General features: G+C 43.6%; 2 protein-coding genes and 1 pseudogene across 3 annotated transcripts in view; 1 reads left to right on the forward strand and 2 right to left on the reverse strand.

Moving 5' to 3' along the window:
- The first annotated feature begins 18,420 nt into the window (after window positions 1–18,420).
- On the forward strand, window positions 18,421–18,538 carry LOC128325510 (uncharacterized; annotated as a pseudogene).
- A 20,699-nt stretch (window positions 18,539–39,237) lies between these two features.
- Window positions 39,238–88,975, reverse strand: LOC128323732 (desmocollin-2-like). The gene is made up of 16 exons (XM_053247391.1): window positions 88,881–88,975; window positions 80,345–80,420; window positions 78,315–78,517; window positions 76,029–76,139; window positions 71,038–71,193; window positions 68,445–68,589; window positions 64,875–65,047; window positions 61,333–61,467; window positions 59,949–60,134; window positions 55,673–55,932; window positions 53,422–53,561; window positions 50,314–50,526; window positions 49,960–50,214; window positions 45,882–46,006; window positions 43,383–43,676; window positions 39,238–40,760 (listed from the first exon to the last, which is right to left on the reverse strand). Exons 1-16 carry the CDS (start codon window positions 88,956–88,958, stop codon window positions 40,506–40,508), a joined length of 2,805 nt encoding a protein of 934 aa, XP_053103366.1. The 5' UTR covers window positions 88,959–88,975; the 3' UTR covers window positions 39,238–40,505.
- Window positions 88,976–102,959: 13,984 nt separating this feature from the next.
- Window positions 102,960–144,179, reverse strand: part of LOC128324813 (desmocollin-1-like) — a 49,712-nt gene continuing 8,492 nt past the window's right edge. The window contains exons 2-17 of one of the 2 annotated variants that reach the window (XM_053249857.1): window positions 140,815–140,890; window positions 139,092–139,294; window positions 138,306–138,416; window positions 135,394–135,549; window positions 133,562–133,706; window positions 128,844–129,016; window positions 125,562–125,696; window positions 124,444–124,629; window positions 122,081–122,340; window positions 119,260–119,399; window positions 111,544–111,756; window positions 111,214–111,450; window positions 108,705–108,829; window positions 107,914–108,189; window positions 107,292–107,337; window positions 107,071–107,206 (exon numbers count right to left, since the gene is read on the reverse strand). In XM_053249857.1, the coding sequence (XP_053105832.1) occupies window positions 107,302–107,337; window positions 107,914–108,189; window positions 108,705–108,829; window positions 111,214–111,450; window positions 111,544–111,756; window positions 119,260–119,399; window positions 122,081–122,340; window positions 124,444–124,629; window positions 125,562–125,696; window positions 128,844–129,016; window positions 133,562–133,706; window positions 135,394–135,549; window positions 138,306–138,416; window positions 139,092–139,294; window positions 140,815–140,890 (2,472 nt within the window). In that variant the 3' untranslated portion in view covers window positions 107,071–107,206; window positions 107,292–107,301. Of the gene's footprint in view, window positions 107,207–107,291; window positions 107,338–107,913; window positions 108,190–108,704; window positions 108,830–111,213; window positions 111,451–111,543; window positions 111,757–119,259; window positions 119,400–122,080; window positions 122,341–124,443; window positions 124,630–125,561; window positions 125,697–128,843; window positions 129,017–133,561; window positions 133,707–135,393; window positions 135,550–138,305; window positions 138,417–139,091; window positions 139,295–140,814; window positions 140,891–144,179 lie in introns of both variants that reach the window. The other variant, XM_053249856.1, reaches the window with a different exon arrangement.

The following is a 144,179-nucleotide window of genomic DNA, read 5'->3' on the forward strand; positions in this document are numbered from 1 at the left end:
TGGCAGAGAGGGCTTCCTGGGAAAGAGGAGGGTGTCAAGAATGGCCTCTTCCCCTCTGCACTGCTGCAATTAGTTGGGAAATTCTGTTAGGCTGCTCTCTTGTTGCACTGGTGCATCCTTGCTCTGTATAGCAACCACTAATCCACACATCTCCTTCCCCTCTTTTTGTTCAAAGAAACAATCAATAAAGCAGCACTGTTGAATATTGGGCAGTTCGGTGCATCCATTACTCATCTTGAGGGCTTCTAGATAACTCAACCAGTGTGAATGACAATGGTCTACATTGTAACATTGCTGTGAATCTTGCAAAAATGAGAGGTAGGTAGGTAGGTAGGTAGGTAGGTAGGTAGGTAGGTAGGTAGAGCACCACCCATGTACATGTAAATCCCTGCCCTGAGGGATTTACAATACAGATATTGACCCAAGAGAAACAGCAAAGGAAAAAGTGGGAAATGGAGGCAGGGGTAAAATATACATTGTTTTTCAATTACAACTTACAGGTGGCCCTCATCTGCAGTTTTGCATATCTACAATTAGGTCTTAGAGACCCAGCTTCATTGTCCGTGGGTAGAAAAATAAGCGGAATTTGCCTATCTGCAGTTTTGAGTGGCCAGAAAAGATGCGGCAATTTATTTATTGTTAAATTTATTTATTGTTAAATTTGTATACTGCCTTTCATTAAAACAATCCCAAGGTGGTTCACACAAACATTAAAAACAAGACTATGAAAATGACACAATTAAAATATTAAGCTAAAATATAAAACAAATCTGACTAAAAAGATTTAAAATACAACCATTAGAACTGTACAAAATACAAAGAAGCAGCAGTAGAGACAATCATATAAAAGCCTGGGTAAAAAGCCAAGATTTAACACACTTCCTAAAAACTGTCATGGAAACCAAGGAGTGAATAGCCACTGGGAAAGCATTCCAGAGTAAAATTGATTGATTGATTGATTGAAAGATTTAATATACCGCCCAATCCACAGACTCAGGGCAGTGAACAAAACAAGAACAGCACCCAAGATTTTAAAAAGAAAGAAAAGAAAAGAAAGGAAAAGAAGAGGGAAATGACTTTCACTGTCATTTCTGGCTGCCATTTTCCAGCAGAGAGCCATTTTGTGTCTCTCTTGTTTAAAAAAATATTGGTGAATATTCAACCATGGGGGGTGGGGGTGGGGGGCATTGCTGGAGAGCTGGAGAATAAGGTACTGTCCTTTTCTTCATTTATTTCGGGGGGGGCTTGATTTTTTGGCCCTTTTTTGTTTTGTTTTTTCAGAACCTAACCCCCGAACTCCCACTGACTCAAGGTTTCATTATTCATGGTTTCTGTAGGCGAGAACGGAACCCCCACGAATAACGAGGGCCACCTGTACTTACATTTAATTGACTTTAGTTACATATTTAGTTATGTTAGGGAAAGAAGACTAAGATATTAAGCCAAAGTCTTCACAGAAAAGGTGGGTTTTAAGAAGTAATTAGAAGGAAGGAAGACAGATAGACAAATGTGTGTGTTAATAATTTATAATCACTAGGAAGTGCATTATAGCAGAAGTTTACTTTGGAGCATGTGACTCTGCCTCCACAGTAGTTTTGTGTTGGTACATAGCAAGTCATAGAGTTCTAATATAATTATACTTTTTCTAAATGTGCCATTACACACAAATTAATATTTTATCACAATAACTTCTAGCATTTATAATCAAATTAGTGCCACAGTAAACACAATGGTAACTGCATAATTACTGTGAGTAATGTGAGCTAATTAACTAATGTGCACTATTAGTTAAAGCTAATAGTGTACATCCTCCGTATATTGTACAATTGCAGTTAAGGGAAAACTTAAGGGAGATTTAAGCCCTTTTGGAGACCTTTAAATTAAACAAATGGCTTTCTAGATGACTGAATATTGCTAATATGTAGTGTTATCTGCACATTTGGTGGCTCTGAATACCAACAAAGTCTATTAATGGTTTATAGTATGAAACAATGGCAGCTGCAGCCTAGAAAGAGTGATTAAGAACTTCTCTTTCTACCAGCAACATATAGACCTAACTTTCCCTGAGTCTGCTCTAGTCTCATGCATGATGAGCCAAGGTTCTTGCCTGAACAGCTGGTTTTGCAAAACCAGTAACAACCAGTTTTGCTTTATGTGTAGTTATTTGATCTAGTGTCAGGTTCCACTGATAAGACAGAGGTACTTATTGTGCAAGGTCAGAACCTGGGAGATGATTTTGATCTGTTGGTTCTGTATGGGCTCACACTTCCCCAGAAGGAACAGGTATGCAGTCTGAGGGTGCTGGTGTTGTCTGAGGGTGCTGGTGCTGTCCCAGGTTGAGGCTGTGGTCTACAAATTTGAAAAATGAATGAATGAATGAATGAATCAGCTTGCGTTGAATGTACAGAAAAGCTACATTTTCCAAATTAACAGCCTAATCTCTGAGCTGCTGCTGGTGATAGAAAGGATCATCTAGGGCAACCTGGTACAAAAAGATCAGCAGGCCGTCTTTCAATCTTCCTAACGAGCTTTAGAGACCTCAAGCCAGTCCAGAGTGTGACTCCACTGGCAATGACAAAACATGATGGACTTCTTCCATCCTATTTTTGAACTTCTTCATTATGAGCCTTCTCCATTATGAGCCCTGCTGCCTATTTAGATCATCTGGGAAGGTCCATCTGCAGTTATCAGCGACTTGTTTGGTGGCTACTCAGAGACAGGCCTTCTCCATTGCCACCCCAAGGCTTTGGAATGCACTTCCTACTGAATTAAGTGCCCCCACCATCTCTGACAGCTTTTTTAAAGGTCTGTAAAGACACATATTCATTCAGGCTTTTAATTAGACTTACAGAATCCCCCATTGGTTTTTTAAATTGTTTTTATGTTTTAATTTTGTTTTATTTATTTAAATTTATTTATTTATTTGATTTTTATACCGCCTTTCTGAAATGGCTGAGGGCGGTATACAATTAAAACAAAAACCATTAAAACCAATAACAATTAAAACAGAAATATAAATATAAATACCAATTAACAATTAAAACATCTTAAAAAACAATTAAACTATCAGAACAATTAAAACCCTGAAAACCAGGTTAGCATTAAAACAATTAAAACTAATTAAAAACCCTGAAAGGCCAGGCCAAACAGATGGGTTTTACGGGCTCTCTTGAAAGTCAGTAAGGCGTTTTTATTTTATTTTATTTTTATTTTTTAAATTAAGGATTGGATAAAGGAAAGATACAACAAAGTGTTCAAAATACAAAAAAATATCGAACATTACAAATTGTTATCAACATTGGAAAACGGAAAAGAGCAGCAATCTCTTGCCTTACTTATCATCACGTATAATTTTGTAGCTGAATAAAGAAGCAACCTTACATTTCATAAGTACAAATAAAAATGAGAAAGAAGCATTTCTATTAAAAATGGCAAGGAGTTAAGATTGCAAATTTCTGCTGGGAGTGCATTCCACAGCCCAGGAGCAGCTACAGAGAAGGCCCGCCTCTGAGTCTCTGACCAAACGAACCGGTGGCAACTGGAGACGGACCTCCTCAGATGACCTTAAGGTGTGATCAGGATCATGTAGAAGAAGGCGCTCTCTAAGATATCTCGGACCCAAGCCATTCAGGGCTTTAAAGCTAATAACCAGCACTTTGTATTTTGCTCGTACACATATCGGCAGCCAGTGTAACTGTTTCAAAACAGGAAAAATATGGTCTCTCCGGGTTGCCCTAGAGACCAATCTGGCTGCCGCATTCTGAACTTACTGAAGTTTCTGGACTACATACAAAGGCAGCCCCACGTAGAGCGCATTGCAGTAGTCATGCTGGGAGGTTTACCAGCTGATGCACCACTGTTTTGAGGTCATCCTCTCCAAGGAATGGGTGCAGCTGTTGAATCAGCCGAAGCTGATAGAAAGCACTCCTGGCCATGGCCTCCACCTGAGATACCAGGGTGAGGCCTGGGTCCAAGAGTACTCCCAAGCTGTGCACCTGCTCCTTCTGGGGGAATGTAACCCCATCCAGCACAGGAAGATCTAACTCACCCCTCAGATTCTGAGCCCCCACAATGAGCACCTCCATCTTGCTTGGATTCAGCTTCAATTTGTTATCCCTCATCCAGCCTATTACCGCCTGTAGGCAGGCATTTAGAGAAAGAATGCCATTTCCTGAAGAAGAAAAGGAAAAGTAGATTTGGGTGTCATCAGCCTACTGATAACATCCAGCACCAAACCTCCTGATGACCTCACCCAGCAGTTTCATGTAGATGTTAAAAAGCATTGGTGACAGAATGGAGTCCTGAGGGACTCCATATAACAGTTCCTGTTTTGAGGAGCAACTGTCACCAAGCTCCACCATCTGGAATCTACCCAAGAGATAGGAACAGAACTATTGCAAGGCAGTGCCCCCATCCACAATTCCCCCAGGTGATCCAAGGATACCATGGTCGATGGTATCGAATGCCACCGAGAGATCCAGAAGAACCAGCAGAGTCACACTTCCTCTGTCGATTCCCCAGTAAAGGTCATCCATCAGGCCGACCAAGGCTGTCTCAACCCCATAGGAAGCTCTAAAGCCAGTTTGAAATGGGTCTAGATAATCAGTTTCCTCCAAGACTGCCTGGAGCTGGTCAGCCACCACCCTCTCAATCACATTACCCAACCAAGGGAGATTGGAGATTGGCCTGTAACTATCCATCACTAAGGGGTCCAGGGAAGGCTTCTTTAAGAGTGGTCTAACCATTGCCTCCTTCAGATGGGGGGGCACCCTACCCTCCCTCAGCGATGCATTTATGATATTAACTAGGCCACCTCCAACAATCTCCCTGCTAGATAGAAGCAGCCAAGTCAGGCAAGGATCCAGAGAACAGCTGGTAGGCCGCACCGGCCCAAGCAGCTTGTCCACATCCTCAGGAGTCACAGATTGAAACTGATCCAATCTAATACTGCAAGAGGGATTGCTGGACACCTCCTCCATAGATCTTGCAGAAATAGTGAAGTCCAAGTCTGCCCGAATACAGGAGATCTTATTTGCAAAGAACCCATTAAAGGCATCACAGCAGAGCAACTCCAGGGACTGATTGGAAGTAGAAGGAGCAGAAACCAAACTCCTGACAAGCCAGGATAGCTCCGCCGAGAGTGAACCTGCAGCCGCAATGCACTCAGACCAGAATCTCTTTTTCGCTGCACGCACTGCCACCACATAAGTCCTCAAATGGGTCACATACTGAATCCTGTCAGATTCAAACCGGGTCCTCCTCCACTTGCACTCTAGTTGCCTACCCAACCGCTTCAGCCCCCACAGCTCCTCAGTATACCAAGGGGCCATTTTTGCAGCAGATCGGAGGGGACATTTAGGAGCAATCATATCTACTGCCCTGTTGAGTTCCCTATTCCAGGTTCCCACCAGGGCACCAACGGAATCACTGGCCGCACCAACGTCAAAATCCTCCAAGGCCTTTTGAAATCCCACTGGGTCCAGCATCCTTTTTGGACAGACCATCCTAATAGGTCCACCACCCCTGCAGGGGTGGATTGTGGCTGTGAGACCAACCTTAACCAGGTAGTGGTCCGTCCATGACAATGGGGAAACCACTGGATGCCCCACTCATGGAACACCCCCCTGATCTGAACAAAAGACCAAATCGAGTGTGTGGCCGGCAACATGAGTTGGTTCAGAAACTAATTGGGATAGGCCCATAGTTGTCATGGCCGCTATGAACTCCTGAGCCACACCAGACAAGCCAGCCCCAAAGTGGATATTGAAGTCCCCCAGCATCAAAAGTCTAGGAGACTCCAACACCAGCTCTGCAACCAGCTCCGTCAGCTCAGTTAGGGAGTCTGTTGGGCAGAGAGGTGGACGGTACACCAGCAGAATCCCCAATCTATCCCTAGTCCCCAGCCTCAAAAATATGCACTCAATATAAGTCAACTGTCTCACAGGGGCCCTGGTAAGGGAAATAGTATTCTTATGGACCATAGCCACTCCACCCCACCCCGCCGCCCACATCCTCTACCCTGCTCCACGACAGAGTAACCTGGTGGGAGAAGCTGAGCCCACACTGGACCACTTGCCTCCCCCAACCAGGTCTCAGTTATACATGCCAGATCAGCTCCCTCATCCATGATCAAATCGTGGACAATTTCGGTCTTATTCTGAACTGACCTGGCATTGCAGAGGAGCAAGGCCAGACTCTGTGGGTCATTGGAGCTGCTCCCTGAAGCCGAAGAGTTGACAGAACAGTTGGAAGTGGAAACAGTTACGAAATTACTGATTTCCCTTCCCCTGTAATGGCCAGCTGCTCTGCCAGCGCCAGTTCTTCTATTCCCCACCACTACAGTAATAGCTGCCCCCGAACTGCCAGGCACACCCCCAGCACCATCCCATTCAAGAGAGCCCAAACACATATCTGCAAAAGGCCTGGCCCAGCCCAACCCAACCCTCTAGCCCTCAGTCCCACCCCTGAAGGCCCAGCCCCAAAGGCCAGCTCCCTTTGGCAGCTGGCTTTGGCGGGCGCCTACAGGTGACCTGACAGCCATGCCGATGGCTACACCTTTGGCGAGTCTCCTTACTTTTAGCTTGCAAGCCCCAGAAGCCACTCCTCTCATGAGCAGCTCCCAGGACAGGCAGCAGGTAGTAGAACTTCAGCAATCTGGGAGGCTGGCAACCAGCCAGCTGGAACTTGGCAGGCGACAAGCAGGCTGCACTCCATCTGTGCTGGAATGTCCACAGGAGGCAGACGGGCTAGATGGTGAGTCCCAGCAAGGCAGATAGAATGGCCCCATTTTGTTTTAATCTGTGTTGTTTTATTGTAAACCACCCAGAGATGTGAATTATAGGTGGTATGTAAATGTGCTAAATACATAATAAATTGGCTACTTTGGGAAGCTATAGGTAACGCTGCAGAAGATCCAAGGTGCTCCTATCAGAAGCAGCCTTGGCTTCTGGATTCTCAGTCTGCTTGCCTTATCTGCACCCGAAACAATTACTTTGGGAAAGTGGGTACAATAATTTCAAATCCAAAAGCAAATCCCATGGCCTTTAATTAGAAATATAGAAGTGAATGTGATCTTTGGCATAATAAAGGCAACGTACAGAAGAATTCTCTTAGTACTGTTCTGGCTAGTACAATATGCTGATTGGCTAAAAGATGGACATTGCTGAACACGGCTTTGAATGCTTGCAGTTACAAAAGCTCAATCTAGATAGGTCACCTTAGAAGTTTTGAGTCAGCTGAATAGTAAGTTCCTCAGTGGACCAACAGGAAGCACCTGGTCGTCCTAGACCCACCAAACCCAAAACACCTTAAAGATGTCACCTGGCTTTGGGAATGTGGGTGACCTCCCATCTGCTGCAGCAGGGCTGATGGAAACCCTGTGTGTCACAGGGACATCATACTAGGGGGTGAGCTGGCCATACATTGACTAGCTTCATTAGTAGATTCAGGAAATGGTCAGTCAGTAGCTAAACTATAAGGGTTTTCATACATGCAGCCTAACCCAGGCTAGGGCAATCCAGCCTGGGTTAGGCTGCACGTGTAAAGTGCCGGGAGCGAGGTTGCTCCCGGCACTGAACTCCCACCAAACCCCACTTATAAACCCAGCATATGGCTTAACCCCAGCTGGGGTTAAGCGAACCTGTGGTTTAGCTGTGGTTCACTTAACCTCAGCTAGCCATCGTATGGGCAATCGCCGTCAGGTTAAATGGCTTCCCCCCAAGCCTGCCACCATTTTCAGCAGTGAGGCCGGTGGGGACACCAAGTGTAGCAGCTTCCCTAATGAGAGCAACCACCACACTAATGCTCTGGGGCACCCTGGGATGCAGGAGGGAGGGAAGTCCTTACACTCCCAGAGACTCTCCTCACCGGCCCGCCACTCAAGTGGGTGTGCAGTGAGATGGAGGGGAGGACAGTGGCTGCTCACCTGTCACGGAAGGCAGGTAAGCCTCTGCCTTCCCCGCAGCCCACCTGTCCTCCCCATTGAGGTCATATGCATGACCTCTGTGTTTAACTCCTTTCTTGTGGTCTGTTCGGATAGCAACATAAACTATCAGACCAATATAAGCCTTTTTCTGTGGTCAGAAGAAGCAAGAACTTATTTTAGTCTGTAGCAGGACTGATGTTCTGCTGCCCCAGGCACATTACATTTTTGCCCCCTGACTTTTTTGTGTCTTATGATAGGCCAACCAGCAGATAAGACATTAAATGATCATAAATTGATTGGAAACTGTCCCGTTTTAACGGTCATTCTCTAATTATGCTCTGTTCAGTCATTGGTTGTCAGGAGGCTTTCGTCATGTCCCCTGCAGAACAGAGCTCTGTTAAGCTGCTAAGCTTTCTTCGTGAACCTCAGGGGCGTAGCAAGGTTGGAGTGGGCCCAGAGACAAGATTTTAAAATGCTCCTCCCTTTCTGAAGCTCATCTCATGAAGAACTCATTTAATCTTAAATCAGAAATCTTAAATGAGGCTGAATAGTGGTAACAAAAAGCATAATAAAATTTCTTATATCTATATCTATATATCCCATGTGCCGCAATAGAACATCATCCTAAATTATTTTTAAAAAGGTTTTGTAAATTGTGGACGATGCAAGTCATTTAATGGTACTAGAGAAAGACATGCTGTTCTGGCAGCTCCAGGTCTTAACACTCACATCCATTTTGGAGGATGAGTACAACTGAAGGAAGCCCGGGTTGTTGCGCGGCTGGGGGAGTCAGTCATGTGACTTGCCTCTGGGGGGCCCCCTAAGGCAGTGGGCCCCCAGACAACTGTCTCCCCTTGCCCTATTATAGTTACGCCCCTGGTGAACCTCCTTCAAGAATGAAAGCAGTGGGTCTATCTTGTTGGAGGGTGTAATTTATCCATGATGGGTTTTGTGATTAATTAGCAGAGCACTAAAGAAGCTCGCCAGTTACAGAGTAGAAAGCAGAGTTTAGTTGTTGCAGCCATTTAAAGAAGACACATGGAGATTTTTGTAGAATCTAAAGACTAAGTAGATTTATTGGTGAAGTACACTTTGGATAGAAAATACCTAATCCTATCTATAGGCTACATAATGAATAGGTAAGGGGAGAGAGAGATGTTTTCATCTGCTCTCTAAGCGGAAAGGAAGGGATTCTGACTCAGGAAATGAGTCAGGAGGAAATGCCTGAGGAGTCAAGGCAGGGGTCATAGAGTAGAGGCAAAGCAGGGACAGGTAAGGAGACCTTCACTAGCTTCCTCTACTCCCAATGTTCTTAGTGGCCATTAGGAGAGTCAGTGCAAAAGGTCTATTCACTGGAACTCTTATCTCCAACATATCTCTCCAAGACAATAGCTAAGACAGAGTCCCCTGGAAATCTCATACTACAGGAATTGTCCAGTTTGCCAATTCCAGACATAGTTGGCAGGGTCTTGGTTTGCACTGTAACTCCTGTGAACATACATTTATAGAAAACTAAATCAGCACTACCTGTTTCCAAAACTTCATGAATTTTCTGGATTCCAGAAGATGATCAGCCAGCTATAAATATGTGATGTGCCAGAAGTTCAAGATGACAAAGGCTGCACTCTCACAATTACAAGGATCCTGGTTAAAAAATTAATCAGGATCAGTGAGCCCCACAGAGCTGATTGTGAGAATACAGAATTTCAGGGCAATCCTGGTCCAACCGCTCCAGTTACTAGTTCTCTGTCCTGGTTAAATGCTGGATAACAGGAGTGGTTTGACCAGGATTACTGTGAAATTCTTCATTCTCTCAATCAGCTTTGCAGGCTCACTGATCATGTTTAATTTTTTAACCAGGATCTTTGTGACTATGATGGTGCGGCCTAAGTTTGAAAAATGCTGACATCTTTTTTTGTCATGTTGTTTTCTGCATTTTTCAATATACCAATTCAGATAGTATATTCTGCATATTATATATTGCTAGTATTGCTATTAAAATGCACAAGTTCTTGGCTAGCAATAAAAATATTCCGTTTCCTAGACAATTGTATAACATTTAAAGTAGATTTCAAAATGCCACTCACACGCTCTGTATTTCCAAAGACTGCTTATCAAAAATTGCCTAAATAATGCTTGCAAATACATATTTGTCTCCCAAATTGTTACCCGCTTTGTCTTTATGAGAATGGGTCACACATGAATGTTTGTAGAATGGTGACTAATGAAATTCTACGTTCACATGAAACGAAGGGAAACTAATGAGAAAATAAAGTCTCTGTTATTTATTATTCATCTTTTAAAAAATGCTCCAGCTACTCAGTGAGGTAACAGTTCTGCATGACGTACTTAAACAAACAGATTGGGAGTACTAAAGAGGTTTATTCAATAGATCAAAAATAAACAATAGGCTGGGTTAGTTCATGTAATCATAATTTTATGTAGCCAACAACTGAAGGCAATAGGTCACCATTTTCCCCATTGTACAGGTGGGGAAGTGTGGCTAATAGTGATACTCCCTCACCTGTGCAGTGGGGAACAGGGGCGTAGCTACTATTAAGCAAGGGGAGGTGGCTGCCTGGGGGCCCCCACACCTCGAGGGGCCCCCCAGAGGCAAGTCACATGACTATATATTGTGGTGTGTGTGTGTGTGTGTGTGTGTGTGTGTGTGTGTGTGTGTGTGTGTGTGTATCAGCGAGGGGCCCATTTTAAAACTTTGTCGCTGGGCCCACTCCAGCCTTGTTACACCCCTGGTGGGGAAGTGTCACTGATTGATGCTGGAGCCCCAGGCAGTGCCATGGTTGGAAAATATGTGAAGTCCTGAGTCCAAGTGCAGTGGATTCTGTGCTTTGTTTCCTGGGCTATGCTGGCTCTGAACCATTTAGGAGCTCCTCAGAGTACTTATACAACACCAATAGGCACTGGCTGACATCCAGAGCAAGGAACTCCATGTGGAACAAGCACTGTTGTGGAACTAAGAATGGCTGTGGGCCAATTTGCATGAACACAGCCCAAACACATGGAGCGGGAGGGGATGTGCTGAGAGCACCCCTGCTCTGATGTCACTGAAGGACATCCCAATGCACTGTTTAAACAGGGTTTAGGGGCCATATGGATGGACAGCTACCAGACACAATTGAAGGAGGCTCCAATAGGGCATCGGGGCACCCTTCAGTGACATCAGGACAGATGCACTCTCAGCACATTCCCAGGCTTGCAGTTGCACAACACTATTCTGGAACACAAGCTCAATGTACTGCATCCATCCAGCTAGTGCAACAGAATTGTGCTAGAACCTCTCCTGCCTGCAGTTCATTGCTCTTGTTATTGGCCACTGGCTGATACACAGGTCAACAAAAGTACTAGTACATAGGAACATAGGGAGCTGCCATATACTGAGTCAGACAATTGGTCCATCTAGCTCAGTATTGTATTGTCTATGCAGACTGGCAGCGGCTTCTCCAAGGCTGCAGGCAGGAATCTTTCTCAGCCCTATCTTGGAGAAGCCAGGGAGGGAATTTGAAACCTTCTGCTCTTCCCAGAGCGGATCCATCCCCTGAGGGGAATATCTTAAAGTGCTCACACTTCTAGTCTCCCATTCATATGCAGCCAGGGTGGACCCTGCTTAGCTATAAGGGAACAAGTCATGCTTGCTACCACAAGACCAGCTCTCCTCTTGTAGCCCTGCAGCATTGCAAAAGGCTGGAGCCTTATAGTACCCCAGCCCTGTTCTGCATTCCAGCAGCAGCAGAAAGGAGGCAGGGCATGATTTTCAGTTTTCTCTCCTCCCCACAAAAGCCTTTTTTACTGTCAAGGACATGTCTATGAGGGTTGCACAGCCCTCACATGTTTACGAGCTTTCTCAGCGAGTGTTTGGGGAAAGGTCACCTGTTTTTCCAAGAGCTTTTTCTTGGCTCCTAATATTGGCACTTGCATGCTAATGGTACTATGCACATATGCATTATCATTAAGGTAAAGTGTGCTGTCAATTTGATTTTGACTCCTGGTGCCCACAGAGCCCTGTGGTTTTCTTTGGTAGAATACAGGAGGGGTTTACCATTGCCTCCTCCTGCGCAGTATGAGATGATACCTTTCAGCATCTTCCTATATCGCTGCTGCCCAATATAGGTGTTTCCCATAGTCTGGGGAACATTCCAGACTGGGAACATAGTCTGGGAACATTCCCATAGTCTGGGAACATTCCCATAGTCTGGGAAACACACCAGCGGGGATTTGAACTGGCAACCTTCTGCTTGTTAGTCAAGCATCTCCCCACTAAGCCACTTAAGGTGGCTTGCATTATCATATTGCCTGGGAATTGTAATTTAGTCATATCTGCCTTGCACCACGTCCATAGTACCAGCCATAGCAGAGAGCCACCTAGAAATTCAAACTCCACCCCTAAAGAAATAAGATTTTAGATTGGAATGGCGGACTGCCACCACATCAAACGTTTGTAAGAAAGAATCAAGAGATGCCATTGCTTCAACTATACTAATCAAACAAAGGGCTGTTTGATTGTCCAGTCTGCTTATGTAATTCACAGTCATCAAATATAGTTTTATAGAGAGCAAGGATGGACATTAGGGAACTTCTCATGGGCATGTAACAAAGCAGCTGGCTTTGGGCAAGCACTTGACGTCCTCCTGGGGTGCTGTAGCACTGACAGCAATGCAGCAAAACAACCCCATTTCCCTTAGCCAGCCAGGCAATATTGCAGGCAGGTAGGCAGGCAGCATCAGTGCCTGTACTGGGGCATGAGGTGGCACAGTGCCCATATCCACCAAAACGTGATTTATTTCCTAGGGGTGGTGGTGGTACCTCCCCCCACCCCAAAGAACAGATGTCCTAGGAAACTGCATAGGTCTGTCTAGTGGACAGGCCAGCCCTGAGCCCATCAACATTCATCCTGCCTACCCAATATTTCCTGACCCACACTAACCTCTAGGTAACATTCTCCTTACTTAATTCAATTCCTGCCAATAGAGAGCATTAGCTAAATTTGAACAGTTGTGCCCCACCCTTACGCACTGCCCTTTGGCAGAAGTCCTTGCCTGGGGCTTTACTTGCATAACTAATGGAAACTTTCAAAGAAATCAGCTACAGTTTGTATATATTCAATAGAGAAGAAAAAGGTGACATGTTATAGATGTTTTATTCCTGGGCAATCATTTTTATTACACTCTAGTTTAAATAATTGAGACTGTTTCTGGGAGTGGGATGATATTTATGATGTGGTACCTAGGAAAGGCAAGCAGATGTTTTTAAACTACATTTCAGTGTGTTTTATATTGTCATTTTCTGGGTCTTGACTTCTCTTCTTATCAAGCTGCTATATCTCCAAACGGACGTTCAGAAGTAAAATGATTCAACTGATTCAGATGTGATTACCTACTGGAAACACATTTTGTTCAAGCTCAGCACATGAACACCCATGGGCTAGAATCAAATTCCAATGCTTTCTCTTTGGTTCATTAATGAACCTTAATGATTCTGAAAAAAAGATTAACGGAGAGAAAAATTGGCTTGCATAATTCATTTGGAAAAATTAATTAATTGTATTTAGGAAAGCCTGCTCTATATGGAGATAATTGAAACTTGGGTGGGGAATTGTGTTATGATATTTATTTTTTCTGAGCTGCTGTTTAGTGATTTCATTTCACATTGATCTGGCAGTGCATGCTGTAATATTTCTCCTGCAGAAGAAGATTAGCCACAATTGAAAATGATGATTGTCACTAAGTGCCTATAAATGATGAGATGCCTGTGTTTTTGCACACACAAACTGAACCCAATGGGCTACAACCGGGGGTTTACATTGCTGCAATGAAAGCAGCATCTTATACTTGGAAACATCCCAGTAGGTTGGTCCTGCTTGCCACTGCAAATCCCTTAAAGCCCCATTCTTTAAAAAATTCTAGACACAGTGACCGATGTGTGAGCAAAGATGCAGCCATGCCAGGAGAGAGCAGCCTAACATAACTTCTCAACTACTTGCACTAGTGAAGCACGGAAGCCACAATTGTTGATACTCTCCCCTTCCCCAGGAAACCTACTGGGTCACCCAAAAATATGTCCCTGAGAGGTGTGCAGCCCTCCTGGATGTATTTTCAGGTGGCACGGAGGGCTTTCTGGGGAAGGGGAGGCTGTCAACAATTGCTGCTTCCCTGTTGCACCGGTGCAGGTAGTTGGGACGTTAGGAACATAGGAAGCTGCCTTATACTGAGTCAGATCATTGCTCCATCTAGCTCAGTACTGTCTATACAAACTGGCAGCGGCTTCTCCAAGATTGCAGGGAGGAGTCTTTCTCAGCCCTATCTGGAGATGCCAGGGAGGGAACCTTGAACCTTCTGAATGCAAGCCTGCAGATGCTCTTACTAGAGCAACTCCATCCCCTAAGGGGAATATCTTACAGTGCTCACATATGTCTCCCATTCAAATGTAAACCATGGTGGACCCAGCTTAGCAGAGGGGGACAATTTGTGCTTGCTATCACAAGACAATTCTGTTAGGCTGCTCTCTCACTGCACTGCACTGATGTATCCTTTCTCTGGATGTCAGCACCAATGTTGGGACCATCAAGTCCGTTCCAACAACCCTCCAGATGTTGTGTAAGGTGGTACTTGTGACCCATCCTTAGTAAGCACCATTTCATTCAGCTGTGCAGTGGCCATGACATTGCACCAATGTGAGGAGTTGTGTCTTTTCTCCAGCACTAAAATCTTTATGTCTGCAGTTATAATTCTGAGTCACTATACTAGTCTAGAGAATCTGTGGTGTTTCTACATGTGAGGCTTCAATCAATCAATATCAGTCTATCTATTCTTATTCTTATAGTTCTCTTATTTGTTCTTCTTATCAGTCTGGATCTGCACTGGCAACATTTGGCTTAAAAGTGGCTCTCATATGCCTCTCTCAAAGATGAACAGCATGGGACACAACCAGCACATTAAAATCAAAAAGAGAGATAGTCACATCACATTTAACTTATGAATATGTGTTATCCAGAGTCATATTGGTCCATCTAGTGCAGTGCCGTATTCTCTGATTGACGGTGCCTCTCCAAAGTCTCAAGTAGGTGAATGTACTATATGGGGTATGATTATGAACTTGGGCTGGCCAACTCTTTTCTTAGGCATATCATGGTTTAATAATCCAGGAGGCCAGAGGATGTTCCTGGATGTGTGCTAATGGCACTCACACGTCCTGATATGGAAGCCAACAAAGCCTTATAAGATGGCATGTATCCTTCACTTGATGAGAAGGGTTGATGTGGGTGTGTTTTTGGTGACTCACTTGCTCCGCCCCCATCCCCAGGTGTTTATTAAAGAACAAGAAACAACAGGCTGGGAAATAGAGAGGCTGGGTGGGAGACAGACACGCAGGGTTTTGAAGACTGGAAGGAAGAACCAGAGGAGATAGGTACAAGATTTGTGTGGTTGCTGACCATGCAAATGGCCACTGTGCATGCACAGAGGTCATGTGTGTGGTGGCGTCGTGTGGGGGCAGCTGGGGGACAGTGCCGCCAGCGCACAAAGATAGCTGGGAGGAGCACCGCCAATTCAGGGAGTGGCGGCGAGTGGTGCAGGCGTGCACCTCCGTTTTAAAGGGCCAGGGAATGTGTTCCAAATCGCACTTCAAATTGTGATTTGTGCACATACCTACAAATAAACCACATATTACAAAGACACCATCACAACAATAAATATGTACATACTGCTTTTCAACAAAAGGTTCCAAAGCGGTTTACATAGAGAAATAATAAATAAATAAAGATAGATAGATAGTCAGCTAGACAGATAGGAAAGATGGCTTCCTGTCCCCAAAGGGCTCACAATCTAAAAGAAACATAAGATAGACACCAGCAACAGTCACTGGAGGTACTGTGCTGGCGGTGAATAGGGCCAGTTACTCTCCCCCTGCTAAATAAAGAGAATCATCACATTAAAAGGTGCCTCTTTGCCCAGTTAGCAGGGGTTAAGCCTTCAGCGATCTCTCCTCCAGAGGAAGCCAGAATCCGAGAAATGCTGGACCCCTGGGATTCCCCACAGCTTTGGAAAGCGCAGAGCACATATAGCACTTACGGAGCTGCCTTCTATTGAATAGCTCAATTTAGCTCAGTATGGTGTGTATTAACTAGCAGTGGCTCCCCAGGTTTCCAGACAGGGTTATTTTCCAGCCTTAGCTGGAGATGGTAGGTATTAAACCTGAGGCCTTCTGCATGCCAAATATGTGCTCTGCCACGGAGTGAAGGCCCTGTCCTTGCATCCCAGTCCTGGGCGCTGTCCAGATTACCCGCTCAACAGCAGCAAAATGCTTTGGTTCAGGAAAATCGCTTTCAAAATGTAAATAACAAAGCACCCAGCAGGGGGAGCAGTCTCATGAAAACTAACCACTGGAAAATACAGCTACTTTTTTACGCCGGACGTACAACATTATAGCAATAAATTGCAGCAATTAAATCTGAAACAAGGCACCAGGAATGTGAATAGCACCCTGCTGCTGTCAGCACAGGTACTGCGGTGTCACAACACAGGAAGTGTGGAAGCACACTTCAGAAATATGTTGTGACCCCATTGCAGGATATAATCTGGAAAGCTCTCAGGTTAGTTTTTACCAGTCCCACTACCTGAGAGCCTAACTGGAGTCAGCAGGGATTTAAGCTGGTGCCTTGCAGATGAAAAGCACTCACTCTACCACTATTCTCTCTCTCTCTCTCTCTCTCTCTCTCACACACACACACACACACACACACACACATTTTCTACATTCTTCCTCTACAACTGTCCACATTGGATTCTGAGCACATGGGGTGATGAAAATATGAGTCCTTCTAGGACTGGGACAGGGGTTAGGATGGAGCAATGGGGCAGATCTCCAAGGAGGGCCTAGCCAGCATTTAGGGAACAGTCAGGGCCACAAACATTAACAATGAATAGTTAAGTCAGCGGCAGAGTTTATTATAAACCAGGGCCCAAACGAAGGAGGTAAACCAAAGGAAGCCAAACAGAAATGTAAGGGAGTAACAGTAAAACAACAAACAAACAAACAAAAAACAGGTAGGTAGGCAGAGACAGACTAGAAAGCTATAAAACTGGGAGGAAAACACAGACATGCTCTGGGGTGGGGAATCCCAGATGTTGCTGACTACAACTCTCATAATTCCCAGCCAAAGGCCATGACATCTGGGGATGCTGGAAGTTGTAGTCAACAACATCTGGAATTCCCTATTAGAGGGAATGCTGGCTGTAGCTCTATGGCAGGGCACCCCAGGTACAATCACTGGCATCACCAGGTAGGACTGGAGAACACTCCTGCCTGAAAGCTTGAAGAAGCCTCTGCCAGTCAGCATAGACTATACTGAGCTAGATGGACCAATGGTCTCACTCGATATAAGGCAACTACTTGTGTTCCTATGACCGGCTGCAGCACCAGAGAAAAAACTGAGGGGTGGGGGGATACAGAAAGGGCAAAGTGCATTTATGGGTGGGCAGGCTGTGACCGACATATTAGATTTCTGAAACAAAAATGGGGGCAGTGGGGGGGGAAGCCACTTGTTGGGGGGGGGTATGCTTGCCTCCTCTGCTAGAGTGACAACCATGCTAGCCATGCAAATGGCCACTGCACATGCACGGAAGCCATGTCCATGCCACTGCCATGCCAGGGCTGCTGGGAGTGGCACCACTGCTATGCAGCAGGAAGCTGCATGAAGTGGCCTAGGACCAGGTAGAGACTTGCACTTGTCCCTTTTACAGTTACCGAAGCTGTGCTTTGGATCTGTGCACTGATCGAGATTCATGAACATCCCTTACCAAGAGCTGGCCTGGATGCATGTTGAGCCAGTCTAGGTCAGGAAGAACTGATGAAAAAAGAGGAGCAGAGCCATGCTGGGACCTAGAAGGATAAATCCAGCCCATCCTTTCTCGGCAGAGTGGCGTCAGGGTACACAAATTAGGTAGCTCCCGGTCAGTCCTGATAGCTATACAGACGGTATCTCTGCTCTGTGCTCTGCTGTGCAGGTGTCTGTCATCTGAAAACCATGTTTACTGGGGGTATTATTATTTCTCTGAAGAATGAGATCTCTTACAGTTGCTTTGCTTGAGCGTCAGCTTTTCAGGGAAGCGATGCATAAACAACGGAGCCAGGTATCTGCGGTAACTCTGTGCTCCTGTTATATGGAAAGGAACAGCAGGGGGAGAAAATTACAGCTCAGTGGATCAATTTCTATAAAACAACTTGATGCTGGGTTTTTTTAGCTGTGGAAAACAATCTTTATTATACAATCAGACAGACCTGTGTGGCGTATAATGGGAAATGTGCACTTCTACCAAACTGGGATAATTAGTTTAATATCTGGCAGGGATGCATCTCTGGCCTAGCTATAATGAATGGCAATAAGATTCTGTTTACTGTGGATACTGTCTGCATGAATTCCCTGCAACCGGGCAAAGTTCAACAGTATCAGGTGATTAAGTGGCAGTTAATAGTCGCTACCAATCACTTCTCGGCCTTTTGGCTAAGATCAAGTGGAGCATGTGTAGTAGTTACCATTTACTATTAAAGGTACAGCTTTAATGTAGACTTGATATTATTCCTATTTTAGCAATAACTGTTATGGGAAACACCTATATCGGGTAGCAGCGATATAGGAAGATGCTGAAAGCCAAAGGGGAGCAGACACCGACTTGATGGCACATTTTGCCTTTACTAGGGGTGTGCACGGAACCGGCTGGTCCAGTTTGGTTTGAGCTTGAAACAGACCTGAACTGGACCGGGCCAGTTCAGTCCAGCACCCCCTCAGAACCCCACTGGTTAAAACTGGCCTATTTGGCCATTCAGTCCGTTCGGGCCTTTCCCCCCAGCACAACAGCCATTTTTGAGGCCGCCGTGCCTGCGAAATGGGCCTCTGCATTTTCCTCCTTAAAAATTTTTAAAGCAAAAAAACACTCAGAGGGGGTTCAGTCTGGGGTCAGACCAAGCAGGGGGTAGTTCAGTTCAACCCTTAGTTGTCAAACCGAACCAGTTCGGCATCGAACACATCCAGCGTCGGACCTATTTGCACATCCCTAGTAACTACTATTATTTTACCTCATTAGGATGGATGATTAATAGCTTGTCATGCTGTTACAGATGAGATAATTAATCTTCATTTAACATATTGTTCTAATTATATTAAGAAATTATTCATCAAGATAGAAATAAACAGATCTGCAGTTGATTTATAGAGACTAGTATGGGAAAGAGGGGGAAAGTGTCCACATGCAGTACATCCACCATCAAAGCTTTGGTTTCTGGGTAATTTCTTTCATCACAATGGGAACTCCAGTATGTCGAAGAGAAGTAGCAATAATCAGCAAAATCTGTAGAGATTCTACTCCATTTGCCAGTGACAGGATCACGTTTCAGCTACACTCTCTCCAATAACTGTTTCAACAGATACGAACAGCCTGCAGGTTTGGACATCCTAAGCCCGCTAAATTTGATGGGAATCTTTCTGCTATTTTTCGGGAAACAATAGGTGAAATTAAATATAGGTGGAGTGCTGTGGTGAGTCATTTTTGTTCACAAGGAAAGTTGCATTCTGAGAACTGTAATACCTCAATCTGCCTCATGTACAGACTTGTGGAATCTAAATCGATTCCTAATATGTTTATACTGCCAAGGAAGTGACCCCTGAGTCTTCAGAAATGTATCATTCTGGTTGGAACTAAGAATCGCTGTGTGATCACACATCTTTCATTTGAAATGACATATCTGCCTCTACTACATCCAAACTTCCTTATACTATATCAGCAGTAGATTGTCCAGGAAGCCACTGAGCTCTAATGTAGGAAGAACTTTCCAGCAAGTCCTTTTTTGAACCTGCCTCTGCCTAGTGAAAATACCTATTGAGTTTGAATAACAGGACAATTCTGTAACACTAGGTTCATATGGCAGTTTGACTCCACATTTTTCCAACACTGTTTGGCCTCTTTCTCCTCCTCCTCCTCCCCCCGCCCCCACTTCTACCAGTGCCAGATGTAAGTTTGAATGAACACAATGAAATAGTTGTATTTTATTCTGAAGTATTCGTGTACTGTGGGCTTCAGTCAACAGGCTCATCCACAGTCCAAATATGCACTAAGGTCTACTAAGGCATTCACAAGATGGGAAGATATGTCTATGAAAACAATGGCCCTAAGCAGTCATGTGGATGCACGTACACAGTCACCCCATTCACACAATCATATGTACCTGGGTATCACCTCTGACCTGGATATGCATGGTTGTGTGAATGTGTGTGTACACATGCCAGTTCACACAACCATGCATACCCAGGTCAGAGGCTGTACCTACATTGTTGTGTGAATGGGGTGAGTGTATTTTTGCCACTATGGCTTACCAAATTCTATGATTAAAGGGTAGATTTTATAGGACCTGACAGCTGCTTACAAGTATTGTCACTTTTAAAATCATATGGTTTATTATTTAGGCTAAGATGTTCATTTATCCAATATGTTAAATGACCAGAATTTCAAAATTTAGTATATGGCATCAAAGTGTTCAGATTTTTGCAGGTCCTATTTTGCCAATAAAATAAGTAGAGGTGGATAATAAGCTCCACTTTTCCACATTCAGTACACACCAGCAACCTGCATATATACTGGGGAAATAGATAATGCACCTTGTACATGCTCATAGCAACAATAAAATAATATTGAAATGAGCTCTTACTTGCCAATGTTCTGAGAATTCATGAAATGGCCACATGGTGGCAGCAGATCCCATCAATTAGCTTGCTGTTCATGTGAACTCAAGATAACTGGAGAAAGTTTATAATTTCAGTTCTAACAAGTTGATTGGGCTAAATAAAGTTGTATGTTGTGGTTTTTTTTAAGAATGTATATTCTATGTCCTGATGAAATAGCAAGCTATATACAAATGCAGAGAAGCACAGAAAAACTACTGTTTAGTGTGCACATGTGTTGTTCAGCTACTTCACACCTGGAATGGAATGTTTGCTACGATTTTGTGACATCAGAGAATGTGCTGCAAGAGAATGTTTGTAGCCCATCCGCTATGAGGGACTGTTATTATTATAATGCCTTCTGTGTGCCCTAACACATTACAGAGAGTTAGAAGGCAGGTCTTCGGAGAGGGCATGTGAGTTAGAAGAATTCATGGAAGGAAGGGAAGCGAAGGGGCAGAGATGGGGTGTTGAGGCAACAGGGCAATGTAGGAGGAAGGCATAGGAACGGGAGGGAGGACTGGAGGAGGGGAGGCCTGGTGGCTTTGGGGTGCAGCAGTAGGGACAGCAAGTTGAGGGAAAGAGAGGCGAGTTGGAGAGAGCGCCGTGAAAAGAACTGCTGGGACCAAGAGGAAGTGGAGGGAACTGAACTCTTACTGATCATAATTGTTTTAAAGGCCTGCCTGTAAATAATTCAGACTTACAGTTCACAAATCCTTATATGCTTTGATTTCTATCCTTCTCTCCTCTACCACCCCCTCATTTTCATCATCATCATCATTATTTTTCATTCATTGTATACACGATATTATCCTGGATTTCATTGTACTATGTGCAAGGACAAGGAAGCCTTTAACTTTGTATTTTGGAATGACATCTTGTGGCCAATCCTTGCTATTACAATTTGTATAGATGCAACGCAAACTCTTAACATCAAACAAGGCTGGCAGTATCTTCCTTCCTTCCTTCCTTCTTTCTTTCTTTCCAGTTGCATTATATGCATTATTCTATTTTATATTATTCTATTTTATATTAAAAGGAACAATTTTTGACACACAAATGGCGAGGGTGCCATCCAAAATGGCCATTGGAAGAGTGGGGGGAGGCTGGCGGGGGAAGGGAAAATGGTAGAGATTCCCCAGTAGTTGTGGCAGCACCCCTAGAGACCACCAAACCCAAGGATGAATGTTTTTGGGTTTTTTTTACTTTAAAACCCCCAAACCAGCTCGAATTTGAGCTGTGCCAGGGGTCTGTTCAGGGGGAACAAAAACTGAACATGCCCGGTTTGGACTTGCACTGAAATGGACATACCAGTTTTCTTCACACCCATATAAATGCTTTTTTCAGGCTCTATCCCAAAGAGACATAGTTATCTTTGGTCCTTCTTCTGAAATAGGCCTAGGTCCTACTTCTGAAATCCTCCTGGCTCTCCAGCTGCACTTCCTTTGCAAGGGATGAATTATGAAGTTTCTGCTCTGAACTGAGCCAGATAACCTCAGCAGATGATGTTTCTTTTGTAGAAAATGTCTATTATTATAAATGTCTATAAATCTGCAGGAACTCTGTGAACCCAGAATATAGCTGAGCTTTTGTGCTGCAATGCTTACTTGGCAGGAGGCAGAATTCTGCCTGATCTGCTTCACATGAAATAAAGAACTACTGTTGTGATGTCTTGAACCTGTCAGGTGTTTTTAAATAGTCAGATGAACCATACGTTTTATAGATATAGACGTTTTACAGTGAATGTCCAAACTGGTGAATGTCGGCATTCTCATGTGAATAGATAGACTCTTCAGTTTTTAGACATACACCAGTTAATGCTGACACGCACACTGAGAGCCCTTTGACATTCACCACCAAATATCATTTTTAGCCTTCTTTCCAGTAGGCTTATGAGATCACCAAGCATTTTATGTGTCCGTGTGTCTGTGCGTGTGTCCCCACCGATCAACTTCATAATGCCTGAACAACCAAATTGAGTACAGTTGTAGAGATACATAGGGACACCTCAGTGGAATAGTTTGTGATGATGTAATCCACCCCGATTCAAGATGGCGGATGCATAAACTTTTCAGGCACGAGTAGGCTAACTTGTGAACCATCTAACTGATTTGAACCAAATTTGCTACAGCTGTAGGGGCACATGGGGAAACCTCAATGGCATAGTTTATGATGATGTCATCTACCCCATCAAAGATGGAGGACATGTGAATGTTTGAGGCGCAAGTGGGCTAACTTGTGGACTGTTTAACCTATTTGAACCAAATTAGGTACAGTTGTAGCGAGTGGCACACAGGGGCACCTCAGTGATAAAGTTTGTTGTGATATCATCCACCCCAATTCAAGATGGTGGACACGTAAACATTTGAGGCGCAAGTAGGCTAACTTGTGAACCACTTAACCAATTTGAACCAAATTTGCTACAGCTTTAGACACACATAGGGATGCCACAATGGCGTAGTTTGTGATGCTGATATCCAACCTGATTCAAGATGGTGTACGCATGAACATTTGAGATGCAACCTCAATTTGAACCAAATTTAGTCCAGTTGTAGAGATAGTGAAAAGAAAGTAGGCAGATTAGTTCTTACTAGAACGACCTGTTGAACATTTACAAAAGCCCTATTCACATGTTATATTCAGCACTCATACAATCCGTGTGCGGTGTAGACAGGTACAGATCTGTCTGCAGGCATAGTTATTCCCATGTTACACTGAATGCAGGTGCAGCAGTAAACTTATGTATCCTGCATTTTAGAGGTTCTGTATACTTCACTTTTAAAATGAAGGCAGGTACAGCCTTCCACACAAAAACAAATGAGTGTCTACAAATATCCAAATGCAGGTACAACATTAGTTCATCCACACAATCAAAAACTGTGTTCTACCCGGGTTTCGGAGCTGTTTGTGCTCCCAGTTTTTAGTTGTGTAAAAGCAAAGGAGGAGGAAAAACATGGGTAGAAGTGATAGTGTGGAAGCAAGATAGGAGGAAAACCTGGGCAGCTTTTCCTCCTACCTTGCTTCCACACAATCACCTCTACCCAGGTTTTCCTCTTTCCTTGCTTCCACACAACCAAAAACTGGGAGCACACATAGCTCCCAAACCCAGGTAGTTTTTGTTTGTGTGAATTACCTCAATGTCTGAATAGAGCTAAAATGTGTCTGAGATGGTCAACAATCATGTGTTGACATTTACAAAAATACAATAATTCACACACATATACATATATATGCATGCTTTTTTGTTTTAAAAAAACTATTTTGAGCCATTTTCAGTACACATTCACAGTCTCTAGAGGGGAATGCCTTCAACTGATTTTTCTCTTCTTACAAAATCCAAAAGGTCTTATGTATGGTAAATGTTCTTTCTACCTAATCCAGCCCAATCACATTTCATTCAAGGATGCTCTCTAATCCAAATAACACATTTGTCCATAATTGTTGTCAAGCTTTTATATTGAGCTACAGTAAACTGTATCTTATACTGTTGATGGGATTTTAGCAACTAGCCATCAATAGCTTGTACTCGTAGACATCAGTGATTTTACATTTTAATGGCTCAGAAACATTCTGGAAGATATGTTAATGTATGACGATATAGGCAGAAGTAATAAAAGTACAGGAACACACACTTATCTGTTTGCTCTCTGATTTCCATTGGTGCTTTTGGAGATGAGTTCTTTTGAAGATTCACCATTCATGGGAGATACACATATTGTGGAATTCTCACATGTAAGTAATGAAATGGTTGTGGCTCAGGAAATTATGTTTGTGGCTGTAAAAGTAACATGAGAACTAGTACTCACTTCAGAAGATTTCCATTTTCTAGGCTGTCAGTCAACATCTCTTCACAACTATATACAATGAAAACATGTGTGGACAGACCGGAGGTTGCATAATTCTTTTTGAGGGTGTTCCCAATGCTGTGCTTAGAAGTGCTTCATGCTCAAAGAATTTCATGAAGGATTAGTTAGGGTTATTAAGTAAGTTCCATATAGCAAATTTTGCATGAATACAGCATTATGTCATATGCATATTAGGGGTGTGTACCAGTGTTCCCTCTAACAGGAATTCCCAGATGTTGTTGACCACAACTCCCAGAATCCCCAGCTGCAATGGTTTTTGCTTCCAGATTATGGGAGTTGTAGTCAACAACATCTGGGAATCTCTGTTAGAGGGAACACTGGTGTGCACTACTATAAATGTCGGGATTGGGCCCGACCCAATCCAGCCCGATCCTGCAAATATCAGATCAGGGTTCAATGGACCCTTTAAAATGTTGGGATTGGGGTTGGGTATCTTCCTGGCCAGCTTTTATATTAGCTTTTTAAAGTCTCTGGATACTCACTGTTACGGAAGTCAAACCATTTTGATCCGAACCGTGGTTTGAATCTAACCAGACTGGCCCTGCTCTTAAAGAACTGGTCGAACTGGTTCGGGGATATACTTGTAAAGGGGAATCTGGCGAGGATTCCCCTTTACAAGTAAAGGGGCATTCCCTATACCAAGGCGGAGGGCGCAAAAGTAGGGTACTTAGTGTCTTCTCTTTGCAGGTGGCGGGGACGAAGGAGGCAGCAGTGGTAGCGACATCAGTGGCAGGGGCGGTGGCAGGGGCTCCACCAAAACCCCCACCAGCTTCCTGAAGAACAGCCCAGGCCAGCTGCTGACCGGTTCAGTCTTCCACATTGTGATGCAAACTGCGGTGATGTATATGGCCTCCGTGCATGCAACTGGGCCACAGATGGCCTGGGCTGTTCTCCAGTAGGCCAGTGGGGAATTTGGAGGTGCCCCCGCTGCCCCCACCACCTGAAAAGTAAAAGGTATGAAGTACCCTTTCTCCCCCCCACCCTCCAGTATAGGGAATGCCCTTTTACTTGTAAAAGGTAATCCTCAACAGATTCCACTTTACAAGTATATCCCCTACAAGTATATACCTAAGACCAGAGAACCACAGGGAAAGTGACCTAACATCCAAGAATCGCAGGGGAAGTGATGTAACACCAGAGAATCACAGGGGGAACCCAGAAATTGTCTGCTTTTAAACTGTAAGTTTAAAAACATCCTAAGAAAGTTCTTAAAAGAAAAATGTATGGGCAGGCTGGCAGTCAGTCAGATATAGAGGGCAGAAGATGCCCCACACCCACCCAACTGCAATTGCAGGAAAAAGCCTCCTACCACCATTTGGAGCTCTGGAGAGCTCGTATTTTCTCCGAACAGGATCAGAGTTCTGACCCGGACTAGGCATATCCCTAGTTCCCTAGGTTGGAGTATCCCCGACACCCTCTTGCCTGGCCCATGTCGGGCCAAGTCTGAACTCCTCAACCTGACCTTGCACACCTGTAGTACATATTATATACGTTTCATTACATGTTCATGCATTGAAAATCTGTAATAGGAAAAGCATTCCCTCTGTTTATGTTCATCATATGTGAGGGACTAAAAGAAAAGAGTAGACAGTTCCTACATGAAAGTGACGTCCTTGGACAATATTCAGTTTGTACACAGCAGCCTTTCAGGTGCAGGCAGAAGGAAAGCTTGTCAAGGAACTCCTCACTTAAATTTTTTGCAGGGGGAGGAAAGACGCTTGGAGGGAAGATAGCAGGTTTGGCGAGGGGAATTCAGTAAAATGAGGGGGCAACTCCTCAGATGCTTAGGAGGGATCTACAACCCTGCAACCTTTAGAGTAGTATTTGGGATATCCTCAGAGATACTTCTGTAATCATTACTCTGTTCCTGCATGTGTGCAAGTGTGTGTTTTCATTCTACTGAATTTGTGTAAGCCTGGGAAAAAGTATGACTGGCAGTTTGAAACGCAAAATTCATGTTATCAGTTGGGTAGGATGCCACATGCCTCCTCCATAAATCTCCATAGATGCCACCCTGCCCTGAAGGGAATGCTTGCAGGTGTGAGATGCATTTCATCTCCATGTACCTCCCATTGCCATCTGCCTAATGCAGGCTCTCAGACATGAAAAGACATTATAATTGCATATTATTGGCCCACTACTGGTTTGGATACAAGACTACAGTTTCGATTAGTGGGTAAACCCTGACTTTAAGAAGGCAAGCAATATGCCTTAACATTAAAGCGCTGGCCTTATGTTACTTTTTTCAAAGCCTTTTCTCCCTAGCTGCAGGCGATTGTATGTTTATTTGCCATTTTATATTTTAAAGTTCACCCCTAACTGCCTTCCCCATTCTAATCTAGCTTCTCCCTATAATCCCTTTACAATAAATAGAATTTACCTCCCTGCCCCTGCATTCACAGAATATGTGAGGATGAAACAAGAGCTTCTGCTAGCCACACACCCCACGCCACTGTGCCAGCTGATATGCCCCTGGGCCTCTATGTGCTCTGTGCTTGTCTGCCAAAGGAAGCACTGAGTGCCTGAAGCCTCCTTCCTGTGATCTACACCCTGGCCAATAAGTTCACTGCCCTAGGAAGACAAATGCTGAGCCTGCAGAGTCCCGGAGCTGTGACTTGCTGGCATACTGGGGAAGGGATTGTGGCTGGTCGGTGCACTCCCTTTCTATTCTCATAGTAAATACAGGGGGGATAACATCAGCACAGGGGTAGTAATTTCTGTAATTAAACTATGTAGTTGTACGTAGACTGTGATTTGCTTGATGTCTAATGCCATGACACCTGACTTGTACTGTATGCTCCTTGGTTCACACATTGATGAGACATCATCTGAAAAGAAAGTATCCAAAGGCTGTGCTGGCATGCTTTGGAGATCCCCCTCCTAGGTCTCTCCTCTCCCTGCCCTTTAAGCAAGGAGAGACTATTGTTCTGTTCATGCAAAGAGTGCCTCACAGATTTTGCTAGAGAGAACAAGGACGTACCTGTCCCATCTCAATGTCCTTGTTCTGTCTAGAAGAAGACAATCCAGTACGATGCTGCCAGGAGGATGAGTGAGCAGGGGCTGCGGCCCTCTCTTTGCCCGAGAAACAGGCTGAAGGGGTGCTCTGGAGTCACAATGCTTGCAGCTGATTTGGCAACCCAGAGCCCTCACACAGAGGTGTCCCAAAGTATTGTGCTGCCTTGCCCCACAATGCTAGTGGAGGCCAGCACCCTTTCAAAACCTACCCTGGCATGCTTTGAAAGTGATGTGAGGGGGCACGGGGCGGGGAGGCTGCAATAAATGCATACTTCATCCTCAATCATCATCCTCATCCCCTGCCCTCCAGTACACTATTGCTCAAGGTGGCTCACAACATCAACAAAACACATCCAATGTAAAATAAAACACTAATAAAGTGAAACAAGTCTTTTAAAAAACAGATTAAAACCACATTTAAAATTACAAATTCTAACAGTTCCCAATGCAAAGTGATTAATAGAGAGCTAAAAACTGAGAGGTAAAAACTAAGAGGTTGCCAATAGCTTACTCTTCTCTCCGTGTGTTTCTTGCAAGCACTTGCCAAGGCCAGACTGGTCCCAAAGCACTGCTCCAGGGACAGAGTGGAGAGCATCTGGCTGCCCTGCTTGTGCACCAGTCTGCTGCCTGAGACAACCACCTCACCTTGCCCCATAACAGGGCTGCCCCTGCCAGCACAGCTCTTGGGCAGTTTCTTTCCCCGGGATGCCTTATTAAGAGGCATGTGTTTGAACCAGGGCTCTGTTAATAAATATTGAGGCTCTTCTCACAATTGGTGAGAAGAGCCTCTAGGGGTTTGCAAGGAGAGCGGGCTAAGCCTGCTCTCCTCGTAGACAGACAGTCTGCTCTGGGCAGCTGCAGCGGCTGCCCACACGACTGCCGGCTCCATGATGAGCTGGCAGGGGCTGGGAGGTTCGGGGACCACATGGCCCCCGGAAGCTCCAGTATGCCCTGCTCAAGCGCTCAGGGCATACTGGAGAGACCCCCAAGCCGGGAGGCTGCTTTTAAGCCTCCAGGCTGGGGGTCTACTCATGAGCAGCCATGGCAAGGAGCCACACCGTGGCTACTCATGATTTTGAAAACTGGCTTTGCAGAGCGCTTGCTCCGCAAACCCAGTTTAAGGGGAGGGGTAGTTAGGCGGGTTAACCGCCTGGAAGCCACCGGGCACGCCAGCAAGCCCGGTGGCTCACACGGTCAGGCGAAATTGGGCTAGGTTCTCCTCTCCTCTATTGTGCTCTTCATCAGAATAGCCTCAAAGAGTAAGCACCACACCCTGGTTCTGTACTCACAATTGCTAGTGTAGACTTTGCCATTCACCCAAAACTTTGTACCAAAATGGTGGGCAAGTCTTCTGTGCATCCATTTCAATTATAAATAGGGTGTTGTGCTTCAAAGGCATTAAAAAGTAGCTGATTTGTATTTATATTTAATAATTATGAATATGCACCCTACTCTGTAAAACAAAGGATTTATAATTTGCTCTTAAGAAGAGTAGCTATAATTTAGAAAGTCCTGTGCAGAAATCATCCACCCACACACACCATGTTAATTGAGCCCATGAGAGGAAAACCTCTTTGTTCATTTTTACCTCCTATATATGTAGAAGAGGTTTTGTGTGTGTGTACAAAGTGAAACTGTTTATCATTATTCCTGTTCAAGACATAAGTAGGTGCATGTAGATGAGCATCTGAAACCACAAATGGATCCAGCAAAACATTGATATTATAGTAATGGTATGCAAGAGGGGAGAAAGGTTATATTATATACATTTATAGTTAAGCAAACTAAGGCAATGATGTGGATGCTGATTTCAGAAGATAAACTAAGCAGATATCTTAAGCATAAATCCCTTGTATTTCCATGCCGAGTTGGTAAAACTGCATTAATGTGTTTATCTTGCTTTCTGAAACTGGAACAGTTGGTCTTGTATGTTTTGTCCCAATGTTCTGTTCTGAATCTTAGGCTGATGTGAGAATCTTGGAGGATGGCACAGTTTGCCTTTGTTAAATAATTTCTCACGTGGAAATGGTTAGCATTAGTTGCTCAATATTAACACCCTTTGTTTGTCCTGTGTTTTAACTTGTCAGCAAATAAATCGTGTTGAAATGTCTTTTGCAACCCATTTTTCAGAATTGTCATAGCACACTCATTTGGGTTGATAAAACATGTTCAAACAACCCATCTGCCTCTCCTGTCATAATAGGATTGAATCATGTAGCATGAGAAATCATGTACCGAAACCTGTAACTTAAAACATGTTCCAACGGGGATGTCGAGTTCTGGAATAGAGTCAAGTCTCTTATGAATATTTTTTACTTACTCTGCTGCTTTCTGGAATGCCATATTTCCCTGATTTGAGGGTGCCAGCCTTGCTATTGACAGTGGTGCTTGGCACAAAAGAGAGAGTTAAAAAAACAAAAACACCTCCCTTGGTTTCTTAGCCTCTTCTGTCCTGTAACTTCACTTACACTTCTATGCCTATGTAAGCTTTAAGCTGCAGCAGTGAAGTTGATGACATGCCATTGCAACTAAGGCTTCAGGAAACATATACATCCTCCCTTGGCAATCACAGCTTTGTGCCCACATCTGAGGCTCCTATGAGACTAAGGCTCAGAGATGTTGTATACGGAATGGAAGAAGCCCCAGCATTCTCCCCAGCTGTCTAGAATGAGGTGACAACCCTTGGTAACACAGGTGGACCAGGCACCAACTGGGAAGAAGTACTGTAACAAAAGTGTGTGGTACTACTGCACAGCAGCTAATTTAGTCCATGAGCCACACCCACAACTTTTGACCAAGGACACCATCTCAGGGGATGGATGCTTATAGTGAAGTGGTGCAACGGGGAAATGCTTGACTAACAAGAAGAAGGTTGCCAGTTCGAATCCCCACTGCTACTATATCAGGCAGCAGCAATATAGGAAGATGCTGAAAGGCATCATCTCATACTGCACATGCGGCGGCAATGGTAAACCCCTCCTGTATTCTACCAAAGAAAACCACAGGGCTCTGTGGGCGCCAGGAGTCGAAATCGACTTGACGGCACACTCTACTTTACTTGACATTCCTAGAGAGGAAAAATCGGGGTTAGCACTGTGATTAGTAATACCTTCAGATTTCAGGATGTTTTCATGCTTTTATTGTCCTGCCCATTGGGCCTGCAGCGGCCAAATTTGTAATGGTGTTTTAAACATTTTTTAAAACACAAAAACTACTATAATGTTTTTATCGGTGTGGTCAGAGGAATGAAAATGAAAATGGGCAGGAATGTCCTCCCAAAGATCACTCCATGGAGAGAATGCAACCATATGCCATTGTTAACCTTTACCATAACCCTTTCCTATTTGCAAAAATGACTACAATTTTACTCTAATCTTTGTGGTGGGGAGGTATAAAGGAAGGGACGATGACACAGAGAGAGCTGTAGGCACAACACTGCTAACACCTATTTTCCATCTCTAGGAGAGGGTAAAGTTAAAGTGTGCCGTCAAGTCGATTTCGACTCCTGGCGCCCACAGACTCCTGGCACCCACAGAGTCTTTGGTAGAATACAAGAGGGTTTACCATTGCTTCCTCCTGTGCGGTTTGAGATGATGCCTTTCAGCATCTTCCTATATCACTGTTGCTCGATATAGGTGTTTCCTATAGTCCGGGGAACATACCAGCGTGGATTCAACCCGGCAACCTTCTGCTTCTTAGTCAGGCATTTCCCCGCTGTGCCACTTAAAGTGGCCTCTCTAGGAGTGTAGACCTTGTCAAAAGCCACAATGAGCTTCCATCCCCCAGATGGTACCAACAGCCTCAGCTGCCTCGTGTACGAATTCCTAGTGCCTCATCCTCTTGGGCTTGTGCCTGGGCCTTTGCATTCATGGCTAGGAGACGCTGCCCCAGCAGAGCAGCTCAGATCTTGAAACCACAGGGCTGTGGTCTTAAATGGACTTACCTGAAAGTAAAATCCAATAATGATCTCCATGAATATATGTGTTGCAAACTAACACAGTTTTGAACGTGAATTTCTTAAGATGGAAGGCGGGGGAAGAACACCCCAACAACCTAATTTTTTCAACCATGATTAATAGTTTTAATTTCTTATTAAAATGAGACTGTCTTGATGTCTTATTTATAGGGGTCTATACTGTGCCACAGAGAAATAGGCAGCATCACAGGGCTTTTGGCAATACAGATCTCAAAGCTAAATTGTGTGCTAATGTCATTTTAACACAATTATGCATGTGCCCATTTGACTGTTCGGATGGTTGGGAAAGCTCTGACAGTTGGTGGAGGTGCTTTAAAAAACAAAGTTTGCCCAAGGCATCCAAGTGCATTAACCAGAAACTCTTTTACTGTTTAATAAAACTCCTAATAAATTCTCCACATTCACTCTTTCATTCTAGATCTTATTATTAAAGAGGGAGTTGTCAAAATTTATATATAACATTTTTAATAACATCCATCACAGTTGGAACCATAAACCTAGTGATATAATTAACAGGAATTGGCAGAAGAATTACCCACTGGCTCTGAGGACAGTGCAGTATCAACTTTGACTGTAGTCCCATTACTTACTACTATTTATATACAATTTTCAACTAAAAATTGTAGAAATTGCACAGAAAAAGCATAAGAAGATGGTCCCCTATTCCAGGGGCATAGCTAGGGAAGAGTGAGCCCGTGTTTGCCCCTCTCCCTGGCAGCCCCTTGGAGTGAGGGAGACAATGAAGAAAATAGGGAGGGGTGGAGCTGGGGGGCCCAGGTTCTTTGAACACATTCACCCAATTATAGCTACACCCCTGCCCTACTCACAATCTAATGGGCTCACAATCTTTAAAAAGAAAACACACACACACAAGGTAGACACCAGCAACAGCTACTGGAAGAACAGTGTGGTGCCAGCTTGCTAAAAACAGATTATAGCCATTGATATGCAATAACTAGTATTTAATCAAATCCCATTTCGATTTCACTCAGGATGGCTTGCATGTATCATTGCCACATTAAAGGTATGTGGCTTTTGGTATTCATGGTGCTTTCACTCCCCAACCCCATGGATAAAAGTGCCTAAGTGAAGTCTGGTTGGGGGTGATAAGCTTCACGTAACAACACTGAAAAGCAGAGCAAGTACAGGTTTTATTAGCGTAATCTCTGCTATAGTTTATCTAGAAGAGTAGTAGACCAGACAGACATTGTGCTTCCCATCATGCTGTTCCACGGGGCCTTAGAGCCATTTTCCTTTCTGTTCTGGTGTAGCTCTTGAGGCTTAAGTTTTATCCGTACCTGAATGGAAAGCAGAGTATACAATGGGCAGGCTGATCAGTGAGGCAGGAGGTACAGCCCTGGCTCCATTTCTTTCTTTCTTTCTCTTTCTTTCTTTCTTTCTCTCTGTGCTGAAGAGCTTTTAAAAAGATTTGAGGAGAGGGGCTAGAAATACATGACCTGTCAACTCAGAACTTGGCTCAAAAGCTGCAACTAACACCCCACTCCTACAAAAAACTTGGAAAATAACGTTTTAAAAAACCAAAATCTGAACCATTTTCGGACGCTGTCTTCTCTCCCTTCAGTTCCACTGGGAAGGTGACAGGATCTATTCTCTCCTGCAAACCGTTTTGTAAATGCACAACACACTGCCTGCCCAAAGTTCCTTCTGCCCACTTACCTCTTTTATTGCTCCAGCACCAACAGGAGAACCAAAGGATGTTTTTCTCCCCATTCCCAATATCTGACATCAGTCAGTAGTACTGGGAAAACTACAGTTCCCAGCACTCCTTGCATCTGGTGTGCTGCTGTAACTGTATGCCAGACATCAGGGAGGTGAAAGGTAAGGTGTTTGGAGGGGCTTAGAAACAGGGATGGATTAATGGGTGAGAGGTAGGGAGCCAAGACTCAACTTCCTCTACAGCTTGGATTTAAACCTGAGCTGCCAAAGAACTTTTGGATCATGCTAATTTTGCATTTGAAATCAGCACTATTAATCTGCTGCTGGATATACAAACTATGTGTGGCAGCATCACTAGGTTTGTACTCCAGCTGTGAATGGCTGCAAGTCAGGGCATACCTGAATAACAGTAAAATCAGTGAAACTTACTTGCCCCTAGGTAAATGTAAAGTGTGTCGTTGAGTCAGTGTCAACTCCTGGTGGCCACAGAGCCATGTGGTTGTCTTTGGTAGAATACAGGAGGGGTTTACCATTGCCTCCTCTCGCACAGTATGAGATGATGACTTTCAACATCTTCCTATATCGCTGCTGCCCAATGTAGATGTTTCCCATAGTCTGGGAAACATACGAACAGAGATTCGAACCAGCCACCTCTGGCTTGATAATCAAGTCATTTCCCTGCTGCACCGGTTGGTGGTCTAGACCCAGGAATAAAAAGGCAAAATACTTTCACAGGGTAAATAAAGGTTGCAACATAATTATCTATCTACCTAGTTAATACTAACGACTGGATTTGTTTTGTTTTTTTAATGACAAAGCATAGTGTTTAGGAGCCCAATTTCTGGAAGATTATTTGGTCCAAAAGATTAATGACTGAGCTATAATTAGGACAGAAAGTTGAGGTGTTAAAAGGTTTTATGCTAAGAACAGAGGTGTTGGCAAGTTTTAAATCAGCCATAGGCTATGTTAAAAATGTTTAAAATGGCTTGCTTATGTGGTGGTCTGCAAAAGCTGTCGATGATGACATAGTGGTCCACATAAAGGCAAAGTTTGAAAACCACTGCAATACACCAACTTTCACACTAAGAGGACAAATCTAGTCTTATAGGGTGTGTATACAGACATATATGTATACACATGCATATATGCAGTCAATAAACAAAGCAACATATGTGCTTTGTTGTAAAGTGTAGAAAAGGTCCAGGCAAAAGCTCAACAGGTGCAACTTTTGTAATCATTTGCTACATATGTAGCTAGCGAATTTCTGTTTGATGGAGTATTGCTTCAGTGATTCAGTGTACAAAGATTCCTTGAGAAAAGAAGAGGTATGGAATGTAGTAGTAAATCACCAAGGTATAGCTTTTCATATTACTCATTACTCATATTAATATTACATATACACGTTATGATCTGGTCAAGGAGAAAGGAATTATATGAAGGTTGGTACTGCTACAAGAGGTGTGATTCCATGTATTTCCTTTAAAAATCATGGACATTCTAGGATCATAAAGACCACCTAGTTCATACTGTTGTCAGCATTAGTATTTTTCCCATCCTGCAGAAGGATCTGCATCTGTCTTCACAGCAGAGGATACTGAGCATATACCTGAACTGAGCTTCTCAGGAATGGAGGCTGGAGAACTGGGTCAATTTGAAGTAATGAGAGGTGATATTTAAAACTGTCTTTAAAAATTAACAAACAAATAACAAGGGTCAAATGACATCCACCTGAGAATTTTTAAAGAACTCAAATATGAAATTGCTGATCTCCTCACAAAAGGAAGCACTTTTTCACACAGTGCATAATTAATCTATGGAATTCTCTGAGAATGTGGTGATGGCCACCAGTTTGGTGCTGGGATATGGTGATGGCCACCACCTTGGATGGCTTTAAACAAGGCTTAGACAAATTAATGGAGAGCAGAAGCAGGAAAGACAGCATGCCTTCATCTCTTGCCTGTAGGCTTTCCAGAGGCATTTGGTAGGCCACTGAGGGAAACAGGATGCTGGACTAGATAGGCCTTGGGCCTAATCCAGCAGGATTGTTCTTATGTTGAGGCTGAATGACCAAGGGGAAGTTGTAAGTGAGCACAATATGTGGGTCTGTAGAATGCCTTTATTGCTTACATAATATGGAAATTAAAGTGGAAGATTCATTTAATGTGTACACTGCTCCAAATTTCCATCTCTGGGCAGTTTACAGCAACATAAAACAAATTAAAACAGAAATTAAAATGTTAAACAATTTAAAACCACAAGTCAGGTTAAAAAGCTTGGGTGAACAAATGTGTCCTTAAAGACTTTTTAAGTTGTCAGAGATGGGGCAGCTCTTATTTCAACAGGGAGTACATTCTAGAGTCTCAGGGTGGAAACAGAGAAGGCCCGTCCCTGTGTAGCCAGCAGACAAGATGGTGGCAACTGCAGAAGAAACTCTCTGGACGATCTCAATGCGGGATGGTGCTCATAGTGAAGAAGACATTCTCTTAAATACCCAGGGCCTAAGCTGTTTAGGGCTTTATCTGTTATAACCAGCACCCTGTATTTCACCTAGAAACTTACTGGCAGCCAGTGAAGTTCTTTTAATATAGGAATAAAATGGTCTCCGAGATGACTCAGAGACCAACCTGGCTTCTGCATTCTGTACCATCTGCAGTTTCTAGACTATGTACAAAGGCAGCCCCACATAGAGTGCATTGCTGTAGTCAAGTCTGGAGGTTACCAGCATATGTACAACTGTTTTGAGGTTGTTTATCCCAAGAAAAATGCAGCTGGCTTATCAGCTGAAGCTGACAGAAAGCACCTCTGGCCACTGCCTCAACCTGGGTCACCAGGGAGAGGTTTGGATCCAGAAGCACTCCCAGACTGCGTACCTGTTCCTTCTGGGGCAGTGTGACCTCATCCAGAAATGACAGATCAAAATTGTCTCCTGAGTCCCAACCCTGCACAGTAAGTACCTCTGTTGTATTTGGATTCAGTTTTAGTTTGATATCCCTCATCAAGCCCATCACTGTCTCCAGGCAGACATTTAGGGAGGCTATGCATTCTCCTGATGATGCTGACATGGATAAATAGATTTTACTGATAACACTCTGCACCAAATCTCCTCATGATCTCTCTCAGCCGTTTCATGTAGATATTAAAAAGAATTGGAGAGAGTATGGAGCCCTGCGGGATGCCATATAAAAGTGCACGTTTTGAAGAACAACAGTCTCCAAGCAACACCATCTGGAATCTGCCCAAGAGTAAGGAGCAGAACCACTGCAAAGCAGGGCCTACCACTCCCAACCCTCTTAGACAGTCCAGAAGGATACTATGGTCAATAGTATCGAAAGCTGTCGAGAGATTCAAATGGACCAACAGTCACAATCCTTCGCTAATTGGAGATCATCCATCAGGCCAACCAAGGCAATCTCCACCCCACAGCCCGTCCAAAAACCAGTTTGAAAAAGGTCTAGTAATTAGTTTCCTCCAAGACTGCCTGGAGCTGGGAGACCACTACCCTTTCAATTACATTGCCTAGCCACAGAAGAATGGAGACAGGCCTATAGTTGCTTAACTCTGAGGGATCCAGTGCAGTCTTTTTCAATCAGAATAGGTCTAATAATTGCCTCCTTAAGACAAGGAGGCATCCTGCCCTCCCTCAGAGAAGTGTTTATAATATCTACCAGGCCTTCTACAGCAACTACGCCGCCAGACAGTATAATCCATGTCGGACAAGGGTCAAGAGAACAGATAGTAGTCCACACCATTCCAAGCAGCTTCTCCACATCCTCAGGAGTCACAAACTGAAACTTATCCAGCCTAACTACATAAGAGGAGTTACTGGATACCTCCACATTAGACTCTGCAATAACTGTGGGGTCTAAGTCAGCCTGAATACAAGAGATTTTATCCACACAAATACTCATTAAAAATGTCACAATGGGTAATCGATGGTTCCAGATTCTGATTCAAGGGAGGAGGGGCACATACTAGCCCTCTCACAACCCTAAACAATTCCACTGGATATGAGCTTGCAGATGCAATACAGGCAGAGAAGAATAACTTCTTTGCCACACTTATTGCCCAAGCATAGGTCTTCAAATAAGTTCTATGTTATAACCTGTTGGATTCGATTCGAGTTTTTCTCCACTTGCGTTCCAGTCATCTACCTTGCTGCTTCAGCTCCCGTAGTTCTTCCATTTAACCAAGGGGCCAATTTTGAAGTTGGTCAGAGAGGACACTTAGGAGCAATCATGTCTACTGCTCTGGTGAGTTTGCTTAAGATATGGCTTAACGGCGTTCATGCTTTTGGGTGCATGAATGAATTGGTCAAAGGCTTAACTCTTCTCTTATAAATGAAATGTTTTTAATCCTAGAATCATCCTTAGAAGCACTGTGCAAGAACAGCACTAAAGAAGTCCTGCTGTTCTAAAACTGTAATTTTCAGGGAAGAAATATTTTCTTTTTTGATGTAATCATTTGGTGGCCCCTCATATACTTCTCATTGGTGTTATTACTTTTGTGATTGTCAGCTGTTTTCAAGTTGATGAGTATTTGTAGATAACCATTTAATAGCTTTATGTGCTAGAGAATGCTGCAATTAACACCCCCTCCCCCAAGCAATATAAAAAGTTGAGAACTATTCTTCTGAGGCTCTGACTGGTCTCTTTTCATATATTCCTCACATTATGCTGCAGCCACAATCTGTCTCCTTAAGTCAGTCTATCCCTACTCAGACTCATTTATAATGGACATATCTGTGTATACAGAATTCAACCAGTGTGCCTGAGATGTGGTGATGTTGCGCAGTATCCATAACAGTTAGGATCACATAATAATTGCTGCCTCTTTATTTAATATATGTATATCCCATCTTATTATATGTAATTTCAAGGAGACTGATCTCATCTGCCTACTTCTAATAAGCATATCATAGAAGGTCCTTCGTCTGCAAGGCAAGTTTGTCCTCCTAGACTACCCGCCTAGTTGCAATCTTCATATAATAAATAATTAGGTGTTGGGAGGTTTGTGCTAACATAGAAGGTGCCAGTGCTACACAAAATGCTTTGGGAGTGGCATGAAGGCAAGTTGCCTGCACTCCTGTCCCTCATTCCACATTATGCCTGCTTTCTATTTATTTCTGTCTTATATACAGGAAAACCTCATTATCATCACCTGCAGTTTCTCATCATCTGCGGTTTTTCGTATCCACAGTTGGGTAATGGACACCCAGCCAAAGTATACGTGAGAAAAATGGCAACAACAACAACAGGTTAAACTTGCATATCCGTAGGTCGGGGTGGCTGGAAATTACCTCAGAGATAATTTCTGGCCACCATTTTGAGTGCGAGAGTCATTTTATGGCTCTTTTTAAAAAACCAGCAAAACCCCACAATTTTCTGCCCAATTTCAGCAACATTCAACTCTTGTGGGGTATCCTTGGACTCCAGAGGATCAGTGGAGCACAGTAGGGCAATTTATTTGGCCTGTTTTCTCATTTGGGGGGCAATTTTTGGCAATTTTTTCTGAAGTCCAGGAACCTACCCCTCCCCCCACCATTTACATAGACTGTAATGCCTCATTATCTGCCCCCTGCCCCACATGAAACAGAACCCCCATGGATAACGAGGTTCTCCTGTAGATCTCTGTGGTGCTAACAAGCCACAACTGATCACTGCTGCTGCCATCACCATAGCACTAACCCACCCAACTGCAGTGGAGCATATAGGGGAAGAATTCATAGGAAAAATGACCATGGACTGAAGCAGATTTCATTCAGCTGGCTTTGGGAGAATAACTCTGTTTAATGCCAGATATTTTACTCTTAACTAGTCTGAAAGGTTCCTTTCTTCATTTCCCACAAGACCATGAGCTATTTCCCCCTGCTCTGCTCCTCCCTCCCACAGTGTTCAAGACATTTGGCACATGAGAAGTATTCGCAACTCATGACTGCATACCCATTGATTGATTGTATACCCATTGTGCCATTGATCTGAGTGTAAGTTGCTGCCAGGTTCAGATCAATGGCACTTCAATGCAAGCAACTGAACACAAGAGCATAGCCAAAAGGGGCAGATAACTTGGCTATAATAAAATCATATCATAATGACTCAATTTACTTCCACACTACAGAAGTGTATAAGTCATAACACTTCTCTAAAAAGAAAATACATCTTGTTTAGGTCTGTTGAATAGATTCCCTCTTTAAGACCACCTAACCAAAGAGAAGAGTTGGCTGTACAATAAACAATATGCAAAAGGCAGCTCCTGTGTGTCTTTTGCCATTTTTACAATCCCAAATGTTCAGCACCATGCACTTCTCTTATATTTCCTAACAAATTACATGCATGGAGGTATATTATAGCAAAACAGAAGTCAACGTTCATTCCCACAGACCTGTACACATAAGGCAAATTCATGCATGCAAATTACAGAGCATGAGTCACCACATGATAGGGAACGTCTGCAGAGATAATCTCTTCTTATCTCCTAGCTTGGATCCCAGAGATGGGAAAAGGCATACTGTTGCTAGCAATTTTCCCAAAGTCATATCTATAATTATCGAGTCATTAACATAATGTTTTGCCACATTCAGCAGCATTCTTTAGTGTGCCAAATACTCCTGTTATCCTTGCAATTCATTTTAGCTCTTGAAGTCAATTTCTAGCTTTTGCCACTGGAATGTCACATTCATTTCCATGCTTATGTCTTTACATTCATCTCTTATGTTATCTGAGCTGGTGGACAGAAATTCAGTACACGGTAAAACCAATAGTTTAGATAGGCTCTATACAGACATCAACACTTTCCCCACCTTTTCTAAATTTATGAGCCCTAGCCCAGATCAAATTGTCTAGCCTATTTTATGTAAATTACAAAAAAAAATCTTAAAATGTTAATGCCTGGTTTTCATAAGGATGCAAAATAAAAACTATTTAACATACAACAATAGTATTTGTTGGGTGGTTTTTTGTTTTTTTTTAATAAAACTAAAGAAAAGACTCAGGTGAATCAAAGCAAAAGAACTTAACAGCACCCAGGCCCAAATAACCAGTAGCATTTGAAACTGAATTATTAAAATGATAAAGAATACACTTGTCCTTCCGGTAAATGTAGATGCAGTTAAAACAGAAAATCTACTGCTGTTTAGAAAGCTGTTTTACATTTGGTTTCAAATATAGAATCTTCAATGTAAATCTAAGACAGTAGGTGAACTTCTGAAGTTTAGGTATAGAAATTGTGATACAATACCGACATGCCTTATGTTAAAAAATAGCTTGGTTAACCACTCCCACTAGAATGGAAAAACAAAATAGGAAAACCTGCTGTATTAAAGTTTTAAAACAGTGGCCCTGCAGAAGAAGGTAATGGTTTTCCACATGGCCTCAGCACACTTATCTCTTTTGTGCAGATTGTTGCTAATGTCCTAAACTTGGGATCCAGCTGATCTAAGAAGTCAGCCTCCTCGACATCTGCTTGATCAGAGCAGCAGCCTACAGAGCCAGCCAATGATCCTCTTCCTTCATAGTTATATGAAATGACATAGTCTTCGGGATATTTATTCTCTTCATCCAGTCCGCACAGATACACCTTCTGCAATGGAAAAGATTTTTTTTTCATTATTTGGGGGCTGCTTTTCCACCAAAGAGGCCTTCAGTGGCCACAATAAAAACATTGCAATAAAACCTCAATCAACAGGCAAATTTAAACAAATCACAGTCAGCAAAAACAGAAACAAAATGATGGAAGATAGGAAAGATGAGTGTGGGGACTATTCTAAGAGGGAGGGTGCGGAGTTTGTGGGTTTTATTTTGTAAAACGTTATCAGATACATGCTTCTATTATGTATATAACAAGTATGAAAAGATAAATAAAAAGTTTAGCAAAAAAGTGTTTGAGCACCTCAAAGCCTGTAAGGAAGAGGGTCAAACAAGAGTCCCTGGGAAAGAATTTTATGCTAGTGATGTGCACAGACCACGGAGGCATGGTCTGATACCGGGGTGTGTGTGTTGCTTTAAGGGCAGGGGGTTGTATTTACCCCTCCCGCTGCTTTTCCCCCTCCAGCGCTCCGGTTTTCAGCAAAATCTTCAGGACGGCAGCGGTCCTCCCTGCCTCCCCTGCCCCCTTGTTGTTGGCAAAATGTGGAAGTAACATGTGACATGCGTGCGCCATGCACGTCACAGTGCACGCCATGCACGTCACAGAGAGGCGGCAGGCGCATGCGCGCATGTTACTTCCACATTTTGCCAACAACAAAGGGGCAGGGGCGGCAGAGAGGACCACTGCCGCCCTGAAGATTTTGCTGAAAACTTCCATCTTATTTGTTTGTTATTTCTCCGTGTAAACCGTCCTGAGCCATTTCTGGAAGGGCGGTATAGAAATCGAATGAATGAATGAATGAAAACTGGAGCGCCGCAGGGGGGAAAGCGGCGGGAGGGGTAAGTACAACAACCCCCCCCCCGCCCTTAAAGCAACACACATCCCCGGCGATGGTCCGTCAGACCACTGGACCAGCAAACCGGTTCACAGGCCTCCAATATGGGCTGCGAACCGGTTCGTGCACATCCCTATTTTACGCCTGGGTACCAGCATTTAAAAGGCTCTATTCCACATCCCCATCAGCTACACTGCAGACTGTAGTGGGACAATGAGAAAGGCATCTCCCAAAAAACTCAGTGGATGGGCAGACTCATATATGGCAGAAGGCATTGTTTAAATACCAGGGTCCCAAACTGCATAGGACTGTAAAGGTAACAACCTGGACTTTGAACAAGGCTCATAAACAAATCAGGAGTCACTGCAGATGGAATAGAAATGGAGTCATATAGCCCATGCCAGATTATTAATTTTATTGCACTAACCTAAACATGTGGCATAAAAATAATTAATTTTATTTTTAGTTATCTTTTTTGTTAAATCCGTAAAACTACTGTTCACACATGTAACAATCAAATGCAAATATCCTCTGAGTTTTTAAAGATTAATTTATAAAGAAAATGAAAAATATGATTGTGTATCATGAGTTACAGGCAGGTCCAGTTCATGTGGCATACAGTTTACCAGTAGGGATGTGCCTGAAGCATGGTTTGAAGCACGGCTCGAGCACAATTTGCAAGCGGTGCAGGGAAGATTTAGGAAAGCCTGCTCTCTGCTGCCCTATGCAGCTTCTTACTGGGCCAGCGCTTGGCACCGCGTGGGGGGGCGGGGATTTGGGCCCAGCACCAGCCCAGCAGGAAGCTGTATGGGGCAGCGGAGAGCAAGTAAGAACCTGCTCTCCTCTTTCTTGAAGCTCCCCCACTCTGCTTCTGCTTCTGAACTGTGCTCAAACCGGGCTCTGAACCACAGTTTTGGCACATCCCTATTTCTCAGGGTGCCTAAGCTGCCTCCCTTAGCAAAACTGGAAGAATCCTGATTGATTAAATCAAAGAAAGCAAAGTCAAAAACAAAAATATTATAGTCAAAACAAGTCAAAACAAAGCAGACATAACACTACAAAGATCTGATCATATAGAACATTTTCTCTCTTTAAATAAAAAATGTAAGCCATTCTAAATAGAGTAAAATTATTTTCTCTTATTCCAGACATAATAGAGCACCTTTAGGGCAGCTTTTAACAAACAAGAACCACTTAACTACTTTGAATTCAAAACAGAGCCTAAACATTTTCTAAGAATATGATATGGTCATTGACACAACCACTGTGGGAAGGGCTGGGGGAAAGGCAGAATCCTACATGCAAGCATCTTCTGTGCTCTGCTGCTCATGCACCCACATGACCAGTGCTGCAGCAAGCACAGTGACAATTGGGCGGGGGGGGGGAAGGAAGCTGGGCCACCAAGTATCCCATAATGCACTGTGCAAACAGCATAGTGCACTGGGAAATCTCTCTGTAGCCAGTCTGCTCCTCCCTCAAGACTCTATTGCCAAGATGGCTGCTTGCAGCCCAGGTGCAGCTGCCAGCAGAACGAGCACCCAGACGATCAGAGAGTGAGGTAGGAGGCGCATGCTTGTCAGAGCTACTCGGCACTTCTCACAACCAGCCTTACCAGGGCTAGCCCTGTCCTATCCAGGTAGGGCTGGTCTTGAGAACGACTGCATTACCTATAAGTTCTAGATGATTGATATTAAACTTTTTTTTTAAAAAAGTGAGCTCCAACTGTAACAAAACACTAACATACTCTAACAAAGAAAATGAATATGTATCAGCACACTTACCTCAGTTAGGCGAGGGAGCGTGAAATTCTGCCATTCTGAATAGGAACATCTGTATAAATCCATCATGGATTGTCTATATGCCTTTCTAGATCCCAATGTATATTGTCCCACATCTTGGCCAAGTTTTGATACGTAGTGTCCTTCTTGCTGGACTGATTCCATATTCTGCTGTCTATCTCCACTTGTCATTTCAAAGCACTCCTGTCCCCCAGTTTTTATTCCACCGGCATTCATGTCAGCCATTTGATCACAAGTAACCACATTTTGTGTTTTCACAGGAAGTATCATTGTTTCCTAAAAATAGTTACCATGGAAAAAACGTGAAGGTGTTTACAGGGTAGGGCGAAGGAGGCTGGGTGGATCAAGAGCTGGTTTGGACATTTTGAGAATTAGAATACAATTTGTGCTTCCATATCTACTGCTGTATTCCCAGTCTAACAGGAGTCCAGCTTATTCCATACAGACCTAACAGAAGAGACCAATCCAGTCAAACATTACCCCCTCATCAACTCCAATCAATAGTTTTGGTATACCCCCCTGAATTCTGGTCCATTACACCATGCCGACAACTTCTATGGCCTTGGGATAAAGGGAATTAGGAAACTCCCCAGCTTCTATGCTCTCTTCCATTTCTACTGCAGCTATGTGGTCATTCAGGTTTGGGGAACATTATCCCATGTTATCCCACACAAATCACATTTCTCCTTTCGCAACGGGGGCTGGATCTAGAGTTCTAGTTCCACATGCTTTTAGAAAAATTGGTGGCTGGATTCATTCAAAACACAAGAGCAGAAAGTGCAGTCGTTCTGGTGTACACCTGTATACCTTACAATACGTGTACATGCAAAAAGAATAGAAACTAAAAAGTGCCTCCATCTCCTTTTACTGTCCTGGATCCATTTGAGTCCTTTCACTGAATTAAGAAGATGCTACTAATAAACCAAGAGTACTAGTTGATGCTAATATGCTCAAGTGCTCTGTATAATGATAAATATGTTAAGATTTAAGAGTAGTTAAGACTTCGTCGTATTTAATAGTGTTTAAATGTAAATCACTTTTGTTTAAAGGAATTACTTACTATTTCATTTATACACTGCCCATCCAAAAATGGCTCAGAGTAGTTTACCATAAAAAACCCAACTATTTAAAATATTAACATAAAACCCAATAAAAAGCATTAAAACCATTTAAATATTACTAAAAGCCAGTGTTACAGTACACTGTGAAATCCCATAAATGTCTAAATTTAAAACTCTGCTATTCAAATTAACACAGTAATTAGCATTAAAAAAAATCAGGCAATTAACTGGCTCAGGATGCAAGCGTATCATGGGACTTATTACTAGTCCCTGCATTCAAATAAGTACTCTCTTGCCCCCTTAATACAGCTCCTCTCCCATTCACCCTCCTTGCTTCTCATTAAGCCTAAAATTGCTTCTTCCAGTTCCTGACTGTGCCCTTTCTCTTTTGCCCTTCCTTATTATTTGAATTTCTTAGGGCCAAACTACATGCATGACACTAGTCATGTCTTCAGGCCTAGTGTGCTTGCTTTTTCTTGGGTCAGCAGTGTGGATGTGTGATCCAGACTGGGAACATGGCCCTGCTCGGGCCCCAATACAAATAGATCTCCTCGCATGTGCCATTTTACACACACACACACACACACACACACACACACACACAAGCTTTCATTAGAGCCAATGAGAGCTTTTTTGGTGCACAAATAGCATACCATGAATACGACCAATGTTTATATACCGCTTTCAACAAAAGTGTCCAAAGTGGTTGACATAGATATAAACAAATAAATAAAATGGCTCCCTGTCCCCAAAGGGCTCATTGTCTAAAAAAGAAACATAAAATAGACACCAGAAAAGTCACTGGAGGGATGCTATGCTGGGGATGGATAGGGCCAGTTGCTCTCCCCCTGTTAAATAAAGGGAATCACCACTTTAAAAATGCATCTTTTTGCTCAGTTAGCATGTGCAGGGGGCCAGGGCGTCCCCTACTACAGCAGGGCATTGGGGTAGAGCCCCCTATATCCACCCTGGTCCTGATTTGGATAGCGCCAGCACACACTCTATTTAGAGAACCGAACTATAAGTTAGAACGAGCAGGCACGCCAAGGTTACTGTTGTGACTAATGTCACGTGTAGTTTAGCCCTTAACCTATGGCTGTCTCCATCTCTTTCTGTATTTAAACAAATCATTTAAAAAACTGAATCCCTCCTTTACATTTTCTATCCCTCCCTATTAGTTTAGGCCATTAGGCTGCAGGCAGGGCCCCTCTAAAGTTGTTCTTAACCTAAGGACCCAAAGAATGGTCTGGGAACATAGGAGGCTACAGCACTAATGAAGCTAGGAGGTGAGCAGCTCTCCAAATGGGAGACCACTGGGAGCATCAGGCAGGAGCCGGATACAAAATAATACATCAACCTTTTCTTAAACGTTGTGCACAGCACTTTGTATTTGCAGAAATAAGGAATAAGAATCACTTACCATTCCATATGCTCCCGGGCCTTCAGTGTTTGATTTGATTAAGCTCTGATTAGCTAAATCATCACACACTTGTTTACCACTCACAGATCTGGTGCCACAGCAGCCACAAAGTGTTATCAGGATTACTGCAGAAGAAAGAAGACATTAACAAACAAACAAGACCTAATGAGATATCAGTGTGTGTATTAGTGTGCATGGTCAGCACACTAATACATATTTATTTGGAAGTTAGCTCCTGTCACTTCAACGGAACCTGCCTCTAGGCATTGTATATTGCATAGAGATAGAAGTACCACAGAACAAGATAATTTGGTCTCTTACTACAGTCCATGAAATCAAAGTCTGGCATTCAGTACTTGGGATCATTTGTTCCAAGAAACTGCCAGAATGTATTAGGGCACATAAATTATTCTGCTATGCAATCCAGTCTCATACTGCAATGTAATCAACTCTAGGTAGCACCTAGATTAAGAATAACACAAGCAGAATTCTTCTGCTCATGAAAGAGAGGCACAACCCCTCTGTACCTCCCAAAACTAGTTCCCTGTGGGCTGGGAGAAACTTGTGGACATATTTTCAAGAGGTGCGAGGGGCTGCAGAAGAAAAAGGGAGAGTTCAGAATATCACCTCTTCCCTCTTGCATGAAAGGAAGAGTTCTGCCCACATTATTTTTTGGCTGGATGCTACCCTCTCTCTTTTCTGCATAAAGACTCCAAAATTACAAGTTGGAGAATTTACACATCGTATTACATCAAGGAAGGCACTCTTATTCTCAATCACCATCAAGTCAAAGATAGTTTACAGATAGCTGTTCTCCAGATATATATAACAGCATGGCACCTCTGTTGTAAATAGCTGATTAATATTGCATTCTCTGTATCATAGTTCTCATAGACTCTAAATACACATTCCAATTTAGACACAATATTTTATTATGGGGATCAGGATAAACCCGGTCAGGAACATCAGGCTACTAGAAATGTGCACACATCGTATTTTGAAATTCAATTCAAGCTTGAATCAAATAGCAAAATATTCAAATCGATTGGTTGAAACAGCCGGTAATGGCAGTTCCATGTATTCTAAAGAAGAGTGGCAGGGAAGGCCTGGCTCAGTATTGCTGTCTGCTGTCTCAGCACACAAGCTATTTGTGGCAACAAAAAATGGCTCGAGTGCCCAGATGACTTTGGAAAGGAGCACCCAGTCCTGGTTGGATAGGTTACACACTTCCAAACCACACCTCCTTGACAGGGCATGGATGGCTGCCTCTTGCTCCTACAGGTGCCGGAGAGAGAGAAAGGTGGAGTTCCACCAGGCCAGAACATCCTGAGGGATCAGGTGTTCAGGTAGGCAGAGCTCAAGCTGCCTGACCTTGACCATATGCCTACCCTTTTTGTTCCGATGGAAGAAAGCTGCTATCTTGTGGCATCTCTCCACAAGAGCAGCTATGATAGCAGCAGGATGGCACCCAGGCTGCTACCAGCAGTGGGGATGTCTCACCTGGCTGCAGCCCCAGAAGGCCCAAGTGCATCCTGCATGACCAGGTTCAGAGTGTACGCCACACAATAGATGGACACAAACAGACCCTGCTTGGCTGCCTTAGTTATGTTGGCAGCATCGTGGTTGGCAGCATCGTTGTTGACCATGAACCCTCGGTGATGGTTTGGCTTCCTGGACAGCCATCCTCCACCTGGCGATCTATGGCAGCCAACAGCTCATCTGTCATATGGTCAGCAACCTCTACCTGAAGCACAGCCCAGCTGTGTTTTGCAGCATGGGAGGGGCTGGCCCTGGCACAAGCAGCAGACGTCCCCTTGCTCTCTTGCCCCCACCAGTGCACACTGGTGTCAGGTGTTGCTGTGTGCGGCAGCCCCAAGGCAGTCTCCCTGCACGCCTAGTACAGGGAGGGCACCACCTGCCTGCTGAATGTGGTGCATGAGAGGATGTTGTAGTCAGGGGCAAGCAATCAAAGAAGCTGGCAGTTCTCCACCACCTGGAATGACTGGTCATCCAAAGCAATAATCTCCCCAATAGCCCAGGTGATGAGATTAGGCTCCAGGTGACCAGACCACTTGCCCACCGACTGCACCCACTGTGCAGGCAACATCCCCTGCTTGGGAGCAGAAGCAGATGCCATACTGCTATTTGAGGACACACCGAGCCTATTGCTGCCAGCAGGAGCGTAGACCACCGAGTGATGCCATCACAAGTGCTGCAGCATCCCCACTATCGTACGTTGCTTAGGGTCTTTACCTCTGCTGACTTGTGACCCAGAGTGGATGCAGGCAGCATGGTGTGGGACACCATAGCGGAGCACAAAATTGTCCAACGCCATGCTGCTATCGGTCCAGGACTGTTTTGGTGGTGGTAGTACTGGGGCTGCTGGTATGTTCTGGAGGCCACCATCACCACCGGCCTCCGTCTGACAAGGCCCAAGAAGCAGAAGTAGTTCCTGCTCCTTATGGGGCTCAGACGGGGGGTTGCACTGCCAGCAGGGATTGGGGAAGGTGGAGAGAGTGATCTGGTTGGGCTAGCAGCCAACGGCACCTTCTCCTCCACTGCCATAGGAAGAGCTTCTTCTTCCCGCCCAGTTCTACCTCAGCCACCACAGGAGGCTGCGCTGCAGGACCAGGCTCCTACAAAAAGGAGCCTTGCACACATCAGTGGATCGACTCGTGGAGTAGGCCCCTCTCGCCATCGCACATCACGACCAGCAGCATCACCCCTCCCTCTGCCTGCCACTCTGCTCCTGGCTCTGCTTTGCACCCTCCCAGACATTTTGCATTAAAAAAAAAAAGTAAGCCCTAACTCTGATGAGGCAGGAGGGGGTTCAAGTCTCTTTAAAGGGTGTGGCCTGAGAGTGGTCTAGTTATGCTTTGTGTGCCACATACAATGCTATCTATAACACTGTGGGGCACACAGAAGCTAGAAATAATTAAATCCCCCCAAATAAAGAAGGCAGCTTTATTGGGGGAGGGCTTTTTTTTTAAGGGGACTGAGCAACAATGGGGCAAGTCTAAGGGCAGGGAAAGGAAGGAAAGGACAGGAGATTACTGTGGCCACTCTAACCCAAACTTATCCCTCCTGTCCTACAGTCCTATTAGTAACTAATTCCCCTTCCCCCAAAATAGGCCCTATTTAAAAACTCTAAGTTCTATAACCTGTAAATATTTTATGTTGCTGACCACACCTGTTTTAATACTGTATGTTTTAATTTGTACACTTATTAGATATGTTTATATCAGCTGGTATAGAAATATCATACATACATAATTAATAATCAATACATTAATAAATGGCTCTCTGTCTTTCTGCCTCTAAGCAGCCCCTTAAATACAGTTTGAAACTCTCTCCAATTCAAGTTTGAATCGATTCAAGTTTGAATCATGACTGATTCAATTACAACTCAAATCAGACCCTTTATGTGATTCATGTTTGATTCAGGTTTGTGATTTGTGTTTGAATCACTCGAATCACCCCAATTCGAGCTTGAATCAATTCGGCTCAAATTGATTTGCACAGCTCTGCAAGCTACCAGTTTACATATCGCTACTGATAACACACCACTGACATATTGTGGGCAGAGGAACTCATTACGTGATGGTCTTGAGTGAGTTCTTGATATAGCAAGGCATGTGGGAAATGCACCAAAGGGATGCAAATTCAGCCCCTTACTCTCCTTCCCATGCAACCAATGCTTTTAAACAAAGGTTGTGTGTGTGCAGCCTCAGCTACTGGATTGGAGAGGGGTGGCATGGATGTAGCAACCAGTTGCACAGGTGGCTCTGTTTTCAGCTAGGGATACATGTGCCAAAATATGTTTTCACTAGTAGCATATCTTTAGTTGCACTGCACAAGCCTATGCATTTAAGCAACCAGGAGCCTTTTAAAATAGGCAAAACAGGAGTGCTGTTTTTTTATTTGTTTGCTGAAAGCATCATTTCCATGCAATTTTGAACAAACAAAATAAATGCACCAATTAAGCCAGCAATATGTCAGTAGCAGTCTGATTCTTACAATGGACCCCTTTAATGATGTAAGTGGCACATTTTACATGAAAAAACATAAGTATACTTACACAACAGCAATAACGATCCCAAAATTAGTGCAAGGATGCCCCAAATGCCTAGAGTAACGTTGGCTCCCGGTGCTGGATAGGGCACTGCCCGGGGAGGCTGGAGAGGCATTGTACAATCACTGGGTGTTACACAATCACACACTCGCACTTTTATCTCAGTGATTCCACCATGGCCTGCATTGTCAGTTACCCTGACGGGAATGTTGTAGACTCCAAAGGGTATACGGCCTATTGGTTCCAGGTATACAGAGTTCTCTGCAAAAGAAACAATAGAAGCCCAGAGGCAAGCATGATTTCAGAATCAGTACTTCAGTTGTTACTGCAGAAGTAAACATTTAAGAAAGAAACACACACCATCATGTTGCGTTATTCTCCATCCTGAGAGCATCCGCTCAGGAATTTCAAAACGGAAAGGAACTGTATGCGGATATAGATCAGCATCCACGGCAGTAAGGCAAACTGGTTCTCTGTCTCTACACATGGTGTACTCTTTTTGAACGATCACTGGGAAATTATCGTTTTCATCTATTAGATTCACCACTACCACTCCAGTGCCTGTTTTACCACCTAGAGAAGACAAACAATGTTAGTGCCAGCGTTACAGTTTAATGCTGTTAACAAGTTTTAAGAACAGACTGCCTTCATTGTACCTGTGCTAATAAGCTATAAATGGTCAGGTTCACACAGTTGCTTGACTCTAGGTTTAAAGTCAGTAACCCACATTAGTGTGATTTTGTGAACCCATGCCAAGATTATCAGGGGCAAAGAGCCCCTGGTGGCGCAGTGGTAAAACTGCCGCCCTGTAACCAGAAGGTTACAAGTTCGATCCTGACCAGGGTTTCAAGGTTGACTCAGCCTTCCATCCTTCCGAGGTTGGTAAAATGAGTACCCAGAATGTTGGGGGCAATAAGCTAAATCATTGTAAACCGCTTAGAGAGCTCCAGCTATAAAGCGGTATATAAATGTAAGTGCTAGTGCTATTATCAAGGTCGGTTTGTGTCCCAAGATGAATCTGACATGCCTGCCTTGTTGTGGGTTCACACAGTATGTCTATTCATATAATCCCTGCCGGGGTATGGGTTCCTCCTACCTTCCCCCCAGACAATCCTTCCTGTTCTCATGGATATGCAGTTGCATGCCCACATGACCCGTGATGCTGGAGGCCATGACCAAAAGCAACCCATCCAAAAACTGGGGCGGGGGGCGGGTACGTCCTCTTGGAATGGGCTGCTTCTGGGCGTGCACTCATTTGAAAAGGAGGAGGGGAGCTGGAAGGAGCTCTCCCTCACTCCAGTTCCTCCATGCAGCAGAAGCTGCCTGCTTTAAGATAAAATGGGGGAACATCCTCCCCCCACACAACCTTCCCAGTCCCCGCTACAGATGCCCAATTCTGCTGCATAGGCAGCAGTGGCATTTTAATGAAAAAAGGGAACTTGCCTCTTCTCCCCTGTCCCAAGATCTGCCTCTCTTCCAGGATTTTGCCACTGTAGGCAATGGCCTCTATTGCCTCTGCGGTAATCCGCCTATGGCTTGATCCCAGCACTGCATATGAGCAACCCTACCCAGGTAGGGCTTCCCTTACCTGGGTAGGGTTGCTCGTGTGCATAGCCTTAGTCATGCTAATGTTGGTTACTTATGTTAAAACCAGATTCAAATGACTGTGAAGCACTGAAAAGGCAAATGAAAAGCATTTCACTTCTGAAATAATCAATACGAATTTTATGGCTTGAGAGAATACAGCTAATATACAGAAAGTATGCATGAAAATTCATCAGACCAGGGAATCTGAAATGGGTTCAGGAGGATAAGCTATACCTAATTTGGAGAAAGGGTGTTTCTGAATGCCAGCTTTCTTATTCACTCTAATGATGCAGAAGGGAGAGCTGTTCAGGCAGCTTCTTCAGTATCCTTTGTTTTAAACTAATATTGTAAAATAGTTCAAAATCTGAATAACATAGTGATATTTGATCCACAAGCAGGTAGGCACAATATTGAATGCAAAAGAAAAAATTGGAATTTGGCCACATCTGTAACTGCTGCAGAAACCAGCAAAAAGGACATCTAACCAACAATTGCCAGAATTGTATCACCATCATTGTCCACAGTTGCTGAATGTGCAGAAAAGGAATAACTGTACCTAATGGACCACGATTCCGGAGTCTACACACATGAACCTTCTGCAAGTCATAAGTTTCACTGCTGGAGCCAACACTGTAAAAACAACCCACTTTTTAATAGTAAGTGGAAGGATTGGGGTGAAAAACAGTAGGCCATTGGGAGCTGCTGCTTTGGGAAAGTGGATGTTAGAGAGAACAAAACATCACTCCATCCATTATAGACAAAATAACATCACAGCTCACATTACTGGAGATGTCAAAAAGAGAGAGGAGACTTCTATCATCTGTGGTACAAATGTTCATTGGCCAAAACATATTGAAAAAAGAAAAAGGGAGAGGATTTTAGAATCTTCTCTACAACTAGATCTATCGTTATTTCACCTGAAATATATATAGATGCTTGAACAGTATTGATATAAACAAAAATATGATATTAAAATAATCTTATTAAATCAAGTATGCTAAATACTGGAGAGAAATGAAAATGGCGAGTGTTAAAGAATGGCTAGATGAAACAAGGGAATATGCTTCAATGGTAAAATATGCTCATGTAAATAAATACTAATTATTAATATATTAATAATTGGATCCTTATTATTACTTTTCTAATACTACTTTAGTGCATACCCCCACCTTTCTGTGCAGAAGATACAGATACACACATTGATTTTAAAATGCTATATTTCATATTATATTGGTATCTTATATGATTATACAATCAAAAAGCTATAATCTCAGCTATTAAAATTGGGGGGTGGGGGCTGAGAAAGCTCAAGTTTCAAAGACTGTTTAGCCACTTTTGTAATTAACATTGAAACAAACATAATACTTAACTGCAGTTAATAACCCTTGCAGCAACTCCAATTTTACATTTAAAAATAATTCTTAATTTTACAGTTTTGAATTATAATATAGCATATATTCAAAGCGGTAGGGGGAACACCCTCATTATTTATCCAGGTCTTTGGAATTTAAATTATTAAATGTATGGATGATTCTGGAAAAACCTCCAGAGATACCTCCCTTCTCATAAACTTGTCTTTCAAATCACTTTTTCAAAACTAAAACAAAAATCTATTTTTTAAAAAATATGGGAAGTTACAAATATACTTTCTGCCAGTAAAATAGCCTGCATTGGTATTATTTTTAAAAAGTCAATATTATTCTAATATGATAATGAAATTATTTTTTAAAAATGGCAACAAAAAGTTCTAAAAGCCTGGCCCCTGCCCCATGCAGGGGCAAAACACTCTTATACTGCCCCTATTGAATCTTTGATGGAGGAAGTCTCATACAAATACTGCAAGATACAAATAAGAAGTTACTCATGACATCTGGTACTCACTTTGGTCTGTTGCCACGACTGTTACATTACACTGGTCGAGCTGCAAATCTGGTGCATCTCTGTCTATGACTCTAGTAGTTCTGATCTCACCCATGTTGTCAAAGGTGATCCAGTTGCATGGATCATTTAATACTTCATAACTGTTGGGAATAAATGTAGTCTTCAGAAACAAATGCACCCAATAGGGCTGTGCATCAGTCACCAATCTGGATCTGGATCAAAGTGGGATGCTTTGGGCAAATTTGCTTTGATTTTGACCTGGATCATTAGCGGCTCAAAAGGGTCCGGATCCTAGCTGAGTTTGCTGAGGCACCTCGCTTCCGTTTGGATGCAATGTGACAATCTGGAAGGTTGGTGTTTGTTTTTTAACATTGTATGGGCAACTTCCATTTTAAAGTATCTTTTCACAAATACTTTAAAATCCTTGGACCTATTTGTCTGCAATTTGACAAGCTTCATGCCCTGAGAAGGGGCTGCTTCGCACAATTTTCATCCCATTCTGCCAATGAAAAAATTATAAGCATTTTAGTGATTCCGCAAAATCTGAAGCAGTGAGGTCATTCTCATGACCAAAATCCCTAGTGGCTAGGCAGGGCTGGGTGCAAAGTATACCTGCCTTTCCCCACACAAGTATGGGTCTCTAGTGCTCTGCCATGCCGCACACACCCACAGAATCAGCAAGGAAGAGCATTGGGGATCTGGAGGAGGAAGTCCTCCAGTATGCCACAATGCATTGCACAGGAAGCAGAGCAGCTGCCCAAAACAATGCTGCAGCTTAGTGGCTACTCTTTAAGCAGCACTCTGTGGTTTTAAGGAAGCCAGGCTGCCAGGAGCTGCTGCACCCAGCCCCGATCACACATACCATCGGGGCTGCCAAGGTAAGATTGGGCTTTGCCACTTTAACCTAGGTAAAAGGTCAGGTTTTAGAACAAGGTAGCCCTGCTCTGGAGCAGCAGAGAAGGAGTCAGTCCTGAGGCTCTACACAAGCCTCGCTACCCAGGTTTTCATGCTTCTACCCTGCTGCAGCTGACCATGAGAACAACCTCGGTGTCTTTGAATCACAAAGACCTTCTGAATTAGATTGAACTGAATTGCAACGTCTGCCAAACTGGTGAATTAAATCACATGCCCCTCTGAATCTCCAAGGCAGCTTCCAAACTGAAACCTCGTACTGTGTGCAGCCCTAATGCTTATTATCTGCTGGTTTGGACGATACACCGAGCGTATCGTCCAATTCATGATTAGTGACACGTATGAGCATGTCCCCATCCACTTCCCAGTACACCTCCCCCTTTCTTCTTATTACATGGAGGTGGTATGTATATGCACACACAGACACACACAAACATTTTTATTCTCTAGTTAACTGGTTATTGGACTATACATGAGTAGATAGTTTTTCTCACACACAACTGAAAAAGATGTATGTCATGTCATGAGGGGAAGTACATCCCTAATTGTATGTTGCGTGAGGCTGACTTGGATGTATCATCCAAACAGACCTAGAGGTCATTCAAACAATCAAAAACTGTGTTCTGTCTGGGTTTGGGAGCTGTGTATGCGTCCAGTTTTTCGTTATGTGGAAGCAAGATAGGAAGAAAACCTGGGTAGAGGTGATTGTGTAGAAGCAAGGTAGGAGGCACACAGGTTTTCCTCCTACCTTGCTTCCACACAACAGAAAACTGAGAGCACATACAGCTCCCAAACCTGGATGGAACACAGTTTTTGATAGTGTGAACGGCCTCCTAGAATCTTAAAGGTATTTACTATTGGTATTGGGATATAGGCTGGGACAAAATTCCTTGTCCACTGTCCTGTGTGATCCATACAGGGGAAGCATTTTCTGTCATTTAAAGCTGTAGAAGTTCCCTAGCATCAAGCCTCCTAGGATATGTAGGACATAGAACATTTTGTCCTTCAAACCTGACACCACCCCAAGCTCCAGTACTGTTAGTAGTACAACATCAAGAAGTCAAGACCATCCCATCTGCATGGAACCCATAAAGTAACCCCTGTGCACTTGTGCAGATGTGCTAGGTGACACAATACTGGTGATTTAAGTAACCCATACATCCACCAACATTGTGGTATAACCCTTATCTGTGGATTAGACGTCCACTCTCTCTCTCTCTCTCTCTCTCTCTCTCTCTATATATATATATATATATATAGTATTTCAATATGTCTATATTTCAATACTACTACTACTACCACCACACTATAAAATGAATGAGGCAATAAAATACAATACCGTATGCCTTCACTATTTCCGGTTTCTGGGTCATTTGCTAGGTACTGGCCGACCATTGTTCCAGCTGGCAAACATTCTTTAATATTTAAAATATACACACAAGGGTCAAATACTGGCCCTTCATCCACATCCCGTACTTTGACAATCACGTAGCAAGTACTTGTAGAAATGGCTCTTGAATTTGGGGCTGGAGCATAAGGTGCTTCATTATTTACAGCAATTTCCAGTCTTCTCTCCTTGGTGTTTTCATAATCTAGCCCCTGGAAAATAAATGTTCTAAGTCAGCACCAAGATGTCCTACATTTTCATAACTATTTTCCAACATTCATATAAACACAGGTAATATACAATGGGGAAAGTAATTTCTTTAAAATATCTGATTCCCCATTCAGAAGCAGTTAATGGGTGGCTTTGCATTACCACTGTACAATAAGTAGGAGACAAACACTGGTTCCTGGTGGGCACACGCTCCAAGATCTTGATGGCACTTCTGCTGCTTTCTTCATCGTCTGAACCTGCCAGTGTTGGGTGGTTAATGTTGGCTCCCCTTTGTCACCCAACATTTGCAATCAACTTTGAAGCTGGGCAGAGAAAGTGGGTGATAGAAGGGAACTGACATTGATGAGTTTGGACAACATGGAAAGTGGTGGAAGTACTGCCAAGCACCGGGAGCGCATGCTCGCTGCGAACTGCAGCTTCCCTCCTACTTACCATCTTCTTGTGGTCATTCAAAACTGCCATCTGTATGAAATTCTGGGGCTATTCACATGCACATGCAACACCAGACTAAGAAGACCAGCCCAGTTTTGCACATGCATGTGTACCGCTGGGGATTGGGCCTGAATGTGGCGGCACCGCAACGGGAAACCCACCTATGGAGCCTCCCTTAACCTCATTTGTTCGATCGTCTGTCAGCCACGGCGTTCTTGGGGAGGGGAGGGGGTCCCCATAATGCACCACACACTTGTGTAGTGCATTATTGGAGCTCTGGGGGTGGGGTGATGCAGGGCAACACATCCCAGCACCCCTACCCTCGGAGCTACCGGCAGCAGTTGAATGTTTTGCCCCCAAAGCCATTGCAAAGCCTGGGTGTACACTCAGAGCGACAGGTCCTATGCTGCCCCCAACTTTAAACCACCCCTTGGTTATCAGCCCTAAGCAATCTTTGTGATATCAGTATTGGGTTGGGAGACAAGCAAAGAGCAATCCACCTCCCTCCCCTCAAGTTAATATAGAGATCTTCCTCCCCTGGCAGAGCCAGATCTAGCAAGTGTATGTTGACTTCTGATGGCAGAAGCATTTCCTGTGCCTTCAATTTATTATGTATTTATTTAAAGTATTGCACTGTTCCTCCAGTGCAATACATGCCTGTCCGTTTAGCTGCTTCAAAGTTAGAGATTTTGGTGAAAAGCCTGGGGTTAGTTTGACACCCCACTATAATAGGCAGGTGCTGCTAGACACCTGATGGAAGAGACACTTCCTCCTCCTGCCTGACACCTCCATAATTTGCATCTTCCATTGTCCATATGTGGACAGAATGGAGAGCACAAAAAGGACAGTCAAGAAAAAACTTAGTTTTTCCTGATGAGAACACACTAAAATCTCATCCTTTATCCATGAGATTTTCCAATCGTTTTCCAGTTTTTCAAATGAGTTAGCCTCATAAACTGTTTCTAGGGTTGTGCACGGATGCAATTATTAGGATGAGGATCATTATCAACATGATTCAGGTAAGCATCATGCCACTGATACTGGGAGCGATGGACCACATTGAGCTGATATACCTTTTTGGCTCAATTTGTCAGAGGGGGCTTACCTGTCCTGAAGAACTGGTTCCCTTCAATCTTCCAAGTATCAATCAATCAATCTTTATTACAGTCACAGACCAGAAAAACCACAATGATCTTCTAAGTACAGTAGTAATCCTCTGCCTTCTGGGCAGCCACAATGTGGTTTTAATTTTAATACCACAATTTTAAAACGCTGCCTTTCCTTCCCTTGTCTCGCCCTACAATGCAGTGGAGAAGAAAGCAATACCACAACATTGCATCCTTTGCCCAGTGCACTACTGGGATAAAATGGCCATGCTCTTATAGTAACAGAGAACGACCATTTTCCCAGTAATGCACTGGGGAAAAGATCAGGCAACGGCCCATGAAAGCACCTCGGCGGGGGGGAGGGCGGCGGCCGGCGGCATCTTTAAGTGTAAACAGAGCCGGTGCTCTGTGCCGCCCAGCAACCCACACGGCGGGGAATCGCCTCCCCAACTCACCTGGCTGCTGACGGGGGTTCGCATCCGTGGGAGCCAGGTGAGTGGCAGAGGCGATTCCCCACCATGCAGGCTGCTGGGCGGCACAGAGCACCGGCTCCATTTACATTTAAAGAAGCCACCCACCGCCCCCGAAGGCGCATTCACGGGCCGCGCCTGGAAAAGATGTAATATTGTGCTGTTGCTTCCTTTCCCACTGCATTGTGGAGCAAGACAAGGGACAGGAAGGTGGCATTTTAAAATGCTGCGGCTGTGGCTGCCCAGAAGGCAGCTGATTTCTAGGTAGAAGAGGGAAGAGAGCCAGTTCTTCAGGACAGGTAAGCCCCTCTGCGGTGGAACGTATATAGGAGCTGTTGAGTGGGGGCGTGAATGTGTGTGGGTTACCCTAGTAACCAGGCACAGAAGGTCCAGAGGGGGAGGGATTTAAAATAAAGGCAGATGAGACACAGAGAGAGAGCTGGACTGAGTTGCGAGGGAGTAGGAGGTGGTTTTGGAGCTGGGGGTTGAGAGTTTGGGGTGTGTGTTCTGAACAGGAGAGATTGTTCAAGGGGGGTTGTATGGGACTTAAATGGTGAATGTGTGGAGGCTGGAGAACCAGCAGCGTTCAGGGCAGCTCCTAGTGACAGACAAGAAGGTCTGGAGGAATTCACTACTTTTACAAACCCAAGTTTAATGACCTCTGTCCCAGTTATCTCAGCTCCCTATGTCTTACATTTTATCCAGAACAGCGGATGTACCTAGTAACTTGGTAGAGAAGCCTGTCTGCCCTGCTTTGCAGAGATCTTTATTCTAATCAGTAAATAATAAACTTATTCTTCTTTTCATTTTAGACCTCAAGTTCTGTTTCATTTTATATCCTGAACATATAGGTCTATCTTGCGCCCGCAAGGCTACGCAGCCAAAGGTGTTGAGTACCGAGAGCAAGGTAACAAGAATTATATGGTGGCAGCGAGGGAAAGTAAAAGTGGAATGAATTCCCAGAACCTGGAGACTAAACTGTCATAGAACAATAAAAACAAATCACCTCCCTAGAACTGTATGGTATGGTATTGTATCAAATTGTATACTTTTATTGGAAACATTTTTCAGCAGGATCATTTCTGGTGAAAAATCCACCACCAAAGCTTGCGTTGCCTCGGAATCAATAACTAGGAATATAGGAAACTGCCTTACACTGACTCAGACCATTGTTCCATCTTGCTCAAGATTGTCTACACTGACTGGCAGCAGCTCTCCAAGGTTTCAGACAGGAATCTCTCGCAGCCCTGCTGATGACAGGGAGTGAACCTTCTGCAGGCAAGCAGGTGCTCTACAACTGAGTTATGGCCCCATCCCCTAAAGCAGGGTTTCTTAACCTTGGGCCCCCAGATGTTGCTGGACTATAACTCCCATCATCCCCAGACATGGCCTTTGTGGCTGAGGATGATGGAAGTTGTAGGCCAACAACATCTGGGGGCCCAAGGTTAAGAAACCCTGCCCTAAAGGGAATAACTTACAGGAGACAGCTCTCACATGTAGTCAGTCATCCAAACGCAGACCAGGATGGGCCTTGCTTAGCAAAGGGGAGAATTCATGCTCGCTAGCAGCTCTTCTTCATCTGGTTCAATGCACAGCCCTATCTGTTGCACATTTTTCCTATATGAAATAGTATAAGATGATACTCTTTCCTAATATTGTGTAACAGAACTGTAATATAAGTTTCTTCCTTTCCCAAATAATGTTGTTAAAGTCCATAGGAAAAATACTCATACATCTGCCTTAAAAAGAAAATAATTAGAAAATAATTTACAAAAGACTACCTGGAAAAAATCATTGATCAGAATTATTTTTTAAAAAAAATTCAGGGACTAGTAAAAAAGAGGGACAGAGGGGTACAAATCTGACTGAAAATGTTTAGTGATAACGTATATATTAGCTAAACAGAACTGGAATCCTTTGAAACACTAATGTACTAATGCAGATATCCTCCGTTACATGTCACAGTTTTTCTATGGTGTTGTCAGTTACCTTTTCAATACATAAAGTGCCAACATTTGAATCTGGTTGTTTCACAATTTTGAAAGCACCGTCCTCATTTCCCTTTATGATGCTGAACGTAGCATGCCAGTTTGGAGTCCCAGGTGCATCTCGGTCTACAACACCAATGTTGGCGACTTCTGCACCAACCGTGTTTTCAGACACATATGCTTCATACTGAAATAGCAAGAATGGTAGTTATTAGCCTATTGTTCAGATTTCAAGAGCAAGAGGTGAGAGTTCCAAGCTGCTAGGTCACAAACAATATTAGTTTACTATACATATTTCCTTTTCTAAATCCATAGTGATATACAGATCATGCCCAAAAAAGAGATGATTCAAACATGCACTTGGGTTGTGTTCACACAATCATATGGATCCTGGTTAAAAAGTTAATTAGGGTAAGTAAAGCCAGTAGGGATGTACACGGAACCAGGTGGGGGTGGTTCAACGGTGGTGGTGGGTGCATCTTTAAGGGCGGGGGAAGGTGCACTTATCCCTCCTGCCACATTTCCCCCGCCAGAGCTCCGTTTTGTTAAAGCCCCTCAGGGCAGCAGCGTACCTCCCTACCACCTCATCGCTGCGTCTCCAAGAAGTGACCAGAAGTTACAGATGCGCCTGCAAGTGCTGGGCATTGGGAAAATGCGCCGGCAGGGGAAATGTTGCAGGAGGATTAAGTGCACCCTCCCCCACCCTTAAAGATGCACACACCCCTGCTGTCGAACCGGCAGAACTGCCCGCCAATTGAACTGGTTCGGAGGCCCATAAAGGGCTTCCGAACCGGTTCTGTGCACATCCCTAAAAGCCAGCAGAGCTGATTGTGTGAATGCAGAATTTCGTTTTAGAGGAGGGGGAATTAAGCAGGCTAGCCATCGGGCTCGTGGTGCTCACTTCCGCTAGAAAGCAGGCTGGGCTCCCTTAGCCCACTTTCCAGCAGTCATGAGAATAGCCTCATTGCATTTTTACTTATTTATCCTGGTTAAATGCTGGTTAACTAGAGCAGTTTGAACAGTAGAACCCTAAAATTCTGCATTCACACAATCAGCTCCACAGGGCTCACTAATCCTGATTAACTTTTTAGCCAGGATCCTTGTGAATGTATGAATGCAGTCTTGATGTTTCAGCACCTGCTGGCACAGATTTAAATTGTGCATATTTATCTTTTGTTCAGCTGATAAGAAAGAGAGCAGAACAAAGAGCCCAACAGCACAGTGGCCCACTTCTTCCTAGGGCTGATGCAGACAAAATAGCTACCAGCTGTAGGCTCAGACACATAATTCACAATGATGACACTAACACAATACCCAGTGGGAGATATAAAGACATTAGATTAGTGGGGCAAATGTCATACTACACTAGAAGACGGCAGACATACCGTGCCATGTTCACACATGGGTGCATGGTCATTTGAATCTTCAACCTGAATTACAACCGTTGCAGTATTGCACAGACCAAAGTGCTGACCTGCCATATCTCTTGCTTCTACGTAGACTGTATATTCACTTGTAGTCTAAAAAAGAACATAAACAGTAAAGGGTTGTAGTTTATTCATGCTTATAAACTGGTAATAAAGCAAAGTCACTTTGAAGTTTGATAGTTTTCTATTCCTAGGGTTCCTAGCTATGCAAATGCTATAAGGACCGACTTCTGAAGGTCACTTATGCATTCTATGACATTGCTCTGGCAGACACACTTAGGCAAACATTTGCTCACAGAGAGGAAGATCTTTGCAAAACACCCGGCCTTAACTCTTATTTTTGATGGAAGAGCTTATTCAGGCACTATGGGTCTGAAACGTAAGAAGAGGAAATGATGATCAGGTACAGAATAGTGACTCAGGGCAAAGTCAGATATAAGAAGAGAACTCAGCAGGTCCTACCGGTAATGAAACTGTGCTAGCTCATTGCACTGCTATTAGTCTTGGCTCGACTCAACCCATACCATACCACTGCTCGAGGCTATTCTTACGACCAGGAGGAACCAGGCTACGGGAGCCTAGCCCAGTCCCTCCTGGTTGTGTGCTGCCACGGGAGCCACATTGCTCCCGGCAGCAAGTCGCACAAAATACCCCTCCCCTTAAACAAGGTTATCAGAGCGAGCGCTCTGTTAACCCCATCTAGTTGATCATGTGCCACCGCGGCACGGCTCCCGCAGTGTAGTGAAACATGAGTAGACCCCTGACTGGGAGGCTACAACAAGCTTCCTGGCCTTGGAGGGTCTCCCCAGGACTCACACGGGGCATCCTGGGACTTCCAAAATCCCCGCCGCCCCTACTGGCTCCGGGAGATAGGTGCACCACTACTGGACGGAGCCAGTAGTCGTGTGGGTGGCCGATCCGGCCACCCAGGGATGGATCTCTGCTCGTGTTTACAGAGACCAGGCTATTATTATTATTATTATTATTATTATTATTATTGTTACATTTATATCCCACGCTTCCTCCAAGGAGCCCAGAGCGATGTACTACATACTTAAGTTTCTCTTTCACAACAACCCTATGAAGTAGGTTAGGCTGAGAGAGAAGTGACTGGCCCAGAGTGACCCAGCTAGTATCATGGCTGAATGAGGATTTGAACTCGGGTCTCCCGGTCCTAGTCCAGCACTCTAACCACTACACCACGCTGCTAAGCCCGCTCTCCCCACCGAGCCTGGTTAGGCTCCAGACATTGATCGTGTGTAGAGCCTGTTCATGTGTAGAGCCTCCTCATCTGATTCTCACTGTCACTTGCTAACCACCGCTGGTGGTGGTGCTCTGGTAGGAAATGAGAGTGGATTCTCTCATTTCCTACCAGAGACTCTACTCTCAGAACACCTTAGACATTGAAAACAACACAACCCAGTGCCCCATGGGCTTGTCGTTTTGGGGGTGGTTGGCACTGTAGGTGCACTACACCACAACCTCTTCTGGGCCACCCAGGTGCCCTCCAAGTGGAGTTATGGGGCTTTTGAAATTCCCCATTATTTCCTATGGGGGGAAGCTTAAAGATGAGCAAAACCGGGTGGGGGGGGGAATCACCACAGTTCCCACAGCTCTAAAAATCAAACACAGCTCCCAAACCCAGGTAGAACACATTTTTTGATTGTGTGAATGACCTCATTGAACAGGGCTATGTAGGCTATCAAGTCCAATCTCCTGCTCACTACAGGAAACCCAATGCTACAGCATCCCAAACAGAAGGCTGCCTGTCCTTGTCTTGAAGAACTCCAGCAAGAAAGAGTCTGTTCACCCATAAGTAATTGGCTCCATTGTCAGACCGCCCTTACCATTAAAACCTTTCTCCTAATATTCACCTGAAATCTACTGTCCTGTAACTTAAGCCCATTAATCAAGTCCTGCCCTCTGCAGCAGCAGAGAACGTCTTCTGCCCTGTCCCGTGTGACAGCCCTTTAAGTATTTGAAGAGTACTATCACGTCTTCCTGAATCTTCTCTTCTTCACCACCAACTCACTAAATATATCAGGTTCCTTCAATCTTTCTCAGAAGACTTGTTTTTCAGATCCCTGACCATTTATTAAGCCTATCTCTGAACCCATTCTAAGTTGTTTAATTCTTCTTAAAGTGTAGCTCCTAGAACTGGACCCAGTATTCTAAATGAGGCCTGACTAGTGTGGAATAAGTGGAACTACTACTACTCATGCCATGGAAACTCTAGTTCTGCTAATGCAGCCTAAAAAAGCATTAGTCTTTTTTTCAGGTGCATCACATTGCTGACTCGTGTTCATCTTGTAATCAACTGCAATCCCAAAATCCTTTTCACATGTGCTACTACGAAGCCAAGTCTGCATGTGTCGTAGTCTGAAAATCGGATGAGAATTCTCTCCCTTCCTTCCTTTAAGTCACTGATACAAATACTGAAGAGTACTGGACTGAGGACCCCTTGTGAATCCACTTCTGTGGCAATGCTGATCGGGGTGCAGGGAGGGACGCAGCAGTCCCACACGCCTGTTTTTTATGAGAGCACCGGCGGGGCGAAAGTGAGTTGGCAGGTAGGCAGCACCTCCCCTGCCCCTTACAGAACACCCCACCACACACACATACACACACCCTCCAAACCGGCTCAAATGCCAGTCCACAGAACCAGTTCAGCGCTCCTAGAATGGAGCGCTAATTGGTTCCGTGCACTTCCCTAACATGGCTCTTCTCCTTTTGCAGGTTCTAGGTTGCTGCCCTTGCAGGATGAGCAAGGGGGCAGTGGCATGCCTCAGCAGCGGCTGGTGCAGGCGCTGCCGGAGGGGCGGCAGGAGGCACCTTTAACTCACCAGGTGCTTACTTCTCCTCCCGCCGCTGTTTTGAGCAGCAGCGCACCACCCAGCACCCACTGTGGTGGAGGATTGGCTCTGCCACTCAGCTTGTGGAGGCTATTTGCATGGCCAGCAAATGGTCTCTGCTCTTGTGTGGAGGCCAGCTGAGTGGTGGAGCCGATCCTCTGCAGCAGGTGAGGTAAGCACCTGGTGATGTCCATTTAAAGGTGCCTCCCGCCACAGCCCCTGGTGGAGCCCACACCAGCCACCGCTGGCATGCCTGGTTTTTAGTGTCATAAGGAAAGACCAGCCTTCCCCTCATCACTCAGCAGCAGTGACTCAGAGATTCCCAACTGCTACACATGACACACTCTTTAAATGTAAAGCCAGCCTTTGCAAGCAGATACATCTCTTGACTGAAAGGGCTAGAACTGCACTGAATGGGCTGAAATTGCACTGAGGAAAAGCCACTAGGGTGAAGAGGTAGGGCTTTGCAGACCACATTTACAGCAGCTAGCAGCTTCTTCTTTTTTTAAAGTTGCAGAGGAAATTCCTCTGGGTTCCCCCCCCCCCCCCATTCACAGGGCCATTCTCCCCACTATTCCATCTTACGGATGAGTATTGCACTAATAATAATAATATAACAAATACAATTCAACTTTCAATCAAAGTTACCTCTCTGTCTAGGTTGAGTACCACAGTAATAGAACCGGTATCTTGATCTATATTAAACAAGTTGCCACCTTTAAAAGGCATGGGCTCATAGGTCACAATTCGGTATTTCAGTTTAGTGTGTAGTGTACCAGGTTCATCTCTGTCCGTTGCAGTCACTTGTCCAATTATGGTTCCTGTATGTAGAAATGATCTGTGTTACATGTTTAGCATTCCATTACAGCATGCTGTCCAGTATGTTATTTGAGCTCTAGACCAAAAACACTGCTTATACAAAACCCATGTACACATTAGGGATGTTCATGAATCAATTTGTATGACTCGATTTGAGGTTGAATTGAATCACCAGATTCGATTCAGACTCGAATCTGCAAACCCGAATCTGATCAAAATCAATTCGAGTTGGATTCAATTTGATTTGGATTAAAGTCAATTTTGCCCACTTTTAAAGGTACAGAGGGCACCAAATTGGGGTGGTGAGTAGGGCCTCATGGGTGCCACCTAGCATCCAAATTTCAAGACGGTGGGGTACATTCGGTTGAATTTTTATGATTTTTGTTTGTTTGCTTTTAGTGATTTTATATATTTCTGTCATAGGGAATAGTGGGGATTCAAAGCATCCTTAACCATAACCTGGATCCCCATGTTTCATAAAAAAAAGAAAGAAAGAAAGAAGAAACAAAGCTAAGCCCTAACCCTCGTAGAAGTGGAGTTATGGAGCAAAATGTGCAGTCACTATTTTTGAAGTGTTTAGACTCTTTGGTGTGTAATGACTTTTCCTCATAATGGATCCCTATGAGTATTCATTACACACCAAAGAATCTAAACAAAACTTCCTAAACTGAGTAGCCCACTGCCTTGTGGGTGGGAGGAAATTAGTGGCACCCCATGTGCCAACTACTCCCCCAACCCACAAGCCAGTAACTCAAATATACCGCACTGGCTTGTGGGTGGTGGTGGGATTATATGGCACCTTTCAACACTAACACAGTGTTAAAATTCTAAGCTTTCAGTTAATTACATGTATATGGAATATAATTACAGATTTTACATTAAAGAGACACCAAGCAAAGCGAGTTTTTTAAATTGCGAAAAAGCTGGTTTTGTGTTGTGGGGGAGTTGTTACAGCATTCCATCAAACCAAATAAGCAGGCTTCATATAATACATCTTCTTTTGATCCATCTATGTGTCAGGATGCCATGTTACCTGGTCACTTGGGTGGCCCTGTGGAGGCTGGAGAAGAGCGTGGCATCCCTCCTCTGAGGTTTTCATCCCCTTTGGGGGGCAGGGGGGATGAGAAGGGCCCAGGCTGATCGGATTCCAGTGGGGTTGAGAGGTCAAGGTAGTGAGAGCTACAGGAGACAGCTAGGTTGGGTGTGGCAGGAAACAGGAAGCAAGGTCAGGAAGGGGGCGGGGCTGGAAGTAGGCTTTAAGCCCTGTCAGCTCTGCACGGGGGTATTTAAAGACAAGGCAGCTGATGATGGGGGGCTGCTTCTGAGTATGGGAGCCAGGAGTTCTCTAGGAGAGGGAAATGGCTGAATGCAGCACGCCAGAAGTAGGACTCAGGTGACAAGCTAATCTCCTCCCCTGGCTGTCCCTGAAGCTGACCTTTTTGGGGTTGCTCCAGTTAGTCTGGAGTTTAAGAAGGGCTGGGAGCCCACCTTGTCCCCTGAGAGTCTGACAAAATGTTGATTAATTTCTACTTGTGATCTCAGAATCACTTGCTCCCCATCCATGCTGAGAGGAGAATGATCAGCCAGTGGTGATTTAAAAACTGCCCTCTGTAGGAGTTCACATGATTGCTGTTGTCAGTGAAGCATTATTTTGGGCATTCTGTCATGCAACCATATGCATTGCAGCCCAGATCTTCTTGACAACACTCCATGCCAGGCATTCCTTTTTGACAACCATTGCATAACTGGTGGCACAGTGGTAAAAACTGCCGCCCTGTAACCAGAAGGTTACAAGTTCGATCCTGACCAGGGGCTCAAGGTTGACTCAGCCTTCCATCCTTCCGAGGTCGGTAAAATGAGTACCCAGAATGTTGGGGGGCAATATGCTAAATCATTGTAAACCGCTTAGAGAGCTCCGGCTATGGAGCAGTATATAAATGTAAGTGCTATTGCTATTGCTATAACGCTTCTTTATGGCTTCACAAGCCACAGTTAAATTCACAACTATCACAACAGGTTCTTAGAATCAATAACATGTAGGGAATAAACTCCAAGATCATTCACACAATCAAAAACTATGTTCTACCCAGGTTTGGGAGCTGTGTGTGCTCCCAGTTTTTGGTTGTGTGGCAGCAAGGTAGGACGTAAACCTGGATAGAAGTTCTAGGTAGAAGTTGAGGCTATTCACACATGCATGCAAAACTGGGTGAAGGGAGCCCAGCCTGGTTTTGCACATGCATGTGAACTGCCAGAATCGGGCCGATCCTGGAGGCACCATGGCAGCAAACCCACCTAACTAGCCACGCTTGAAAATGAGATTAAGGGAGCAAGCACTCTCTTAACCCTGTTCTTCTGATTGTCTGGCAGCCGTGGCTGCCAGACTGTGGGGAACACGGGGAGGGGAGAGGGGATCCATGATGCACTGTGTACTTGAGCACTGCATCATGATTATTTATTTATTCAGAGCTCAGAGCAGTGTACATGGTTATTTTTATCCTCACCAACAACCCTGTGAGGTAGGTTAGGCTGAGAGATACATGACTGGCCCAGAGTTACCCGGTGAGTTTCATGGTTGAATGGGGATTCGAACTCGGGTCTTCCCGGTCCTAGTTCAACATTCTAACCACTACGCTATGCTGGCTCTACTTGTTTTTTCCATTAGGAGGTATAATCTTCCTAGATTGAATGACACTTCAAATCTGTAAATATTCTAGGCCAACTAACAGAAAAGGATAAGAAGGTTTATCCGTAGTCTCACAATCATCTTTCCAACCTAAAAGGCTAGAGATAAGATATTGCATGATTAGCAGACATTTATTTATTAATTATTTCCGGTGGACGAGACAACACATCCCAGCCCCCGGCCCTCCCTGCTGCCGGGGAGTGCAGGGAATCATCTGGGTGTGTGGGGAACGTGCCCAGGAACGCCGGATGGACCGTCTGCAGGGAAGGTAGGTTTAACCCCCCTTTCCTGGAGCCTGCTCTGAAGCCCTTCTCACTGCTCATGAGAAGACGCTCATTCTCTTCTGGGTCGAAGAGAACCTGGGTAAAAGTTCTACCCAGGTTTGGGAGCTGTGTGTGCTCCCAATTTTTGGCTGTGTGGAAGCAAGGTAGGAAGAAAACCTGAGTAGCTTTTCCTCTTACCTTGCTTCCACACAATCACTTCTACCTAGGTTTTCCTCCTTCCTTGCTTCCACACAACCGAAAATTGGGAGCACACACAGCTCCCAATCCTGGGCAGAACACTGATTATGATTGTGTGAATGACCTCTCCTCCTTACCATTTTGTGGCAGAGGCTTAACCTCAGCCATTAGACATTGATCCAAAGAAGGAGGTTAAAGTCCTCAACACCTTATAAAACCAATTGAAGAGATTTCTTAAATTGTATATCTGCTTACCAGTTCTGCTGTTTTCAGTAATGCAAAAAGTATATGTAAATGGATCAAAAATTGGGGGGTTGTCATTATCATCCTCTATTCGGATTACATGTATAAGTGGTATCTCTGGAGTATAGCCATCTAATGTCCTTGCATAGCATATTATCTGTACAAAAGAGAAAAAATAATTTCAGTAGCTACCTATGATAAGGAATTAGCTTTCCTTTGTAATACATAAGATAATGCCATATGGATAGAGAATATTGCTGTTAGGGTTACCGTTTGTTGTATACCTACAGCAGATTAGTTTTAGTCAAAAAGTAAGTCCCACTGAGTTCAATGGGGCTTACTCCCAACTAGGTATGCATATGTCTGCAGCTTCAAGCACTTAACTGCATTCATATGTGTAATCAGCATAAATTCAGAATGCCTTTTGTTGATACATTATAGGGATGTGCGAACTGGTTCAAACTCAAACTGGTTCGAATTTGAACCAAACCAGCCGCCAGGTTCGAGCTGCAGGTTTGAATTTGAACCAAACTGGAGGTGGTTCGATTCGAACCTGTTCGAACTGGTTAAAACCTGTTATAACCTCCCAAAATGGGTGGGGTGGTAGCTGGAACCCATGGGTACCTACCACCCCAACCCCAAAGCAATCGGACACTCGTACGCTTTTTAATGAATTTTTGAAATTTATTTTTATTTTTCTCTCATAGGGTATAATGGGACTTGAACCAGACCATTATTCCCTATTGTGGAGCACCTATGGGTGCCAACAACTACCCAAACCCCGAAGCAATCAGACACCCCTATGGTTTTTTATGAATATTTGAAATATTTTCAATTGTTTTTCTCATAGGGTATAATGGGACCAGAACCAGCCCATTATCCCCTATTGTGGAGCATGTAGGGGCACAAAAGTGGGGTAGGTGGTAGGCACCCATGGGTGCCTACCACCCACAAAACCCCAAGGCAATCAGACACTCCTCCAATAATTAGTGGATTTTTAAAGTATTTTTGAATTCCTCATAGGGAATAATGAGAATTGCAGCAAATGTATAGCTTCACGTCGGGGGGAGTGTCCTAGAGTGGAGTGTGGTGGGTGGTAGTGCCCAAGGGGGGCAAGGAAACTATCAGAACTATTTGAAAGGAATTGGGCAAAGGGCTGATTTTTAAGTGATTTTTGATGTTTATGTGTCTTTAAGGTTAGCAATGAGAGTGGATTCATAGTTTGTCATTGAAAATCTCATGCTACCAAAGAATCTACACTCAGAACACCTCAGAAACAACAAAACCCAGTACCCCATGGGTTAGCAACCCATGGGGGTGGTTGGCATCCTTGCTCTGGGCCACCCCAGCACCCCCCAAGTGCAGTTATGGGGCTGCTCAAACCTCCATTCTTCCCTATGGAGAAAAACCTTAAAGCCACTTGTGGGGTGCTGGGGTGACCCAGAGTGAGTGGTGGTGTAGTGCACAGAGGGTGCCAACCACCCCCATGGGTTACTAACCCATGGGATATTGGGTTTTGTTGTTTCCTAGGTGTTCTGAGTGTAGATGTAGAACCGGTTCTAAACGGTTCAAATTCAAACCGAACCAAGAGGCGTTCGAGCAAAACCAAAACCGAACCACTCTCTCCTGGTTCGAACCTGGTTTGAATTCAATCCAAACCGGGCAAACCGATTTCGTGCACATCCCTAATACATTATTTTCCATTGTCAAAACCATACATTACTGGCAATTTCCTGTATCAAATATTCGTGATCAACAAGAACAATAAGAAGCATGGCTGATCCATTGTTAAAAACACGTGCACAGAAAACAGAATGTTTAATACAAACATAGAGAACAGAAACAGTGGCTCACATACAGTGTGGTGTGTTGCCCATAAAAGAGGGACACGCACACACAGCTTCAGCGCAGCTGTGAGCCAATCCTCACAGTGAGGCTATTCTCATGACCAGCAAAAATCGGGCTAGGAAACCAGGGTTTCCGGATCGTGTGTTGCCACACCGTGGCTCCGCGCCGCAGCAACTCATGAGGAGCCCACCCGACCGGGAGGCTAAAAAGCAGCCTCCCCACTCAGGGGTATCTCCAGCATGTTCTGTGTGCTTGCGCAGAGCATGCTGGAACTCCTGGGGGCCACGCTGCCCCCTAACTCCCAAGCCCCCACCGGCCCTGTGACAGAGCCAGCAGTCATGTGGGCAGCTGATCCGGCTGCCCGGGGAGGGCTTAATGATCGTCTGAGGGGATAGCAGGCTTAGCCCGCTCTCCCCGCAAACCCTCTAGAAGCGGATCTCACTGATCGTGAGACCCGCCTCAGTGAGTGGCAGCAGGGGCTGTTGTGTGCTTGCTAAGTTGTGCATAACTGCTGCTGAGCCACCACCACCATTATTCCCAGTGCCAGTGGCAACCCATCAGTGATTATTCACAGTTTAGCATGCATACAACAGCTTCCCCTGCTGCTTGTTCTGAGAACGTGCTCTGTGATGGGGCAGAAGCTGCCCCTGTGCGTCCCTCTTCCATGGGCAGTGCACCATGTTAGCAACTAAAAATACTGTGATGCATTTAATTGCATGTTGTACATTTTTAACGTTTGTAAAGTTAGCAGTCATACCTTAAATTCTGGATACTCTTCCCGATCTATTGGGCAAGTAACAAAGAGATTTCCAGTTTCTCTCTCAATGTAAAAATAATTAAGCGGTGGTTGGTCAACACCAGGACCACCGATGGAATAGGTGATGTTGTACTTTTCGGCTGTATCAGAAACCAACTATATAAAAAGAATAACATGAAACAAAAGAAACTCATCACAATTGTTAAAAGGAACTCATAATTATAAATCGTGGCTGTGGATGATGGGAGTTGTAGTTCAACAACAGATAGAGTGTCAAGGTTGCCTACCGTGCAGAATGAAATTATAAACTTGTCTCTAATTTTTTGATACTTAATTTAGCTCAAATGGCGGTAGAACACAGAAGACATAGGGACATTTAAACTTCTTCATGGTATTAACATGAAAATAATTCTAAATACGTCATTTTAACTGTGATCATAACCAGTCTTATTTGCATGAAAACCCTCTTTGTTTTAATGGAGGCTAATGTCCAATTTGTGTTTTTAGGGCACTGCATCTGGCAGAAGTGACTCTAGTGCCTAATTCGTTTGTTGACACTTCCAGAAAAAGGCCTTTAGTCTAGGATTGTCACACTTTATCCATCCACTCTTTACAGGGGGTTCACATGACCTCATCATCCATCTATGGTCCACCTGTACTTTCCCCTTGCTGAAATCCCCACGTTTCTTAATTTGGAAATTTTGATATTATTTTTAATAAAGCAGTACAGCAGCACAATGACCACACGTGCTGAGTGTTGTTAGTGCTGCTGTTCCCTCTTTTTCAAGAGGTGCTGTAATGATCAGCCACTGACGAGCCCCTCCTCTCCCCTAAAGAGGAAACTGGAAGTGATCCCCGTCCTGACTAACAGGCTGATGAACTCCAGGGATCAGCCAACCAGCTCATGAGGTGGGTGGGACCTAGAGAGCAATGAGAAGGAAGAAAAGGTCCCTTTGTTAGAAGGAAGCAGACTGGAGGTGAAGACAGGACATGTGCCCATGGAGTTTGGCTGCGGAAAGAACTGCAGATCCTTGAGAGACAGGATTGCAGGATTCTCATCAGGGTTGGGTGAGTTTTCAAGGAAAGGGGGATCCAGCCTAGGTAACTGGTTGTTAGTCAGAGTTTGCATTAGAAACTTATATTTCTTTCGTGTGCTCTGTATATCTCTGAATCTGTTCTGTTGTTTACCTGTAATGCAATTAAGCTAAGAAAAGCTGAGCCTGAGCCTATCCAGCTAGGGTGTTGCAAAAGACTCTAGAAACGTTTAAAGGCACTTTTGTATTTTCTTACATCCATGTTCTTTGCAACTGGGTAACCACAATTTTTAAAGTGTGCCACCCCAATATTTATTTATATGTATTGTTAAATTTGTATACCGCCTTTCATTAAAACAATCCCAAGGCGGTTTACACAAAAATTAAAAACAAGACATAAAAATGACACAATTAAAATATTAAGCTAAAATATAAAACAGATCTGACTAAAAAGATATGAAATATAAGCATTAAAACTGTACAAAATACAAAGAAGCAGAAGTAGAGACAATCATATAAAATCCTGGGTAAAAAGTCAAGATTTAACACGCTTTCTAAAAACTGTGATGGAGACCGAGGAGCAAATTGCCACCGGGAGAGCATTCCAGATTCTGGGGGCAGAAACAGAGAAGGCCCTGTCCTGCGTGCAAGCAACAACTGAGCCTCCCTCATAGTTGGCACTCAGAGCAGAGCCTGCTCACATGACCTCATCAAGCGGGCAGCAACCCTTGGGAGCAGGCGGTCCCTCAGGTATCCCAGGCCAAAACCGTTAAGGGCTTTAAAGGTCAAAAACAGCACCTTGAATTGGACCTGGAAACAAACTGGTAACCAGTGCAGCTCTTTCAAAATGGGTGTGATGTGATCCCACCAGGCAGCTCCAGATAAAACCCTTGCTGCCGCATTTTGCATTAGCTGCAGTTTCCAAATATTCTTCAACGGCAGCCCCATGTAGAGTGTGTTATAGTAATCCAGCTGTGATGTGGCTAAGGCCTGGGTAACTGTAGCCAGATCTGCCTGCTTGAGAAAGTGACGCAGCTGGTGCACTAGCCGAAGCCATGTGAAAGCACTCCTGGCCACCGCCTCCACCTGAATGTCCAAAAGCTGAGCTGGGTCCAGTAATACCCCCATGCTACATACTTGCTCCTTCAAGGGGAGTGCAACCCATCTAGAACCAGTAAAATCTCCTCATCCCAACTGGCTCTCCTACTGACCAACATTACCTCTGTTTTGTCCGGATTCAGTCTCAGTTTATTAACCCACATCCAACCCATCACGGCCTCCAGCCCCCGATTCAGGACATCCACTGCCTCCCTAGGAACAGGTGATCATCTGGGGTGCTTTTTGGAAGTATTCTTAACCTACTGAGTATTTCTTTTATCTGTAACTAAAAGCTGAGAGAGCCTCAGACCAAAGCAGTTTGTAGTATTTTGAATAAAGTTTTTCTTTTTCTTTTGTTCTTTGAAATTTTAAAAAGCCTCTCTGAATGGATTTTTGACTCAGGAAAGGGAGTCTGGAAGGGGGTTTTCTCTGGTGCAACATGCCTCATTACATTCGGCAAATCTACCAGTTTTCTCACCATGTGTAAGCTTGCACATGGAAGGTTTTTGTACTTTCCCAATAGCAGAGGAGAGAGTTTCCCTGGGAATTCCACCCTAGCCCAGGAGGGGTCAAACTCTGTCAATAATGTGGGTGGTGGTGGCAGCCTACAGGAAAGTTTTGGGGATACAAACCCCTGCTAGATTGTGAGCCCTTTGGGAACAGGGACCCATCTAATTTATTTGTTATTTCTCTGTGTAAATCGCCCTGAGCCATTTTTGGAAGGGCGGTATAGAAATCCAATCCAATCCAATCAATCAAGGAAAGTTTTATTTATTCATTTTTATTTAACACATTTGTATACCACCCAAAACACAAGTTTTGGGGAGAAGCCTTTGTTCGGAAAGCATGGAGGGGATGATTCAGCATTTTTCTTTCCCTCACGTGTGCTTGCTCTGAGACAAAGGCATGGTAATCCGCTACAGGTGCATGTTGAGATAAACAGACCACAGCAGGAACAGGAGGGGAAGGGTCAGTATACTGTATCCTAAAAATACACAGTATCTCCTACTGTGTAGAAGAAATGTCATCATCCTTTCCACATGCAACTGCAAGTAGAAAAGCAATAACTGGCTGGTGCTATAAGAACACTTTTGCAATTGCCCTAAAAAGCAGGGGGATACTAGTTGTTTTTGTTTTTGTTAAATCTGTTGTTGTTGTTGTTGTTGTTGTATGCCATCTATAAACATATTGAGTTTGTTCACATAACCAGGCAGGTAGGGTGGTGTGGAGGGAAGGCTGATTGAACTCACCTTCCCCCCCAGATTAGTGCATCGCTGTTGCTTGGAGCACAGGCCACGCTCCCAGACAATCTGTGCTGCATGGCACAGTGTGGAGTGCCAGAGGCTGGGGTGACGTGTCCCGGCCTCTAGATATCCCACAATGCACTGTGTGACATATGCGATGCATCGGGGGATTCCCCCAGGAGATGGGCACTCTAGGCAGCACTGCCTCACCAGTATCGGGCCTAATCCCAGTGGTTCTCACATGCAGCCTAACCCAGGTTGGGCTTCCCTAGCCTGTGTTATGGTATGCATGAGAACAGCCTCACTGATGGCTAAGTTATGGGGAAATGAAAATAGGTTTTAACCTCAAAATACAAAAAAACCCAACCCCAACCAAAAAAAACAACCATTGATGCAATTGGTGAGCACATCAGAGTGCTGTCAACACTTCCCAAAAAGCCAAAGAGGGTTCGTGTTTACAGGGGCCAGCGGGGGGTGGTGGTGGTGGGTTCCATATGGTGTCCCTTGGAGATTGTTGCTCTTCAAAATCTGAACTTTTATATGGTGGCTACCAGGGCTCCATATTGTCTCCAATGCTCTTTAACATCTACATGAAGCCACTGGGAGGGATCATCAGGAAATCTGATGCAGGGTGTTATCAGTATGCTGATGACACCTAATCTATTTCTCCATGTCAACATCATAACGAGAAGGCATAACCTCCCTAAATGCCTGCCTGGAGGCAGTTATGGGCTGGATGAGGGATAACAAACTGAGAATGAATCCAGATAAGACGGAAGTACTTATTGTGTGGGGTTGGAACTCAGGGGATGATTTTGATCTACCGGTTCTGGATGGGGTCACACTTCCCCAGAAGGAACAGGTATGCAGTCTGGGGGTGCTACTGGATCCAAACCTCTCCCTGGTGTCCCAGGTTGAGGCAGTGGCCAAAGGTGCTTTCTATCAGCTTCGGCTAAAACACCAGCTGCATCCATTTCTTGGGATAAATGACCTCAGCAGTGGTACATATGCTGGTAACCTCCAGACTTGACTACTGAAATGTGCTCTAGGTTGGGCTGCCTACAAGGTGCTGGTTATATAACCTTGAAAACTCTAAACAGTTTAGGCCCTGGATATTTTAAAAGAACGTCTTCTTTGCCATGAGCCTCACTACCCATTGAGATCATGTTGAGAGGTTTGTCTGCATTTGCCACCAGCTCGTCTGGTGGCTATGCAGGGACAGGCCTTCTCTATTGCTGCCCCAAGGCTCTGGAATGCACTTCCTGCTGAAATAAGAGCCTCCCCATCTCTGATAACTTTCTAAAGGTCTCTAAAGACTTCTTTTTTTCACCCAAGCTTTTTAACTTGCCTTTGCTTTTAAACTGAATGACCCATAAATGGAAATTTGGCGCAGTTTACATATTTGAAAAATAAATACATAAATAAATAATAAACCATATATTAGGCTAGCTGTTCTTTATTTATGTCCAAAGTTTTGCTAAGATAATTGATTTCCTTCCATTTATGTCCAACAGTTGCTTTCCTAAGGTAATTGCTTTTCTTCCATTGAACTTGTTCACAGAACATATATTCTACAGGTAAATCATAAGGAACTGTTCATAATCTATCTGGTTACCTGTTGAATTTGCATTGGAAAAGGTCCCAGAGAGTTTTCCATGATAATGGTTGGAACAGGAGCCCATCTTCGCTTACTTCGTCTCAGAACAGTCTCTCCTATTTTGCGTGTCTGGGTTTAGGAGACACAAACAAACATCAGTAATACAATCTAGTACTGTACAATCTAGTACATTTGGCTGATGAGGGTACTTTCTTCTCTCTGTCCTAGAAGGTTATATCCAGAGAAAGTTTGTCATGACTCACATTGAAGGTAATGGGATTCAACGTAGTAATGACTAACTTGTCTCATTGATTTCAATGGTGCTTAGTCAGATTAACTTTCTTTGGATATAACGCATAGAGGCTGTTCTCACAAGCAGCCAAGACTAGACTAAGGCTTGGCTGCCCATGAGAATTGCCAGGAGCACATGGTTCCTAGTGGCACCTCGGTGACAAACCTGCCAAAGAAGCCCACTAGTTAGCCTCTCTCTGCTTGTGTGTCAGCCAGGGCTGAGACACTGCGAGGCTCCTGGCCAGCACCAGGCAGGGGGTCCCCACAATGCACCATACACTTGCGCAGTGCATTGTAGGATTTGGGGGGGCTGGGATGACGCGTCCTGACCCCCGCATTTCTGCTCTGCCCATGGCAGCTGCAGACCATCTGGACGAGCAATCTGCACACCCAGCAACTCTACAGGGATCGTCTGTGGGGAAGGCGAGCTTCTGCAGTGCGTTGGGGAAATTCCTCAGGAGCTGAGCACTCTAGGTGCCCAACTCTGTGCATGCTCAGGCTACAAGGAGCCTGAGCACCCACATGACTCCAGTGCCGGGCTTAAGTGTGCACTCATGCACTTAATCCTGGCTAAAGGCCAGGGTTAAAAGCAGGGTTAGGTGAGTGAGCAGCACCAGAATCCACGTGGATCCCAGCGCTGGGCTGCCTTAGGCTGGGCTAGGCTACGCGTGTGAATAGCCTTAATATTTTATTATTATGAAAACTAGACATGATAGGAGCTGTGTGGCTAACATCACAAGCAGTCTGTGTCTCCTCTTCCGCTCTCCTCCATATAAAAATTTATTTGTAGTACTAGAGATGATATCACCATGCTGCAAGTTTCTCTACAAACACGCCAATTCATTGGCTCCTGGTCACAGAGGCAAGGACTCTCATGACTCAGAGCTCTTAAGTCAAGCATTTTTTTAAAGTGTTCTATTACCAAACAAAATACAAGATAAACATATCCATTCCAAAAATATGTTTATCTTGTATCCAACATATCCATCTCTTTAAAAAAAGAGAGAAGAAAAATGATTCATAAAACTGTACTCCTAGGAGAAAGAGAGAGATATATAATTTTTTTCCAAGTGTTTCTGTTTTACTGTATTGCCAAGAGAGCCTGAAGAAGAAGATGAAAAACTGACACTTCCCACATCAGTGGAATGAGGTGTTACAGCTCCTGTAACACCTCATTCCCGTCCAAGACTGAAAGCTTAGATGAAGGCAGGTATCATCCCACCAAAGTCATGTATCTTAAGGGCAGGACTAGATGTTATGAGTGCAGTAAGGAGGCCACTCAAAGCAACAACAAAAAATGCTTCCCCCTCCTCCTTCCTCAATAATGTAACATATTTTGTAATATTAGACATTACCTCGCCATGCTAACATAGTAAGCATGTTGTTATACTGGATATTGCAAAGGGAGTAAAAGACAAATGGGTGCTGCTTTCAATGACGGTATTTGGTTACCAGATCAGCTAGCTGCAGTCTAAGACTAATTACTTAGATATAGGGCAAATACAGTTCCTACTGAAATCAATGCAATTAAATTGGTAAATGCCTTGGATAAACTTGCATATGAATCAGGAAGTTACTGGTGGCCATCTTAATTAGAGAAGTGTCCATGTACTGGGAATACGCGCTGGTACTACAGAGCGCTTTCTTAGCTGCATAGTGAGGGCATGGGGGTGGGATTTTCTCCGATCTCTGCTTCTTCTGGAAATATCCTGTGTCACCTGAAAATGTCCCTGAGGGCTGCATTACCTTCATGGACATATTTTCAGGTGGTGCAGGACATTTCCTGAGGAAGCAGAGATCAGAGAAAATCACTATCCCCACCCTCTGCACTGTGGTATTCTGGAAGCCCTACGCAATGCAGACATGTCCTCCTGGCACGTGGATACTTCCTTAGGATGCCAGCCAATGATAGTTATTCAAATGACTGTATAAATTAAGAGGCAATTTTGACTACTGATGAAGGTAATTAAAACCTATCTCAATATAACCTTGATAAAAATGAATGTCACTCACCTTTTTGGGATGCGAAAGTAAAACCACATGTATTTTCTTTTCTTTATGTTCTTGCAAATCCTTAAGCAATATGGTAAATGTTTTTTCTGCAGAAGGCAAAGAAATTGCATTCGTTGTATATACAGAACCATCTTCAAGAACAATTAAGTCCGGATCACTTGAACTGATCAGGTCTGCAGTCCTAAGGCATTGCTTTAGATTTGCTGTTAAGAAAAACAAATTATAGCATGAGGTAAAATAAGCAACAAGCTTCAACAATGGCTAGCAAAAAAACCCCACCATTCTTAAATTCACTTCCTGAAACCATAATTAGCTAGTCATACCCTAAACATTTGAAGCTATCAACATGCTTGTAATATCAGAGTAAGTTTACTGCAGAACCAAAATAGTACCATCTTTTGTGACACTGCACTAGAGCTGCCACAAGTACATTGGTACCTAATAATGTATAAGGTGACACAATTGTCTTAGGATGGATCCAATATCTGATATCAGCACCCGCTTTTTCTCATTGGGGGCAACCCAGATGACAATCTGCCTAAGCCCAAACAGGATGGCTTTAAGAAGGGTTTGGATAACTTCATGGAGGAGAGGTCTATCATCGGCTACTAGTTGGAGGGCTAAAGGCCACCTCCAGCCTCAAAGGCAGGATGCCTCTGAGTACCAGTTGCCGGGGAGTAACAGCAGGAGAAAGGGCATGCCCTCAACTCCTGCCTGTGGCTTCCAGTGGCATTTGGTGGGCCACTGTGCGAAACAGGATGTTGGACTAGATGGGCCTTGGGCCTGATCCAGCAGGGCTGTTCTTATGTTAGGAAAAGCAACCATAAAGCAAACCGCTTAGAGGTGGTTGCACCTCCATCAAACCAGCATGCTCTGACACAAGATCAAATAATGTCTCAAAGAGCAGCAGTCCACTGACAAAGCAACAGAGGTACAACCACGCCAGTCGCGGGGAGGGGCAACCTTGTGGGAGAATGGGAATTCCTTACGAGAGAACAAGCTCTTGTAGGACTGCAAAGCTGCAGAGACCCGACATAAGAGGAAGCAGGAAGATACTGAGGAGGAGCTGGGAGAAGGGTTCCAGTGACAGCTGACTGCCTTCCCCTCTAGTCTGCAGCATCTGGAGGCCAGAACATCCAAGCTAGTGGTGCAAGATAGCATCTGCTAAATAGGAAAGGGTGCAACTTGGCACTCTAGTCCCAGTCTGACAAGCCAATATTACTCGTCCAGAGCCCTTAGGATGGGGAAGGCTACACATCTAACTGAATACATAGAACAGAGGTGTCAAGCTGTGGCCCTCCAGCTGTTTCTTGGCCTACAATTCCCATCATCCCCAGTCACAGTAACCAGTAGCCAGAGATTATTTATTTATTTATTCGATTTCTATACCGCCCTTCCAAAAATGGTTCAGGGCAGTTTAGACAGAGAAATAATAAATAAATAAGATGGGTCCCTGTCCCCAAAGGGCTCACAATCTAAAAAGCCACACCAGATAGACACCAGCAACAGTCACTGGAGGTACTGTGCTGGGGGTGGAGAGGGCCAGTTACTCTCCCCCTGCTAAATAAAGAGAATCACCACATTAAAAGGTGCCTCTTTGCCAAGTTAGCAGGGGTAACTTGGGAATTGTATTATGGGAATTGCAGGCCAACATCTGCAGGAGGGCTGCAGTTTGACACCTCTGGCCTAGAACAATTAAATACATAATACATCTGGCCTTTTATGAAAATGAGGCACAAAATCCTAAAACCATCTATTAGTTTTGTTGTTCACATCTGACCTGCTCATAAGCAGCCTTTGTTTAGAAACTGTATTGAAATAAACTTGCGTGTGTCCCCACACCTAAGATTCCTAACAGTGCAATCCTGTGTATAGTTATGCAGAAGTATACTCAATGGTGCTTGATGGGCCTTACTCCCTAGTAAGTGTGTTTAGAATTTTAACCTTAAATACAGCAACAATAAGGAACAAAAAGCAATAACAGAAAAGAAGTTCTAGCCATTTTTTAAGGTATGCTTGCAGTTTCTCACCTCTGCCAATTAATGTCCCTGCCTCTAATTTGGAAGGCACATTGAAAGTTACTTCCTTGCAAGCTTCACAAAGTACCTAGAAGAAGAAAATTTACAATCAAATGTTTGGTTTTATGTACGAAACAATAAGTAACCAGCATAAATATAATGGCCGACATTTTCCATAGTGGAACATCTGTGTTTAGGGTCTTGCTAGGGCTGCTGTGCAACCTAAGCAATAGTACATATGCTGGTAACCTGTAAGATGGATTACTGCAATGCGCTCTATGTGGGGCTGCCTTTTTGTATGTAGTCCAGAAACTGCAGTTAGTCCAGAATGTGGCGGCCAGATTGGTCTCTGGGTCACCTAGGAGAGACCATATTACTCCTGTGTCGAAAGAACTACACTGGCTGCCATATGTTCCTGGGGAAAATACAAGGTGCTGGTTATTACCTATAAAACCCTAAACAGATTAGGCCCTGGGTATTTAAGAGAAAGTCTTCTTCGCCATGAGCCCCACCGCCTGTTAAGATCATCTGGAGAGGTTCATCTGTGGGGCTGGCGGCCACTCGGGAAAAGGCCTTTCCATTGCTGCTCCTGGACTTTGGAATGCACTCCCTGTTGAAATAAGAGCCTCGCCATCTCTGGCAACTTTTAAAAAGGCACTGAAGACACATTTATTCACCCAGGCTTTTAATTCGATTCATATTTTTAAAATTTTTAATACTGGGTTTCAAATGTTTTCAATGATTTTAATTGTTAATTGGTTAGATGTAAACCACCCAGAGACTCAAGTTTTGGGCGGTATAGAAATATTTTAAATAAATAAATAAAATAAAAGGCTGCTTTGATTGCGTTGCCCATTACAACAGCTGCAGAATAACTAAAAACAGCTTCCAGGCAGTTGTACAGTAGTGTTGCGCAACTGCCCAGAGGCTGTTTAAAGTGGTTCTCATCAGGTCACATGTTGTTCCATCAGGGCAATACCAATAGTCTCCCTTGCGCATTGCACATCAGCCCCAGTAGGTCCCTAAATACTGACATTCTGATGCACAGAATGTTGAACATCTATCATTTCAATCATTGTAATGAATATCTAGTATACACCATCCAACTCATCTCTAGACTCACTCAATATTGAACAGTAGATGATAACCTAATAGTGCCTGATAATGCATAATGAGGTTTTGATATGCGGTAAGAAGGATTAATGGTATAAACAGCATCCATACCTTACTGCACCATGGACATGGTTATGCTTCAAACAGCCATCTCTAAATTTCCATTTAATGAAAACATAAGATTTTCCTTCTGCCAGGAAACCAGTTCCCAATTATTGCAAAGTTCTTAAAAAGAAGATGGCCAGGCAATTTTTTAGAGGAAGAAAGCACACTAATTAATGTCTTCCTCACAAAAAAAAAATGAAGCCTTCAGGGTTCAGATCAGGTGACTGGCTGGATCTATAGAAAGCTTTGGAGAGCAGGTGATGATTGCGGACACTCAAGAAATAATTTAACACTGAACAGAACATAAAAGGTGCATACGATGGTGGGGCTTCTCCCTTCAGCAGGTACTGAGAAGTCCCATTGATGCTTAACTTGCATCATTAACTAAGTACCATTTCGAATTCTTAGTGGAGCCAACACTAAGAATTCCTGTTTGTGGTTTTTGAGGGAAGCATATGACCATGACTGAAGAACTGGTTTGTCCACTCCCTCCCTGTTATCTACTGACACAAAAGATAGGTAGAGATGGGTGTCGTCATCGTACTGATGGCACCACAGCCGAAGCCATGGATGACCTCTTCAAGAGGTATCATGTAGATGTTAAACAGCACAGGGGACAGAACAGATCCCTGTGGCACCCCGTAGACCAAAGACCAAGGGGTGGAGCAGGCATCCCCCAGCACCACCTTCTGAGTACGACTCTCCAGGTAGGAGAGTATAACCGTGCCCCCAAATCCCAACCTGGAGAGGCAAACCAGAAGGATACCATGGTTGATGGTATCAAAAGTCACTGAAAGGTCCAGGAGAATCAACAGAATAACACTCCCTCTGTCTATCCACCTAATGGCACAGTGGGAAATGACTTGCATAGCAAGCATGATGTTGCCAGATTGAATCTGTTGGTCGCTGAGTTTCCCAGAATATGGGAAACACCTATATCAGGCAGCAGTGATATAGGAAGATGCTGAAAGGCATCATCTCATACTGTGCGGGAGATGGCAATGGTAAACTCCTCCTGTATTCTACCAAAGAAAAACCACAAGGCTCTGTGGTCACCAGAAGCTGACACCAACTCAATGGCATACTTTACTTTACACCGTCTATCTCCCGGCATAGGTCATCCACCAGGGTGACCAAGGCAGTTTCAGACTGGAAAGGATGTAAGTAATCAGATTCATCCAGAACTGCCTGGCAGAGTTGCACCTAGGTAATTTTGGAGCCTGGACCTAAAGGCCTTTGAAATCCCCCCACTGCAAGTTAAGCATCATTTTTTAACACGTAGGTTCTTGAGGGCACAAACCACACCACTCTGGACAGAAGATGTGGCACACACACACCCCCAGGGGGTGTGGAGGCCCTGGACTTTGGCCACAAAATTCAGGGGTAAGAGCACCTCTGCTGTCTGGAGCTGAGATAGCTCCATACTCTCCAACACCTTGCCCAAGATGGGGAGGTTAGACACTGGTCAAAATTTATTTAAATTATCTGGGTTCAATTAAGGCTTTTTTTAGGAGGGGCCTAATGACTGCCTCCTTCAGCTGAGGGGGCACCACCCCCTGATTCAGAGAGGCATTCACCACCCATTGACCCAGTCACTCCCTAGCAGCCTTCACCAACCATGAAGGGCAAGGGTCAAGCTTGCACATCGTAGGCCTCAGCCTTCCAAGCAGCCTGTCCACCTCCTCGGGCAACACAGCCTGAAAACTATCCAGTATATCAAGTCCAGATGGTGTATTGGCAACATGCAGTTTTGGTGCTGCAAAAACCTTAGCACACAAGTCAGAACAGATACAAGCAATTTTATCCACAAAATGTATTGCAAATTGATCACAGCCAGCTGCTGAGGGAGCAAATTAACAAGATAACTTTGCTGGCAAGGTACTGTGTCTTACTAGTATATTCAAATGACCACTAACTACTTCTTTGGAGAGGTTAACAACTGTCTATGAAACTGAATGATTGATTGATTGATTGAGTGCCATCAAGTCGGTGTTGACTCTTAGCGAACACATAGATAGATTCTCTCCAGGATTATCTGTCTTCAACTTGGCCTTTAAGGTCTCTGTATGAAATACAGAAGGAGAACTGTCCATGAATGAAACTGAGGAAAGAAGAAGCCACGGAAATGTGAGCTTCTGTGGAAGTACAGTTAAAAGAATGGAATAAGGTAGGTTTTCCAGTACGGAAAGTCCTCAGACTTACGACACAACTGGTTCCTGAAAACTTATTTTCCCACAGGAAACCATGTTATATACGTGGGTTTGTTTCTCACAAGGCCAGATGCCCTATTTTTCCCCCTGCTGCTGTCAAAGTTTGGCATCTGTCAGTCACAGATGCACAGACATGTAGTAGAGAAATTGATTGTGGAGAATCAGAAGTTACTCACCTTTGCCACCCACTCACTTTCCAGTCCCTTCCTGGCTCTTACTCACTTTTCCATGGAAAGAAGGTAAGCAACTGGGTAGCTCACCTCCATCTCCTCCTCTTCCTAGGCAATGGTTAGACAAAGAAAGAAGGGTGGACAGGAAACTGTGTATGGTCTGGAAATGGGCTGGGCTGTCTTCCTCTCATCATTACAGCACAGCAGCTGAGTCTTGAGAAATAGGAGGAGCTGAAGCAGCAACAGAGGCAGCATCTTGGATAGATGAGCCAGCCAATCCCTCTGCAGTCTCAGATGCAGCAGGAGCTGTCACCATGACACCCAGCCTCGATGACAACATGAGCCTGAGCTGCCATTGTTGCCTTTTCTTCCTCTAGTCCACACACAACAGCTGTCTATGCACCGCCCACAGCGAGTGTTGTAATGTTGAAACACAGTTGTAAAGTTGAAGCAAGGTGGCAGTTCATAAGCATCTTAAGTGTTGTTCATCTTAACTTGGAGCATCTTTAGGACTGCCTGTATTAAAAACTGGCAGTTCATTCCCAGCAATAAAGTCCTCCAGAATACACCCCTTTCATTTTGACTCAGCTATCTTCAACACCAAGGATAAGCACTGCAGTCATCAAGGAGCAACAGCAATGATTGCAACTGCTCTGTCAGGTTTTCCAAGTAAATGCTTTCAACACACTCTCTTGAGGAACATAACTGGATCAACTAGAGCCGCGATTAGATCAGGGAGGACACCCTGGCTGCCACTCCCTGGGAAAGTATAATCCGTGAAATTAGAGCGAACAGGTGTCATTCCAAGGCAAAAGTGGAACCTCTCCAGGCAAAGGACCTGCATCATCAGTGTCTTTCTATAGGGCATAATTATGGTGAGCTTAACAGCCTTGTGTATTTGCTAGAAGTTTCCCCAGAGGTAAAGAGCTTGGGGTAAAATGGCAGCATTACATAATTAATTTGAAATATGAAAATTCCATTGCATAAAGATGCCATTTATGGAGAAGACATCACTGGCCTTTTAATAATACTAGATTTGTATGGATGCACCCCTTCAGAATCCATTTCTTCAACATCCCAAAGATAGTAAGGTCATTCTCTTGACCATAATAGGGGTGGGGAGGACAAGCAGATGCAAAGTCAGAGATGTTCCCCCAGTCAGTGATGTCCTCTTTGGCGTGCCGGCATGCGCCTACATGATCTGTGCTGCTCTGTGCAGTGTGGATCTCTGGAGGCCAGAACATGTTTTCCCAGCCTCCAGGAATCCCACAATGCACCACACAACAAGCACGGTGCATTGGGGAATTCCCCCAGCACTCTAGGCACCCTACTCTATGCCCCTTAGCCCAGGTTAAAGCCTAGGGTAAATTCCTGGGGTTGCAGGGGAGGGCTTGCAGGGAGAAATCCTGGAGCTGCACTCAAGCAGCCCAACTCAGGTTGGGCTGTTCATATGAATAGCCTCAATGTGAATAGCCTCAATGAGAGGCAAATGCTTCCCACACATAATGACATTTTAATGCCATCTTTACTACTAAAGAAGCAACTTAAGGAAGCTTTGACGTTACTAGGCACATCTTTGATCATCATGCCTTTCAAGTGGGGCTTTCATTTGATCAGGAAAAGGATTCCTTCATGACTGTGGGAGGGAAACTGCACTGCAACTTCTGTAGTAGTCAAGGATCACACCATGGTTACACAGCTAGGCATAGCTTTGAAGGGAGCCGGTTTGCAGGCTTCAGGGAAACAAATATTCTCCTGCTGAATCAGTTGACCACAGCACAGTCTACCATAGCACAGGACCTAGAATATGCTGGGTGGTCTCCACTCTGGTTCACAGTGTGGCCTTTTCATACATCCATTATTCTCATAGCAATTCTTCTTGGCAGGAAGCTTGCGAGTGTCCAGGTTGTTAGCACCATAGTGGATTAGGAACGTAAGGGGGCAAAACCAGGCAATGTAAATAGCTGTCTGTAACAGAATCTGGTAGCTTAAGCAAAAGGTGCTGGAGGAAATACTGGATAAATGAAATGTCTGCAAAGACATTTCCCTGCAGTTGCACAGCCAAAAACAATCCTAAGAATGTCTGGATTCATTTGGTGCTGCAGTAAACTTCCTCTGTAGAATAATCATGCATAGAGAGCTAAAAATGAACAGGGTTGTTTGGAAGGGAAGGGCAAAAAGCAGCAGTATGGCCGCATATCAGGAGTGTTTAATCATCAAGAGAAGAGCAAATGAATATAAAAATTATTTTTAATAATAATGCTTGAGTCGATTTCTAACAAATGTTATTTAGAAAGCAGTCTGTAACTGATTATTCATTTTTATTTAAATATATAATAATATTATATTATAGCGTTCCTATGTTGATTGAAACATAGTTAAATCTTAAAGCACCTACCATCCTTCTGAAGGATCTTCATTTTAAAACGTGGAGCCATAGAATGTTGAAGATATATCAGTTGGGGGGAGCGGAAGATGGACTGGGAGGGAAGTGGCTTGCTTCTATCTCTGCAAGCTCACAGAAGCTTGTCTTGAAGGGGCGATTGGAGTCAGGGCAGGGGGTGAGTTTAAAAACAAAATCCTAAACCTCTCTCCATGTTGTTTCGGAAGGTGTCGTGCCCACTCTGCCGAAATTCCCCCTCCCTACTATATATATCAATAAAGTGAGTCAATAAAGGTAAAGTTGTGCCGTCGAGTCGGTGTCAGCTCCTGGCGACCACAGTGCCACGTGGTTTTCTTTGGTAGAAAATACAGGAGGGGTTTACCATTGCCATCTTCCACACAGTGTGAGATTTTCAAGATTTTTCTATATTGCTGTTGCCCGATATAGGTGTTTCCCATAGTCTAAAAAACATACCAGCAGGGATTCGAACCAGCAACCTCTTGTTCCCTAGGCAAGTTACTTCCCTGTTGTGCCATTAGGGGTTGATAGCTTTCCCTAACCTTAGCCTTTGGGGAGTGGAGAGCTGGTCTTGTGGTATTGTTCTGGGCTGTGGTAGTGAGCATTTGCTAATCAGCAAATCCCCAAGGTTCATCTGGGTTTGCATTTGGATGAGTGGCTACATGTGAGCACTGTTGGCTGTAAGATATTCCCCTTAGGCAATGGGGCTGTAGCTCAATGGTAGAGCATCTCCTTTGCATGCAAAAGGTCCCAGTTTCAGTCCCTGGCATCTCCAGGTAGGGCTGGGAAAGACCCCTGCCTGAAACCTTGCAGAGCTTGCTCCCAATCTGTGCAGACAATACTGAACTAATGGACCAATGGTCCAACTTGGTATAAGGCAGCTTCCTGTTCCTATGTTAGCACTGAATTGCAAGGGGAAATGGCACAGCAGAGAAATGACTTGACTAGCAAGCGAGAGGTTGCTGGTTCGAATCCCTGCTGGTATGTTTCCCAGAATGTGGGAAACACCTATATTGGGCAGCAGCGAGATAGGAAGGTGCTGAAATGCATAATCTCACACTGTGCGGGAGGTGGCAATGGTAAACCCCTCCTGTATTCTACCAAAGACAACCACGGGGCTCTGTGGTCACCAGGAGTCGACACCGACTGGATGGCAAACTTTACCTTTAGCAAAGGGTGTGGGGGAAGATTCCAGGATGCTGAAAGAAAGAAAAATGTCCTTTCGAAACTTCCCCTGCCCCCTTGGCTCCTGTTTTAGCCCGGAACAGAAGCATTCCTGGGGGAGACTAGAGACACACTAGTCTTGCTGTGGATTCCTACTTTGACACACACACACACACACAACTTCTTTAAGTTCAGAATGCAGAACATCATTAATATCAGGAGAGGCTAATGCCAAAATCAAAAAAGTCCACAAATTACATCTATGAAATAAGAGTACAGCAACCCATATAGGAAATTAAATAACTTGCTATTGTGGGCCACACAGACAGAACTGAATGGACCACATTATGTAATAAGTGTCCCAGCAGAAATAATTCTACCTAAAGCATCACACATTGGCAGGAAATTTATCAGGTTTTATCCTCATATAACCTCTATAAAAGAAAAATTATTTTTACCAGATCTGTGCATAGTGAACTACACCTACTATCATTTTTGTTAAAATTGTTTCTTGTCATTGAATTCTCTGCTTTTACTATATCAAATAAATTAAATCAGGAAATTCAACTGAAATCACTTATCTATAAATTTAACATAATACTGCTATTGCATCCATCTCACATCTATATTTTAAATTCTCCTGGTTAGAATTGAATACATGATATGCTTAATTTAAAAAAACAAAACATATTATTGAGTTTTAACAAAAAAAATTGACATGAGAATAAATTAAAAAGAGCTGAAGTTTTGAAGAGAAAAGAAAATATGTGTTGGTCCAAATGTTCAATGAATGGGCAACTGAAATAATACCAATAAACTATATTCCTATCAGTAAGATCTCAAGGTTCACAATAAAGCAATATTAGCCTATTTCTGTTTGGTCTAAAATGATGCACAACATATCCAACAGTGCTGACAGATCCATGGACCAAATAAAAGTACTGACTGTACATAATAACTTAAGCCAATGCACGTTTACTCGGAAATAAACTCCTCATTTGCTCAATAAAGCTTACTCCCAGGTAGGTGTCATAGGGTTGCAGTCTTGAATAATCTACGAGCGTTTTGTTTCATGTCTAAACAAAAGCATCCCGTTTTACGATGCAGAGTTTTGAGCGGAGATGTAGAAACAATCAAAGCAGCCAAACATGCATGTGAAGAAACTAGCAAGTTCGTAATGGTCTAGGAAGTTCTTCTCTAACGAAATCCGTACAATCCCATCCATTGATCTAGCATTTCACTATCATTCTCATCACCCAAAGCTCCCTGGTCGGGCGGGTAACAGCCTTTCTGCTTTAAACTAAAGCAACTTCATTTGCGTCTTACGGCCTGCGCCGCCACCCGCTCCTCCAAGGTGCGACTCCCATTCCCAGGATCCCACTCACCAGGAGGCCGATGAGGAGCAGGGGACAGGCGACTCTGCGCAGACAAGCTCCGCGCCTGCCTCTTCCTAGCAGGGCCATTTTTCTGTCCAGGGGGCTTGGCGGGGAAAGGCTGCTCTCCCGGGAAGGCGGTGGGCGGAGGGGGCCGTCCAGCTACCGGCGCCGGTGAACAGGTGAGTCCGGCGCGGCGGCGGACGGGCAACATGCAGGGCGGGAGACGAGTCTGCGACAGCGATTCCTCGGAGCGAGCACTTTTAATTAGGTTTTCCCCCCACCCGGTCCTTTCTTCATACTTGTCAAGGAGTGGAGCAGGAAACTCCCTTTGTTTCCATCCCCGCCCCTGTTCTGGGCAGAGAAGAGTTATTGGGGTTCGGATCAAGGGCACGTGTTTTGGCTGGCACCATGCTCTCTGATAAACTGGGAGCCGCCAAACGTGTTAGCAGTTTCTAGAAGAAGGTTTGGGGCAACATGTCTTTGATGGACCCCACCACAAACACACACACTTCCAACCGCACTTTGCCCAGACCAACTCATCATGTTGCCAAGATCTCTCCCTCTCTCTCCCACCCTCTTTCTCTAGCCCTTGTTCACACATTGGACCACATGATGTGCAAGGCAACCAGTGTTCCCAATCAGCTAGTGCTGCTGCACATGTGAAAGCTAACCCAGGGGCGTAGCTATAATTGAGCGAACGGGTTCAAAGAACCCGAGCCGTGACCAATCAGGAGCCGCCATTCGTGGCCCTGACACGCCCCCCGTGTCTGATGTCAGATGCGGGGGAGGTAGTTTAGCTCCCAAGCGGGGGCCACGCAGCCCCTTCGGGAGCTAAACAAAGGCTGGCGCTGCCCAGCCCCCTTCAGGAGCTAAGACTGGTGCTGTGTTCACAACGCAGCCCAGAAGCGGCTCTTCCCAGGGAAGAGCCGCTCCTGGGCTGCGCTGCGAACGCAGCACCAGCCTTTGTCTAACTGCCGAAGGGGCCGTGTGGCCCCTTCAGCAATTAAGCTGCTTCTCCCGAACGGAGCCTCAAGGCTCCGTGCGGGAGCCAGACCATGCCCCCGCACGTCTGACGTCAGACATGGGGGCGTGGCTATCCCCTGCGTCTGGCGCAGGGGGCGGGGCTATCGGGGCGCCCGCCGCGGCCACACACGGGCCGCCGGCGGGCTAGCTACGCCCCTGAGCTAACACCAGCAGTATTACACAAGACTGCAGTTGTGGCAACTGCATAAAACAGTGTACCCACACTTGTTAAGTGCCACTGCACAAGTGTGGATGCGCTGTTTGACATAGTTGCACAACTGCACTCTTGCATAACATTGCTGAGGCTGGCTTCCACATACACAGCAGCACCAGCCAGTCAGAAATGCTGGCATTGCCTTATGTGTCATGTGGTCCACCATGTTCAGCACTCATACAATCTGAGTCCAGTGTTTTTCACAAATTGTACTGAATGCAGATACAGCAGTACACTTCCTGTCTGTAGCCTGCATTTAAGGGGGCCAGATTGTACTCATGAGAGCATGAGAGCAAGTGATAAAAACATAGTATGGTTGGTTTTTTTACTGTTGAACTGATTTTAAGGTTTGAAATGTGATTTTTATGGCGTGTTATTGTATTTTAACTCTTGTAAACCGCCATGGGATGCCTAATGGGAGGCGGTATAAAAACTGAACAATAAATAAAAAATTTGCATGTGTGTACAAACATCTGGATGCAGGCCCAATGTAATGTCTAAGTAGAGCTTCTCTCTTTCTGGAATGGGCTGTTTGGAGGAGAGGAAGAGAAGGCAAGAGAAGAAGAGATGCCTAGAGAGGAAGAGAATACAACTGGACTCCTCTGCTCACTGGCTCTCTCAGGAAGGATTGCTCCTTCTGCCCCACTACCCACTGTATTGCAGCACGTGGAGGAAGAGCACAGGTGTGCCTTGGGCAGCTGCTCATTCACCTGTGCTTTCCCTCTGGGCAGAGCAGGAGTGGGGATTGGGCCAAGCAAGCCGTTGTACGGTCCAGAGGGAGAGAAGGAAAGCAAGCTGAACAAACTTCTTGCATGAACAGCCACGAGTCCTGCTGGGCCCAGTGGTGGCTGCTGCTTGGAACCATCGCCTCTCTAAACCTCTCCCGACGCCCCACACCATTCTGAAACAGAAGGTGCATGAGCAAGAGCCAGCAGCAGCAGTTGCTTCAACAGTTGCTCCCTGTGTTCTCCCTCTGGGTGGTGCAGGAGTGGGGATGTTGTCATGCCACCCACAAGGAGAGCTGAGGCGAGCCATCACTTGCTCTCTCGCTCTCGTGAGCACAGCAAGGAGGACTAGGCAGGTGCTGCCAGGTGCACGCTTGCCCTCTGCTGCTCAAAGGCTCTAGCTGCTCCCTTGCAGAGGGAGCGAGCTACCAACCGAGATGAAGCCCTGGTGGCTCACAGGAGCAGTCACTGCCTCTGCTTCCTCCTCCCTCCGGGCAGTCACAGGGGGGTGGCCCTTCCATGAGGCCGGGTGAGGCAGTTGCCTCAAGTGTGGCTGCAAGGAGCAAGACGGGCATCGACGACCACAAGCCTCCCACCACCACAGGTGCCACCCCAAGGGCCTCCCGGCATCTTGCTCCCCTTACTCTTCCTCACCTCACCCCGCTGGGGCATGCTATTCATTTCCCCCTCATTGCCCCACTGAGGCGCACTTCTCCTTTCCCCTTTTCCCTCAGCGTGGGCTAGGAACACCCCAGCCACCACTGCCCGGCTTGAGAGCATCATCTGAGTGTGCTGGCATGCTGCTGCCTCAGCAGCAAGGCCAGAGCATGCTGAGCACCTCCTCGCAGATGGGGGGCAGCAAAACGTTTTGGACCTTCCCCAGTAGGGAAGATTAGGCTTGCTCGGCCCAGTGCTGTGTTGCTCAGAGGGAGAGTGCAAAGCAAACGAGTCCTTGAGAGAGCAGCTACTTCTGTCTCCTACCCCACTTGCCGACACTCACCCACTGGCCTTCCGCTCCCCTCTCTCATCAGTGCATTGGGGCCCAGCCCTCCTTGCCGGAAGAAAGAGAGTGAGAAAGAACAAGGAGTTCTACCCCTGCTGGCTGAGCAGAGGCACCTTTTAAAGTAGTGATTCTCTTATTTTCAGCAGGGTGGAGAGCAACAGTTCTCTCTCTATCTATCCATCTCTATGTAAACCGCTTTGGAAACTTTTGTTGAAAAGTGGTATATAAATGTTCATCATCATCGTTATTGTCCCTTTTCCTAGGCGGTTGCAGCATAATGTTCTTCCAGTGCCTGTTGCTGGTGTCTCACTGTGTCTCTTTTTAAACTGGGAGCCTTTGGGGGGACAGGGAACATTATCAGACTCTGTCTGTCTGTCTGTCTAAACCACTTTGCAAACCAATGTATAAATATTCATAGCAGCAGCAGTAGTCGTAGTAGTTGTTTTCAGGTTTGGATGCTCTCTGGGCAGCCCCACTGGTCTGTTTTCCCCACCATGCTGACCACAGACAGAGTGGGCCAGCAGAGACTGGAGCAGCTCTTGCCAACCTGTGCTCTCCCTCTGGACAGTGCACAGCAGTCCCAAGCCTTTATTGCAGAACAGGAACAACTCAACCCTGAGGAGCCATGAGCTTTCCCTCCCAATGGCTCAGGGCCAAATTATGGGTTACCTAAACCTGTAATTAGCAACAGACTTAAAGCAGGAAGCGGACAGGAAGTGGCCCTTTTAAGCCTCAAAACAGCCGTGGGGGAGGAATTGAACATGCAGTACACGGTGAAGAGGGTTGACATTTTCTATTCAATGTTTTTGTGCCAAAAAATTGCTCGCTGGAAGTGGCTATTTCAGCAAATAGCCACAGCAGAAATGAATAGCTGTTTCCAGAGGGGAGCAGTTTTCAGTGTGGAGGGGGACAGTATCCACTCCATATCCTGCTTTAAATCCAACGATCGGATTATTTATTATTATTATTATTAATGGGTTTAAGGTAGGTTTGTCCATGCACTTCCTTGTGGAGTGCATGGACAAACCTACCTTAAGCTAAGTTTGACTGGTTCCAGTCAGAGTGCACTGGAAAGTTAGGCTGGTGTCAGTGGCTGACATACCACACAATGTTCCATTTGCTTTTTAATGAAACATAAGCGGAAGGCAAGAATAGCAGAAAAGGAATTGTGCAATGGATGGCCATTGGAAATAATGGCTGTCCATCATGCAACTGTGTTCGTACGAGTGCTCTTGCGCAACTGCACACACATTCCATCAAAAGATACATGGAACACTATGCAGTATGTCAACCACTTTATAGCCTCAGGCCTTAGAAGATACAGAAGATAGTGGCCTGGGTTCAGAAGAGGACATGGCTACAGAAGGAAGAGAGGATGACTTTTCTAGTCTGGGGTGAGGAAGCCATGATAGAAAAATTAGGAAACCAAAGTAAAGGGGAAGGAAATGCAGCAAAACAGAGTCAAAGTCTAAAGGATTTGGGAGCCTATCATAGGAATATATGATTTATACTGAGTCAGACCATTGGTCCATCTGTCTCAGCATTGTCTACTCTGATTGGTAGCAGCTCTCCAAGGTTTCAGACAAGAGTCATTCCCAGCCCTACCTGGAGATGCCAGGGATTCAACCTGGGGCCTTCTGCATGCAAAGCAGATGCTCTACCATGGAGCTGCAGCCCCATCCCTGGCCCAATCAGCAGGTGGAGATAATGGATCATGGGCCAAGTCTATGCATGTGTAACTGATTTGCCCAACTCATCACTTGTTTTACCCTTTTTGCTCTCTCTCCCTCTGCACTCTGTGTATCATCAATGTACATAGTACATCCTCTGTGTACATGTACAATGTACATCCTCTACCCCATCCAGATGGGACCAAGGACCTCTCTTTTCCTTATGTTACTAGATGTGACACATGGTAAAACACTATGTACATTGATGGTACGATATAAATCACAATCTTTGTAATTTATGGGCTATGCCATAAATGACCTCTCTCTCTCTCTCTCTGGTGGGGGGGGGGGGGCATTAGGAGGAATAGAGACTAGAGACCAAACAACTTTTTTTGGGATGTGTTGTGTTGTCTGAAGTTCTGGGGAGCAGCACTGCCTACATCTCTAGGCGGTGTACAAAATTTCAAACAATATTTAAAAATCAACACAGATTAAAATACATGAAACAATAAAAACAGTAGCATAAAACAATTTTTAAAACAAATTATCTATATCTATTTACTTATTTCTTGTAGACGGGCCATGCACGGTGGCGTGGTAGGAAAGAGGTGATTGGCTAAGTTTGCAAGCAGAAGCACCTGATTGGGCAGTGGGGATTCCATATGCAGAGTTTGCAAGCAGAAGCACCTGACTGGGCAGTGGAGATTCCATATGCAGATAGCAAGAAGGAGCCTGTGAGGGCAGAAGCACCATGGTGATTGGGCAGTGGGGATTCCCTATGCAGATAGGGAGGAGGGACCTGTGATGGTTAAGGTCAGTTGGAATGCAGCTGTTACTGGTCAGAAGATGTTCTTGATATAAAAGGATAGCAGGCAGGGGTCTGCAAAAAGACAGGTCGTGAGGGAGGAAAGAGCCCCTTCAGGAGGAGGAGGCTGCCGTTGTGTAAATGAACAAAATCTGTTAACTCAGGGAGGGAGGAAGAAAAAACATGAAGGGAGGGGGAAGAAAGAGTGGAGAAGAGCGAGTGGAGGAGAGAGAAAGAGAAAAAAGGGAGGGGGAAGAGAGACAGAAGGAAGGGCAAGGGACGGGCCCAAGCCTGTCAGCAGCCTGTGGGGAATGAGCGGCCATGGCTACACCTATTGGCAGCAAGGAAGGGCCTAGCCAACCACTGCTGCTGTTTGGGGCTACTGAGGCCATTGTAAGAGGAAGGCAGTCAGTCGAGGGATGGGCTTGGGCCTGTCAGTAGCCTGAGGGGAACGAGCGGCCATGGTGGTGGCAGCAGCAAGGAATGGCCGGGTCAACCACTGCTGCTGCTCCTGAAGGGCGGAGCAGGAACAGGGCTTGGGTGAGGAGGTCTCTGGGGATAGGGGGCTGCAGCTTGGCCAATAGGCGGCAGCAATGCTGCAGCCATGACCAAGAAGGGTGAGGAGGATGGAAGCAACAGGGAGGAGGATGGAAGCAACGGGATGAAGGAGGAGCAGGAGTGCAGACCAGGTGAGGGTGGGAAGATCTCTGAGATGAGGGGAGCAATCAAGTACTAAAGCACAGATGCTCTAGAGCATGCAAGAGTTCCAGCATTGAAGCGGAGAGAAATAATGGCAGTGGTCAGGATGCAGAGGTGGAGGGCCGGCAGACGAAGACCCTCCAGCCAGAAGAGGTGAGTGGACGGCGGGCGAAGCCCCACCGGCCAGGAAGAGGAGGCAGTGGTGGGGAGAAATGATGGCGGTGGTGAGGAGACGGGACAGATGGCAGGCAAAGCCCTACCAGCCGGGAGGAGACGGTGGGAGGTGGTGGTGGGATGGCCTGGCCCACCCAATGGGGAGAGCTGCGGGGCGGGAGGGCGAGCGAGCTGCGGGGCAGGAGGGCGAGCGAGCGAGCGAGATGCGGAGGATGTCACAGGCTCAGTACACAACTCCACAGATGCTCTGTGCGGGGTCAGCTAGTATATATATAATTCTCTAAGGAATACCCGTGGCTAATCCCGTGCATGGCAGCTCTCACGAGAGTTCGCAAACAGAAGCACCATGGTGATTGGGCAGTGGAGATTCCATATGCAGACCTGGGCCTGTGAGAGCAGAAGCACCATGGTAATTGGGCAGTGGGGATTTCATATGCAGATAGGGAGAAGGAGCCTGTGATAGTTAAGGTCAGTTGGAATGAAACTATTACTGATCGGAAGATGTTCTTGATTGTAGAGGAGAGGAATCTATCTATCTATCTATATAAAAGGATAGTGAGAAGGGGTCTGCAAAGAAAGGGGTGGTGAGGGAGGAAAGAGCCTCTTTCAGGAGAAGGAGACTGCTGTTGTGTGAATTAGATGAGGAAACAAAATGAACAGGATCTGTTAACTCAGGAAGGGGGAGAGAGAGAAGGAAGGAAGGAAGAGGCGAATCTAGGGAAAATAGTGCCTAGGGCAAACACTGAAATTGCGCCCCCTGTCCAAACATCTGACACCCATCTTTCAGATAACTTTACCATAATATCAGCTGAAAAATACAAGTCAAGCTCCTTAATCTTTTAATATTTCAAAAACTATTTGGCAGTGGACATAGCCAGACCAAAAAGGGCTGGAAAACTACAAATTTCAGTATGCTGGAGTTCATGAAATACCCAAATACTATGTGGAGGTGTACTTGGAAAACTAAACAGAAGTTCCTGTCTAATTCTCTACTATGCATTGTAGCATCACTATTACATACGTTTTAAAATTAAATGGAGAATTGGACTTTTCCCAGATACTTTGGAAAATAATTAAAGGATATGCAGAGTAAACTGTGTCACTGCTTGGAATATATTCTAGTCTTTCCAAAAGACAATTAAAATGAGAGAAAGAGAGGAAGAAACTCCCAGTGGGCGTTAATACCAAGGATTTTACATTGATTCAAAGACAAACTCACCATTAATAGCCATATTATTAAGACATCACATTTAACTCACTTATCACAAGAAGCAAAGTAAGAGCAAATGAATACAATCCTAGCTCATAAGCTTCAGCTCAGTATTCACAAGCCCTGATTCTCTGTACATAGTGTCAATCTGAATATGTGTACAGTGTCTTATATTATTATTTTTTTACCTGTAGCCCCTTCAGGGGACTTCCTAAAGGCTGTTGGAGGGGGTCTGCAAAGGTTCCTCCTCCCCCCGCTGGCCTCTAGGGCCTCGCAGGGACCATTTGAGCATGTGTGGTGGCCATTTTTAAAAATAATGTTTTTTTAAAAATGGCCGCTGAAAACAAAATGGCCACCATGCATGCTCAAATGGCCTCTGCAAGGCCTTGCATGACCTAGGGCTTCACAGAGGCCATTTGACCGTGTGCTGTGGCCATTTTGTTTTGGCAGCCTTTTAAAAAAAAAATATTAGAAAATGGTGCCCCCCTTCAAGTGGCGCCCGGGGCACGTGCCCTGCCTGCCCAACCCTAGATATGCCCCTGAAGAAAAGGGAAGAAAGGCAGAGGGGAAGAGCGAGTGAAGGAGAGAGAAAGAAGGGCGGGCGAGGGATGTACCTGAGCCTGTCAGCGGCCTGAAGGGAACGAGTGGCCATGGTGGCACCTATTGGCAGCAAGGAAGGGCCCAGTCAACCACTGCTGCTGTCTGTGGCTACTGAGACCATTGGCGGAGGGCGGCAGGAAGACAAGGGATGGGCCCGGGCCTGTCAGTGGCATGAGGGGAATGAGCAGCCATGGCGGTAGCAGCAGTGAGGAAGGGCCCAGTCAAATGCTGCTGCTACTCCTGTGGGGAGGAGCAGGAGTGGGGCTCAGGTGAGGCTGGGGAGGTCTCTGGGGATAGGGGCTGCAGCTTGGCCAATAGGTGCCAGCAACACTGCAGGCACGACCAAGAGGAGTGATGTTAATGGTGATGGAGTAAAGGGATGGAGGAGTGACCAAAATGGGTGAGGGGGATGGAAGCAACAGGACGGAGGAGGAGCAGCAGGAGTGCAGCTCAGGTGAGGGTGGAGAGATCTCTGTGGTGAGGGGAAGTGGAGTGGATGAGGGCAGCAATCAAGTACTAGTGAGCAGATGCTCTGCATGAGTTAAGCTAGTTAAAATTAATTCTAATTAAAAGCCTGCGAGAACAGGAGAGTCTCGAGAGTCTTCCTGAAAACAAACAGAGAAGGGGATGCTCTTATTTCAGCAGAGAGCATATTCCAAAGCCCTGGGGCAGCCAGGTCCCCGAAAATGAATACATTTTATTTTTGCCACATGAAACTTTATCCAAGCAATCGTCACCATCACTATCAGCAGTTTCTGCTGCTTCTGATCCTTTGTATTTGTCTGCTTCACGGACTTCTGAAAACTGGAAAGAAAGTAAAAAACATTTGCCTGGATTGAAAAAAGCCTGTCTACACTTTCACATGTCTGTGAAATATTTCTTGATTTAGTGTATTTCTAAAGATAGATCAATTTCTTGCACATCCTGTAGAAGATGAAAGAATCTAAAGCGAGCAGAGTCTGAGGCTATGTTGTGCGAAGGCCTTGCCACCGTGCTGTAGGAGAGATATGCCCGGCAGAGTGCCAGACTGTGTTCCTGAACCAAATATTGTATTTACCTGTATCCAAGACTAGCTTTTCCCCCAGGTTGTTTGAGAGGAAGACTTCTATGTATAACTATCGATCTGAGACAGTAGATAGTCTTACATATAAGTCTTCCTATTATGTAGTTTTTAGAAATCGTTTTGGAGGAGATCACCTTTTCTTAAACATTTTATTCATAATTCCAGAAAAGAATGTTCTATAACCCCAAATTTCCCTCTTTTTCTGATTATTTGGATCAGACCCAAATCCAAAAATATTTTAAAGGGGCTGTTAAGACACATTCATCCAGGCTTTTAATTAGCTATGTAGAATCTATCATAGTTTTAAATTGTTTTTAATGTTTTAAATATGTTTAACATCAATATATTTATTTCTCCTAGGTTTACCCATTGCTAATCCAATGCGTGGCAGCTCGTGAGAGTTCGCGTGCAGCTATCGATTAGCGACGGGATGGCTGGGGGGATAGGGATCCAGCCGCTGGCAGGCCAGCTGCCAAGAGCAGGTGGCAGTGGGCCAGCCCAGCTGCCGGGAATCAGTGAGTGGGAAGGAGGTGGCAGTGGGCCGGCTTTCTGGCCGGCCCACCAACCAGAAACCACTGGCGGGTGAAGAAGTAGGCTGCTCCTGCCAACGGCTGGCCAGCGGGAGCAGGCAGCGGCAGGAGCAGGTGGTGGCCGGGCCAGCCACTGGGAATTGGCGGGTGTAGGTGGCGGGTCAGCTTTCCGGCCAACCCACCAGACAGAAACCATGGGGAGGGGCAAGGGGGTGAAGCGGGCCACCGGAGGTGCAGATGTTCTGCGCCCAGCCCAGCTAGTTGTTTTTAATTTGTGTTGTGTTTTAATTTGTGCTAAGAACAATCATGGCCACTGGGTGCTGTCACTCATCCTCCCCCCTTTTAAAGCCTATGTTTATAAGCCTTTTAAACAGGTCTAAAATGTAGAAGGATACAGTAAGTCCCTGCTTCATTATAGACTAAAAAAAGATGATTGGCAGTAACCGGCTGATCATTCTCAGCCCTTCCATGCTGTTTGGAGCTGCCACTGTGGTGAATTTAAAAATAAATAAATAATAGATAGTCAGATTTTGCATTAGAAACATATTTCTTTGTGCATGCTTTGCATATTCCTGATACAGTTCTATTATTGTTTACCTGCAATGTAATTAAAATAAGAGACACTAGCCTACGCTCAATCCACCCAGGGTATTGCAAGGTGTTTGAAATGCATTAAGAACTTTCACGAAATAGGATAACCATGTTTCAGTTTTTAAAAGATCTTCTCAATATGCTAGATTAGTAAACTTATTACCTAACAATTAAAAAAAATGTAAATACTTTGTAAAATGTTAACTTTTAAGCATATCTAAATGCAACCTGAAACTGCAGCCTAAGACAATCTATTTTTGTAACCTACTAAGTATATTTGAGTGTATTTAAAATGTTAAAGCCTCAGATGGAAGCAGTCTGTAGTAATTGAATAAAATTGTTCCTTTGTTCTATTCTTTTTATAAGCCTCTCGGAGTTGGTTTTTAACTCAAGAAAAAGAGAGGGTGGAAAGGGTGCAAAAGCGTCCTCAAGCTCTCAGCAGCTATCAGTTTTCTCATCCCATGTAGGCCTACACGTGGAAGGTTTTTTTAAAATTATTATTATTTACCCAATGCCCAGTTACAGAGAGGACCTTGGATTAAAGCACCCCATCCACTGGTCTAGTTCTCTTCAAGCTTTAGTGTGTTTGGTGGCAGCATTTTAAATCTACCAAAAATAAAGGAACATTTTATGAGAGGCCCGCCCAGGCCGCTCAGCAGGGATGACTCAGCATTTTCTTTCCCTCGCATGAGCCAGCTCTGAGACAAAGGCTTTAATCTATTACACCATGAGGTGAGTCTCACGATCAGTGAGACTCAGCAGAAAGGGGTTTGCGGGGAGAGCGGACTTAGCAGACAATCACTACTGCAGCCCTGGGCGGCCGGATCGGCCACCCACACAACTGCTGGCTTCGTCATGGAGCCAGCAGAGGCTGCAGGGATTGGGGGCCATGCAGGCCCCGGAAGTTCCAGGATGCCCTGCACAAGGGCGTGGTGCATGCTGGAGGGACCCCCCCCCCCAAGCCTGGGAGGCTGCTTGCAGCCTCCCAGCCAGGGGTCTCCCCATGTGTTGCCGTGGCATGGAGCTGTGCCATGGCAACACACGATTTTAAAAAATGGGGTTAATGGAGCGCTCACTCCACTAACCCCATTTAAGGGGAGGGGTATTTAAGCAGATTACCCGCTTTGGCAAAACCGGGCTTGACTGCAAGCCCAGTGGTTTCCACGATCCTTAGCCCAGTTTCCACTGATTGTGAGAATACCCTCCATGTTTTCTTAGTAAAGAAGTGGTGATATCCTTAAGAAACTTATTTCCCTTTTTATACACAAACATCACCACCCCACTGCCCCCCCAGGCAAATTGATCTCAAATTCACAAGCCCCAGCAACCAGCTTGCTCTTTTCTGCTGCCATGGCAAAGACAGTTTGCCAATGAGGTGCTTGCCTAAAGGCATTTTTCCCTAGCTGAGAGAAGGCAGTATTGCCATATGAAAGCTATTACTGAGATATTCCTCTTCATGTGGGTCTTCTGAGCAGTGCTACTTTGTGAATTTGAGGCTGTTCTCATGACCAGGTGAAACTGGGCTAAGGGAGGCTAGCCCGGTTTTGCCTGGTTATGTGCTGCAACGGGAGCCATGCGGCTGCCAGCAGCAAGGCTCCCTAAATATCCCTCCCTTAAATAAGGTTAGCAGAGCGAGCGCTCCATTAACCCCATTTACAGGATTGTGTGTTGCCGCAGTGCGGCGACTCACGAAGAGACCCCCAACCAGGAGGCGACAACAATCCTTCAGGCATTGGGGCTCTCCAGAATGCCCCGCGCACTCACATGGGGCATTCTGTGACTTGCAGGAGTCAGGAGGCCCCCGATCCCTGCCGCCCCTACTGGCTCCATGAAAGAGCTGGTAATCATGTGGGCAGCCAATCCAGCTGCCCAGGGCAAGCTAAATGCTCATGTGTGGGGAGAGGTCAAGCCCACTCTCCCACAAACCCCCTCACAGCTCTCCACACTTCGTGTGTGGAGATCCCTTTTGTCTCTTCAAAAATCTGTCCTAACACCAGAAAGCAGAATACCAATATTGCTTCTCAGCCTTTTGGCTAAGATCAAGTCTATTGTGTGTGTAGTATTCATGCAGAACTGGACACTGTTCTCACATACACACACACGTACGTGTGCATTATTGGTTCCAACCAGACGGGGAGTAAAACCATATCCACATGAACACAGATGAAACAAGCTGAACTTGGGTCTTAAAGCAACTCACATCATATACCAACTCACAGACCCTTACCCTCTTCCTTCTGTTTGGATTGTGCAGAACCATTCCAATCAAAGATTTCTGAGCCATCTACTCCTTTATATCTACAACTGAATTCCCTCATCCAGCTACCATGCCCTGCCTCATGCCTGCAATGAATGGCACAGGTGTATGTGAGTAGTGAAGCCTTACACTCAGATGATTCCTGGGCTCTGAGTTGGCGGCTTTTTTTCTCTTTTCCTCTTGTATCAGGAGAAAAATTACTGGTGTTTCCTCCTCTCATGACCTCTTCCCCAGCACCAGAAGAAGATAGAACTGCTATGCTGTGGCTGGAAGGGGAGAGCAAGCAACTGCCAGTTGAAAGGGGGAAGAAGATGGGTGTATAGGGCCTAGGCAACCATGGCCTCCATTAAACTTGTAGAAAATAGTAGGGATTTTCACTGTTCTGTTTGACTTACAAGATGTGCATGAACCTCTTTGGAGGCCCTTTTATGGGCCTCTAAACAGGTTCAAAAGACCAACGGTTCAGCCGGCTCAAAGGTGAGGGGAGGGTGCTCTTACCCCTACCGCCACTTCCCCCCCGCCAGTGCTGCACTTTAAAAGGGTCTGGTGGGGTGGCAGCATATCTCCCTGCTGCTCCATTGCCTTGTCAGACCAGAAGTGACTGGAAGTACACAGTGTGCATGCCCACCGTGCACATCCCTAATGTGTAGCATATCACAGGTGGTTCTGCACTGTCTGTGCTGCTGTGGATGCCTAAACCAATGCTGGCATTGTTGCACAAGAACACTCTTGCATTAATATGTAAAACCATACAGTCACTCTTGCACAACACAATAGCCATTTCTGATGGCAAAAGTGTTGCACAAGCACTATGTTATGTATTCATACAAGAGCTTTTGCACAACAGCACCGGCATTGTTTTGGGTGCCACCAGGAGAACAGGTTGTGCAGAACCACCCATGGTACGCTGTGCATCTTATCCGCCCATGAGACCAGCTTAACATGTTATGAGGCAAATCTGCTGTGCATACAACAAATGCAGACAACACAGCACTGAGCACCATAATACACATATCTGAAAGCCCCAAATGAGCCAGGCTAGATGTGGATATATCAAGATTTTACCTTATTTGCCATATGCACACTGCCATTAACGCTAATATTTCCTGTAGCATTTTCTGCACCACCTTTTGTTGCATCAAGTATGGATCTGTAACATGACCTTAAATCTGAAGACTAATAAGTGGAATACACTGTGTTAAAAAATAGGAAAATAATCCATTCAAACCTTTAAAATTCGATCATGAAGCATACTTATCTATTTTTCCTCTCTTGTTCCTTGATTTAATTTCAGGATATGTTTCATTAAAACAATTCATTTTACTTTTACTTTGAACTATTAAGTGATAATTGTGTAATAGATGATACACCTGCCAAGGGTGCAATGACTGCTATTTGGGCAGGAGATAAAAAGGAAAGAGTGCTGAGAAATTAAGAAGCTGAGCTTACAGCCTAGTGAGATTCCACCCATGCTTGCAACATCACCTGCCAGTGCACATTACACAGAATATATAAGGAATGGACTAGTTTGGTGGGTTTCTTTATTCTGAAATAAAAAATCACTGTTATGTTCTACAAAATTTATTTAAAACAGGAAATTAAACAAGGTGTTTACACACTTAGACTGTTCAGAAGAAGAGTTGGAAAGAACAAATCAATTTCAATTTAATTCAAAGCAGTTTCTATGGGCGAGATAAACAATACAAAACATTATATATGACTATCTTGTAATATTTTATAAATATTTAATACAAAACTCTGAACTTTACATATTAAGATTTAATCATACATTCTTTTCTATTTTGATTTCTTACTGCTGGTAAATTTAGTGATAAAAACCACTGGCACTGTGGTTTTCAAGATTTCGATGTTCGGAGAACCTTTCCATGTCAACTCATCTGGCACAGAACCCCAGTGTACTGCAGGGGTGACAGAGCGTGTCTAGGGCCCATACACAGTTCATCCAGAGTAATGGCTAGGCCTGTGGGGCTGGGCTTTACCATGGTTCCATGCACTGGGAGCTGCACCCTCCAGAGGAAGACTGGTTATGGTAGGTGAGAGCTGTCTTTCAAAGAAGCTAGTTTCCCGGCATTGTTCTTCTCATCACTGAATTCCTGATAAGCTAACATAGCTTGAAAAGGCATCAAATTTGCAACAAGGAAACATTATGGATATCCTAGTTAAATTAATGCTTTGCTAGATTTAAGCACGTACACATTCTAACAGTTTGTGTGCAAGTGCAGAACAAACAATAAGGGGAAACAGATGCATACACCTGTCCAAGTCCTAAAAAACTGTAAGAATAAATTGCCTTTATATAAAACACTTTTTCTGAGTTCTCAGAGCACTTCACATAAATGTCCTTACAACAGTCTAATGCATTAAGACAATATTAGTATCCCCATATTACAGATGAGAAGCTAATGGATAGAAACTTAACTGAAGACACCCAGTAAGATTATGGCCAAGCTAAAATTTGAACTGGGAACTTTCCAGCTCACACCTCGTGCTTTTAACTACTACACTGCACCTCATGTTATATACATTACCAAACCAAAAAAAGCAGAAGAAATACTATTTGGAATACTCATAGTGTCGTACACTTTGTAATTTTTCTATTTTTTCTTACGTCATTTACGGCATAACTTAATTTGACTGAAGAGATCCAAATAGATTTGTGTGACTGCTTTAGTTTGAATAAGTTAATTTATTAACTATACAGGCATGGATGTAAGTTGTTTGTATGCAGATTCAGGAACAAATCTGATCCAAATATCTAAATGGCAAACATTCTCAAGCACTAGAATAATCCTGGAAATTTCTATTGTCTTCAATAATATTGCATAGGATGCTCTTCTTAGACATTCAAGTGTTATTTAATTGAAATAATATTCCTGTATTTTATTAAATAATAAAAATATCTGTAATAGCCCCACACAGTAGTGAACAATCGTATGGGGCAATGCTCCATTTGGAACAGCAAGCTGGTGAGACACCACCACATTTTAAGGTTATGGAAGTACTTTGTTCTTAGGCTGTACTTAGGCAGATTTAAATTGACTGGCAGCTTAGCCCAGCATACAATGAAACTCACTGAACAGGAGTGTTTCCTGCTTTAAGGGAGGCTTTTAACATACCAAAATTAGTTCACAACAACATATACTTAATTTCTTTGCTCTGTACTTTTATTCTTCCTGACCACATTATTCCGATATTGAATAGATAATGGATTATACTTTTGTTTCTATTTTTTCTCAAATGTAGAAAGCAAATCTACAAAACCCAAAATTTCTCCCTTCTTTTCTATATAATTCTTGATTTAAAAAACACAAAGCTTATCGCTCGGTCACAGCTAACTTTGGCCTACATCTGTATCACTGTTCTACATCTTGTATAGACACAGAAGTGGCTTCAGGATTTAGACACAGGTCTGTGCATTAGTAACTCAGTTCCTGATAAAGAAACACAATCCCTGCTAAACCCTGAATCTAAAGGCTATATTATTGGTCATAAGACTTTGCACTGGCTTGCCACACTTCCTGTTTAATCTCTAGATGCTGCAGATCTGGAGATACGTGTCCAAACTGCATGAAAGAGTATAAGACTAATAGAGAAAACCATAATTAGATTTAAGCAATTAATGAGTTAATTACACCAAAGTAATTAGAGATAAGCAAAGTCAGTGCAACAAGGTTTGGAAGACTAAATCAATTCAGTCTTCCAAACCCTTTTTGAGAGTAATACCAATTATTTTATTTTAACTGGAATGAAAGCCAAGTTTTAAAAAAACACTTTTTCACTAGCCCATGGGCTTCCTCCAGTTAGTGTTTCAGATCCTTGATGCACCATTAATCATGACTGAATACCTACTTACACCAATTTTTTATCACTGGCACTTAATATACACATACATAGCATAGGCGTAATCTGACAGATATTAACTAACTTGACTATAATAAAGGCATATCATAACTCCATTCATTTACATGTAAAGAAGAGTACCAAGCACCACACTAAAAAAACCCCACAATCTTGTTTAGGTCCATTAAATGCATTCCCTGATTTAGGCCACCAGCCAAAGAGAAAAAAAAAAGTTTACTGTATAATAAAGTAAAGGTAAAGTTGTGCCCTCGAGTCGGGATCAACTCCTGGCAGCCATGGAGCCCTGTGGTTGTCTTTGGTAGAATACAGGAGGAATTTACCATTGCCTCCTCCTGCGCAGTGTGAGATGATGCCTTTCAGCATCTTCCTATATCGCTACTGCCCAATATAGGTGTTTCCCTAGATGTTTCATATTCTGGGAAACATACCACTGAAGATCCGAACCAGCAACCTCTTGCTTCCTAGGCAAGTCTTTTCCCCGCTGCACCATTAGGTGGCTATTTACTGTATAATAGCTGTGTAGTATCTTTTCAACACAAAAGGACTCCTACATGCCTCTTGCCCTTTTTTGAGGATTCCAAATGTCTACTACCACATGCTTGTCTCACATTCCCTAATGAATCATAGGCACAGAGGTATACTGTACGAAAAATAACAGTTGTCATTCCTTCTCTCTGAACAATGCACATGGGGTAAATTTATGCATGCAAATTACAGAGCACCAGTCACCACCAGGAATGGAGTGTCGGAGATAATCCCTTCATATCTCCCAGCTTTCTTTCTACTTTGCCTGAGATGGGAAGAAGCATCAATAACTGATAACTAGCAGGTTTTTCAAAGTGATATCTACAATTAGCATGTAATTGATGTAATGTTTTACAGCACTTAGCAATATTTATTAGGTAACCAGTGTGACAAACACTACTATAGTACATGGAGTAAAATCCTAGACTTTGACATTGGCATGAGACTCATGTTTTCATTTCTATGATTGTGGCTGCAATGACTCATACAACCATTATACTAGGTAAATTTGGTGGGCAGAAATTCAGTATGCAGAAAAATAGTTTAGATGTGCTACATATTTACAATACTTTGCCTCTCCCTTTCCCCACTGTTTATCTTTTAAGATAAGAGCCATTGCCCAGTTCAAATCATCTAGCAAATCTCATGTTAATTACTTAGAATTATTAAAATTCTAAAAATGCCAAAGACATGGTTTTCATACAAAAGATAAGAAATTAACAAGTACTTAAATGTACAGAAACAGAATGTTAGCATTTATTTCTATAAAATGAAAGGAAAGATTTAGATGAATTTAAACAAAAAAACAACTTACTTCCACCAAGACTCAAACAAACAGTAACTTTTGAGTTCTTAAAATAAAGCAACACTCTGCCTTCTTGTAAAGGCAGATGCAGGAAAAAGAATTGCTATTTAGAAAACAGTTTGACCTTACATTTGTTTGAAAATAAAAGACTCTGATATATATATAAGAAAGTATACATCTAGGTCAAATTCTGCAGCACCCCAGAGTTTAGTTAGAGAAACAATGATACCAACAAACCTAAAGAATAGTTTAACCACTCCCACTAGAAAGAAAAAACAAGATAGCAAAATCCGCTGTATTCAAGTTCTCAAACAGCGACCCTGCAAAAAAGATGATGATTTCCTGCACTGCATGAACACACTTATCTCTTTACACAGGTTTCTGCTAGTGTCCTAAACTTGGGCTCCAGGTGATCTAAAAAGTCAAGCGCTTCTTCATCTTGCTGATCAGTGCAGCAACCTACAGAGCCAGCCGGTGATCCTCTTCCTTCATAGTTATATGAAAGGACATAGTCTTCGGAATGCTTATGCTCTTCATCCTGTCCACACAGATACACCTTCTGCATGGTGGGGAAAACATTACATGTTATTAGTTTTCTTAAACTAGCCTAAACATATGCCATAAAAATAATTTCGTTGATTTACCTTTCAATGTTTAATTTTTAATCAGAGTGTGTCCTCTAATGGATTCCTATATACAAAAAATGCACATGATTGGTCTATATCATTCATTCTATGAAGAATTTAACAAAAATCAAGCTACTGATCACACATGTAACAATCAAATGCAAAATGCCTCTATCAGGGTTTTAAAGATCAATTTACAAAGAAGATGAAAATAAAGTTGTGTATTGTTTATTATAGGCAGGTGCAGTTCTGGGGCCCAGTTCATCCACATACAGTTTTCCAGGGATGCACTATCTAAGCATCCCGTACTAGTCATACTGGAGGAATTCTGATGGATTATGTCAAAGGAAACGAAAAATACTACAAAAAAGCAAGTCAAAGTAAAGACATAACACCTGATCAGATAGAAGTGTCTCTCTGTTTAAAAAAAAGTAATGAAAACCATTCCCAAATAGAGCAGAATTAACTTTTCTAAATCCAATTATAGCAGAACTATAGGGCACTTGTAATTTAAATAATAATTCCAAGTCACAGGATGCATTTCTTAAGCATTCTCTCAGAATATACCACCCAAAGTTGTACATGATTACTATTAAAAAGAAAATGTAAGATAGGAATAAATACATATCAGCACACTTACATCAGTTAGGCGAGGCTGTGTGTAATTCTGCCATTCTGAATAGGAACATCTGTATCCATCCATCATTGATTGTCCATATCCCCTTCCAGAATCCAGTGTATGATGACCCACTCCTTTGACAGACTCCAAAGTATGGTGTCCTCCTCCTTGGACTGATCCCAGTGTATGGTGGCCTCCCTTGACCATTTCAAAACATTCCTGGCCTCCAGTTTTTATTCCAGCAGCACTCATGCCAGCTCCTTGATCAGAAATCTTCAGAGGAAGTATATTTGGGTCCTAAAGGAAGTTAACAGCAAAATAAAAACATCAGGGTGCTTGGAGAGGGGAAAGTAGCTAGTTGGATGAAGTCTCAGAGTTGATTTGGGTATTTTGAAAATCAGGGAAACAAGGGTCCAATTTGTGCTTCTCCATTCCCCAGTTGTAGTTGTTGAGTTAATAATGTTAAATGTTTATTGTTGTGTGCTACAAGAAACAAATTATACTCTGTGAAGCCATATAAATATCTGCACGTAAATCTCTCTCTCTCTTTTCTTCTCCTCCAATCCCTATTACTCGAATGTCCTCTCATTCTGATCTGCAACTGGCTCCATGTATTTCTGTATTTAAACATTGTTACAAAGTTACTTTTCCTGCTCTCTCAAATTAAATCTCTCCTCCACCTTCTCCCTCACTTCCTTTTCCTGCATGTGACCAGATTTATAAGGCTGCAGACAGAGGCCCCCTCTTAAGTTGTACGTAGCATGAAGTATTTGCAGGTACCCGAGAAACAATAAATAAAAAGAATTACTTACCATTACTTCTTCTCCAGGTGCTTCAGTATTTGATATGATTAAGTTTTGGTTAGCTAAATCATCACTCACATGCTTACTACTCACAGGTGCAGCACCACAACAGCCACAAAGTGTTATTAGGATCACTGCAGAAGGGCGGGGGGGGGGGGACACAGACATAATGGGAAATAAACATCTATTTTGTACACTTTTAACTTTATCCAAAAAAAGGGGGGGGGTAGCATACATGGTCCATCTGCCCCCATCCATTTATGCTCACAACAACCCTGTGATAGGTTAAGCTGAGAAAAGGTTATTGGCACAGTGTCACCAGCAAAACTTTAAGGTTGAGCAGGGTTCTAAACCCAGAGCTCCCCGATCAAAATCCAGCACTCTAACCATTACCCAACACTGGCTCTCTATAAGCCTTCTCAGCATTCTAATCTAAAATTTTCTTGGAAGTAAACTGCACATGGGCTTCAGCAGAACTTGCTTCTAAGTGGTCTGTGAAAGGCAGAAATACAAATGCCACTAAATTCTATACCAGGATAATGTAGTATTTTACCACATCATTCATATATATTCAATACTGATGCTCGTGTTTTCACTTATAAAAAACTCCTAGTATGAGACAGTGGCTGATATCCCAACAAAAGCCACAAACATGCAAGGAGACTCCACAGGGACATGCTGGGAGTATGAGCATAACTCCTCCAGTCCTGTGTGTGCTGTTGCGCCAGAAGGCTAAGACTTGCAAGCACTGCTCATGCTCCAGAAGCACTCTGCAAGATTGGAAACACATTGCCGAAAGGCACTCCAGCATTTTGGTCATAGGAAGTCTCTCTCCACCACAAGGGCAATTTGTCTCTGTAGGCAAACACTCTGTGAGAGTGTGGGGCGGAGGTTTCAGAGTGTGTCCGTGTGTTGGCAGGCATACTCTCAGGGATACTGTACACATGTACAGTACCCCCCCCCAACTTGCATAATGACTGAATAAAAATATACTACTCTTTAAAGCACACACAAAAATGTAGGCACCTGTGTTATCTATTTATAAAATATCCCGTAGTCAAAGTAAGGCAGTGCCTTGATTAGAATCAATTTAACTATCATTATTATTGTCATTATTATTAACCAATATTTATATACTGCTCTTCAACCAAAGTTCCCAAAGTGGTTTACATAGAAAAATAAATAATACACAAAGAATATGGTCTCATCCCCAAAGGGCTCACAATCCAAAAAAGAAACATAAGATAGACACCAGCGACAGCCACTGGAGGGATGCAGTGCTGGGGATGGATAGGGCCAGTTGCTCTCTCCCTGCTAAATAGAAGTAGTCAAAAAGTTCTTCAGAACTCATCTTTAGGCTGAAAGTTAAGCAAAACAAAAGAGAAAGAGACAAATTCCAACATACCCAAATTTGTCCCCCTCCTTTTGTTTTTCTCAACATCCAGCCCGAAGAAGAGTTCTGGAGATTTCTAAGCTTGCCATCTACTCTGTGATATTTAGTTGGCTCCAATAAAGGCAGCATCCTACTTTGGGTTTTAATACTCTTCTTTAGAAGACTAGGAACAACCTTTTTGGTGCTGAACTTTGCAGGATCTATGGTAATTTCAAATTGGTGTCCTACCAGCTATTTTAATTTTAAAATTTGTAATTTACTATATTGTATGTTGATTTAATTAGACACACCTCAAGCTTCTCTGGTAGGCTGAAAGTTGGAATATAAATTTAATAAATGCAGCACCCTCAGTCACCAATTTTAGTACAGCAGCATTTTTTTTACTAAGTCTGCCATGTTAAAAACCATGAATTGTGGACATTATTCCATAACTGTCTTTGTCTCAAGACGGTCAGAGATACAAAATGACTAAAAGCAATTTTTTCCAAGGTCAGAAACAAACTGATAATATATTTAAACATAGCACAACTGGAGAAAACACTGAGGATAAGATGGTAATCCACTAAACATTAGAAAACACTCACTTTTATCCACTGGAGTACATGCAGAGATCTCTGTTGAAAACTAACTGCTCCTACTCCAATCTACTTATTTGTGGGAATGGAAGAAGTAGGGAACTGAATCTAGCCCTCTACTCCCTGCACAAACATCAAACTGTGAGGATAAACTTTTATGTAAAGGTCCTGTGAACACTGCCCCAGATATTCGATCAGAGAAGGAAATGATGCATGCAGAACCTAGCTGAAAAAAATAGCTGCACTTTGCCTAAGGGTGCAGGAGCAGAAACCTGTTTCCAAAAGCAGACTGTCCCTACTGCATTAGGGAAACCTGAAACTTTTTAACTAGGTAAAAGCAAAATTGTTGATTTTTGACTTGTTTACTAAAAGCACCTTTACACAATGCAATTTTCAGTGTACAATCCGACATATAAATGGATCAATTAAATCCGCAAATGTGCTTTTCAGTCTTAACATGACAGAAGTGGTCTGAATCAGACAATGAACTCCTTTAATGACATAAATGGCACATGTTGCATTTCACATGAGAAGGCGTAAATGTACTTACACAACAGCAATAGTGATCCCAAAATCATTGCAAGGATGGCCCAAATACCAAGAGTAACATTAGGTGCTTGACGATAGGGTACACGATATGGACCACACTCTTCAGGGGATGTACAATCACACACTCGCACTTTTATCTCAGTGGTTCCACCATGGCCTGCACTGTCTGTTACCCTGACAGGAATGTTGTACGTATCATAGGGCATATTGCCTACTGGTGCCAGGTACGCAGATTTTTCTGCAAAAGAAACAGTAGAAGCCAGTGGCAAGCATCATTCAGAATCAGTACTTCAGTTGTTACTGCAGAAAGATTTAAAAAGGAGATACACACCATCATGTTGCGTTATTGTCCATCCCGAAAGCATCCGTTCAGGAATTTCAAAACGGAAGGGACCTGCATACGGAGGCTGATCAGCATCCACAGCAGTAAGACAAATTGGTTCTCTTCCTCTGCACATTATGTATTCTCTTTTAACAATCACTGGGAAATTATCATTTTCATCCATTAGATTCACCACCACCACTCCAGTGCCTGTTTTACCATCTAGAAAATACAAACAATTTTAGTGCCAGCCTTACAGTGTAATGCTGTTTACAGACTAATGGAAAACATTGCACTTTTGAAATTATAAACACATGGCTTGAGGGAATTCAGTCATCCAAAACACTTTGGTGTAAGATGAAAAGTTAAGATGCTTTCAATTTTCACTTGTGCTGTAAAAAGCATGTGTAGAATTTATTGATAAGAGAAAAATTTTAATCATATTGATAAGTGCTGGGTAAGAAATTAGCTTGGCTTAACCAAAGTTTTACGCTTTAGATGGGACAGTATGCCTGTCTCCATCTTCTCATTCAGATTACTGTCAGTCACAGGTGTTTCCTAGCTCAAAATGTCTCCATACATGCAGACATGTAGTTGCACTCAGGAAGCATAGCCTTACAACATAGCCAGGACTAGGGGTGGGGATTTCCATGTGGACACAAAAAACCCAAAAACAATAGATGTCACACAGCTGGTTAGTCACAAACCAGGCTCATTAACAAAAGACATGCGTATGCGTAAAATGAGGGACATGGGTTTTTAGCCAATCAATATACATGTAAACAAGTGGTAAACAAGCTGTGATATATTTAAATAGGGGTTCCAATGAGGGGAAAGGGGTTTAAATGCTTAAGAACAATTTTGGTAAGCGTCACCAGTTTTCCTTAGGGGGCCTGTGTGCATTTCTGAGGACTGGTCACCTGAGATTGTGGTGATGACAATAAACTGTTGGTATTAGGGATGTGCAAATTGATTCGGATAGAAATAATTTGTACCCAAGTCTAGCTGATTCGGAGACAAAACAAATCACCCCTTTGATCCATTGGCTAGATTTGGATACAGATCGAATCATGCCTGATTCTATTTGAATCGATTCAAGATTCAGATCCCTCCTATCAATTCCCCCAGATTCCCAGTTTTCATTTTTTTAAAAAAAGTTAAGCTCTAGCCCTTGCAGAAGTGGAGTTATGGAGCAAAATGTATGGTCACTATATGTCAAGTGTTTGGATTCTTTGGTGAATAACAATTTCCCCCTCAATGAATCCCTATGAAGATTCATTACACACCTTCATTTCTTCTATTCGTTTTGACTGTCTTTTCGACAGTGCCAACTGTCATGTGCCAACTACACCCTACTCCCACCTGCAAGACAGTGGGGTACAACTCTGTTTTATGTTCTAGGATTTTTTTTTTTAAGTTTAGGCTCTTTGGTGTCTAATAACCTTTCCTCATAATGAATCCCTATGAGGATTCATTACACACCAAAGAGTCTAAACACCTCAAAATTTCCTAAAATATAAACTGAATACCCAGTGGCTTGTGGGTTGCAGGGTAGTTGGAACATGGGATGCCACTAATTCCCCACCCACACCTGCAAAGCAGTGGGGTCAAAATGAACAGAATAAATGAAGGCATATAATGAAGACACCAAAGAATCGAAACACTTCAAACATACCTAAGAAATAAACTGAGTACCCCAGTGTGTGTGGGGGGCAGGGGAAATATAGTTGACAGTTGCCACTGTCCAATGATAGTCAAAATGAACAGAAGAAACAAAGGTATATAATGAATCCTCACAGGGATTCATTATGAGGAAAAGTTATTAGACACCAAAGAATCTAAACATTTCAATATTCCTAAAAATTAAAATGAGTATCCCACTGCCTTGCAGGTGGGGCGGGAGGTGTAGTTGGCACATGGCAGTTGACAGCTGGCACTGTCCAGTGACATTCAAAATGAACAGAAGAAATGAAGATGTGCAATGAATCCTCATAGGGATACATTATGAGGAAAAGTTATTATACACCAAAGAATCCAAACACTTGAAAAATAATGACTGCACATTTTGCTCCATAACTCCACTTCTACAAGGGCTAGAGATTAGCTTTAAAAAAAAAGAAAAGAAAAGAAAGTTGGGGATCCGTGTTAGGGTTAGGATATGGCAACTTCAAATCGCCATTGTTTCCTATGGGAGAAATGTTCAAAATCAGTTTTTAAAAAATCATTAAAATCAACCAAGTGTCCCACTATCTTGAAATTTGGGTGGTAGGTGGCATTAATGGGGAGCTACCCACAACCCAAATTTGGTGCCCCTAGGACCTTGTTAAGTGGTCTGAATCAGTCAAAATCCAAAACAAATCAAAGCAAATACAAATTGAATCTGGAGTGATTTGGAAGGGGTCAATTTGGATACAAAACAACTCAAGGGTGATTTGTTTGGGGCACAAATCAAATAAAAAAATTGATTTGTACACATTCCTAGTTGGTATACTGTTAACCGAACAGATGTGTCTGACAATTTTTCCTGTACGTTAACTAGGGAACCCAATCTTTTGTTTCACTGGGTCTCTACTGAGATTGTGGGGAGAACAAGTGAATTTATATTTTCAATAATTTAAAATCTCATGCATGAAAGTTGCAAGTTAAGGTGTCCATCTTAATTTCCATGCAATATAAGCTGTGAAGACTTCATAGAGTCTCATATTATACTGCTTTAGAAATAATGCTCCATACATCCATTACACATGAATAGATCGCACCCTTACTTGTGAGTAACCTTGCATCCTTGGTTGTGAGATCATTCTTATTCATGAGTAAGCCACAATTACAGGTAATGTTGAGGGTCTATTCATAAGCAAGGGCTATCTACTCACCAATAATGCCACACCTTCACTCACAAATAAACCACACCCTTACTTATAAGTATGCAAGCAGCCCTCACTTTAGTCAGAAGTAAACCTTGCAATCTTTCTCAAAGCAGACCTACTCATAAGTGAGGTCTACTCATAAGGTTGAGGACGGGGTTACTCATAAGAAAGGATGCACTGTTTACCCACAACTGCATTTGAGGATCAATTCACAAATAAAGCCAACGAGAAGAAAGAATGTGATGTCTTCCCACAAGTCTACTCATGAGTAGGGCCGAGGAGCTGCTTGCAAGTAAGACTGGAAGACCTACTCACAAGTAAGGCTAAGCAAGGATGCAAGGTTCTCATGAGTAAGGGCATGGGATCATTAGATAGAAAATAATCAGGTATACCTGTAGGAAGTTACTGCTTAGCAAAGCAGACAGACAGAAACACCTGCCTGACAGGGACCACTGGGAGTAGAGGGCCTTTCACCTGCCACAGTATCAATCTCTGGAGCCTTCCAGTCATAAAAACATAAGAACAGCCCTGCTGGATCAGGCACAAGGCCCATCTAGTCCAGCATCCTGTCTCACATAGTGGCCTAGCAGATGCCTCTGGGGAGCCCACAGGCAAGAGGTATGTGCATATCCTCTCACCTGCTGTTGCTCCCCTGCAACTGGTATTGAGAGGCATTGTAACTCTGAGGCTGGAGATGGCCCACAGAAACCAGACTAGTAGCCAGTGATAGACCTGTCTAATCTGTTTTTTAAAGCCATTCAAGATGGTGGCCATCATCACATCCCATGCCAAAGAATTCCACAGATTAACTATGCGCTGTGTGAAAAGTACTTCCTCTTGTCGGACCTAAATTTCCCAAACTTGAGTTTAATGGGATGACACCTGGTTCTAGAGCTGTGAGAGGGGGAGAAAAATATATCTCTATCCACCCACTCCACACATAATTTTATAGACTTCTATCATGTCTCCCCATAATTGCCTCTTTTCCAGACTAAAGAGCCCCAGATGTTGTAGCCTGGCTTCACAAGGTGCCTGCTCCAGGCCCTTGATCATCTTGGTTGCCCTCTTCTGCACCTTTTCCAGTTCTACAATATCCTTCTTAAGATACAGTGACCAAAACTGTACACAGTTATCCAGATGTGGCTGCACCATAGATTTGTATAGGGTATCATAATATTAGCATGTTTATTTTCAACCCCCTTCTTAATGATCCCGAGCATGGGATCTGCCTTTTTCACAGCTGCCACGTACTGAGTCAACACTTTCAACGAGCTGTCAACCATGACCCCAATATCTCTTTCCTGGTCAGTCACTGACAGTTCAGATCCCATCAATATATATGTGAAAGTGTGTGGGGGGGGGGGTTGCCCACACTGAACCACATTTGCCATTTTGTCACCCATGCCCCGCAGTTTTGGAGAGATCTTTTTGGAGTTCCTCACAATCTGTTGTGGATTTTACTACCCTAAATAATTTAGTGTCATCTGCAAATCTGGCCACTTCACTGCTCATTCCAGCTTCTAGATCATTCATGAACAAGTTAACGAGCACGGGTCCCAGTACCGATCCCTACTTCCCTCCACTGTGAACACTGTCCATTTATTTCTACCCTCTGTTTCCTGTCCTTCAACCAGTTTCCAATCAAAACATGAACCTGTCCCCTTATCCCATGACTGCTAAGTTTACTCAAGAGCCTTTGGTGGGGAACTCTGTCCAAAGTTTTTTGGAAGTCCAAGTATACTGTCAACAGGATCACCTTTATCCACATGCCTGTTAACACTCTCAAAGAACTCCAAAAGATTTGTGTGGCAAGACTTGCCCTTGCAGAAGCCATGCTGGTTCTCTTTCATCAAGGCCTTTTCTTCTGTATGCTTAACAATTTTATCCTTAAGTATGCTTTCCATCAATTTACCCAGCACCAAAGTTAAGCTGAAGCTGACTGGTCTGTAATTTCCTGGATCCCCTTCTGAAAATTGGAGTGACATTGGCCACTTTCCAGTCCTCTGGGACAGAGCCTGATTGTAGGGACAAGTTACATATTTTTGCTAGGAGATCAGCATTTTAACACTTGAGTTGCTTCAGATTTCTTGGGTGGATGCCATCTGGCCCTGGCGATTTGTTAATTTTTAGTTTTTCAAGACCGTTTTTCAAGCTTTCGTCTCCTGGTTGTGGACTTTCCAGAAGCATCTGGAAAGATTATGCTGGACCAGATACACCTTGGGCTTGATCCAGCAGGGCTGTTCTTGTGTTTTTAACTTCATGAAAACTCACTAGACAAGGGAATCTGAAATGGGTTCAGGAGGAAAAGCTGAGTAGGGGTGTGTTGAATGCAGGTTTTCCTATTCATTCTAATGGTGCTGAAGGTAGAGCTATTCAAACAGCTTCTTCAGTATCCTTTGTTAATATTGTAACTAAGTTTGAAATCTGTATATTAGAGTAACATTTTATCCTCAAGCAGGTAGGTACAAGTTTTAATACAAAGGACAAGATGAATATATGCAGCCACCTCTGACCTACTGGCAAAAGGGATATCTAACCAAAACAGCGAGAATTCTATCACAATCTTTATCAAAAGTTACCTGATGTGTACAAAAGATATTAACTTTACTCACACAGGCCATGTTCCCAAACCTTCACATATGAACCTCAAGAAAGCCAATTTCCCCCTTGGGCTTCACTATCACAGCTCTCAGTACAAAACAAATCCACTTTGTAATACATGCAACTCCCTCCATTATCAGCAAAATAATTAAGAATTACAGCTGACATTGTTTATTATTATTACATTTTATATCTCACTCTTCCTCCAAGGAGCCCAGAGTGGTGTACTACATACTTAGGGTTTCTCCTCACAACAACCCTGTGAAATAGGTTAGGCTGAGAGAGAAGTGACTAGCCCAGAATCAGCCAGAAAGTATCATGGCTGAATGGGGATTTGAACCTGGGTCTCCCCAGTCCTAGTCCAGCACTCTAACCACTACACCACGCTGGCTGTCTAATTTCTAACATCTAGAGTACAAAAGTTCACAAAAATATTAGTAAAAGATGTAAGGGAGAGGATTTTAGGTTATTCTATAAAGAATTAAGTCCACCACTATTTCTATAGCATATATATTGATTCTAGAATACCTAATAAAGATAAGAAGATGATCTTTTATACTATTACCACTGTGAGAATTGCATATGGAAAGAAATAAAAATGACAATCATTAAAGAAAGGCTAGATAAAATGTGGGAATATGCTTCAACAGAAAATGTAATAGATTATGTTCATGTAAGGAAAATGGCAAAATTAATAATTGGATGCATTTTCATTAATTTTTCAGATGCTATTTTAGTTTAAGAACGTAAGAACAGCCCTGCTGGATCAGGCCGAAGGCCCATCTAGTCCAGCATCCTGTTTCGCACAGTGGCCCACCAGTTTATACCCTGCCTTTCTGGTGCAATTACATACTGTCACTTACATACAAATGCATGTTAATTTTAAAGTGGTATGATTTTACCACTATTATATTATGGTTGTTACATCTTTATATAATGATATGCTAATAAAAAGCCACTATCTCAGCTATGGAAATAAAGAAAAATCTCAAGAGAAAGCTCAGTATTTTAAAGTCTGGTTAGCCACTTCTATAGTTAACATTGGAGCCCATATAATGCTTAACCACAATTAACCTTCACAAGGCCTTGAATTTTCCATTTGAGGTAAATTATTCTTAATATTTATTTACTACATTTATATCTCACTCTTGCTCCAAGGAGCACAGAGATATGTACACAGTTATGTTTATCATAACAACCCTGTGAGGAGGTTAGGCTGAGAGACTTGCTAGGCTGAAAGACTGAGTGACTGGCCTAGAGTCACTCAGAGAGTTTCATAGAGTTTTTAAAAGCTAACACCTTTGGGGGTTGCTGCCACAAATGACCAGGGCGCATGCATGGCAGCCTCCAAAATGGCCACTGCCATGTCAGAAAGGGCCAGAATGCACCCCAAATAGGCTGAAATGGCTCAAGGAAGACCAGGAGGAGGCCAGCGGGGGGGAGGGGGAACCACCAGAGATTACCCCCCTCAGCCATGGTAGCACTCCCCAGAGGCAGTGAGTTGTTTATTTTTTATTTTTTTAAAAAAACCCTATAGAACCCCTGAACCGGCCCTGAGCCAACCTGGGAGGTTCGGCTTGACCTTGAGCCGAATCAAGCCCAATCCGGCTCAAAGGCAAGTCCTTGAGCTGGACCAGTTCGATAGCGAACCAGCTTAAGGTTGACCCAGTTCACATATCCCTAGGAGATCTTGTAAAAAATGGTTGCAGCCAAAAGTACAATACAGGCAAACCTTACGATTCGCAGACCCAACACCCACAGTTCCGCATATCCGCAGTTGGGTAATTGATACCAACCTCAGCATATGCAAAGGGGGAAGGATTAAAATGGGTTAATTTCCACATAACCATGGTGTTGGGGTGGATACCCACCATTTTAAGGAAAGCAGCCATTTTGTGTGTGGGGGGGTGTTTTAATATCCCTGTGAAAAACATCACAGAAACATGGCAGTTTCTGGACTTTTGGGTGGCATTGCGGAGCAGCTGGAGCTCTTAACAGTAGAGCTCTTTATTTCCATTATTTCTGCCCTTTTTGCCATTTTTTTCCTTTTCATTTTTTTCTGCAGCCTCCAGGAACCTAATCGCTGCCATTCCCATTGACTTAATGCCCCGTTATCCACAGTTTCATTATCTACGGTTGTAACAGAAGATGGAGCCCCTGCAGATAACAGGGTTTGTGTGTATACCAAGATACAAGTAAATTAAAACATTAAATTTTACAAGTACAAGTACATTAAAACAGGACATTTGGTACTCACTTTGGTCTGTTGCAGAGACGGTTACGTTACACTGGTAGAATTTCATCTCTGGTACATCTCTGTCTAGGAGTTGAGTGGTTCTGATCTGACCCATGTTGTCGATGGTGATCCAATTGCATGGATCACTTATTATTCTATAGCTGTTCAGAATAAATAGCTTTTAGAAAGAAATATGTCAGAACACGTAACACTTCATAATGCTGTGCATCAATCTGGCCAATGATTCCCATCCAAATTAGTGTGGGGTGCTGCAGTGATTCAGTCCCAAATCAGCTATCATCCAAATTGGGTTGAATGCAAGCAAAGCTTTGTGAAGCGCCCCACTTTAATTCCAATTCCATTCAGCTTTTTGGAGGGATTCTATTTATTTGCAATTTGACAGGCTTCAAGCCCTCAGAAGTGGTACATGCATTTTTATTTCCATTTTGCCACAAAATGAAAAATTTACAGAAGTTTTTAGTAAATTCTCCTTATAGTCTGCACTGTCTCTTAATCTAAGAAACCTTCTGAAATGGGTTCATCAAATTGCAGTATGCTGATGAATTATCAAATCACACACAGCCCTTCAAATCTCCAAAGTAGCTTCCAAATCAAAATTTTGTTCTGTACACATCCCTACTTCATATATAGGCTGGGAGGCGATTCTGCAACTGCAGGAAAGCAGGCCAAGGGAGTGTAGCCTGCTTTCCTGCGGTCGCATGCTGCAATGGGAGCCACACAGCTCCCAGCAACCAACTGCACAAAGTACACCTGCCCTTAAACGAGGTTAGCTGAGAGAGCACTCCACTAACCCCATTTATCTGATCGTGAGTCGCCATGGCGCAGCTCCACGCCATGGCAACTCATGAGTAGACCCCTGACCGGGAGGCTACAGCAAGCCTCCTGGCATGGGGATCTCCCCAGCATGCCCTTTGCATTCACGTGGGGCATGCTGGGACAGAGGAATATAGGAAACTGCCATATACTGAGTCAGACCATTGGTCTATCTAGCTCAGTATTGTCTTCACAGACGGGCAGCGGCTTCTCCAAGGTTGCAGGCAGGAATCTCTCTCAGCTCTATCTTGGAGAAGCAAGGGAGGGAACTTGAAACCTTCTGCTCTTCCCAGAGCGGCTTCATCCCCTGAGGGGAATATCTTGCAGTGCTCACACCATCAAGCCTCCCATTCATATGCAACCAGGGCAGACCCTGCTTAGCTAAGGGGACAAGTCATGCTTGCTACCACAACACCAGCCCTCCTCTCCATGGACATCGAGGGCTGAGTGGCCTCTGATCCCTACCGCCCCTGCCAGTTCCATGGAGGAGCCAGTTGTCATATGGGCTGCCAATCCAGCTGCCCAGGGCTAGCCTAGGGATCGTCTGCGGGGAGAGCAGGCTATGTGCACTCTCCCCGCAGACCCAGTAAGGCTCTACACACAGATCACTTGATACATCTAAGCTGATCCTGCCTACCACAAAATTAGGTCATGCACAAGTACATCTGCATCCACCTTCCAGCATGCCTCTCCCTTCTTGGGGGCAGGTGTGCAGTGAGTGAATGAGTGAGCAAACTGCTTCCCACTACTGCTCCCACCCCAAGGGGAAGCAGAACATGCTCATACACATCCCTAACCATGTGGTGAACAGGGGCAACTCTGACATTTTGTCCAAACTGGCCTAGACTCTTAAAAGATCTTTAAGTTTGGTGTTGGGATATTGGGTGGTACAAAACCCCTTGACCAGCATCACACAACAATGGATTCTGGAATGGCTTTATATTTAAATTTATGTGACTGGAGAATAGAAGAGGAGAAGTTTCTATAATTTAATATAATTATTAGAAATATTTATATTCCACTTTTCAACTCAAAGTGGTTTACATAACAAAATGAATGGATCCCTGTCCCAAAGAGGTTCACAATTGAAAAAGAAATACAGGGTAGACACCAGCAATAGCGACTGCAGGAATGTGGTGCTGGGGTGAGGGATGTGCCCAAGCCCTATTTCGAAGCATTATTTGAGCACTTTTAAGGAAATCAGAAAGGGAACCTTAAGAAAAAGGAGAGCAGGGGCTTGCCTGCTCTCCGCCACCCCTTCCAGCTTCCTGCTGGGGAAGTGCATGTCCCAAAAAGCCCCACATGCCGTCAGCATGGATATGGTGTCTGCGCATGCGCGGGCACCATTTGTGTGGTCAGCAACACCATGCTGACTACACATATGGCACCCACGCATGCTCCGATGCCATGTGCATGCTCACGGCATGCAGGGCTTTTTGCCTCACGTGACTCCCCAGCAGGAAACTGGAAGTGACAGCAGCGAGCAGGCAACTATCTGCTCTCCTTTTTCTTAAGGTTCCCTTTCTGATTTCCTTAAAAGTGCTCAAACCACATTTCGAAATGCAACTCGGGCACATCCCTAGCTGAGGTTAAATAGGAACTGCTGCTCTCCCCGTTATAAGAGAGCCACCACTTCAAGAGATGTCTCATTGACGGGCGGGCGGGCAGGCGGCAGATTAAGGCTGTACCAGTCCCTGGATGATGGTGTTAAGCCTCCCAAAAGACTTTGTCTTCCCAACCTGACCCCCAACCCAAGCTCTGGAATTGCTGGCAGCACATCAAGATGATAAGACCATCACATCTGCATGGAACCCCTAGAATAACCCCTGTACAAATATGCACAAGCTCTTAGGTGACACAATACAGGTTATTTGTGTAACGCATATAACCCCTCAATATAACCATTATCTGTGGATTAGGCTTTACAGCTATGTCAGTACTTCAATGTGTCTATTTTTCAGACAACACCACAATACTATAAAGTGAATGAGGCAATAAAATACAATACCTTATGCCTTCACTATTTCTGGTTTCCGGGTCACTTGCTAGGTACTGGCCGACCATTGTTCCAGCTGGCAAACATTCTTTAATATTTAAAATATACACACAAGGGTCAAATACTGGCCCTTCATCCACATCCCGTACTTTGACAATCACGTAGCAAGTACTTGTAGAAATGGCTCTTGAATTTGGGGCTGGAGCATAAGGTGCTTCATTATTTACAGCAATTTCCAGTCTTCTCTCCTTGGCTTTTTCATAGTCTAGCCCCTGGAAAATAAATGTTCTTTAAGTCAACATCAAAATTCTTACAACTTCATCATAATTTTCCAACTTTCATAGCAAAAACAGGCAATGAACTATGAAGCAAGCAATTCCTTTAAAAAAAAAAAATCTTATTCCCCATTCAGAAGCAGTCTCTGTATGAATGCCACCTCCCTCAGTCTCTTTCAGGGGCTTCCTTTCATTCCCAGTGCTTCCTTAAGAAGTTTTATGGGCTTTCTTTTTGCTGGGAATAAAGGCTTTATGGGCCTTCTTTTTGCTCTTGCCCTTTTTTTCCTTTCTATTTGCCTTTTAAAAAGTCTCTTCAGTCTTTTAGATTTTCTTTCCTTCTAGCCTCTAGTTAGACTCAGTGGAGGAAAAGCTTCTTTTTCTCAACCACTGCAATAAAGTGTTTCTGCCGATATGTTTCCAAACAAAATACAAAGTGCTGGTTATTACCTATAAATTCCTTAATGGCTTAGGTCCAGGATACTTAAGAGAGTGCCTTCTCGGTCGTGAACCCTGTTGCCTATTAAGATCATCTGGAGAGGTCCGGTTACGGTTGCCAGCAACTCATTTGGTGGCAACTCAGGACCGGGCCTTCTCTTTGGCTGCCCCAAGGCTTTAGAACGTGCTCCCTGCTGAAATAAGAGCATCTCCTTCTCTATTTGTTTTTAGGAGGACCCCATAGCTGTTTTCCCAGGCTTTTAACTGAAATCTATTTTTAAAATTTTAATGTGTTTTTATCTATTGTGATTTTTATCTGCTTTATGAATTTTAAATGTTTTATATTTCATGTTATGTTTTAATCTGTACACCACCTAGATATTTCTATATTAGGCAGTATAGAAATTCAATCAATCCATCGGGAAATCTCAGCCTTAAGAGCTCCAATACTTCTGCCATGACCCTTTTTACTAGAAGTCCATGAAGGCAATCTAAACAGCTGCCACAAATTTTCCTCATTCCCCGTCCTTGCTTAGGCTAGGTTCACACAAACACAAAGATCCTGGTTAAATGTTAGGATTAGTGAGCCCAGTGCAGCAGATTGTGGGAGCATAGAATTTCAAGGCAATCCAAGTCAGACCACTCCAGTTAAGCAGCATTTAACCAGAATAGGTAACCAGAATCCATATTTGTATTAGGTTGAGGGGCAAGCAAACAGCAGTCCTCTCCTCAGTTTAACACAGGTAGATTTCCCCCCTGGCACACCCCAATTTGGTAAATGTGGTTTTTATGGTGGTTAATGTTGTTTCAATGGTTGATATTAACTTTTTAAACTGTTTTAATGTATGGTTTTATTGTTTATTTTGTAAACCACCAAGAGACATTTGTATGAGGCAGCATAGAAATGCAATAAATAAAATGCAATAAATAAATAAAATAGTAAATCCATGCTGACTTCTGATGCTGGGAACATTTGTTGTAGCTTCAAAAAGGTACACATGCTCCTCCTTTTAGCTCCCTCAACTTTAAAGATTTTGGTGGAATACGTGGAGTCAGTTCAACACCCCATTGTTATTGGCAAGTGCTGGGTACTTTCTTGTCCTGCCCTACACCACCTCCACAATTTGCTTCTCCATATGTGGCCCGAGTAGAGTTCACACGCAGGATAAAGCCAAGAAAATGCTTGTGTTTCCTTTATGAGAATCCACTGAAATCTCATTCCTATTCACCAGTTTTAGCTGTAATTTTCAAGAAGCATAGTCTATAGAATGTTATTCCGATTTCTCCTGCATACTCAATATAAGAGGATACTGTTTCCCAGTACAGGTTTGAGTCACAGAACTGTAACATATGCTTCCTCCCTTCCCAAATAATGTTGTTAAAATTCTTTTAACAAGTCTTTACATCTGGTTTAAAACGAAAATAATTAGACATCAATTTTCAAAATGTACACATGAAAATATTCATTGCTTAAAACTATTAACAAATAAAATTTGAGGGAGAATAGTTAAGCAAAAAGAGGGCCAGAGATGTACAAATGTGACTGAAAATGCTTAGTGATTACTTCTATAATAGCTAAGCAGAACTGGAATCCCTTGAAACATTAACCTACTTATTATGCAGATATTCTCCATTACATGTCACAGTTTTACTACTGTCAGGTACCTTTTCAATACATAAAGTGCCAACATTTGAATCTGGCTTTTTCACAATTTTGAAAGCACCGTCTTCATTTCCCTTTATAATGCTGAAGGTAGCATGCCAGTTTGGAGTTCCAGGTGCATCTTGGTCTACAACACCAATGTTGGCGACTTCTGCACCAACCGTGTTTTCAGCCACGTATGCTTCATACTGAAATAGCAAGAATGGTAGTTATTAGCCTATTGTTCAAAATCCAGAGTTCCAAGCTGCTAGGAGCCACCTTAAGCGGCACAGCGGGGAAATGCTTGAACAACAAGCAGACGGTTGCCAGTTCAAATCCCCGCTGGTACTATATCGGGCAGCAGTGATATAGGAAGATGCTGAAAGGCATCATCTCATACTGTGTGGGAGGAGGCAATGGTTAACCCCTCCTGTATTCTACCAAAGACAACCACAGGGCTCTGTGGGCACCAGGAGTCGACACCAACTCGACGGCACACTTTACCTTACCTTTAGGGGTACAAACAAATTTAGTTTTCTATGCATGTGCTGTTGTTTTTCCTTTTCTAAATCCATAGTGATTTACAGATTATACCTTAAAGATTCAAATATCCGCTTGATATTTCAGCAATTGCTGGCACAGATTTAAATTGTGCATCTTTGTCTTTCCTTCTACTGGTAAGAAAGAAAGCAGAACTAAGAGCCCAACAGCACACTGGCCCCTTCTTCCCAGGGCTGATGCAGCCGAAATAGTTACCAGCTGCAGGCTTGGACACATAATTCACGATGATGACTCCAACACAATATAAAGTGGGAGGTATAGTGGGGAAATAACTTGCCTAGTGAGCCAGAGGTTGCCAGTTTGAAGCCCCGCCGGGAAATACATATATTGGGCAGGGAAGCATTTTCTATAGGGAAACACCTATATTGGGCAGCAGCAATATAGGAAGATGCTGAAAAGGCATCATCTCATACTGCGCAGGAGATGGCAATGGTAAACCCCTCCTGTATCCTACCAAAGAAAACCACAGGGCTCTTTGGTCGCCAGGAGTCAACACTGACTCAACGGTGCAACTTTACTTTATAAAGACATTAGATTAGAGGGGCAAATGTCATACTAAACTAGAAGACGACAGACATACCGTGCCATGTTCGCACATGGGTGCATGGTCATTTGTATCGTCAACCTGAATTACAACCGTTGCAGTACTGCACAAACCAAAGCGCTGACCTGCCATATCTCTTGCTTCTACGTATACTGTATATTCACTTGTAGTCTGAAAAAGAACATAAACAGTAAATGGTTGTAGTTTATGCACGCTATAAACTGAGTAGTAAACAAAGCCTACCACCACCTCCTTTTTAAAAAGGAGTCACGGATATTATGTTGTTTTCTTTACCCAAAGTTCCTAACTATGCTATAAGGATTGATTCCCAAATGTCACTTATGCATTTTATGATGTTGCTCTGGCAGACACGCTTACATGGGAATTTGCTCACATATAGGAAGATCTTTGCGAACACTTGACCTTAAAGCTTATATTGGATGGAAGAGTTTGTTCAGGCATTTTGGAAACCAAATATGGCAAGAGGTAATGATCTGGTACAGAAAGGTGACTCAGAAGACAGCGTCAATATCAACCCCAAGAGGAAGGGGGGGAGGGTTAAAAATACACACATGCTGTTTGCTGCAGGGAGTGTATCCCCCCCCCTACTTTTGGTGACAATGTTTGGAGCCTTTCAAGGAATCAGAACCAGGAATAGCTTGAGTAGCAGCTATTCCAGCTACGTGTGTGTGTGTGTGTGTGTGTGTGTGTGTGTGTGTGTGTGTTAGTTAAGAGAAATGAGAAAGAAGGGCTGAGGAAGCACCCTGCTTTGAAGGATTCAGATTCTGAAAATGCTTGCAAGTTTGAGCTTGTTTGTGTCTGTTTTTGTTTGATGGAAGGAGGGCATAGCCCTTCCTGCCTTTACTGACTGGCTGCTTCTGCCAGGAATGGTCTCAGAGACAGCTACAGGTGACTCTTGAATTCAAGTTTATCTTCCATGGTTTTGCCCTTTCACAGGCAGCTTCCTTGTACACCAATTTAGTTACTGCAGGGCTAGTTCAGTGTTTCATGGGGTTTTCTGCTTGAGAAATCCCTTTAACTATTAAATCTTTAACCAAAACTACCTTGATCACTGAGTGCCAGGTAAGAATTGGCATGCAGGCTGCTGCAAGACTTTTAAAGTTTAAGTTTCCCCAAAAAACCCAAAAACCATGCCTGCTGAGAATGAGCACATGGGTTGCTCCAAGAGCAATTTAAACTTTAAAAATTGTTTGGCACATCACTTCTAAACTGGCGCAGGCATGGAAATTGAAACTTTATACCCCTTAAGGCCGAAACCAATTCCCAGAAAACTAACCCCGTTTTTCAGGTTAGGGTTAAGCTTCACGTCTTAGTTTTAATGTTTAAGGTACCACCACAATATTCAAGGATCGCCTGTATAGGCCTTCTGCTAACCACTGGGGGCTATGAGAGCATCACTCCCTATTTTCCAACATTAAGAAAAAGTCATTGGCTGACATAATGAGAAAAATTACTCAAAGTCGTCCCACTGAAATTAAGACAAGCGCAGTGGTAAAAACTGCCGCCCTGTAACCAGAAGGTTACAAGTTCAATCCTGACCAGGGGCTCAAGGTTGACTCAGCCTTCCATCCTTCCGAGGTCGGTAAAATGAGTACCCAGAATGTTGGGGGCAATATGCTAAATCATTGTAAACCACTTAGAGAGCTCTGGCTATAGAGCAGTATATAAATGTAAGTGCTATTGCTATTGTAAGTGCTATTAATACTCTATAATACTCCCTTATAGATCATTTTCAAAATTCTTTGAAGAAGCTCTTCATCTTAGACCTCTCTGTTCCCTGAACTGTACCAAACATATTGCTGAAGTGAAAGCAACAGCCACCATATATGTATATACATAAGTTCTTTCATCTTTTGGCCATATTAGGCTATGGTGTGTTGAACTCATTTATCCTTTAGAGTGCATGCACACATCAAAGCTACAGCCTGACCAAGAGAGAAGAAAGACCACAAAGCTATTCTCACAAGCATCAGGAACCAGGCTAAGGGAGCGCCCGAAAAATGAGTTAAATGACTGTGTGTCGTTGTGGTGTGGCTCTGCACCACACTGACTCACGAGTAGCCTCCTGAGCGAGAGGCTACAACAAGCCTCCCGGTGTCGAGAGGCTCCTCAAAAGTGTGCAAGTGCATGGTGTCTTGTGGGATTTCCAGACGCCGGGAGGCTCCCGAACTCTGCCACCCCAACCAGCTCCATGACAGAGCTGGTAATAGTCTGGGCGGCTGATCCGGCCGCCCAGGGAGGGCTCCCAGATCATCTGGCAGGGAGAGCGGAGCCCGCTCTCCCCACAAACCCCCTTTCAGCTCTACTCACAGATTGTGTGTAGAGCCTTCATGTGTTTGCAAACTCACTGCATCTGCACAAACAAGATCACGGTGGGCATTATTTACAGGTGGCTCTTCTCCCTTTCCAGGTTCTAGGTTGCTGCCCGTACAGGATCAGCAAGGGGCAGCATCATGCCTGGTTTTTAATGTCATAAGAATCAAGACCAGCGTTCCCCTTCTCACTCAGCAGCAGTGACTCAGATTTCCAACTGCTACACATGATTTATTCTTCAAATGTAATACCAGCCTTTGCAAGCAGATACATCTCTTGACTGAAAGGGCTAAATAACTGCACTGAATGGGCTGAAATTGCATTGAAGAAAAGTCATTAGGGTCAAGAAATAGGTTTTGCAGACTCTAGGTTTCCTCTGGGTCCCTACCCTCCCGCCCCATTCATAGGGCCATTCTCTCTACTATTTCATCTTACCTATGGGTACAGGAGAACCTTGATTGACGCAGATTCAGCATCCGTGGTTTGGCGTATCCATAGCCAGGTAATAGGCACCCAACCTTGGTATACGCAAGGGCGGAGGAACAGGAGGCAAGGGTTAAATCTGCATATCTGCAGATCGGGGGTAGCTGGAAATGACCTCTGAGGTCATTTCTAGCCATCATTTTGAGCGCCAGAGCCATTTTGTGGCTCCTTTTCACTTTTAAAAAAATGGGTTGAAAATCGTGGTTTTCCGCCAAAAAATGGTAGAGTGGAGGCTTTTGGGGAGCATTGCGGAAACACAGAGGACCTATGGAGCATGGTAGGGCACTTTATTTAGCATTTTTGTTGTTTTTCCACCCATTTTTAGCCATTCCCCAGCCCTTTGGAACCTAACCCCAGATTCCCATTGCTCCAGTGCCCCGGTATTCACAGTTCCGGTATCAGCAGTACTAGCCAAGAACAGAACTCCCGCGGATACCAAAGTTTTCCTGTATTATATGAATAATAACAGAATAAATACAATTAGTCTTCCATAAAAGTTACCTCTCTATCTAGACCTGGGACTACCAGAGTAATAGAACCTGTATCTCCATTTATATTAAACAAATTGGCATAAGAAGGCGAAAGCTGATAGGCCGTAATTCTGTATTTCAGTCTAGTGTGTAGTGTACCACGTTCATCTCTGTCCGTTGCAGTCACTTGTCCAATTAAAGTACCTGCATGTAGAAATGATCAATGTTACATGTTTAACATTCCATTACAGCATGCTGTTCAACTTATTTGAGTTACAGCCCAAAAACAATGCATATACAAAAACCATGCATATATGCCCACAATAACTGAAAGGAAACACCACATATTTAATACAATTACACTAATTATTCCGTGAAATTCTGCTGCTCTGAAATTCTGCAACCTCTGCTCATATATTGGGGCTACTGCTAGGGGTTCCAGCAGAAGCTCAGCTGAACCTAAATGGAAGTTTTAAAACAGGATGGCACCTTTGTGTTACAAAAACATACTAAGCATCCCATTAAACACATATATGGGACGCTTTTAATGAGTTTTTTGTGGACAAAATCTCTCGTATTTGGGCCAATTTAGACTTTGACTCCACAGTTATCACAGTATAAGATGTAGAGGTATCCAGCAACTCCTCTTGTGTGGTTAAACTGGATCAGTTTCAGTTTGTGACTCCTGAGGATGTGGACAAGCTGCTTGGAACAATGTGTCCTACCACTTGTCTACTTGATCCTTGCCTGACGTGGCTTACACTATCTGGCAGGGAAGTTGTTGTGGAGGGCCTGGTGGCAATTATTAATGCCTCTCTGAGGGAGGGCAGGATGCCCCCTTGTTTAAAGGAGGCAATTATTAGACCTATTCTTAAGAAGCCTATCTTGGATCCCTCAGAGTTTAATAACTCCCATGGTTGGGTAAGGTGATTGAGAAGGTGGTGGCCTTCCAGCTCCTGGCGGTCTTGGAAGAAACTGATTATCTAGACCAGGCCTGCTCAACTTAGGCCCCCCAGCTGTTTTTGGACTACAACTCCCATAATCCCCAGCCACAGTGGCCAATAGCCAGGGATTATGGGAGTTGTAGGCCAACATCTGCAGGAGGGCCAAAGTTGAGCAGCCCTGATCTAGACCCATTTCAAACTGGTTTTTGGGCAGGCTACGAGGTGGAGACTGCCTTGGTTGGCCTGATGGATGATCTCCAATTAGGAACTTACAGAGGAAGTGTGACTCTGTGGGTCCTTTCGGATCTCTTGGCAGCTTTCAATACTATCGACCACAGTATCCTTCTGAAATGTCTGAGGGAGTTGGGGGTAGGAGGCACTGCTTTGCAGTGGTTCTGCTCCTATCTCTCGGGCAGATTCCAGATGGTATCGCTTGGAGACTGCTGCTCTTCAAAACTTGAGCTTTTATATGGGGTCCCTCAGGGCTCCATATTGTCGCCAATGCTTTTTGACATCTACATGAAACCGCTGGGAGAGATTATCTGGGGATTTGGTGCTGGGTGTTATCAGTACGCTGATAACACTCAAATCTATTTCTCCATGTCAACATCATCAGGAGAAGGCATATGCTCCCTGAATGCCTGCCTGGAGGTGGTAATGTGCTGGATGAGGGATAACAAATGGAGACTGAATCCAGACAAGACGGAGGTACTTGTCGTGTGGGATCGTTACTCAGGAAACAATATTGATCTGCCTGTTCTAAATGGGGTCACACTTCCTCAGAAGGAACAGGTACACCATCTGTGAGTGCTTCTGGATTCACACCTCTCCCTGGTTTCTCAGGTTGAGGCAGTGGCCAGAAGCACTTTTTATCAGCTTCGGTTGATATGCCAGCTGTGTCAGTTTCTTGAGATTCATTACTTCAGAACAGTAGTACATCTGCTGGTAACCTCCAGACCTGATTACTGCAATGTGCTCTATGTGGGGCTGCCTTCATACGTAGTCTGGAAACTACAATTAGTACAGAATGCAGCAGCCAGGTTGTTCTCCGAGTCATCTCGAAGAGACCATATTATTCCTATATTACTGGAGTTACACTGGCTGCCAATAGGCTTCCGGGTAAAATACAAAGTGCTGGTTATAACCTATAAAGCCCTAAACAACTTAGGTCCACGGTATTTAAGAGAGCGTCTTCTTCTGCATGATCCCCATCATCCACTGCATTCATCAGGGGAGGTCCGTCTGTGGCTACCTTCAAGTTGTTTGGTGGCCACTCAGGGCCGCCTTTTCAGTTGTCGCTCCGAGACTCTGGAATGTGCTTCCCATTGACATAAGACTCTCCCCATCTCTAGCAGTTTTAAAAAGATCTTTGAACACTCATCTTTTTAACCAAGCCTTTTAACTTTTGTAATTTAAATATTGTAAACTGATTTTGTTTTAAGCAGCTTTTGGAGTTTTGATTTTAATGTTTTATTTATTTGTATAGTTGTTTTATAGTTGTGAACCGCCCCGAGACTTTGGTTTGGGGCAGTATATAAATGTATTAAATAAAATTAAATAAATATATCTGAAATTTATCTACAGAGTTCAAATCATAGAGATTCTGAACAAGTCAGATCATTTACACAGCAGAAAATTTGGGGTTTTAATAACATTTTGCAGAAACACATAGCCATGTTTTGATATATGCTGATAAATGCCTAAAGGTGGTCTCAGAGTCACTTAACTTCTCAACCATGCTTAGAAGAGCATGATCAGCTTAAAGTTGCACTGTGTAAGAGTGGACATCATTGCTGTTGTCAAGTAAGCATTTTTCCGAACATGCTGTTGATATCAGGGTACCCTGACCCCAACAGGGGAGGTTCGTTCCTGGGCAGATGGAGCCCAATAATAATCAGCCCAGACGAGAGGACTTAATAATCAAGCTTTATTTACTCTTAAGTCGTAAACGTGCTGCTCGACTCACGTTCCAGAGCAGGACAAAGACTCATTACAGAGAACATATATTTATACTCTAAAATATTCTTTAAAAAAAAACAGAGGCAAACAGTTATCATCACAGTGACTGGCCAGGATTCCTGCCATCGGGGAATGGGTTACAAGATAAGGTTACACAAATAAGTTCAAGATAAGTAAATGCAAGCAATCAGCCGGTATATTCCAGCCTTATCACATTCAGTTCTTGTGGACCCTGACACGTGGGGAATGGAATACTACAGGAATAACAGTAGTGGAATCTACTGACGGGGCTTTTCTGGAATGCAAAGCCTTGAGACTAGTTAAACAGAATGACGTAGCCTAAGTCAAGCTGTGCACTTCTATATCTCATTTACTATACATCACTGTTACACAAGCACCACTGTCCAGACTTTATTGTTGAGGCTACATGTCAGGCACTCTTTTTGACAACCATGGTGCAACATTTGACCATGTCTTCAAAAGCATCACTTGAATCCAGCCTAATCCACCTCACAGAGATATGCGAATAAAATAGGGTGGAGAACCATGTACCTCTGAGCTCCTTGGAAAATGGATGGGACATAAGTATAATAAATACAAATTAAATAAAAATAAAGCTGATTCTATGAGAGTAGGAGAGGGGTTCTATGAGAGGAGGTTTTCAACCATGGGTACCTGAACCCCTGGGAGTGCTTTGAAGCCTTGTAAGGGGTACATAGAACCCTCCCTCCCTCACTGGCCAGCCACACCACTGACTCTCTCTTCAGGAGTGGGAGGAGAAGTGTCAGGCAGCATTACTTCCTCCTCCTCTATGTAACTGGCTCAGCCCACCCACCTTCTCAGCCTGACAGCAACGAGGGAAATGCTGACTGAAGCTCAGGCCCTTGCTCCCAAACCTGTCAGGCTGATGGAGGGATGAGGTAAGCCTGACCACCTAGCCAGCTAGTCATGTGGAGAGGAGGAGGGAAGAGTAAGGTCATGTCAGGGGTATGCTATGGAGCCCTGGCCATTAAGTTCCAGATTCACTTAGTTTGTATTTTATTTCCCACCAACTTTGGGAAGATATGGGGTACCTGAGCTGAAGCTGAAGCTTTCAGAAAGGGAGAACACATCTTATTATTATTAATTATCATTATTATTATTAATGTTTATTTTTATATTTAATTTAATATAATGTTTTTTTACATTTTGTATTTTATATACATCTTTCCCCGTTTCCACCCACCCACCCCAAGCCCGACTAACCTTCCCTCCCCTAGCCAGCCTTTGTGCACTGCGCAGGCTGGGGGGAGGTGGAAAAAGAAAGGAGAGATGGGGAGAAAGAGAGAGAAGAAGAGGGGGAGTAGGAGGGGAGGAAGAGAAGAAGATAGACACTATAGCACCAAGAGATGTGGGTAAATCAGAAAGGGTGTTTTGGGTTGTTTTTCGTTTGTGTGTTTTAATTATTCTAAGAATAGTTCAGTAAAGCTATCCCATATTTCTGACCATTAAAGTTATCCCATATTTCTGACCATTTATCAGAAATATGAGATAACACGGTGATTCTTTTTATTTAGCAGGGGGAGAGTAACTGGCCCTATCCACCCCCAGCGGAGTACCTCTAGTGACTGTTGCTGTGTCTATCTAATGTTTCTTTTTAGATTGTGAGCTCTTTGGAGACAGGGGTCCATCTTATTTATTTGTTATTTCTCTGTGTAAACTGCCCTGAGCCATTTTTTGAAGGGCGGTAAATAGATAATAATAGATAGATAATCTGCACAAAATGGCTTTGCCCTATCAACAACAGGCCTCATCTACTAGTACTTTATAAAACTGAAAATATGTCTTAAATTTTACATCTGCTTACCAGCTCTGCTGTTTTCAGGAATGTTAAAAGTATATGTAAGTGGATCAAAAATGGGAGGGTTGTCATTATCATCTTCAATCCGGATTATATGTACAAGTGGTATCTCTGGAGTATAGCCATCTAATGTCCTTGCATAGCATATTATCTGTACAAAAGAGAAAATGCATCACTAATTGTTTTAGTTTTCAAATAAAGTTCTATTCACTGCCTAAGTAGTATCACTGCTTAGCAGTGTTCCCTCTAACAGGGATTCCCAGATACTGTTGACTAGAACTCCCAGAATCCCCAGCTGCAGGGGTTTTTGCTTGGGGATTCTGGGAGTTGTAGTCAACAATATCTGGGAATCCCTGTTAGAGGGAACACTGCTACTTAGTGTTAGCAGGACAGATACAACAGTGGTGATCATGTGAGCTCTTTGAGGACAGCGATCTATTTTTATTTCTCTTCAGGAGACAAGGCAGGCCCCCAAACAACTTAGAACATAAGAACAGCCCTGTTGGATCAGGCCCAAGGCCCATCTAGTCTAGCATCCTGTTTCACACAGTGGCCCACCAGATGCCTCTGAGGAGCCCACAGGCAAGAGGTATGTGCTTGCCCTCTCTCTCTCTCCTACTGTTGCTCCCTTGAAACTGGTATTGAGAGACATCATGCATCTGAGGTTGGAGATGGCCTACAGCCACCAGACTAGTAGCCATTGATAGACCTGTCCACCATGAATCTGTCTAAGCCCCTTTTTAAGCCATCCAAGTTGGTGGCCATCACCACATCCCATGGCAAAGAATTCCATAGATTAACTATGCGCTGTGTGAAAAAGTACTTCCTGTTGTCAGTCCTAAATTTCCCAACCTTCCGTTTCATGGGGTGACCCCGGTTCTAGTGTTCTGAGAGAGGGAGAAAAATTTCTCTCTGTCTACCCTCTCTACTCCATGCATAATTTTATACATTCCGTTTATATCTCCCCTTAGTCGCCTCTTTTCCAAACTAAAAAGTCCCAGATGCTGTAGCCTTGCCTCATAAGGAAGGTGCTCCAGACCCTGATCATTTTGGTTGCCCTCTTCTGCATCTTTTCCAGTTCTACAATATCCTTCTTAAGAAGACTTAAAATATGGAGACTCGCCTTTAGCACCAAGCCAGCTGATTATTGCCACTGCCAAGCCCTAATGACGCCTAAATATTGCAGAGCATTTGCGCTGGCCTGCTTTGATGTATTGCCCTCAGCAGTTTTATATGGTAGATATGGAGGGATTTCTTATTCTGAACACTACTGCCCATGTAAATCACAGGCCATAGAGGATATGGGTCATGTTTTATTATACCGTAATTTTTATAGGAACTCGTGTGAGTCGTTAATTTTACCCCTGAATAAGGACATACCAAGCAGAGAATATGAAGAATAAATTTCATTTCTTTTGTCAGACCATGAAGCCAATGTAACTTAAAATGTGGCTAAGTTCTGTTTAATAACAATGAAAATAAGGTGGCATCTAATGATTAATGTAATGGAGTAATTTACTATTTCAATGTATATTTGTAAAGCTATATTGTTGTATGGATCTGACGTGTGTGTGTTTTCTTTTTCATGCTTCTGTACTGGTCAAAGACTGTAATAAAGTTTATCTTATTTCTCTATGTAAACTGCTTTTAAAACTTTTGTTGAAAAGCTTATTCTTCTTCGATCATTCCCAATGATCTGAGCCATATATTGAAGATGAACAAAAATGGTAATAAGCATGGGCAAACCATTGTTTAACATACACAATATTATAAGCAAAGTTACAATGCATTTAACTGTACATTATATATTTTTAAATCTGCAAAGTTAGCATTCATACCTTAAATTCTGAATATTCTTCCCGATCTATTGGGCGAGTAACAAAGAGATTTCCTGTTTCTTTCTCAATGTAAAAATAATTGAGCGGTGGCTGGTCAACACCAGGACCACTGATAGAATAGGTGATGTTGTACTTCTGGGCTGTATCAGAAAACAACTATGAAACAGAAGAAAACCAGCATTACTCATCTTACATCAAATATCCCAGAATGACTCAATAAATCTCTCTTTAATTTTTTGTTACTGAATTTAGCTAATCTACCACAGAAGATAGCAGGACATTTAAGCTTCTTCATAGTATATACATAAGAAAGAAAAAAATCTAAATATGTTGCTTTGGCTGTGATCGTAACCACTCTTAAGTCGTCTTCAGACATCATAAAAACTGGGAACATCCTACTCATGTACAGCAACCTCGAGAGTAGTCCGATTCCCTGCCCCATGCTGTCAGCAGCCCCATCCCCTGCTGACCACATCTGCGGTGCTTGTCTGCAGACACGTCAGATTCTTCCTGGATCAGGTGCCCCACTGTCCCGCACCATAGAAAGTCTAACCAGCAAATACAGCATCCCCAATTTTTACAATGTCTCAAAAGGGCTTTGCTTGACAATAAGCTCTCTAACAAAGCTGACTTCAAATAAGTGTTTTTAGGAATACTGCACCAGGTAGAAGTGACTCTAGTACCTCATTTGTTGAAAGAAGTAGGAGATATTAAGTTGGACTAAAAATTTTCATACCGGGAATGGAACGAGCTTCTATTCAAAGAAGGGGAGTTGTGCTAATTAAAGGACTAGGCAGTGCCCAAAGAAATTATGTCCCTGAGGGTCATGCTGTCCTTGGGGATATATTTTCAGGAGACACAGTAGGCTTTAGAGGGAAGGGGAGATCATCAAAACCTACCCCTCCCCCCCTTCACGACAGCATAGCTTTAATATGGATGTCAGGCAAGACTGTACCAGCATAGTGCAAGTCTGGATGTCAGTCATGGCCAAATTATCACTAATCTAAAGCAGAAAACACAAGAAAAATCCCAGGAGATACGCACATACACATAGTACAATTTGCGAGTATGCCAAAGTAATGCTGTTCAATCCTTCACTAAAAGCCAAAGAGGGCTGCAGCAGAGCATATGTTCACTACAACAAACGATTTTGTTGTATAATTTGAAAACCAAATTATAGAGTCTTCTGGAGATCCCAACATGCACTGCACGTAACACCTTGAACAGCTTGGGCCCAGGGTATTTAAGAGAGTGCCACCTTCTTCATAAACCCTGCTACCGATTAAGATCATGGGAGAAGGTGCAAATGTGGTTACCACTGGCTTGTTTGGTGTCGACCCAAAACTGGGCCTTCTCTTGGGCTCTGGAATCCCAGGACTCTGGAATGCTCTCCAAAATGAAATCAGAACCTTCTCATCTCTGGCTGTTTTTAAGCAACTTTTGAAAGCACGCCTATTTTATCAGGCTTTTAGTTTATAATGTTTTAAAGTTTAACTGATGGTAAAACTGAGAACCAGCCTTCAGAGCTGGGTTTGGCGCAGTGGGACTGCCAGGGTCCGCACGGATCCTGGTGGTTCTCAGGGGCAGCCAAGTCCAAGCTTGGCTGCTTGTGAGAACAGCCTCAGTGAGTCCTGTAAATGAGCCAGGTTTCCTTTAGGTCTGTTTCACAAATATATTCTCTAGGGAGCTAACTTACTACTCTTGCTCCAATATTACTTTTGCAGTGATTTTCCAGACAGTCTGCAGCTTATTGTGAGTTGTTTTATCAGTGAATCTGAAAGGATATAAACCAACTGACAAGCATCTCTCCCTGCTTGCAATCAAACATTTTCTGCTGTTTGTGATCTCTAATCAGCCATGGTAACATGGTTGTACGATACAGAAGTTGCTGAGAAACTATGAGGAATTTTTCAGTCCAGCGCTGCTTAACTTCAGCCCTCCTGCAGATGTTAGGCTACAACTCCCATAATCCCTGGCTATTGGCCACTGTGGCTGGGGATTATGAAAGTTGTAGTCCAAAAACAGCTGCCATGGTCTTTCTTTAGGATGAGACAGCGGAGGGAAAAATGAAGAGAGGAAAACATCCTGCGACAGTTGAAAAGGGTAGATGAAACTGTAGGGCGTACAAATGGATCGGGGATTAGACTCATAGTGTCTTCTAGGAAGATGCAGAAGGACTTGTCGACCAACAAGGCTCTCAGTTCAGAAACCCGCCTGGCAGCTGTGACCGCCATGCGGAAAACCAACTTGAATGATAAAATTCTAATAGGGATGCTCTGAGCTGGTTCAAACAGAGGAGACTGAAGAGCACAGAGGATGGTATGTAAATCCCACATGGGAAACCTACATGCAGCAGAGAGGCACCTCTCAGGAAATGTCATAGATGTGGGTGCGACTGGGTGATCTGCGTAGACCCACCAGATATTAGGGTGACCAAGGACACCACTTGTCCGTTAAGGGTCTTAGGTCGTAATCCCTTCTCTAGACCCTCCTGCAAGAACTGGGTGTTGTAAGGTCGCAGTGTCCCGGGGAATGGAGTGACAGGCCATCCAACACAAAAGGGGGGGAAAGGATACGGAACGCAGACATCTCACTTCTGAGACTCTTCTTACATAGGAAGGGTGAGTAAGCTGTACACATAGCTACAGCCTTCACCACTTTCCTATGCAGAATAAATCCTTTTGGGGCAAGATCAACAAATGCTGCCAGATGTCTGTAAAAGTGACTACAAATTGAGTAGCTGTGCTCCTCTATACTGTGCGTGTATAATAAACTGTACAAAGCTAGAGCAATAGTTTTTTCCTAGGATAGTTATTTAGCCTTATAATTATTTTTGACAGAGCATGCAGTATATTCTACCAGTTAAATAGTATAGAACTGTTCAGCATATTCTACCTGATAAATTAGGTTACCTGCTGAATCTGCATTGGGAAAGGCCCCAGAGCGTTTTCCATTATCGTGGTTGGAACAGGAGCCCACCTTCGTTTACTTCGTCTAAGTACAGCCTCTCCCATTTGGTGTGCCTGGGATAAGGAGACAAACTATTTCATTTTCTATTTCGATTCTAAAAAATAAAAAATAAATCCTATTTCTCTCTAAAAGGTATCAAATAGCTAATGTTTAAAACAATAAATAAATAAAGATATCATGATTTTTAGAAATAAAATGAAGAACACATAACCAAAGCAAACCTAATAAGAGGCGGTGTGACCCTCAAGGATCTATTTTTCAGGAGTCACAAAGCCTATTCACACGAGCAGCCTAATCCAAGCTAGGGCAGCCCAGCCCTAAAAAGTAGAGTTAGGCTGCTCGTGTGCAGCGCCTAATGGATCCACATGGATACCGGCACCGCCTGCCTAACCCTACTTTTTACCCCAGTGTTTAGCCAAGGTTAAAGCTTCTTAACCCAGAGCTGGAATCATGTGGGTGTGTGGGCTGCTTGCAGAGCAGCAGAATGAGAAGAGTTGGCACCTAGAGCACCTGACTCAAGGGGGTAGCCTCCAACGCACTTCACTCGTCACTCTGCATTGTGGGATATCCAGAGGCACTGTCAGCCACTGTATATTCTAAAATGTAAACTCCACTACAACAATGCAATTCACATTTTGTAGATTTCACACAAGTCAACTCTACTGAGAAAAAGATAATTGAAACCTATCTTGATACAAAATTTTTTAATATAAATGAATGTCACTTGCCTTTTTGGGATGTGATAGCAAAACCACATGTATCTTCTTTTGTTTGCGTTCTTGCACATTCTTAAGCAATATGGTAAATGTTTTGCCCTCAGAAGGCAAAGAAATGGCATTTGTTGTATATACAGAACCATCTTCTAGAACTACAAAATCAGGATCACTCGAGCTGACATGGTCTGAAATCCTAAGACACTGCTGCACATTTACTGTAATAAAAACAAATTATTAAAAAGAAATGAAATTTTTAAAAAAATGTTTCAAAAATGGTTAGTAAGAATAACAATCTTAACTTCACTTCCTAAAGCCATAATTTATTTATTTATTTATTTATTATTATTATCTCTTGTTTACACAGTCAGATAGGTGTTATTGACTGGTTTGTTTTATCCAGACATCGAGTCCTTCCCAAGGACCTAGGATGGCTGAATTTTATTGTCAATGTTGTTGTTGTTATAGATATCGTCGCAGAATATAGGCTGTTCCCAGTAAAGCTGCTTTTTGTAATTGGCTGATGGTGATTTCTGTGGCCCCTATGGTGTTGAGGTGCTCTTCAAGGTCTTTTGGAACTGCACCCAGGGTGCCAATGACCACTGGGATTATTTTGGTCTTTTTCTGCCACAGCCTTTCAATTTCAATTTGTAGATCTTTGTACAGTGGTCCCTCGACTTACAAACTACTCGACATAAGTATTTTTCGAGTTACAAACGGCAGTTTTAGATCCGGTTTTAGATGCTGTTTTTTCGACTTACAAATTTTTAGATGGGGTTTCCTCGACTTGCCTGCCTGTTTACTGCCTGTTTATTCTTGAAAAGAAATGTTCCTGTGCAGTTTGCAAGCCTTACTGGGGGTCTGGGTCTTTTTTCTAGGCTCCGGAACGCATTAATCCGTTCCCAATGCATTCCTATGGGAAACCGCTTTTCGACTTACGAATTTTTCGACTTACAAATGTGCATTCGGAACGGATTAATTTCGTAAGTAGAGGGACCACTGTATTTGGTGATTTTTTCTATTTCTTTTTCTTCTATTCTGCTATCCCCTGGTATTGCTATGTCAATTATTTTGACTTGTTTTTCTTTCTTCTCGACTACAGTTATATCTGGTGTATTGTGTGGCAGAAGTTTGTCTGTTTGTAGTCAGAAGTCCATTATTATTATTATTATTATTATTAAAACATTTAACATTGTGTACTTACTTGCACGTCAGGATAAAACACCTGCAGCAACATCATGGTATTATCTTAAGTGACAGAGCACCGAAGCTGCCCCTACCTAAAAGGGCTAGTCTACCTGCTGCATGAGGCTCACCAGCCTGGACTTAGCGCATCAGCCCACCTCAAAGGGCTGATCTACTCACCACAACCAGCTGGCCCAGTTGTCCTCTCAAAGCATTTTGTTGATTTGAACTCGCAAATCCTGTTCCGTGTACATCCCTAGTTCATGTGTGTTGCCTGGAATGTTGCATAGCTATTCACTCTCTTTTTTGTGCAAGTGCAATACTTGTGCAAGCAGATCAAGAGCACAAGAGATTACACAAATTTGAGCATCTGCTCAGCACTAATGCAGCATTAATCTGGATGTCAACCATTGTGTTTAGTGGGACTTACTCCTTTTTGCAAGTGTGTTTGGGATTGAAGCCCTACATATAGCAATATCAGAAAACATCATTGTCAAAACAACAGTAGGGGGGAAAGGTGTAAATAATAAAAAGTATTCTTGCAATTTCTCACCTCTGCCAATTAATGTCAATGCCTCTAACCTGGAAGGCACATTGAAAGTCACTTTCTTGCAACCTTCACAAAATACCTGGAAAAAATTAAAACCACATTTTTGGTTCTATGTACAAAATAGTAAATAAGAGACATCCACCATTTAGGTCACTTTAAAGAATATCAAACGTACACCCATCTGACTAATTTCTGCACTTGCTCAGTAATTTCATAATGGATGACAGCCCAAGAATGTCTGATAATGTAGCCTTAAAAGTAGGAAAGAAGAACTGAAGATTTTATAGTACAAACAGCATCAAGGCCATATTGAATCAAGTACAATATTATATTTCAAGCAGACGAAAAGCTCCATTCAGATAATACATACAACTTTTCTTCTGTCAGCAAACCAGATACTCATGGTTCCCATGAAAGACTGCCAGACCATTAGTGTTTTCAAAAAAATAATATATTAGCCCAGAAAATGAAGCTAAACTCACATAAGACAGATTGGGTGGTTGGATCTGCAGAAAGATTTCATGAGCAGTTTAAAAGCATTGATACACAACTCCAGTTTAAACACTGAAGAAAATAGCATAAGGTACACACATTGCCCAGGCATCCTCCTTCAGCAACTATTGATGAGTTTGGGTGATCAGTGTGTCCAATTCTTCACTGAGCAAAGAACAATTTTCTGTCTATAATTTTTGAAAGAAAAAAATGTATTTAACAGTGACTGTAGAATTGGCTCAAAAGCAAAGTTTATCATTCTTGTTTCCCTCAGCTCTTAGAACTGTGCCCTCAGTTCTGCTTGAAAGAAAGGGGTAAAAAACACTAAATAAGAATTAGGTTTCCTACATGTCTAATGGCAAATTGCCATCCAGGTCAGCCGGTTTACTGTCTTTAATTCCAACATGTCCAGAAACTCAGGAAATGAGATATGATCATCTAATTAGAAAGAATTTTCAACTGAGAAAAGAGAATGTAATGTGTGTGAACTACCCTAGTTATCTGGATCAAATATGAAGCTTTTTCCCAGTTCTTTGATGTTAGAAATCATTACACAGATTTTTGCAAGCTCAAGAATGAAATGCAACTCAAGGCCAGTGAGTCAACAAAATAAAAAAAAATAAATAGAAAATTGCAGCAAGCAAAGATAACTCAAATGAGAGCTTTCTTCCCACAGTTTGATGCCTTGGAATATATGCTGCTCCCACATGGTCCTGTGATTTGGAGCCACCAGAAGAAAAAAACTGCAGCGTTCATGTTGTGGAATGAACAATGTTAATGATATGATGATCACTAGCACTGCTCAGGGGCAGTCACAGCCTGTGGAAGCTAGGCATGCAAATTACAAGTCCCAAGAGACTATTGATCCATGGTGGATAAGGTTACATTATTGAAGCAATGTTATTCAGCAACAGAATGAAATCAGGAATGAAGTGAGAGTCAAGCTGGATGGCCAGCCACAGACATGGTTAGCAGTTTAGCAACATACTGAAGAGAAAGATGCACACAGCACATGCTCAGTGGTGGCTCAAAGGTTTTTGCAAAGAGCAGGGCTTGACAAATCCTAGATGCCAGGGAGGCATGGCATCTAGAAATTTAATCATGATGCCTAGGCTGGGATATTCAGTTGTTTAAAAAAAATCATTATGTGTCTGAGACAACTCTCTTTCTGTTCTAAGCATGTTACTTGTAAAGAGGATAACGAGAAGCCCTCATTTACCCACCACCTCCACAATGTCAGGTTAAGGCAGTGGCCAGGAGAGCTTTTTATCAGCTTCAGTTGATATGCCAGCTACATCCATTTCTTGAGATAAGCGATCTTAAAACAGTGGTACATATAATGGTAACACCCAGGCTTGACGACTGCAATATGCTGTATATTGGGCTGCTTTGTACATAGTCCAGAAACTGCAACTGGTGCAGAGTGCAGCAGCAAGGCTGGACTCCAGGGATACCCGAAGAGACCACATTATTCCTGTTTTGAAAGAACTACACTGGCTGCCAATAAGTTTCTGGACAAAATACAAAGTGCTAGTTATTACCTATAAAGGTCTGAAAAACTTGGGTCCGAGATATTTAAGAGAGTGTTCTTCATGAATCCTGCCACCTATTAAGATCATTGGGGAAGGTCCAGTTACAATTACCATAGGCTTGTTTGGTGGTGACCCCAAACCGAGCCTTCTCTAGGGTTGCACAGGGCACTCCCAAATGAAATCAGAACCTCCCATCTCTGTTTTCAAGTGACTTTTGAAAACTCAACTATTTTATCATTATTATTGTTTACACAGTCAGATAGGTGTTATTGACTGGTTTGTTTTATCCAGACATCAAGTCCCTCCCAAGGACCTGGGATGGCTGAATTTTATTATCAATGTTGTTGCTGTTTTTGTTATAGATATCGTTGCAGAATATAGGCTGTTCCCAGTAATGCTGCTTTTTGTAATTGGCTGATGGTGATTTCTGTGGCCCCGATGGTGTTGAGGTGCTCTTCAAGTTGTTTTGGAATTGCACCTAGGGCGCCAGTTACCACTGGGATTATTTTGCTCTTCTTCTGCCACAGCCTTTCGATTTCAATTTGTAGATCTTTGTATTTGGTGATTTTTTCTATTTCTTTTTCTTCTATTCTGCTATCCCCTGGTATTGCTTTGTCGATTATTTTGACTTGTTTTTCTTTCTTCTCGACTACAGTTATGTCTGGTGTAGTGTGTGGCAGATGTTTGTCTGTCTGTAGTCAGAAGTCCCATAATATTTTTGCATCTTCATTTTCTACCACTTTTTCAATTTTGTGTTCCCACCAATCTTTGGCTACAGGTAGCTTGTATTTTTTGCAGATGTTCCAGTGTATCACCCCTGCCACCTTGTCATGCCTTTGTTTGTAGTCAGTCTGTGCGATCTTTATACAACAGCTGATCAGGTGGTCCACTGTTTCATCTGCTTCCTTACAAAGGCGGCACTTGCTGTTTGTTGTCGATTTTTCTACTTTTGCTCTTATTGAATTTGTTCTTAGTGCTTGTTCTTGTGCAGCCAGTATTAATAATAATAATAATAATAATGAAACAGAGGGTTTTATTTATTATTATTATTATTAATTATTATTATTATTAATTCAATTTCTATACTGCCCTTCCAAAAATGGCTCATGGCGGTTTACACCAAGAAATAATCAATGAATAAGAATGAATATTTAATTAAAAAATTATGTTTTAAAGTTTTATTGATGTTTATTTTAATTTATTTAAAAACAAACATCTTACATTTATTTAAATTTAAATTTATCTAAAATAGCCAGCGTGGTGTAGTGGTTAGAGTGCTGGACTAGGACCAGGGAGACCTGAGTTCAAATCCTCATTCAGCCATGATACTAGCTGAGTGACTCT

This window comes from Hemicordylus capensis, chromosome 4 (genome assembly GCF_027244095.1).
Source record: "Hemicordylus capensis ecotype Gifberg chromosome 4, rHemCap1.1.pri, whole genome shotgun sequence".
Classification (NCBI taxonomy): Eukaryota; Metazoa; Chordata; class Lepidosauria; order Squamata; family Cordylidae; genus Hemicordylus; species Hemicordylus capensis.

Excerpts from the sequence above, each read along its gene's own strand:
- LOC128323732 (XM_053247391.1), bottom strand. The coding sequence starts at position 88,958 with ATGGCCCTGCTAGGAAGAGGCAGGCGCGGAGCTTGTCTGCGCAGAGTC. Across the intron at positions 60,135-61,332 it reads CCATGTGTGAACATGGCACG|TATGAAGCATATGTGTCTGA; the intron begins GTATGTCTGCCG and ends TTGCTATTTCAG. Across the intron at positions 50,527-53,421 it reads AGTCGTGGCAACAGACCAAA|GTGGTAAAACAGGCACTGGA; the intron begins GTGAGTACCAGA and ends TGTCTTCTCTAG.